The sequence below is a fragment of the Phaenicophaeus curvirostris genome, chromosome 25, assembly GCF_032191515.1.
Source record: "Phaenicophaeus curvirostris isolate KB17595 chromosome 25, BPBGC_Pcur_1.0, whole genome shotgun sequence".
NCBI classification, from domain to species: Eukaryota; Metazoa; Chordata; class Aves; order Cuculiformes; family Cuculidae; genus Phaenicophaeus; species Phaenicophaeus curvirostris.
The window spans coordinates 518,282-660,011 of NC_091416.1; the positions used below are offsets into that span (position 1 = coordinate 518,282).

At 50.0% G+C, this 141,730-nt stretch overlaps 1 protein-coding gene across 5 annotated transcripts; it reads left to right on the forward strand.

Moving 5' to 3' along the window:
- The first annotated feature begins 20,338 nt into the window (after positions 1–20,338).
- Positions 20,339–121,079, forward strand: NECTIN1 (nectin cell adhesion molecule 1). Of its 5 annotated transcripts, none has more exons than XM_069876291.1 (11): positions 20,339–20,509; positions 67,653–68,003; positions 68,691–68,993; positions 69,399–69,516; positions 72,934–73,085; positions 103,831–103,978; positions 106,370–106,457; positions 106,620–106,730; positions 112,518–112,627; positions 114,535–114,579; positions 120,365–120,562. In XM_069876291.1, exons 1-11 carry the CDS (start codon positions 20,428–20,430, stop codon positions 120,411–120,413), a joined length of 1,557 nt encoding a protein of 518 aa, XP_069732392.1. In that variant the 5' UTR covers positions 20,339–20,427; the 3' UTR covers positions 120,414–120,562. The 5 variants fall into 5 exon arrangements, 4 of the variants coding, with proteins under 4 accessions (XP_069732392.1, XP_069732391.1, XP_069732394.1 ...); XR_011339095.1 differs by having other exon boundaries at positions 20,340–20,509; positions 112,518–112,702; positions 120,365–120,441; XM_069876293.1 differs by lacking the exon at positions 114,535–114,579 and having other exon boundaries at positions 20,340–20,509; positions 112,518–112,702; positions 120,365–120,499.
- The last annotated feature ends 20,651 nt before the right edge of the window (positions 121,080–141,730 follow it).

Below are 141,730 nucleotides of genomic sequence, written 5' to 3' on the forward strand. Positions count from 1 at the left end.
TCTCACTTAGCAACCTGCATGCTTCCACTAGCCCTTTTCCTCCCAAAAGCAGCCAGACAGCAGCACGAAGGAAGGACCATACGTGTCTAGGTGCTTCACCCCTTTGTCCCGCTGGGCTTGTGTCCCAACCTGTGCTCCTGTCCCTCCTTTCTCCTGGCTCTTTCCTCATCTGGAGGTTTTTCTACCTTAAGTGAAGGAACCCTGGCTGGAGTGATAGCCTAACCAGAGCATCTCCCATCCACATGCTGATTATGGCCACACACAGTGGCTGGCAAGCAGAGCCTGAGGGAGTTCAGGGCTGGCTCACTCTAGGGCTGAGGTCAAGAGGAAAAATTAATGGTTGCTCTCTCCCATAGCAAACACGTGCAAACCTGATATGCAAAGAGGGCAGGAGCCAATGCCTTTCCCAGGGAACGCTCCTCCGCAGGCAGCGGCGGGAGAGCCTGCCTCCCTCTCTGCAGCCACTGCTGCCATTCCCACTCAGGGTTTGTGGCTCCAGCCCCGCAGGCGCTCAGACGCAGCCTCATAAGGGCAAGAAAGGGGCCAAGGTCACCCGTACCCACGCTTACACTCAAGTGAGAGCAGTCAGCCCCGCACTCCCATGGGAATAAAAGCTGGTACTGACATGCCAGTAGTAATGAGGACTTCACTTCTGGACGAGGCTGCGATGCTCAAACTGGCCTCAAACCACCCTAGGAAAGAGCATCAATCCCTGCAGGACCCGAGCAGCTGAATTTACAAAAGGAAATAGCAGGGCTGTGGGCATAGGGGGAGAAAAGCAGGGCTAGCATGGGGTGAGCAGCGGCTGATCCAGCAAACGAAGGATTACGGGGCAGTATGTCTGAATCCTCTGCTGAGTGAGTTGTAGATGACTACAGGGCAGAGCAGAGGGAATAAATGGCTCCTAGCCAACTGCAGGGTATGCAAAGCCCACATCTGGGCATCAGATTCCATTCACCACCATGGGGAGAAGGTTTACCTGCCCCCAGAATTATACAAAATACCTCAATGGAGAGAGGGGGAGAAGCTCCAGTTCTGCCTGCCCGTGAGCTGGTTGCTCTCTCAAGAGGTGCTTGCGTGTTTGCAGTCGGGGAGAAAAGGCAGCTGACAAAAGATATTCTCAGGCAATCAGCCCCAAGAGGCTGGTGAAGGCTGCGATTGCTGCGCTCCATTGCATCCATGTTTTACTGTACCATTGCCAGGGGAAAGAGCAGGAGCTGAATGCACAGAAATGTGCTTGTGTATGTGTAGGAGCTCCCACTGCTCTCGTTACAATGCAGGAGGGTATTTCTGCACAGGAACCAGACCTCCTCCTGCTGCGCAGGGGAGCTGCAGCTCTAAGACCTGGCCCTTGGCTTCAGCTTCTATGTCTTGGCCCACTCATTGCAGCAAAGAGCTTGGTGCTTTCAGAGACTCGTTCCTTAGAGAGGGAGTTGTGCAATCCCAGATGCTTGCAGTAGCACAGCCTGGCTTTCTCTAAAGAACTGGTTGTTCAAAAGATTACAGTATTTAACATTAGCTTGATAAGGTAGGGTTTATCAGCAAGGTGAAGTTCCCAGCCCAATGTCCTTGTGCTGATGCAAAAGCAAGTGGGATGTGTCCATCCAGGAAAGAAAAAATAGACCAGTGTTTAAGGACATTGGGGATCTCTGGGTTTTATTTTCCTCATTTTACCACCACACACCCTAGCTCTACTGTCTCTTGGAAAACAGAGCATGGCCAGGCACAGGAATGCAAGACCCAGGTGACACCACCAGCCAATGCCAGCACCCATAAGAGGATTTTCCTCCCCGCCTGCCTCCAGGAAAGTCTGCTTTGGTGTGCCATGCTGCCAGCACTCCAGAGAAGAATCAATATTTGCAGAGCAAACTCATCTTACTGCCTGCTGGCCCTCACCACATCCCACTCCGCAGCATTGTCCCTGTGTCTCTGGTGCCAGAGCATCAGCGTAATGTGATGTGACACCTTCGCCCACACTTTGTTATAAATATCATGTTTCACTGTAACCGCGTCTGACACCCCCTTGGAGGCATTTTCTCATCCTCCAAGCCAAGATGTGGGCACGTGCAGAGCCCCACAGTGTGCACGCTGTCTCTAAGGGCAGGAGCTCGCCCTCTGCACCCCCTCCTTCTCCACCAACAGCAGCAGGAATATAAGCGGTGGTGGGATGGGGTGGTGTAGGGCGAGCTGTATGCAGCGATTCCTTTCTCTTCAATCTGACTCTCTAAGCAATAACACTCCTAGACCATAGATCCCTCTCTTTCTTCTTCTAGAAGACAGATGCCAGAGCAAGTGATGGAGGCTTATATTTCCCCATCGCTGCAGTCTTTTACTTTTCTGGAGAGCTGAACCATCTCCTTACCACCGTGCCCCACCACTTGCCCCGGCACCCCCCTGGCCACATGTTCCTGTAGTTAGAGCGAAAAGCCACTAGATGTCTGTCAGGGTCCTGCTCACTGCCTGCCAGGACGGCCCTGGTGAGCAATGGAGACAAGGCCGGGGTGCAAGCCGTGCAGAAACCTGTGTCTGCTTCGCAATTCATTATCCCAGGCAGGATTTCTGATATCACGGGACTTGTCGTTTTTCTAGGTCGAGGAATGGGGTTCTGCCCCTGTACTCTGCTCTTGTGAGACCTTACCTGGAGCCCTGAGTTCAGTTCTGGAGTCCTCAGTATGGGAAGGACACAGAGCTGTAGGAGCGAGTCCAGAGGCCGTGAAGATGATCCAAGGGTTGGAGCACCTCTGCTGTGAAAACAGGCTGAGAGAGCTGGGGCTGTTCAAGCTGGAGAAGAGAAGGCTCCGGGGAGACCTTAGAGCATCTTCCTGTTCTTAAAGGAGCTCCAGGATAGCTGGGGAGGGGCTTTTGATCAGGGGGTGCAGGGATAGGATGAGGGGGAATGGTTTTCAGCTGGAAGAGGAGAGATTGAGATGAGGCCTTAGGAAAAAATGTTTTGCTGTGAGTGTGGGGAGGCCCTGGCCCAGGCTGCCCAGAGCAGGGGTGGCTGCCCCATCCCTGAGGATGTTCAAGGCCGGGCTGGATGGGGCTTGGAGCCCCTGATCCAGTGGGAGGTGTCCCCTCAGACTTCTCCAGGCTAAACAATCCCAGTTCCCTCAGCTGCTCCTCACAGGCTTGTTCTCCCCAGCAGCAGTCCTGGCTGGGATGCAGCAGTGGCTGCAGCTACCTCTGCTCGTGGGGGCACCAGTCAAGTTGTGGGGCCACTGCCCACGAGCCATCACTGAGGCTTCTTCCAGCAAAAGGGCAGCTGCAGCTTTATGATTTCACCTCTTGGGTAACTCTTCGGCAGCAGATGCAATGCAATTACTGTCACTGATGTAAGCACAATTACTGTTTGAGCTGCTTGAGAAATACCAGTTATGTTTCAGAAGAAATTTAGGAAGGAAATCATCTCTTTTTGTGTTTTGGGGAATTTTAAATTTCCACTAGCTGCTTCTTCTCTCAAAAGAAAAGTACAAGAAACACGCTTTTCTTAATGCTGTTGATGTAAAAACATATTTAGGAAGCAGAAGAAAAGAAAGAGAAAATTGTAAGAGGGAAGCTATTTTTGAGGGGAAAAGAGAGCTTTTTACTTATTTTACTTTCTTTTTTGAAATTGTTAATGAAGAATTTTCATTTTTCTATTCCAAGGGTGTTTACCTGTCTATGTAATGAAGTTAGTTTGAAAAAAAACCAACCTTAATTGAATCATAGAATAATGTGTGTTGGAAGGGACCCCAAAGCCCATCCAGTCCCACCCCTGCCATGGGCAGGGACACCTCCCACAGGATCAGGGGCTCCAAGCCCCATCCAGCCTGGCCTTGAACCCCTCCAGGGATGGGGCAGCCACCCCTGCTCTGGGCAACCTGGGCCAGGGCCTCCTCACCCTCACAGCAAAACATTTTGCCTTAAGATCTCATCTCAATCTCCCCTCTTTCAGATGAAAACCATCCCCCCCTCATCCCATCCCTGCACTCCCTGACCAAGAGCCCCTCCCCAGCTTTCCTGGAGTCCCTTTCAGTGCCAGAAGCTGCTCTAAGGCCTCCCTGGAGCCTTCTCTTCTCCAGGCTGAGCAACCCCAACTCTCTCAGCCTGTTTTCACAGCAGAGGTGCTCCAGCCCTCAGATCATCTCTGTGGCCTCCTCTGGACCCGTTCCAACCATTCCATATACCACAACATTAATGAGCTTTACATCCAGGTCTATCCTGCAGAGGTTAGGGTAGCACAGGAGCCTCTGCATGCAGACCTGTCCCACACCATGGCTGCGCCACCCAGGTCCAGGATGAGGAGATTGTGACAGTCATGGAGAAGAAAAGCAAATTTCCTTCCGTTTTGGTTCCCAGCTGACAGCCCAGCATGGGACCAAAGAGGACACTGTTCAAATCTCACAGGAAGGCAGCTGGCTTAGTGCTGGCTGGGAGAAAAATGCAAAGTCCAGCTAAAAAATAGTGGAGAGGCCAGAAGAGAGAGGCAGAGATAGGTATTTGGCTCCCAGGATCTAGGGATGTAATGAGCACAAAGCATTTGGAAATGCTAAGAAGTTGTGTCTGAAAAGCTCCCCTGGCTGATGTGTCAAGGAGCTGCCTATGCCTTTCAACAGCTTCCCTTCTCTCTGCTGCTGCTCCCTCCCTTTGTAATGGGTGGCTGTTTCTAATTATCTGTATATGTTAAATGTTCCCTAATTCAATCAGAACAACTTGTTCACAGATGGCAAACTCTTCATCTGCTCAGCTTTCAGCAGAGTCTCTGAATCAAGAGCCACTGATCTCTTCCTTCCCAGAGAGGCTGGCTTGAGACCTGCAAGGGGTGCAGAGAAGAAAGAAATGTGTAGTGTATAGGAGCAATTCTGTGCCCTTTTCCCTTGACAGCTTTCACCCATTCTCTACTCCCGAGAACCTGTTCTCTCCTGAGGGGGACACTGCACTTGTGCTGGCAGATGCATAGAATCGTGGAATCATTAAGGTTGGAAAAGATCTCTAAGCTCATCCAGTCCAGCCATCAGCCCAACACCACCGTGCCTACCAAACCATGTCCCAAAGTGCCACATCGATACACTTTTTGAACACCTCAGTGTCCCCATGGCAACCTCTTCCAATGCTTGTGTTCGGTCTCTTCTCCTCTTTCCACTGCCACATTACTGCTCCTTGTCTCATTTGAGCAAGTCGTCGTGTTCGTTGCCACCTCATCCCCCCTTGCCATAGGCACATGGTGTGGTATCTTGGGTCGCGACGCAGTTATGTCACTGGCCTGTGGTTTATCTTGCCCTGCATCCCAGCCCCTGTCACCGCTTTGCCAGCTCACGTCAAGATCGTGCCTGGCTGATGCTGAACGTGTTGGACTCTGCATTTCTCCTCTCGTTGCCTGCTGGTGAATGGCACACTCTGTGTCCTTTCTCATTCCCTGCCTCTAGCACATGCGCTCGCTCACATCTATCCCCCTCAGCTGTAACACTTGTTCCCTTGCTGCTGTCCAGACTTGTTGGTTAGGACAGAAAATTACTGTCCAGTGCCCAGGAATAGCTCTAACAGGGATCCTAAATCATATCCCCATTCACGTCACTTAAATTTGCAATTTATACTCCACAAGCCAGGAAGCCTGGGGCAGAAAGGAGGGAGGTGTTGAGGTTTCCTCGTTAAACCCAAGGGAGACTCTCTTTACTGCCAATTCCTAATGATTTATTGAAGCATCCAGTCTTCCCCTCAGACCTAGAAAAGGGTCTTTGCCTTTGATCAACCAGTGACTCACCATCTGCAGCCGAGGTGATTTACGACAAACGCAAGCTATTTCTGCACATGGAAGGGGAGAAAAATAGGCCTCATCATCCCTGAGAGGGTGGGAAGGATGAAAAACAAGCCGCCCACAGGATAATGCTGGCTGGGCTTGCTCCTCGCAGCTTTGCTGCTCGCCCAGCACCTCAGCGCCTAGCTCCCTACGGCAAAAACGCGGCTGCAGAGGGTATGTGGGGGAGTGTCTTACATCTCCAACAAAGGGCTCCGTGCCAGGATAGGAATAGAACAGCTTAAATTGTACTCTTCATGTTTCATCGTGGGGTTGGGTCTCCATCAGCCATGCTGAGCCCATGGGGTGGAGAGCATCGATGGACACTGCTGAGCACGTATCCAGATCAAGCTTCCAAAGCTGAACCTGCTTTTTTCAATACACATCCTATCTCCTACCCTCCCTCATGACATAACCAAAACCCAGTCACTTCCAGATCAGAAAACTGTATTTCCTAGAAGGTCGTGTTGGGGTTTTTTTTGGCAAAAACTCCAGCCAAATAATAGAATCATAAAATCAATTGGTTGGAAAAGACCTCTGAGATAATCGAGTCCAACCATACCTGTCTATTACTAAACCATCCCTGAGCACCTCATCTTTTAAATGCCTCCAGGAATGGTGACTCAATCACTGCTCTGGGCAGCCGTTCCAGTACCTGAGAACTCTTTCAGGAAAGAAATTTTTTCTAATGTCTAATCTGAACCTCCCCTGGTGCAGCTCGAGGCCATTTCCTCTGGTCTTATCACTTGTTACTTGGGAGAAGAGACCAACACCCACCTCACCAACACCTCCTTTCAGGGAGTTGCAGACAGTGATGAGGTCTTCCCTCAGCCTCCTCTTCTCCAGCCTAAACAACTCCAGGTCCATCAGCCACCTCTCATCAGGCTTGTTCTCCAGCCCCTTCACCATCTTTGTTACCCTTCTCTGGTATAAAATCCTGGTACAAAAATGAAATCTTTATTATCTCTTCCCATGACATGCCTAAAACCTGAAGTTCCCCTTCCACCATCTCCCTAGCCTTTGCTTTCTGACTCTGCAGAAATGCCTTCAGCTAAAAGACTGACTCCTCAGAGCAGGAAAATGTTCCTTTGCTCAGGACGTGAGCAGATTCACAGCTAACATCCAGCCACCCATGAGAAACCCCCAGCACAGCGAGCTTTGCCGAATCACTGCTCCATATCCTCCAACAACTGGCTAAGGAGAAGCAAAGTCATTAAAGTGTGCATTATACTCGCTGGAACAATCCTTGGGCAGAAGCTCCATGCAGAGCCCCACTGGGCAAAGTGCTCCGCTGCTCAGGAGCGGTGATTAGGGAGAGTTTGTTAATGAAGCAGATTTTAGTGACTAAAGGCAAGTGAAGAGAGAAGAGAGAGAGCAGATTCTTCATCAAATGGTATAATATGAGCTTGCTGCAGCTCATCTTCAGTGGACATAAATCAGCTCAGTTCTCCCATCCCTGACCCACGGGATGTGCAAGTCATTGAAGGGCACAGCACTGATCCCATCATCATAAAACTGCTCATCTCTGGCAACCGCCTGCTGCAGATTGCAAAGCATTTTGCAGACGCCCAAAGCTGCTTCAGGGCCATAAAGGTTTTGCTTGCATTCCCAGATTTACCTTTTTCAGACACTCCCTGAATGTTCATCTGCTTTAAACCAGGGTGATCGCTCCAGAGCAGAGGAGGGTGTTGTAAAGGGACCCTGAGTAAAAGCATAGTCAGTCCTGCTGTTCTGATCTCACTGGGCCATCCGCCTCTGTAATGAAAATCAGCATTACCCTGTGGATACCAGCAGAACATGACCAATTTACTCTGTCTGAGGCTCCGTTCCCAGCTCTGTGGTACGTGTTTTGCCCTGCGTGAGAGATGAAAGGGTGGATCAGTGCTCTTAAAAGACCCAGCGCGCAGAAGGCACATACAGGAGGACCGCGCACACAACATTCCCAAATGCGGAAAAATATGCTTCCTATTCCCTTCTTCCCTCTTCTTTGTCATCCTCCTCCCCACCTTCATACCTTTCCCCTCATGCAGGAGCAATGAGTCACCACAGCCACACAGGTCATTCCCAATTCCTGCAGCAGAGCACCAAAGAGCCAGGTAAGATCTTCAGCTCTTTCCATCTTTCCCTCAGTGATGTAACTCTACCACTCCAAGTACATTTGGAATTGCAAGATCTTCCTCATACGCAGGTTCAGCATGAGGCTGGGGAAGCTGTGTCCCTGCTGCAGTGTGGAGGGGCCCCGGAGGAAAGGAATGAGCTAGAGGTGGAGAGGCTTAGCAAAGGGAGAAGGACAGAGGGGCAAGTGTCCCAAAGTCACTGGAAGTGAAGTCCATTGGAGCTGGCAAGATCAGGACAAGCCCTTCCCCAAAATAACTCCTTTTAGATGCAGGAGAGATGTTGCACGCTGCTCCAGAGTGCTTCCCAGAGGACCCAGGCACCTGATCCATGGCTCTCCAATGGCTTTCTGTCAGTGCCAGCCTTTATCCTCTGTTACTAGCCATAGACTGATCTCTTCCAAGGGCTCTAGTCTCCCTCCTTGTGCTGAAACATTTGTGACTGAGGAAATTAGGTTTGATGGGAGCAGGGACGGATAGTCTTGGAGAGACATCTCTCCTTCCTTGAGGGAAATGAGGAAGGAAGGGAAAGAAGATTATTCAGTGTGCTGAGGTGCAATCCAGAAGAGAGACGTAGAGAGATTGCAGTCAAATCTTACACAGGCATTCCATGTGTCCTTCAGGCAGAAGTTCCTCAGCTTGGCAAGCCCTTCTAAATCTCTGCAGTAAGCAGTAAAAATGAGGCATTTTCCCAGCCACCATCTGATTCTCCTCATCCATCACTGCTCTGCTCTGCCCATCACCATTCCTCCTCTTCCTAGGGACAAAACCCACTTAGCCAAGCCCCTTCCCATACAGCCCTTCATCATTAGGAATCGATTTCCTATTTTGACCAAGCAGGCACCAGCCATTAGTGAGTTCATTTTCCATCACTTAGATGCAGATGGATTCCCTCAGGAGCCCCAGGGTCACCAAAGTTTCATTAACAGACATTGTAAAAGTATTGAAACACATTAAAAAAGCTCACTTGACAAATGGAGGAAGCCCATAGTCCTACTCCTCTCAGGTTGGCTCAAATGAAAAAAGAAGCCTTTGCTGCCCACAGAAGGACAGAAAGCCCTTAACAGCTTGCCCCAGCTGTTATCCATCTCACAACACAGCACCTCTAAAGAGGTCTGATTTCCCATAATGCTCCAGATGAACCAGCTATTCATTTCTCCAAGCTGTGACTGAGCATGTTCCAGCCACTGAAGGCTTTTGGCCAACTGTGAAATGTTGTCTGTTGGTAAACTGAGGGAAGGAATGATGAAGACTCAGACCCAGATCAGGATGCTCAGATACACTAGCAGAATAGGTAGCATAGACAGGCATCAGCAGCTCTGCTGAAAAATGAATTCGCATCCCACCTGTTTATATCCCAGGGCAAAAAAACCCAACCCATAACTGAACCCTGTCTGATCTTGAACACCACACAGGAGATTACATGGCAAAATATGTGTCAGAAACACAGTCTGAACTCAGGCATCTATTTCTGCTGCTAAAAGCTTTCTGTCTTTTTGCAGCAGATCTCTAGAAGATGTAGAATCATAGAATCATTACAGTTGGAAAAACCTCTAAGCTCATCCAGTCCAACTGTCAGCCCACCACCATGGTGCCTGCTAAACCACATCCCCAGGTGCTATGTCTGCATGGGTTTTGAACCCCTCTAGGGTTGGTGACTCCACCACTGCCCTGGGCAGCCCCTGCCAGTGCTTCACCACCCTTCCAGTAAAGGAATTTTTCCTAATATTCAGTCTAAACCTCCACTGGTGCAACTTGAGGCTGTTTCCTCTCGTTCTGTCACTTGTTCTTGGGGAGAAGAGACCAGGCACTTACCTTGCTATGGTGGGTAAAATGCAGCCACGTGCTGCACTTTACTACTGTGAAACTCCATACAAGATGCTGGCTTAGCTGTCACTCTTGAGGGGGAGGTTGGGGCCCAGAAACACCACCAAATCTGTACCAAAACCATGGTCATAGAAAATTCAGCCCTGGAGACAGTTTCCATTCTAAGCTCACTGATGTCGAGAACTCAAGCTACATTTGCAAACAAAAATTTAATGTGACGTTTTCCTTCCCGCTTGGAAAGAGATGACTCATTAAGTCAGACTGCAACTGTTACTCGGTGCCCAGGTCTCACAGCACTCAGTATAGTCACATTATCCCCAAATGATAGGACGTAGGGCAAATAAACCTGGCTCCTCCAAGTCTTAGGTCTGCGTGGATACTTTGTCCTCATGGGAAGGCTGTAAAGTACCATAGAATCATAGAATGATTTGGGTTGGAAGGGACCTTAAAGCTCATCCAGTTTCAACCCCACTTCCATGGGCAGGGACACCTCCCACTAGATCAGGGTGCTACCAAATTTTTCCTAATATCTTTTTTTCCATCACAAAAAAGCCCCTTTCCAAGAGCTAGTAGGAACTAGTAGAAATCAGCCAGGAATTACCTGGCTCTTTGGCTGGTTGAGTGAAAGTTGGGTAGACTTGCTGTGGGGACAAATGCTTGTCCTCAGTGCGAGGCCAGCAGTAATACTAGGGAGATGGGCAAAGTCTCCCTGTCTGGTGTCTTTGGAAAGGTCTAATGATCGCCTAGGAGCTCAGCATAAGGAAGGTGACCTTCTCCCTCCAGCATCTGCAGAAGAAAGCAGAAGCTCATGGGTGGAGGAGAATGATCGCTCCTACAATTAGACAGGAGGAGGGAACTGGCCCTGGGGAGAGATTTGTCCTCTGAGAGAGGACAACAACGTCATTTTGCTGGCCCCTCTGCGGTTACTCCGGGCTGACAGAAACATTTCCCTTGGAGTCCCTCCAAATTCACATCGCTGACTCCTCAGACTGCAGCAAAATTCCTCAGAATAGGCATCAGCCTGGCGTAGCTGCCATTTACAAAACAGGCTGTGAGTGGGGGTTACTCCAGGTTCACAAAAACACTGTTTGGAGTGAAACCCCTTGCCTTCCTGGGATGGTGGAGGAGTGTGCACAAGAGACCTCTACAGCACGCACAGCCTGGCAAGAGCATCCCTCTGTTCACCACCAGGGATTCATTAATGCCAACAAGGTAAACTCAGCCTGTATTATTCATATCTGTATTTATCAAGTATTTATGCTGACAACCTAGAGGGCGATAAATCAACATCACCGGGATGTGTTGATTCCTGTGGCCGATTCCGATGCTGACAAGGCTGATGCCTGCCTTGCCTGGCAGAGAGGGGCAGAGGGCCCCGCTTGCAGAGAAACAGCTCGTTCCTGACAGCCAGGAATTAACAGCCTGCCTGGAAGGGGGGCAGAGAAAGAGGACAGTTTTGTTGGATGTGCCTCAGAAGCAAATGGCAAGAATTGAATGGGGAAGATGCTCGCGCAGCAGAAATGTTTCTCCACCTGGATGTGGATTTTAACAAAGCTCGCAGCTGGGAAGGGGTCTTGGGCTGCTTTTCGTGTCCAGCCAGATCTGCACGGACAGGGAGGGAGCTGCTCCACATTCACAGCTACAATTATACTCAACTCATTCCAGATTTACACCAGAAAGTCCCATGTCTGGGCTGGATTTGCTGCAGACCCACTAAAGTTAGTGCATTAGAGTTGCTCCAGAAGTTCACCTTGACACAGGCGAGTTGATCTGGTCCAACACCAGGGATTCCAGCCAAGTGACAGTGGAGTGTCCCTGCTGATGGCTCCAGGCTCATCGTGTCTGCAGGGGCATTGCTCCAGGTTCACAACAGCAGCTCTACTGCTATAGCATCAAATTTACACTTCTGTGCTATTGACTTGACAGCCTGCAAATGAGACAGGCCTGCAAACCTCTTGACACCTCACCCTGTGATCCAAAGATCGGGTCCTAGAAGAGCTTATCCAAGAAAAGAAGCCTATTTGTCCAAGCACTAAAAGCAAAAGACCAATTTCCACTTGTAAATTTACAGCGAGTTCTTGATCCTGATTCAAATCCAAAGCAGAGCATGTCAGTGAGTTTCCACTTCAGAAGAAATCCTCTCTGTGGCTTTTCCCTCATGGATGGTTGCACAGCAGTGCCTAAAACCTTAATCAGAAGGCTACTCTGGGTATTGGTGTGGGACTCCGTGTCCTGCCTCCCTTGCCATGCATGGGCACTGCCAAGGCACTCGGGAAGGCAGGGCTACCGTGCTGTTCAATAACGCCTGCTATTTTCTAATAAAATAACCACGGAGGCTTGCTTGCGCTCTGAATGAGCTGTGCCTCTGCTGGGGAGCATATCGGTTCAGATGTTGGAGCTGAGAGACAAGTCTTGAAGAGAACAGAGAGAATTCCCCTTGCTGGACTTCATTAGTGATGCTGGGAACACATGCCTTTTGAAATATTTCTGCTGAATTCATTTTATATTTCTCCTTTGGATTTTCTTTCTCTACATTGTCGTTTCTCTCTGAACGCTGTGTTTAATCTCCTGCCTGGCCCTGGCCCTGGATGCACGCGGACGCGCACGCACAATCCCAAGTGCAAGCCCACATGTTTGTCTGCATGTGAGTAAGACAGATTTAATTCCTCCTTAGATGTCAGCTCCGTCAAGAAAATGATAGTTCCTTCTATCAAGCATTTAAGCAGCTTTGCCGAAGCAATTGTTCTTTGCTGACGTGGAAGATGCTCCCACACCAAGACCCCTCCATCCCTGGGCTGGGGAAAGGATGAAGCGCTGGGAGGGGGCTGGCTCCATCCAGGGTGGGATGCAGAGAGGGAGCAAAGCAGCACCGGATCGTCCTGCCTCCGGCTGGTCCTGGTGGCTCCTGCCCGGGGCAGAGCCAGCCCTGCTGACACTAGATGGTGCTCGGCAGTTGTGCTTGGTGCAACGATGCCTTGGGGCCAGCTCTCAGGCTCCCCTGGGGAGAGCACAGAGGCATTAGCGAGTTCTGCCTGCCTTGTTCCTTGCAAAGTGCCTGCTCCATCAGAAATGCTCTCTTGGTGTGTGATGGGCATGCATCTTCCTCAGTGGTCCCTGTCCTGGGAAGGGTGGGATCATATCCTTCCCCTCCTGCTGCTCCAGCGCTGCCTGCTTAGGAGACGTGACCCCTGTTCCTGCAAACAGGAGATACCACAAAAGCACTGAAAAAGTTTGGCACCCTTTCCTAACCTAGCAACAGATGGAACCCCCATCCCTTCCTCTGACTAGCTCAGAGAGGACCCCAAAGTAAAACATCTCCCAGCAGTAAGTGCGCTGTTGATGTCTGGAGCGGCAGCTGTGTGTTGGCACAGAAAGAGTGGACCAAAGAACTACATGGTCATAGAATCATAGAATGGTTTGAGTTGGAAGGGACCTTAAAGCCCATCAAGTTTCACCCCTGCCATGGGCAGGGACACCTCCTGTGGGATCAGGTATCTTGAAATCTCATCCAAGTTGCAGTGGTTTGAGTTAGACATGGATGCTGCTTGCAGCAGTCTCACCCGTGGAAGAACACTCCTGCCCAAATTCAGTGCCAGTTTGTGGCTGAGTGGATTGAAAGACGCTCAGATCAGTCGTTGTTGGGCATTTCCAAAATGTGGGTCCTTCCAAGCCCACTAGCCTTGCACTTCCAGCTGCTTTCCACTGAAAGCCTGTGACAGAACTCATGCTGCTTTCTGCAAGGCTGGGATTCCAAATCTCCCTGGGCTTCTTTTCTCCATGTATAATGAGGATTATGGTTTAATTCCTGCCTCACAAGGGGGTGCTGTGGGGATTGAGAGGGTTAAGGATCTCAGATAGCATTGCAGCAAGGCTATTACAAACCCTTCAACAGAGGGGGACAGAAAACAACCCACTGCTGTTTGCCAACTCCTTATAACTTGCATCAGCTTCCATTAACTGGGAGGCAATTTTCTCACCAGTTCAGATCTAATTTGTTCTCCAACTGCTGGCACTATCCAGAGAACAGCAGGACAGGAGTGACTGTCAGCACCGAATTGCCTTTTAAAAGGACGGTTCTTTCAGATCTGAAGCAGTGTCTGCTGGCTGTACAGTGCACATGTGAACGTATGTGTGTTGATGTAAGCATGTAGGAGGCTGTATCAGGAGAGCTCAGAAGTGAAGCCAAGCAGAGAATCAGCTCAGGGAGGCCTTTGCACCTCTGATCCCTCATTGTTGACTGCACTGCAGACACATTATGTGTGTTTACAGATGAAAAAGCAAAAATAAAACCGATGCTGGATTTAAAATTCTGTTCAGCACAGCCTTCTGCACTGATTCAAAATGTTTATAAACACAGAAGTTAATGTAATCAGCACTGCAGCAAATACACGCCAGGTACATGGCGGAGACAGGGCTGTCAAATGCGCTCCCATCTCGGAATGACAGGCCTCTGCTCTGGGCTCTTCTGCAAACAAAAGCAGCTGATAAAACCCACCGAGGAATGCTTTAAAGAGCAATTCTTCCCCTCCCTCCTCCCCTCCTTTCAATCCCCTCTGGTGATACAATTGTAAAAACTAATATAAGATGTCCATTTGCACAGAGCCTTTCAAGCCGCACAGCCCTGCCGGGTCGTGTGTGTGCAGGGAGCTACCGGGAAGTGGCCACTGCTCGGGAAATGAGTGAGAGCACAGTCCCAGACACCAGTGGAGAAACTGGAGTTCATCAGTGTGGAGGAATTCCTGGGTGACATTTCCTTCCCCAAGAAGTGGTCCCCTGAGGGTTATGCATCAGCCCAGGTCCATTGTTGGCGAGGATGTGCTGTGCTCATCCCAGAGCAGATAGGAGCTGCTTTTACAAAGATTTGGCCCAGCCATTTTTGCCTTGTCTCCAACTCAGCAACTGCTCAGCCCCAGGGAAGGATGTTCCTCAGCTTGCCAGGGAAGACCTTGCCCAAAGGAATTGTGTCATAGAATCACAGAATCATTTGGTTGGAAAACACCTTTGAGATCATCGAGTCCAACAGTACCTGTCCACCGCTAAACCATCCCTGTGTACCTCCTCTACCTGTCTTTCTAATCCCTCCAGTTATGGTGACTCCACCACCTCCCCCAGCAGCTGTTCCAGTGCCTGAGAACCTTTTCAGGGAAGAAATTTTTCCCAACATCCAGTTTAAACCTCCCCTGGGGCAACTTGAGTCCTTTTCCTCTGGTTCTTGTTACTTGATTGAAGAGACCAACACCTACCTCACTACAACCTCCTTTCAGACAGTTGGAGAGAGTGTCATTACAGAACCCTTACCAAACCCACTGTGTGTCCTCCTGCACATCGCCAAAAGACCACACTCATCCATGTTAGCCAGCAGGAATGATTTGGGGAGGTCTCTGTGAAACGTCCTAGTACAGCAGGTTGCTGCAGAGACGTTACCTCACATGCCAGCATCAGCAGAAAACCCTTGTGCTGGCTGAGCAGCCAAAATGCTGGGCGGACAAAACAGTGCTCCACTACAAGCAAGCCTTTTTTTTTTTTTTTTCTTCCAGCCAAATGTTGTTTCATGCTTTAATTGCAATTTTCAAGACCTATATTAGCATGACAACTTATGTAAGTGTTGGCCAACTTATTACACCGATTCTACTATCTCTGCCTAAACCAGATTTCAAAGGGGTGCAGAGGAAGAAGCTTGTATAGCTTTTGGATCTTTGTTCTGATGGCCAGTTGGCATCTAAAATGAGACTTCTACCATCCCTAAGAATCAATACAGGATAAATATCCCTTCTGTACAATATTAGGAATTATTTTCCTTGTGATTCTTCCCTGCCCAGTCCTTCAGACTATCTGAAGCAAGAGGTGGGTTGGTTTTGTCTCTCTTTGTTTCTACTAGAATACATTTATGGATTTCTGAAAGGGGTTTTGGAGCTTCAGAGTGGTTCCTGTACCAGGGGTAGAAAGGATGAGCAACCTTTGAAACCTTTGCCCTATTCTTGCAGCACTATGGTATATCAAGCAGTTAGGGCTCCTCCTCCACGTCTTTGGCTGGGATGTGCTTTAGAAACCTACTCCTACTGCTGCGAGGGTTAGAAACAAGACAAGAAATAATGTGCTAAGCCAGCTGATGTAGCAAAGCAGAAGGCAGCCCCATCATCCCCTTAGAGGACATGCACACAGAGACCTCCCCAAATAAAAAAACCAAGGATGATGCAATTAAATATGTTACATATTATGGTCTTCCTCCCCTAGAAATAACAAAAACTGCCAAACCCAAGTATTCTACTCCTGCCTTTTCTGCTCATGCAGAAGTCCCCTTGGGCTTCACGGAAATTTTGGACTCACAAAAAGCTGCAGAACGGGGGCCCCATGGCACCGTGTAATAAATCTTAGAAGTTAACAGCCAGAACTGTGCCAAATGTGATGGGTTTTGCTCTGCGCAGGATCGTGAAAATAATACATTCGGGCTCAATAAGTTAGGCCTGATGCACCGGGGCTAATGGGCTGCTGCTGCTGCTGCTCATGGCTTTATATCTTTGTCTCAAACGTTTGAGGTCTGTGATTTGGGGAGCCAAGGCCCAAGGCTCTATCAAACCTCCCCATATTCCTGAAGGGAAATCTTAATCGTACCCCAGTTTTTCCTTCTGTGATGGATTTCAGATTTGAGTTTGCAACAAAGTGGGGGGAATTTAAACTGAAAGAGGGAAGATTGAGATGAGATCTTGGGGAGAAATGTTTTGCTGTGAGGATGGGGAGGCCCTGGCCCAGGCTGCCCAGAGCAGGGGTGGCTGCCCCATCCCTGGAGGGGTTCAAGGCCAGGTTGGATGGGGCTTGGAGCAACTGGATCGAGTGGGAGGTCTCCCTGGAGTTGGAACTTGATGGGCTTTAAGGTCTCTTCCAACCCAAACCGTTCCACAATTTCACGTGTTTGCCAAGTCTCTGCTGATTCACCTGCGAGTCCCCAGGAACAGCATTCCCCTTCCCAGCTCTCACAGCAAACGACTTCGGCAATTTCAGAGTTTGTCAAACCACCCCTGCTCCCCACAACCAAGCCAAGCTCTGAAGAGTTGCTGAGGAGGGAAACAGACCTGCCTGGTGCAGAGCAACTTCATGGCTTTGTCTACTCTCTTTCCTTCCGCGGAGGAAAACCTCTGGCTGCTGGAACCATGACTGTGTGATGTGAGGGTAACCAACCCAAGATGTCTTTGCCTCGGTTTGCAGAAAGCTTAAACAATCGTGCTGACGTCTGGCCTGCCCCACGCATCTCCACAGAGGCTATCTCGGGTGCCAGGGGCAGTAAAAGGGAGATAGGAGAGTATAATGCTGGGAAAAATGTAAGTTGGAACATTGTGTAATGTGGGGGGCTCGAGTGCAACTTGCCCAGAGGAGCAATGTCTCATAGGATGTATCTCTGAAGTCGGGAAAAGTACTAATAAGATTTTATGGATTAAACTGGCCAGATAAACACTCCAAGGACAGAAAAACCAACTAGTGCAACAACTGTTGCAAGGATGCTGGGAGCTCTTTATATGTGGTCATTCACAAGGGCAGGGAGTCACGCTCCTACGCTCTGGCCTGCAGCTTTTCAGAAGAGGAGGAGGTAGAAATCACCAGGGCAAGTTCAGCAGCCTCCTCTCTGCAAGCAGGATGTCCAGGGGACATCCAGTGGTCTCCATAGTCTGTAAATCCATTAACTAAACTTCATTACTATGTAATAACTTTTGTTATATCGGAACAAACCTTGTATCTGGCTAATCCGCTTTGTTACAGAGCTGCCCATCCTTCCCTCCAACAGGAATTAACTTCTGAAGGAATTAAAAGGAGGAGGAGACTGCTGGAGGGGTCCTTGGGGGTATCTTTTTATAGCTGCTGGCTGCCCCCCTCCCTTCTCTTTCCCACTATGTGTGGTATCCTCCCCCACTGATTCTGTCCTTTCCTGCTTGCCAGGCATTGATTTGTTCCTGTGTTGTTCTAATGGAGCTTGAAATCAACATGACTTTGTTGGTGCTTGTTGTCATTGTTGTTCACATCTTTGTTTGGGATTCAGCATCCTTGTTGAGGCCAGGGCAGCTCAGGAACCGGCTCTAGCAGGCTAAATACCTCCTTAGCAGAAGATCCACAAAGGCTGTGTCTGTGTCCACATAATAAGGGCTGTTACAAAGCACAGTGAAGTAGAGCCTCCCTCCTCCAGTGTCTCAGCCCTTGTGCTGATTGTGAATCCCCTCGCTTATCAGCGGGCACAGAGTGTCCAGAACAAGCTCCTTCTTTCAGCAGGCCCCATGAAAACGCTGTATATTACTTAGGTTCTACACGAAAAAGCATTTTAAAGTGTAAATCTTGATTCCATATGACAGCTATGTTGATGTCACATGCAGTTTCTGTAAAGCATTTTTACACCATAGAATCGTAGAATGGTTTGAGTTGGAAGGGATCTTAAGGATCATCCATCTCTATGTCGTATCGATGGCCAGATGGAGTTTGCTGTCACAGCTGTGAGTCGCGGCCCAGGCCTGCCTCTGCGCGTGAGGAAATTCAGAAAATACTCTAGTGCACAAAACCTGGGTGCTGGGCTCTGAGATTATCACAGAATCACGGAATGGTTTGGGTTGGAAGAGACCTCAAAGCCCATCCAGTCCCACCCCTGCCACGGGCAGGGACACCTCCCACTGGATCAGGGGCTCCAAGCCCCATCCAACCTGGCCTTGAACACTTCCAGGGATGGGGCAGCCACCCCTGCTCTGGGCAGCCTGGGCCAGGGCCTCCCCACCCTAACAATGAAGAATTTCTTTCTAGTATCTCATCTCAATCTTGCTTCTTTCAGCTTAAAACCGTTCCCCCTCGTCCTATCCCTGCACGCCCTGATCCAGCTGCTTTCAGTGCTGGAAGGCTGGTATGAGATATCCTGACAGCCCCTTCTCCCACAGACTGGGGTGGGCAGAGCCCTGATGCAGGGGATGCTGAGGGGCGAGCAAACCAGGGATCCAGCGGATGCTGTGGGTGAGCAGAGCCCAGATCCAGGGGATGCTGAGGGGTGAAGAGACCCTGGATCCAAGTGATTCTGAGGGGCGAGCAGAGCCTGGATGCGGGTGATGCTGAGGGGCGAGCAGACCCTGGATGCAGGGGATGCTGAGGAATGAGGAGACCCTGGATGCAGGGAATGCTGTGGGGTGGGAGACCCCGGATCCGGGTGACGCTGAGGGGTGAGCAGAGCCTGGATGCAGGGGATGCTGAGGGCTGGGAGACCCTGGATGCAAGGGATGCTGAGGAGTGAGGAGACCCTGGATCCAAGTGATGCTGAGGGGTGAGCAGAGCCTGGATGCAGGGGATGCTGAGGGGTGGGAGACCCTGGATGCAGGGGATGCTGAGGGGTGGGAGACCCTGGATGCAGGGGATGCTGAGGGGTGGGAGACCCTGGATGCGGGTGACGCTGAGGGGCGAGCAGACCCTGGATACGGGTGACGCTGAGGGGCGAGCAGACCCTGGATGCAGGGGATGCTGAGGAATGAGGAGACCCTGGATGCAGGGCATGCTGAGGGGTGAGGAGACGCTGGATGCAGGGGATGCTGAGGGGTGAGGAGACGCTGGATCCAGGTGATGCTGAGGGGCGAGCAGAGCCTGGATGCAGGGGATGCTGAGGGGTGGGAGACTCTGGATGCGGGTGACGCTGAGGGGCGAGCAGAGCCTGGATGCGGGTGACGCTGAGGGGTGAGGAGACGCTGGATCCAGGTGATGCTGAGGGGCGAGCAGAGCCTGGATGCAGGGGATGCTGAGGGGTGGGAGACCCTGGATGCAGGGGATGCTGAGGGGTGGGAGACCCTGGATGCAGGGGATGCTGAGGGGTGGGAGGCCCCGGAGGCGGGTGCCGCTGAGGGGCGAGGAGCCCGCCGGTCGCGGCGCCGCGGGGGCCGGGCCGGCTGGTCCTGGCAGGGAAGGGGTTAATGCGGCTCCGCCCCGCGCGGCCCCCGCGGCCCCGCCCCCCCCGCCCCGCAGCCGCGGCGCGTTCCCGCCGGCCGAGCGCGCAGCCCTGGCCGAGCCCCGGGCGGAGCCCCCCGACCATGGAGCCCCGCGCCCGGCCCCCCGCCCTGCCCCGCGCCTGAGAGCCCCGCACCCGGGCCGGCGGGGGCTGCCCAGCCCCGACACGGCTCCCGCGCCTGCGTCCCCCCTCGCCTTTCTTTTTTCTCTTTTTCCTCCCTTTTTTATTACACTTCCCCTCTCCCCTTCTCTCTCTTTTTTTTAATTATTCCCTTTTTTCTTACATCCCCCTCTCCCGTTCTCTTTTTTTAGTTATTCCCTTTTTTACTACATTCCTCCTCCCTTTATTTTTTATTTTTTTTATTTCATTCCCCCCTCCCCTTCTCCTTTTTTTCTTTATTCCTTTTTTATTACATTTCCCCCCTTCCTCTCCCCTCCCTTTTTTTAATTATTCCTTTTTTTTTTTTAATCGCATTTTCCCCCTTCTCCCCCGCCCCGTGGACGAAGGCACCGGCGCTGCCCCGCGCCCCCGCGGATGCTCGGAGCGCTCTCTCCAGCCTCATCCTCCCTCCGAGCTCCTCTTTGTCCTCCTGAATACACTTCCTTCCCCCCCCCGCCCCCCTTTTTTCCCCCCACTTTCTTTAATCCTTATTTTTAAGGAGAACTGAGCATCACCGGGGGTGGGGAGGGTGGGGAAGGGGGGGTGCCCAGCGACGCTGCCACACCGACCCCCTGCCCACTCCTCCTGAAGGGACTCTCATGGCTTCACAGCTGCAGACAAGCTGCCCCGCGTCTTGCTGGACTATCGGAGTTTGCATCCTGGCTGCGGCGCTTCTACCAGGTGAGAACGGGTCCCCCAAGGCCCGGGGGGGGGGGGGGGCAGGCTCCGCTGTCGGGGGGGTGCTTTGTTTTTTTGGGGTACCCATGGCTCGGGAAGCAAGGATGGAATCGCGTTTTTCCTCTTTTTGGGGTGCTCGCCCCGGTTTGGAGCAGGTGTGGAAGCATCTGCAGGAGGGGGGGTGAGAGCCTGGGACGATTTCATCGCTTGTTTTGGAGAGGAACAAGACGATCGTTTGTTTTGGAAGCAGCTGCAGGCAGCGGGCTCCGGAGCCCTGGGAGCTGAGGCGGTTTGTTTGCTTTTTGGATCGAGCGGTGTCTAGCGAGGCAGAGCAGCCAGGCTCCCGGGAAAGGGAGCCACGAGGCTGGGGAGCCAGCACAGATGTTCCGGGAGGAGGGATGGAAGGTTTCGGCTCTCCAGCACGCCCAGAATCCTCGCTTCCCTCAACACACGCTTCTCGTGGGCTCCTTTTGCGGAGGGGCTGGACTGCTCCCAGATTTCAGACCGTACTTTCACTGCTTTTGCATGGATGTCTGATATCATCCCAGCCGCCCCTCCTGGTTCCCATCCATCCCTCCTGGTTCCCATCCATCCCTCCTGGTTCCCATCCATCCCGCCTGGTTCCGATCCATCTGTCCCTGGAGAGGGGGCGGCTGGCAGGGGTTTGGTGGTTGCGGAGCAGCCCGTGTCCCCTCCGCGGGGCTCGGTCCTGCCCGGGGCTCCAGCGCAGCGCTGGGAGCGGGAGGGTGACCCACTTTGTGAGGTGCCCTGGGGGAGGCTCTCTTATTCCACTCCAGTGCAGAACGGGTTAATGCCATCCTGAACGGCTTTACAGAGTCTGCTGTGGGAGATGTGGAAAGGGGACCCTCGGTGTGGGTTTACAGCGCTGGTGAATGAACTGGGAAAGGCGCATGGAAGGGATTTTTTGCGTTTTTGAGGGTAGGCTCCCGTTTGCTGGGTCTGGAGCGGGTGGCAGCAGGCACCCCCCCCGGCTGGTGTCCAGCCTCCTGCAGGGGTACGAGGCAGCCAGTGCCCGCAGACGAGGGGGTTCTGCAGCTGGAGAGGAGAAGTTGCAGTGAAGCAGGGTGGAATTGGCTCCACTCCTCCCCTTGTAGGGCTGGGGCAGCGTCCTAGAAGAGCAGCCGGGCTGTCTGGGCTGTGACTCTGAGATGTGGCCACTCTTAGCGAGGTTTGGGCCAAATGACCGTCACTCTGAGCAAACACCAGGGCCCGGGTTTCTCCGGTGCCAGCGGAGACAGAGGTGAGAACACCCGGCGCATGGGAGGTCAGCGGAGCACAGGGCTCGGTGGTCTGGCTAAAGTGGGTGAGGGCAGAGGTGGAATGGGAGGGGGGTGGTCAAGAAACTGGGGAGACTGTGAGAGGGGAAAGGTTAAAAGTGATGAGAAACCAGGTCTGGGTGTACCTCTGTATTCCCAGGACAGGGATCTGCTGTGCATTGCAAAAAGAGGTGAGGGAAGGGACAGCCTCGGGCTCCCTGCACGCTGTGCTTCCAGGCAGGTGCCTGGCCGAGCTTTGTCTCCTCCCAAGGAGGCTCAAAACTTTCCATGCCATTCTTCACCTGGTCTTCCCTCCTCCTCACCCCTCCACCAGGCAGCTTGGTGCAGGAAACCTTCTCCACAACCCGTGGGAAAGGCGCTGGAGGTGGAGTAAGCTGTGGTGACTGTGCTGGGTAAACCAAAAGGGGTTTATTCTTCACCAGTCTCTCCAGGAATTGCTTTCACCAAGAAGACTCAGTGACCAGCCTGGCATCTCACCTTGTCCTGCCAAGGGATGGTTTTTCCCCCACTTATTCTGTTTTTGGCCGTTCTGGAGGCTTTGCTGCCAGCACTCAGCCAATCTCATCTCCTGCCACTCTGCCGTAGTCCCATAGTTTGTCTTGCACTGTCCCGCTGACAGCTCTGCCAGGATAAGCCAGCGGTGCATCTCGTGGTGCCTTGCCAAGGAGAGGAGTCGGCCAGCTCTGCAGTGCTCCGGGAAGATAATCCTTCCCGACCCTGGTCCGTGCTCACCGAGTACCCTGAAGTTTGTGTGGGCGAGACTCTGCTGGACCAGTTTAGTGGTGGATGCACCACATTTCCAGGAATGACTAATCCTGTATTATTTATTTATTCATTCATTCCTTTTGTTCGTTTGTGCCCTTATTTGTGCTGTGGATGCATCCCGCAGCTGCAGGGAAGGATATGCACAATACTGTGCTAGGTGCTGCACAAAGTCCTTGCTGAAGCCCAGGTCTGAATGCTGTGCTAAGGCAGGGAGTTCAAGTTCACAATGTATCGTGCCAAAAACCAGCTGAGTGTACGTATCTAACAAGCTCTACGTAAGCTTTGAATGCAGACAGGCTTGCTTATCAAGCAGAAGGGGTGAGGAGAACTTAGGATCCTCTATTATAAGTGAATTAATAGCTGTGGATATGGTTGGAAAATGCAGTTTGGTACCTATCAGCCAAGAAGGATGGGAGGAAGGCAGGAGACACTACCTGCTCTCGGGAGAACGTTTCGTGCTTATCTGATCCATGCCATTTTGTTCCCATCCACGTATGCTACCTCCCCCTTCTGACAATGTTAGCTTTTTTTTTTCTGGTAAGGAAATAAAAGTTCCCTGCTGTAAAAGCTGTAAGGAGTCCCTTATAAAAATCTGCTTTACAAATTGTCTTTAATGTGATCGGCTCAATCGTCCAGAACGGATTCAGTTCAGGGTTCCTGCAGCCTTCCATGCAAATCTGCCTGCCTGTCTATTTGGAACCATTAACCAGGTATCAACTCGGGCTACAGCATTAGAGCTTCAAGATATTAATATGTATAGGGTTTATTGAAAAGCTGTGGGGTAGTAGGGAGGAGAGATACTAGGCGGCTGATCCGCAGAGGTTAGGAACACTTGCGGTTAAATTTATGCTTTACGAGTCTTAACAATCTGTCTGTTTATCCCCGCCATGAAACTCGGTGCAGCTTGAGATGCAACCACGCAGAGCGGAGGCATTCGTCTTCTGCTTGGTCCTGCATCTGCAGAGCTGGGCTTATTATTCCAAATGTTCCCCATTGTCTGGGGACAAATTCCTGTCTGCTACCACAGCCTCTTGGGTCGGAGAGGAGCCTGAACTTTTTCTGTGCAAAGTGCTTTGAGATCCTCAGCAGGGGAGGGCTGGAGAGGTGTTTGAAGCTTTGACACAGGGTTTTTCCATCACAGCGCTTGAAAGCGGCACTGGATGAGCTGTGGTTGACCTGATGGCCTTAGGGCAAACTTGGCTGCAGCTGGAGGCAGGGTTGCTTTTTGAGGAGGTGTGACAGCTCTCTGGAGAACTGGGAATAGTCAAATCGTGTCACTGCAGGATCTGGTCCGTCCTGTACTCTGCAGAGCTGCTTTAATATCCCAAAGCTGCTTCCAAAAGGCGAAATCTTACCAGAGTTCTGTTCAGCCTTTGGTTTGAGTTCTTAGTTGTTATTTTTTATTTCCCCCCACCTATCTCCTCCTAAAACTTGGAAACAACATCATAACGCTATTTTAGGAAGCAAATGCATGTCTTTCACTGGTATTTTCTTACTGAGCCTCACTCCTTGCGGTGGAACCAACCCATCAAGTTGAACTCCGGTGTGAATTGCTGAGCTCCTGGATGTGTCAGTGTGGGTGAGGTGAGAGGCTCTACAGAGAGCCAGCTCAGCCCACAAGCCGGCATGGTGGCTGCCCCATGGCCTGAGCCGGGGGACGACTGTGATTAATGCTATTTGCTCTCTGAACCAGCAGCGTTAATCAAGCAAGAGCTCCCAACCCAGTGCACATGGATCCATTTGCAACGAGACATACAGAAAAGCATTACCGCATCTCACAACGCATCTAGCATGAGGCAAACACTCGGAATTTATTTGTGGCTGACAAGATGCTGGTGCTGGCAGAGCCTGGCACATTTCTCCTCACATCACTCCTCCTCTGGGCTGCAACTATACCAGCCACAAAGCCGAATTTACAGGGAGGCACCAGAAGGATCCTTTGGGCACCGTTCACACCTCCGTTGAATCATGAAGGGAACCAGAAGAGCTGGTTGTCCTGACCTGCTTCCCAGGCTTGTGTTCCCACTGGCACCCTGTGCCCTCTGCCAGCACTGCTAAGGCTGGGGACAGCCCGTCATAATGCGGGAAGAGCTCTGGGAGGCCACTGCTAGCCCAGGGAAGGCTCTTTCCCATCTCCAGTGCTCTGGGGAGTTGCACAGCACTGCCAGCAGACAAGCCTCTGGGGCAGATGGGGCAGCACAGGGGGAAACCGATGTTTTAGAAGAGCAGATGTGAGACTTATACTGCAGGGATGAATTGGTGAGTCCTCAGGTGCATAGCTGCGATCCTGGCCTCTGAGAAGAAGGCTGTATCCTGTAACATCATTGCTCAAGGTCACGATGGCTCTTGCTCAATCCTTTTCACAGGCCAGCAAGGCACATTGGTGCAAAAAGCAGAAACAAGTGAGAGCGACAAAGGTACTCCAGTCTGAGCAACCCCTGGAGATCTTCTTGCTTTTTCAAACACATCAGATGAAATCAGGGCAGCTCTGATGCAGGGTGAGTTGGTGCTGCCAGCCACTGGAGTTGGGATCCAGTTTGCATTTGAGACACCTATTATGTTAATTACCGGAGCGCAGCCATCCCAGCACAGAGAATTCAGAGCTCTGCAATGAGGGCTCCCTAACCTACATTATTGTTTCAGGTGAAAATTTGTTTAACTAAGGAATGAAACCTCTCATGATACATCCGTTGGTGCTCCTCCTGGCTCCTATTGAGCCACAGATATTCATTCTCCTGGCCTTACAGATTTCTTTGCTTCTCCCAGTAAGGGTTTATTCTGGGCTAGATGGATGCACGTACCCTCTCAGCACCCATGCGCGTAGCCTCTCAGCTTGGTTTTTAAGGAAGAAATCCAGAGCAGAAGAGAAACTCTTGCCTAAGCTGCTCAAATGCAGAAGCATCATCCATGGGAGGAAGGAGTTTCCCAGCAGTCTGGGAGTGAGAGCCCATGGCAGCCAGACAGGCACCTCCTTGTCCTTCCAGTGTGCCGGATTTAAAGTCCTGCATTTACAGTTTTGTCTCTGTCACGCAAGGAAATGGGAAGCAAAATTTGCTGGCACAAAATTTGCTCAGTATTGTGTTATTTTCTATGACCTGTGCTGTCATTTCTGTGTGTCCCTGCCTCCACAGGCATGGGGAGTTTAGCGCCTTGCTGTCCATTTGTTGTTTCTCTCCATCTCTGATGCAGCCGTTCATGCAGGCTGGCATCATAAAAGCTGCAGCAGCTCTCGGCTCTGCAGGAATCCCAAGGCACATGAACAGCAGCTACTGGGCATGAGGAGAGGAGAGCAAATCCTTGCTGTTTGCTTGGCCCAGGAGGACCCCATCCCAAGGGCTGCTGGTGCTCTGTGTGGCGCAGGTCTGGAGTGACTGGGGCCAGGAGGAATCTGGGCTGTGGTCTCTTGTCCCTTTGGCATTTCTGTGGGGTGCTGGGGGTGGATAGAAGTAGCTGACCCAACCTGGTGAACCATCTCTTCTCCATTCCCCCATGATAAAGCTGTCTCTGCAGGAGGTTTATAATCCTCCTTTGAGGTTTTTTGGTGTGATGCAGGAGGAAAGGCTTTCTAAGCGCTATCTACCCAACTCCGCCTTTCTCCCTCGCTCTGCTTCTGGCCTGCCCTTCCTGGCTCTGAGCTGGCCCAGCTGGAGATTGATGTGCATCTCTGCTTTCCATCTTCATTCAGCCTACAGCTGGGCAGGGCACAAAGGCTTAAGGAGAGGCAGGATCCTTGTGACTCTCCTCCCTGAAAGAGATAGGACGGGGATGGGATTTTCTGTTCCCCGTCCCAGCCTTTCTAACTGCAGAGAAGAGTAAAGCGCCTCCATCTGCTCCCAGCCATGCAGGGATGCTACGGAAGGACCTGCAAATCACATCACTGCCTTGAAGCACTGGCAGGTACCAGATGGACCACCTGGATATGAGACAGCAGGTATTCCCAAGCCTAGTTAGTCAAGAGGACTTGGCCTCCATCTCTTCTCAGCAGTTCTCTCTCTGCCTGGGGAACCCCTGTAATCAGACTGATTTTGAGTCTGTTTTTTTTCCTTTCCCATGGAAGATCCATTCCTCCCCCCGTGCTAGAGCGAGGCATCCGGAGGCATGGCCAGCACTGACAGAGGGTCCATGCAGCTCACAGCCAGTGGCTAACATCCAGCGTTTCTGCGCTGGTGACAGGCAAGCGTGGTTCCCAGCACAAAGGCCCATCTGTGTGGGCTGGAGCGGAGCACTGTGTGGCCACCTGAGAGCAAAACCAGCCTTGTTCTCTCTGTGAGGGTAAAGACATTGGATCAGAACAGGCTGCTGCAGAGGAGGGTCTGTAGCCACATCATGTGGATGCATGGGGTATGTGGTTTCAGCTGGCCTTATAGGTATCTACGTTTTGCACTGAGGATCCCACACTGGGAAAAGCACAGGTTTCATTTCTTATTTTCTGGCAAGATATGCTCTGGACTGAGGGGGATGCTGCTTGAGAAGCTTTTCACTGACCATTCTCACGGTCCCAAGCGGACGGTCTGGGGACGGAGTTCTGGCTCTGGGCTCAGGGTTTAATGCTAATGGGTAGAAGAGGCTGGTGGGACTCCAGAGCTGAAGCAGAACCCTATAATTAGAGGCTGTTGTGCTGAGTGTCCTAGCAAAGCCAGGGGTTACAGATGGTATATGATGAGCAGAAGTCGTAAACCTAGGGGAGAGTTTGAACAGGATTTACTGGGAGGCAAATACAGAGAGCTGGTTAGTTCAGGAGGAAGGTCAGGGTTTCTGTCACTGTCTTGTCTGGGTTTCTAGGCAGGATGCTTTGATATGCAATGACCGTGGTGGCCTGTGCAAGATACTGGCACACAGGGCTGGGGAGAGCAGCAAGGCAGGAGCAAACTTTGCACTGTCCTTAGACAACCCAAACAAATGAGCTAGATGAGCTCAGAGTCCGGGCTGGCTGAGTTGTCGGCACACTGTGGATCATAACTCACCCCTCAACCAAACCCACGGCAGCAATTACTTTCCTAAGTAACCGTGCCAGAGACTGATGGGTGCTGCGTGCCCACAAAGCGACTGCTGGGGGTGGGCAGGAGAAGGGTATGCATTGCTGCTGGTACATTAAACATCCATACGAAGCCTGCAGTCAGGAGTGCAGTGGTTTCACAGAAGAATTAAGCTGCATCAAACTATGGCTGCTTTTTTCTTAGGGAAAGGTATCTAATGGGCTTTACTCTTTGACTTTTCCTGGGCTGGATAATCAGTGCTGAGACCACTTGTAGGCAAGCCCAGATTCCTATTTCCACCAGAATAGTTGTGCCAATGGTCTTTCTAGTCTGGGGATGCCAAAACTAGAGGAAGTGTTAAAGCTGGATAATCAAAGTGGCTTTAAGGGTTGTAAGTATGCCCGAGAAAGAGATCACCCCTGTTCCAGACAGGTCCACTGCACTATGTCCTTGCTGCTCTTGCCTGTGTCACCTTACTCACTTAACCGAGGTCTGTGTCGTTTGGGAGGCAATGTTGTTTTAAGGGCTTGGACAGCAGGCAGCGATTTGGTGGGAGACAACTGCTCAAGCTGCTCGTTGCTGGGCCTGTTCGTGCTCTCCCCCTTGTCAGCTGCACCGGTGCGGTGGTGAGGGACCAGGTTGTGGGAAGGGGTATCTTCTGGGTGTGGAGTGGAACCAAGGGTGTGCCCGTTTATGGTCATTCAGGGCAGGGTTGTGTTGCATAGCAGCATCCTTGACGGGGTGTAATTTATATCAACATTATATCACAGATTCCATTGGATATAGGACCCCTCTTGGCTCGGTAGGCAGTGTTGCTGGGTGCTGTTAACCTGCGGTTTGTACCCCACAGCTGGACACATCGGAGCTCTGTGTATTTTACTTGGAAAAGATGAATTTCTTGTGTACCAAGGGGCTGAGATCTAGTGGTAGGTGTTGAAGAAAGTGCAGTCTCAGACCAGCCCAGGAGACAAACCTACAGGACACTTCTCATCATGACTTGTTGTGTCATCTTGGTAAAGCACATGGTTTCTTACGAAAGGCCTTAGGAAAAGCTTCTTGCTTTTCTCTTCAAGGCCGAGGTTATGAAAGACACTCGCGCACTAACACATGAATCAACACGCATGTACCGGAATGCCATTTCTGTCCCGGTGTTTGTCCCTGCGCAGGCATGTCCACCCTGCTGCCAGAGCTCCCTTCTCGCTGGACTTGCAGCGCTTTTCTGCTGTCTCCTGGAGCAAAGCAGGGCAAGGAGTGCAGCGAGGGGACCTGCTGCTATTGCTTGTGACATCTGTGGTAGTTCCTCTTGCGTCCCACCCAGGGATATGAGACCCGGACCTTCAGGGCAGCAGCAGTGCCCTCCTTACTGGTGGGCAGGAGGGCTGGACCAGCCTCTGAACATCTGCTGTGCGATGAAATGGAGGAGAGGGATTGCAGGGGAGCAGGGAGAGGCCAGGAGCTGTGTGAGCAAGTTGCATGAAGAGACTTTTATTACCTATGGGCCTGAGCTTGCCAAGCTTATCTCGTGCTTGGGTTCAGCGGGAACCCAGAGAAAGTGGGGGAGGATTTATTGGGATCTCCTTGTAGAAGGAGTGATTACAGTGTGCTCTGATCTTTACAGGAGGCTTGTTTGGGGATTTGCTTGATGCTCTGATGTCTAATAGGTGTGCTCATGTATCCCTTTGATACAAGCTGAACAGGATCCTTTTGGGAGGATGGCAGCAGTCCTGGTAAGGGATGGGAGGGAGAGAGGCTTGCACAGAGCACAGCCTGTAAAAGAGGGAATGTTCTCAGTGCCTGAGGACCCCAGAGGGAATTCAGAGCAGGACTGAGTTGGGCAGGAAGAAAACTGCAGTGCTTGCAGAGAAAGGCAATGCTTTCTCAGTTTATATTTGGGTCCTCAAAGACCCCCCTGAGAGCAGGGCTGAGAACTCTGGCATCATTGTTCAGCCTGGAGAAGAGAAGGCCCTGGGGAGACCTTAGAGCAGCTTCCAATACTGAAAAGGGCTCCAGGAAAGCTGGGGAGGGGCTCTTGATCAGGGAGTGCAGGGATAGGATGAGGGGAAGGGTTTTCAGCTGAAAGAGGGGAGATTGAGATGAGATCTTGGGAAGAAATGTTTTGCTGTGAGGGTGCGGAGGCCCTGGCCCAGGTTGCCCGGAGAAGTCATGGCTGCCTGGAGAGGGGTTCAAGGCCAGGTTGGATGGGACTTGGAGCACCCTGATCCAGTGGGAGGTGTCCCTGCCCATGGCAGGGGGTTGGAACAGGTCCCTTCCAACTCAAACCTTTCTGTGATTCTATGATCATTACTCCTCCTGTGGCAGAATGTTGCCCTGTGGCATCCTTCAGCCTGTGATCGGTCGACCTGTGATCAGGTAAGATGTCCTAGAGGACTGCCAAAACCCGAGCCCACCCCACTCCATACCCTGCACGGGGAAGGAAACACTAACCAGCTGCAGGAACAATAACGCATCAGAAAGGGAAGCTGGCCTGGTGACCCTGCACAAGCTGATTTTCCCTGCCTCACAGCTCAGGTGGCCTTGCCACGCAGAACAGCTGGGACACAGTGCTCCAGCGGGCAAAGCACCACGTGAGGCTCTGCCCTGGCTCCAGCTCCAGGGCCACGTCCTTCAGCTGACATCCCCGAGCAGCTCCCAGTGTCCCCCCCCTGCTGTGTCTGGTTGCAATCTCTGGCTCCTGGCCCGGCAAACCCGACTGCAGTTCCCGTGAGGGTGCCGCTGCGTAGAGCTGTGTCACCTCCTCTCCTGTGGGACATCATCCCAGACACCGAGTAAGCAGGGACAGTGCAGAAGTCACCCCCTTAGGATTCAGAGGAGCTGGTTTGCCTTTGCTGCTAATTCAGCTGAGAACTGAACTAGCAATTTGCCAGTGAAAGAACCTTTATCCCTCAACTCCCCCCAAGTCCCCAGCCCTTCTGGGAGTTTGATTTCTCAGCTCACAACAGAAGGATGGTGGTAGGAATGAATTCTCCGGGGCTAATAATCCCAGCTATTACACTGTAGAAAGAAAATTCTTTCTCTCTTTGCGTGGCAGGAACAGACTTTCAAAAATGTACCCCGATTTTTAAATACCCTTTTCGCCTGTGGTGTAAATACTAAAATGTGTTTTTCCTCTTCCCCTCTCTCGGAGTTTAAAAATATCGCTAGCCTGGGGAGGTGCATCTTTCAGCAAGATTTATAACGGCTGCTCTCAAGTGATGTGGAAAATGAGCTTCCCTCTGCCCCATCCAGGCTGGCACCTTCCAAGAATTTATTTCCTTTATTTGCGTGAGCCTAAGAATACTTAGAGGCTGCATCTCCGCCCAAGCACTCTAATTATTTAAGTTTTGTTTATGGCCAGTCTCTGGGGAGCTGAGTAGGTCCAGGCTGCTGATCCTTCCCTCCGTCTGGGTAATTCAGCCCTGCATTACTGCCGTTTGATAATGATCAACAAATCACAGATGCTGTCTCTCTTGCCCGCTATGTATCACCCCGGCTCCGTAAATTGGCCGAGCCTTTGGAGCTGGCGTGAGCAAGATGTGTGTGTCCTCTGCTGCACACAGGCAGGGAGCAGGGGTTTGTGAATCAGCATAGTGAGGAGCTTGCTGGAGCAGGATCTTCTGCCCAGGACCTAGCGTGGCAGGGATCTGGACCTTGCTGGAGCATTTCAATGCTATCTCAGCTTTGCTTCTATTATGGTATGCATACCTACGTGGGCACAAAGCTTTGGCTCATTCCTGTGCAGCCATCTGTGTCCTGGTCAGTGCCCTGTGCCATGCCCATGCCACGTTGTAACTCCTTCCTCACTTTTGTCTCTGGCAGCCGGTGGGAGTCTGCTGCTGATGGGGTGGTTGGGTGCTGCTACGGAGGCAGGAGCTGGGGATGTCAGGGTACAGTGAGGAGGATGCACCTTCCCTGTGCCCCTGCGCTACGTTGGCGCAGACACAGCCTAACTGAGGATGGAGGCTGCTTCCTCGGCATGGCCAGGTGAGAATTTGGGCTCTGCTGCTGGCCAGTGTCTTGCTCCACAATCTAAGCTGTGGCTGCCTCTGGTCTTACGCCTCTCTGCAGCTCCTTCCTACAGCATCTGCTCCACCAGCATTGCCCAGTCCCCACCCTGTGCCAGGTCCCTGCCAAGCTGCGGTTGAGGCTGACTCCTGTTAACCAGCTTGGCCGAATGAGAGTTTAGTCAGTGAGGGGCTCTTTTCCAACCCCTGCGCCAAAGCTTCCCAGCCTAATCCATAGGAATCTGTAGTCTCAGGAGGCCGCATGGTTGCCAGCGCCTCTGCTCCCATCACGCTCCATGATAAAGAGAAAGCAAGAGAGATTTTGATTACGTTATGACAAGCACCAGAGAGATGGAGTGAAAGCTGCAGCCTGCCTGTTGTAATTCCAATTAGCAGGGGTAAATGTGGCCAAAGCCTGACAGCTGTATTGATCCAAACTTTGTATGGGGAGAACCTTTAATTCAGTTTTCAAAGGTCCCTGGGGCATGGGGGCCAAGCACATGTACAGCTGTGGGGTAGGGAGGAGAAGAAAAGCCTGTTTATAACGGAGCACATGAACAGGCAACTGCATTTTGCCATCTGAAATGCCAGAGCCAGCCTGGTAGCTGAGCTGTCCTCAAAATCAGTGCTGCAAAATCGCCTTGAACCCCTTAGGACCTCTCTCTACCCACATGGTGAAGCAGGTCTTCTTGATGCACACGTGGAATAAGTTTATCAAGACTCAGTTTGTGCTCTAGACAGAACGTACCCAAGTTAAATAAACCAGCAGTGATCTCCCTTCCAGGGAACAAAAGCCCAAGGCTGCATGGAAAAGTGGGGAGGAAGGAGGCAGGGGTGTTTCCCTCTTGCATTTCAACGCAGCTCCTCAAGGTCAGAGCTGAGGCAGGCTGGCAGATGCTGTGGGCAGGCTGTTTGTGCAGATGCTGTCTCAGCTGTACCCTTCCTGTGGCTAAGGGGAGGACTCCAATCTGCAGTTTTGCTGCTATTGATCTGAGACCTTTCACTAGCTCTAAATTAACTTTGGAAACAGAAGGCTAAAAACATTCCTTGTAGGTATATGTATTCTTTTGTATTCCTGATGCCCCAACTGCTGCCATGCCTGCAGAGGACCTTGCTGGAGATGGGAATATCTGCTGCCTCACACTGACTTCTCCCAGGCGTGAATCAGCTTTTACTCAAAGAGAATGAATTGGCCTGGAGGTGATGGCAAAGGCAGGCTGAGCTCAGAAGGGCTGGCATCGTTTCTTGGCTTTGCCACAAGCTCCCTGGAATATCCTTGGCTGGCTCACTTCACCTCTGTGTGCCTTTCCTTGTCAGGAGCTGCTGGTAGCAGCCCCTCTCTCCTCTGCTCGTACTGCCCTGTGTCTGCAGGGTCCTCTGCACGACTGCTCTTGCCGACAGCACTCGGGACAAGCAGGGGACCATTTGCAGAGTGCAGGGAAACCTGACTCCCCTTTCTTTTGTCGGTTTTCATAGCGGCCAGGAGCCCACAGCTCCTTTCCTAGGAATTGTTTTGCACAGATCAGCGTTCAAATATTCTGTCCGCGCAAACACTGGACCCAGTTTCTTGCAGCTCTCCGTGGGTGTTGTGTGGGTTGAAATCATGGAAGCGGGTGAACGATTGGCTTCCCTGCCTGGTTTAATTCAAAGCCCTCTTGTTTTCTTGTTTCACTGGTTTTGTGTTTGGGTCACCTGTGGTTTACAGCCCTCTGTACCCCTGCTGCCCTGCCAGCCCAGGGCAGATCCCATCCACACCCACTCTTTGCTGGATAATGCAGTGGGTGGGACAGGCGATGGAGGTCCACATGGTGCTCTGTCCTTTGGTGAATTTGCTGTGAGTGCTGAGGCAGGAAGGATGGCTGCATGCTGGGGACAGTAATTAAAGTCTTTGGGTATCTGAAGGGATCTGTTAGAGCGAGTCCAGAGGAGGCCACGGACATGATCCAAGGGTTGGAGCACTTCCCATATGAGAAAAGGCTGAGAGAGATGGGTTGTTCAGCATGGAGAAGAGAAGGCTCTGGGAAGACCTTGGAGCAGCTTCCAGTGCTGAAAGGGGCTCCAGGAAAGCTGAGGAGAGGCTCTTGATCAGGGAATGCAGGGATAGGATAAGGGGAAGAGTTTTCAGCTGAAAGAGGGGAGATTGAGATGAGATCTTAGGGAGAAATGTTTTGCTGTGAGGGTGGGGAGGCCCTGGCCCACGTTGCCCAGAGAAGTCATGGCTGCCTGGAGAGGGGTTCAAGGCCAGGTTGGAAGGGGCTCTGAGCCACTGGACCCAGTGGGAGGTGTCCCTGCCCATGGCAGGGGTGTGGAAGACTTTAAGGTCCCTTCCAACCCCAAACTGGGTGATCTTTAAGTTCTCTTCAACACAACCTACTCTATGATTCTATGATCTGCAATGTGTCTTGCTTTTGCCGCTAATTTCCTAACTGTCTGTGAGCGAGTTTCGTAACACCCGAGCTGCCTTACTGTAGAATGCAGGTAACATAAATACCCTGCCTGTTGCATGAACAAGGCCTTCAAAAACCCTGTGGTCCTTCCGTAAGACAGGGCCGGTAGCAATGCCAGCCCAGGTCCTATAAGCCATCCAACTTGTTTCACGTGTGAGCCATCACATGGTGCCTATTATAGTTGCCTCAGACAGCAGATGGATTTAAATAAGTGTCTTTATGCTATAAAAGCTTTCTAGTCTATCTCCTGGGTAGATTACGAGGTTAGCCATATGCAAGAGTCTATGGTATTCCAAGGCTGGGAGTAACTTGCTTAGAAAAACATGTCCCACATGGGAAGCCTTTTCTTTTGTGGCCAAAGGAGCTACAAGATGCAGTGACACAGGGAAAGGAGGTTCCTATGCAAGCTCCCTGGAAACTTGGAGCTGTGACACTGCAGCTCCGTGTAAAAGTGAGGAAGCAGCAGGCTCAGCAACGGCCTCCTGCCTGCCCCGGGCTGCTGGCAGCCTGAGAGGGTTGTTCGGCCTGGAGAAGAGAAGGTTCCAGGAAGACCTTAGAGCAGCTTCCAGTACTGAAAGGGGCTCCAGGGAAGCTGGGGAGGGGCTCTTGATCAGGGAGGGCAGGAATAGGATGAGGGGGAACAGTTTTCATCTGAAAGAGGGGAGGTTGAAATGAGATCTTAGAAAGAAATGTTTTGCTGTGAGGGTGGGGAGGCCCTGGCCCAGGCTGCCCAGAGCAGGGGTGGCTGCCCCATCCCTGGAGGGGTTCAAGGCCAGATTGGATGGGGCTTGGAGCCCCTGATCCAGTGGGACGTGTCCTTGCTCATGGCAGGGGTGTGGAAGACTTTGGGGTCCCTTCCAACCCAAGCCATTCCATGATTCTGTGATGCTATGCCCCCAGGTCTCTCTGCACCCCCTTCCCTACTCCTCCTGCCCCAGCATCCCAGCAAGCTAGGCTGGAATTGTTTCAGACTGGATGAGTTATTACAAAATCCTGGTCAGGACAGGGAGAGAAATGGAGGGTTTAAAGTTCGATAATTGTTAATTATTACCCAAGCTTCCCAGGAGACTTTCTGGGAACAAGACATGCCTCTCCGCTGCAAAGGTGTTTTGTGGAACATTAGTCTCTGTCCTGGCCTCACAGAGTCCTTTCTCTCTGCCTTCTTTCTGCCTCCAGTGGGATTAATAAAGAGCTGCTGGAGAGCTTCTTATCTAGCAGCTGAATAGTGTTTGTAATACAGGGAGGGGAGGCAGCTTTGATCCAGGAAAGAGAGTGGAGGGGAAAAAAATACATTGGCTATTGGGGTGGTGGGGAGGGTGTGGGCCAGGCTGGGCTGGGCTGGCGCGTGGGAAGCGGGCATGGCTGTTGCTGTGCCCAACCTGTTCTGCAGAGAAAAGTTGTGGGTTTCCAGGGCCTGTCAGGCTGGGGAAAAAAGGGCTGAACCCAGACACCAGCAGGAAAAGATCTGGGAACCCCACTGAAGGAGAAAGAAGTAAGGGAAGGGGTGCTGTGGACACCTCCGTCCATGGGTTTGCAGCCTCCCACAAGCTCTTGCCCTGGCATGGACATCCCTAGCAGGGTGTTGGTGCCCAGCAGCTCCTGCTCTCACCAGCAGAAGTGGCTGCATCCAAGCTGGCAGCAGTGCTTTCGCCAGGCGGGAGCCCGCAGGCGAAGGGCCACACCTGAGAGAGGCAGGACGGGCTCCGGCTCTTCTCACGGGTGTGGGTTGGGAGCCGGTTGAGCCAGGCTGAGCCCCTGAGGCCAGGATCTCTGTGAGCGTGCCAGGGCCACGGGAAAAGGAGCAGCTTGGCGCAGGGAGAAGCAATTGCTTTTAGTTAGGAGGGGTTTCAGCTCACTGCAGCGCAACGTGCATCTTCCTAACACGTGCTTCTCACCCAGGGACCACTTGCTTTCTGTCCCCAGCCTCTTCTGGCCCTTGAGCTCTGAAAAACACTGCTTCCCAGGTGGGAAGAAAGCTCCCTGGACTCTGTGGGCAAGCAAAGCAGCTCTCTGGCCCCCATGGATCTTGGTATGGGGCTGCAAAACTCAGCCATGATCTGCAGAGACTGAACTTGTCTGGAGCTAGGGAAGTTGCGATCATGGTGGTAACAGCTCCAAAATTGGCTCTGGAGAGTTAATGTTGCTTGGGGTTTTGCGGGAGAAAATGGGCCCGAGCAGCTGAGACAGCCTGTGCCAGGGGTTAAGGCTCCTAGAGGAAAAGACACGTCTCGTACCAATGTTTCTTGGCACCTTTAGCCTGCGTTACCCCATGGAGAGTCCTTCCCCTTTGCAGGTTCTAGGCTTTGAAGTGTAGTTGCTTGCTGCTTTTCTCCAAAATGCAACCAGTTACAGGGCTGACCACAGCAAGCTGTGCTGGGTTTGCAGCTCACTCTGCAAATCCGATGAGGAGAGGAGGGGTCTTTGCCAGTGAGCAACACCCTCTTCTCTTTGGGTGCACGAGCATGCCTGGCTGCCTCCCTCGGACACTCCAGAGGAGTTGTAGGCATCTCCAGGAGGGCTTAGATGGCGTATGTCTGCTCCACAACCCCACACCAGAGCCCCACGTGGGCAGGCTTGACAGTTAATCCACAGAGAGATTAGTGGCTGAGTTTTATCTTCACCCACCCCAGTCTTCATCCCCCGTCTGTTCAGATGGATCCGTCTGGGAGACACGGCAGGGCTGTGCCAGCTGAGTCCTGTGCCCGCTCACCTCGCAGATGAAGAGGTCTGGTCCCTGCTGTCTCCCACCGTATGATCCTCCCGTCTTAGATGGTGAGGTTTGGTGAAGGTGGACAGGAAGATGCTCTGGATGTCTGAGAAAATGTGGCTCTTCCCACCGCCAGGGTCATGGGATGATGGGTCTCAGAGGGTTCATGCTCCTGGGGAAGGGACCACGCGTGTCCCTCCCATCCTGCCAGACCACCCCGAGGTGGCACCAAGCGTGTGAATGCCTTGTCATGCTCGGAGGATGAGGGAGATGAGCACGGTGGGGGTGACCTCCCCGTCCTCCAGCCAGGACCCCCTCCCGCCCCGTGCCCTACGCTGCTCCCCCTCGGATGGGGATTTGGCTCGCCAGGACCATCTGTTCCTTTCGGCCCGTTGCCATGGCGACGGGGCGGCTTGAGATGGGGTTTCACCAGCGGCGGCCGGGGGGAACGCTGGGAAAAAAACACAGGCAGGGCGAAGTCTTCCCATTTTTTTTTCCTGGGCGGAAATGAAGGGGAGAGGGAGGGATCCTGCAGGCAGAGGCTGCATCCCTTCCTTCCTCCCCCTGTCCCCACACAGCTGTCCTTTCCCCGCGCTCCTCCTGCTCACCCCTCTTTCCTTCCCATCTCTCCCTTTCCCTCCCACTGGGTCTCCCATGCGTGGGGCAGCAGCAAGATGGGCCATGGTGTGTGCTAGGACGTGTCCTGCCTCTCCTGGAATGGCAGCAGGCAGCGAGGATGCTGCGAGGAGAGGTCCTGTGCCTCCTCGAGCTGCTGCACTGGGCTCTGCCTCTTCCCTATCCCTGGTGTTATTCCCATTTAATGCCCATCATGCCACTGGAGCATGCTTACTGACCCCAGAGGGAAGCTGATATAGCCACCCCCATGCTGTGGCCGTGTCTACATGCCCCCTCTTCCCAACTTTCTGTCTGGATTGGTGGCCATCAGTCTGTCTGGAATCACACGTGCAGTGCGGAGCGCAAGGATGTTCAGGAATTCTGCTGGTGTGGGCAGCTTGATTTGTGCTTATGCTCAGCTCAGACAGTGGGAGCGAGGTTTTTGGGTTCTCTCCCAATGCAAAACTTATGGTTGCATGGGAACATGTTAGTTGGTGGGCAAGCGTGGACTGGCAAACGGGCTGAGATCTGCTGCTGGCGGTGCAGACACGACCTGGCCTCCTGCTTTGCTTCTGTGCCAGCTGAGTCCAGGCTGTACGAAGATGCTGGGCAGATCCCTCATATGCAACCAAGAGGAGGCCGTGGCACTTCAGCTGTTGGTTTTGATGCAAAGAGTCACTTGTCAGACCAAGTTATTTCTCAGTCTTTCTCACTAAAGAAGCCTGGAATAGAGAGGAAGCCTAGTGAAAATGGTGCCCCTGCTATTTGTGTACTTGTGCCTCTGTGTGTTTCCGTATATTTCAATTGGAAATGGCTTTCAAAAAGAAAACAAAAGAGGAAACAATAAATAGCTCTGTTTGTAGATAGTGAGATCTGGCCTAATGTGTCACAGATGAAAATGAAATGAATTCAAAGTGACAGGTTGACAGAAAGACAGGCATGTTTTTGTGCTATTCTAGCACCCTGGATAGAAACAGAAGATAATTCAGGTTGTGAAGGATATCAGGAGGTCATCTGTCCACCTGCTGAAGTGGACAGGTGTGCTAAACACCCTCTGTCAAGAGGATCCAGTGGAAGGCTGCTCTTGGCAGGGCGTTGCATGGCCATGCCAGACAGGAGCTGCAAAGCTGAGCCCAGAGCGGTTCCTGCACGCTGATTGCAAACCGGTGGTAGTGGGGCTCTGAGAGAGGCAGGGGGTCACCAGGCAGCGAGTAAAACAGCAGCAAGCTGGAGGAAGCCTAAACACAGAGGTCCCTTTGGGTCTGCTACTTGCTGGAAAGGCAGTCTGGGTTTTTTCGATGATGAAGCTTTTTGTTTGTTTCTACTAAATCCAGGGAAACAGGATCGATGGAGCGAGTTATCCCTGTGTACCTTTGTGCTGGAGTCCTGCGGGGCTGGCTGCAGTCCCAGTGGGGAGATTTTCTGATCCCTGGCTTTACCCCTGCTCCAGACACATCTCTGGACACGTCTGCTCCCAGGGCAGTAGGGCAATAGAAGGCATTTGGGGCCACGGGCCAACTCTGCTGCCGTGAAGAGAAGTCTTGGGTTTCCCATCAAGAGCTGTGGGAATCAGGAATATCAGTCCTGAGGCTTTGCTGACCTGTTCTGGGAGCGGAGAGGAGATAACAGAGGGGTTCGCGTGGCCCTTGTGAGTGCAGAGCCGGCTTAAAGTCACCTTTGTCTCCTCTTGTACACCAGATCGGAGTGCAGCAGGACTGAATGTCACCTGTTCCCTTGTGACTAGCGATTTACAAGCACTCATCCTGCTTCTTGTTTGCAGAGCAAATGCCCTTTTCCTGTTGGCTGTGCCCTCCCTGCAGTGGGGAATCAGCATATTCTGGTCTTGAAGCTTCTCCCAGATTTATGAGCTTGTTCTTCACCTTGAGAGTAAGGCTTCCTTGCCCTGAGAAAGCTTTGAAACCCAAAACACCAATTGCTGACTTAAGCAGACGCCATTGATCCTCCAGCCAGTAAAATGATTTTCTTTTTCCCTTTTTAGGATGTGGGTTGTTGAGATTTTGCTGTTGTCCTCTCTGTACTTTACTTTTTCTCTGGGGACATGAGTCCCAAGTGGTTCTGAGCAAAATCAATGTGATTTGAAAAGAACTCATCAATAACACTTATGGGGGATATTGCCTCCTTGCCAGAGACCAACAAAAATCCCACAAACAACCTCTCTCAGTTTCTTCTCCCCTTGAAAAGCAAGGTTCTTTAATTGGCTTTTAATCTGGGGAAGACAAGAGCAGTTTGCATTGAATTGGTAATAGGGGATAATATCTTACCCTGAGTGATGGGTTATTTGATCTCTGTGCATCAGAAACCTGAGCATATGCCTGTGAAATCAGGCAGGGGGGACCCACCAGGGCTGGCTCGGGGCCCAAAGAGGAGCACAGATGCTTTTTTTTATTTCCAATAATAATTAGAAATAAGATGGGGAACAATCAGCTTTTGTCCTGTTGCTCCAGGGCATCAAATGACACTGGGAAGCCCTAAGGGAAAAGCCTTCAAAGAAGGCATGGGGCACAGGAGGGTTGTTAGCACTACCTACCCACTTAGCGAGCCAGTGCTGCAGGCTGTCCCACCTCAGCTTGGCCTCGAGTCATGGAAGGCTGCAAATACCAGACAGATGCACTGCCAGGAGGGCAGATCTACTTCTGAAGGGCTGCAGGGAGTGGATTCAGTGCTTGCTTGACTCCCAGTATGTGAGCAGCCCTGAGAGGCAGCTGCAGGAGAGCTTCACACCATGGGACGGCACTGAGGGGACAGCGGGGAGCAGCCCTGCCCATGCTACTTCTGCCTGGAAAAAGCAGGAACAGCAAAGGCTGTTCCATCCAAAGAAACGGAGGATCATGTTTTAAAAACAGACCAATCCCTGTCATGCTATGATCAGGTGTTTAACATGGCAAGTTTGGCCTGGGGACATTGTTTTGACCTTGGTTCCCACCGATGTCCCGCACTTGTCACTGCACAGGGCCAAACACTGCAGCCTCCTCGACATGCGTGGCTGCAGGCTCACGGTGCTGGCTGAACACCGCTCGGAGCAGCCGTCCCACCACAGGGTCTGTGCGTCTTGCACACGCTCACCTCCTTCTGTGTCTCTAAATGTCATTGCTGGCCTCCAATGGTACCAACACGGGCTTTGAAAAGGGGATGAAAGAGGGATCAATCAAGCAGTCACCAGTTTACCCTCCCAAAGTGGTATTAGCTCTGCAGGCATCACAGAGGTTTGTGGTGAGATCCAAAGTGAAGATCATTGACGTCATTAGCCTACGGATCGGGCCTGCAGCCGTTCACTCATGCAGCGCAGGGAGGAGCAGGAGGTGCTGGGAGGCATGTGGGCTTTGGAGAGCAATGCACCAACAGCGCCGGGTCCCTGAGCGCTGAGCCCAGTGAAACGTGCTCTTAAATGCCTCCTGGCTTCAAGCTGACTCAAGCAGACATGGGAAACTTGTTGATGTGGATGACACCGTTCATTCCTGGCTGGTTTTGTTTGTTTTGTTTTGTTCCTTGCTGCAGCTGCCTTTGGAGCAATAAATAGCTGTGGATCTTGCTTGTGGTCTGTGCAGAGTAGTTAATATTTAATCAGAGGTCTGAAGCTGCATTTGTTTGGTTGGCAAAACATAAAAAATGGCTTTTTTTTTCTGGTTTTAGAGCTAGGCAGATAGAACCAGACTTTCCAAAAAGCTCAGGGTCAGCATTTAATTAATCAATTAATTTAAGATTATAGCACACTGGTCGTTGACAGGTTTTCTAAACACATCGGCTCCCAGCAAACCACCTTAATAAATGCCAAAGCACCTGAAATGACTAGCGCCCTGCGTGCCCTTGGTGTGGAATATTACGACACTTTGTAGATCCAGTGAGTTGACATTGTGTCACCTTAACTGGACAAAGCATGAGAATTGGAATCATTGAAACAGGCTGCCCAGGGCAGTGGTGGGTCTCCTTCCCTGGAGAGGTTCAAAAAGTGTGTAAATTTAGCACTGCAGGTACATGATTTGGGAGGCATGGTGGTGTTGTGCTGACAGGTGGACTGGATGGTCTTAGACGTCTTTTCCAACCTTAGTAATTCAGTGATTTTATGCATTCTGCATAGTTTGGACAGATTTTATGATCCTTCCTATTAATATTTCTACTGCTGGCACCCTGAATCTCAGGCTCTATAGAGATGTAAAAGGCGGATCTGGTCAGATCCCTTACAGGTTATGAAGGACAGGTGGAACAGATCTTTTCCACCGTGTCACCTCGCACTGCCACAGTGTACAGGTGATGCTCAGTGCAGCATCCAGCCTGCAGCCCTTTCTGCTTGTGGGTAGGGGGATGTAAGGGGTTGGAGGATGGGGTTAATGCTTTGTGAAGGCATCCTTTGTCCTGGGCAGGCTGCTGAGGTTTGGAAGTGGAAAGTTAAGAAGCGAAGCCACAAAATATATATGTCCGCACTTTATGATGCTGATTTTCAGTTTCAACAGCTGTTCCATTTGGAACGGATGAGCATGTACTCTGGCTTAGTAGGAGTCAATTAAAAATAAACCGAGGGAGAAGGACTGGTGTTGGGAGCCCAGCAACGCTCATTGGACATAAAAGTTGCATCCTTTCAAGCCTGGATTTTCACTCCCATTTGCCACAGGCAGCAGGATCTAACTGGGAGCTCTCATTAGCATAGAAATGCTGTCGGTTGCTCTGAATTCCTGGCCCCATCGCTTTGTTCCTGCTCATGGCGGGAACAGGGAAGGGATAAAACTGCATCCCAGCCTCTCACTCCCCTTCTCTGGTGCTCTTTGTGCCAGAGGCTGGGATTGCCTTCACCTCCTGCAGTGACCAGCAGCACCTGCTGCTGACCAGAGCCGGGAGGGGGGCTTTGGGCTTGGCTATCTGGGGGGATTAGACATCAGACATCTGCAAGGAGGGGGCAGGGAGAGGCTGCTGTCTTTTGTTGCTGCTGTGTTACCTTATGTGGCCAGAATAATGCCAGCAGTTGTGGTCGTCCTTGGCTTTTTTCCCCTCTGCTTCCACAAAGCGATGAGGAAAGAAAACTTTGGCTTAGCCCTGCATCTGCACAGGTGAACATCCTGCTGTCTGGGGTTCATGGGAGAGGAACACTTTGAGCAGGAGAATTTGATTATAGATAAGACTTCTGTTGTGTCCCTGCCCTTATTCCAAGTCTGACCATGCATTTTTGGAAAAGAAACCTTCTGTCTGTGTTTTTGCCAGCCTGAGATTGCAAGTGAGGTAGGGGAGTACGGGTCATTCAGGTGATGCTGGATGCACGTGTGCCTTCTCATGGAAAAGACCTGGTTGCACACGGTAGGATCTTATGTTTCCTCCCCTTCGTATTACTGCTAAATGCGTGCTCCCCTTGAGCCCCTCTCTCTGCTGAGATGGGAAACATCGACAGCTCCTAGCAGCATCAGACTGTCAGTGTCTCCTCCCGTGCAACAAATACATCGGGTTCTCACTGTCTCTGTCTCATAGTCTGGCCAGTTAGGAGAGCAGGAATGGGTGGGAGAGAGAAGAGGCCTGGCGTCATTTTACAGAGGCTGGATTGAGCATTGGGCCAAAATGCATCATCTTTAAGTGATGAGTCAGAAATCTGATCCACAAGCAGTGTCAGTTTTCACAGAAGGGTAGTTTGCAAAGGGAGAAGGAAAAAAAAAGACAAGTGGTTTACTGCGAAATTTGGGCAAGAATCATGGAATAGTTTGGGTTGGAAGGGACCTCAAAGCCCAACACCCCTTCCAGTCTCCCACTGGATCAGGTTGCTAAAAGCCCCATCCAGCCTGGCCTTGAACACGTCCAGGGATGGGGCATCCAGCTGTTTCTCTGGGCAGCCTGGGTCAGTGCTTCCCCACCCTCACAGTAAACTTGTACTGCCCAGGAGGGTCTGGAGGAGGAGACAGGTTCAACTGATGCTTTTGTGGCTTGTGATTTGGGCTGTCCAGGTTAAGATCTGTTAGGGAGCCCAGCACTTCACAACTCATTTCTGAAAAGAACAGGCTCTCGTGAAATGGGGTCTCCAGCGAGGCACCCCCTTGAAAAAACCTAGGACAAGGTCTCCTGAACAAGTGTTTTGAGCAGTTGTTGGGTAGGTCGCTGAACGAGCAAAACCCTCTCTCTAGCCCAGGTCAGTGAGAAAGACTGGGTTTCACAGGGGATACTGGGGATAGCTTCCTGCAAGACCCTGCTTTAAAGTCGAATGGAAATACGGAGCTACTCATCCAGACTCCTTCATGTCCAAAGAAATAAATAGGAATTTTCAGGCTAAGATTCATCCAGCCCAAGGCAGATTTCCCATGCACACTGGGTGAATTATGCGGTAGAGGTTTCTCTTCGTTGACTCTGCAGTTAGTGAAGACAGACAGCTGAGATGAAGGTTTCGGCACTGTGTGGTATGAGCTGTGTTTTTCCATGAGGGGGGCTGCTTGTTGTGCAGGCAAGTTTTCCACTCCTCTCACCTTTCTGCCACTGCAACTTTAGGAGCCATTTCGGTAGCTCGGCATCATTTTCTGGAGGTGCTAAACAGCTTTACAGAGTGGAAGACTGCTCCTTCTTCTCCCCTTCCCTGCTCCTCTCAACCATTCCTTGTGTCTTCCAACATTTTTTAGTAGTGTGTTTGTGTGACAGGAAGGGAAAACACAGGGATGGGAAATTAAATCTGGAGAATAAAAAGAGATTTATTAATTTCTTAATATGACAGATCACTAATTACTGTCTCTCCAAGATTCATCTCCTTGCCTGGGTTCCAACATGCTCGTGACTTGGTCCCAAGAGTAGTATTACTGTGAGAGTGGGGCTGATAAGAGCCTCCTGGAGAGAGTGAAGAGCTAAGAACACAGCCTGGGTAGGCAGGGCACGGTGGCATCCCAGCATTCAGTCTGTGTGTGCACAGAAAGCTAAGGGTAAGGCAGAGCTGGAATGACTGGAAGGAAACTAAGCCATCACCTTCCTTTCAGCTGCTCACTGGGGATTATTCCCAGTTCAGTGCTTCCTCTGGGACAGAAGCAGTGGTGTTGCAGAGGACAATGCAAGCCAAGTGACTTGGCTGCAAAACGGTGTCTGCACTGCAGGAGTTACCCTCCATTCATCTATAGGAGGAGTTGACTCTGAAAGCTGGAGTCTCCTGTATGCGTCTGGCAACAGCTTATGTGTGCTTTCAGCTGCAGGGAGGCCTTGCACTCCCGCTTGCACTCGTGCTCCTGTTAATGTGTTATTTAACACCAGTATGGGTAGAATTCTGCAGTCCCGCGGGATGCCAAAACACGCTGATGAATCCCCTGGCTTCAGCCCCTGGCATCATCAATGAAAAAGCCACTTGTCCTCAGTGTGTGTTGAAAAAAATCTTGATTCATTTTATTCTTCATCACCTTCAGAGTATCAGGGCCTGGGACTCTATTTAAAATCAATTTGAGCAGTGGTTCGAAGGTCTCACAATGTCTTGGTGAGGTTTCATAAGGCTATGTATTCAGTCAGTGACTTCTCTGCGTCCCTCAAGATCTTTTGCTCTTTTTCTACCTCTTTATAAAAGATGATGGCTGCGAAGCGAGATCGGTTTTCAAACAAGCTGCCTGCACGTTGCAAGGACCCTCTGATCCTGCCTTGGCAGGCAGTAGCAAACAAGGACAGTGTGGGCTTTTTGCTGAGTTGTGACTAAGAGCTACAGTGGTGGTGATCCCAGTTCCTGGATGTCTTTGCATTCATGTTTATTAAGTGCAGATGTTTGAAGGCGGGGTGGGCAGGGAGATGTTGCTGCAGTGAAAGGGTCAAGCGAGCCTCCTCAGCTCTCCCCTTCCCACACACCCTGTATGATGTTGCTGAGTTTTGCTGCTTTGAATTTGTCAGGTTGCTCCTTTCTGGAAGAGAAGGGCAATGCTATTGTGTGCAGACGTGCTAGAAGGTTGCTCAAAGCTTCATCCAATCTGGCCTTGAACACCTCCAGGGATGAGGCAGCCACGACTTCCCTGGGCAACCTGGCCACTGCCTCTCCACTCTCACAGGAAAACATTACTTACTAAAATCTCATCTCAATCTCCTCTCTTTCAGCCTAAAAACATGCCCTTGTGTGGTGTTGGATGGTGGGAGGAAAGGAAAGAGATATAAAGTGTAAGTTAGTGCATTTGGGCACATTTGTATGTATTTCTGAGCCTGCTGTCCTGCTTCCCCATCCTCCTGGGAAGGCAGAGCTGAGAGACAGAGGGGGGAGCTTCACAGCCAGCTCTTTGCTGGCTGCCCTTGACACGCGAGAGGGAAATCGCCGTGCTGGCAGGATCCCCAAAGCAACAGGCTCCAGCACAGCTTGCCTCCTCTGCATGCCATCCCCCAGGAGAAGGCATGGATGCTGCCAGCCGGCCCTGGCACCACCACTACACTGAGCGGCTCCAGAGAGCACCCGGGGCTTTCCTTGGTGCAATACAACCCTGGCTGAGCGTGCACTGGAGCTCTGGACCCCTTGGAAGGCTAGCCCTGGCTCCCAGAAACAGCTGCAGGGGAACTGGAGCTCTGCTCCTTGGCACATCAGAGCTGAGCTGCAACACAGGTTGAATTTATCAAAGAGAGGAGCCCAGCACCTCCTCCTTTTGCATCAGGATCTTCCCATGCTGTGGGTGCTGACAGGGCCAATTGTGTCCTGGCTTGGATCAGCCGTGGAGTGGACAGCCGGAGCAGGGAAATTATATTCTCCCTGTACTCAGCGCTGGTAAGGCTGCACCTCGAATCCTGGGTACGGTTTTGGGCCCCTCAGTACAAGGAGGATGTTGAGGGGCTGGAGCGCATCCAGAGAAGGGGAACAGAGCTGGAGAAGGGGCTGGAGTCCAGGGGTTCTGGGATTCGCTGAAGGAACTGGGAGTGTTTGGTCTGGAGAAGAGGAGGAGGGGAGACCTCCTTGCTCTCTACAACATCCTCACTCTTCCCTCCTTCACAGGCTGGGAAGCAGGAGAGGCAGAGCAGGCTGTGGGAGCAGGACCCTGAGACCTGCTGGAGGAGCAGCCTTTGGGGGGCACCTCTTGGTTTGTAGGGGTGCAGGGGATGAGCTGGACATGGCCAGTGGGAACAATGGATTGTGTCTTGTGAGTGTAACGTGCCTGTGATGGGGAACAGTGTTGTCCAGCTCCCCTGCGTCTGCCAAATGACCCCTTTCTTGGTTGAGGGATGCCTCCAGTGTGGAGGGTCCTCTCTGCACATCATCTGCACCAGAGAGTGGGTCCTGTAGGGCAAGACAGCCCTGCCAGGCACCCCGAGGGCTACAGATGAAGGTGCTGTGCTTCCTGCTGTGTTCCGGCTCAAGGCAGCTGCTGCACAAATGAGGTCAGGCCAGGAAACACCGACCCTGCTCTCTTCCTGCTCTGCCCAGCTGCTCTGTGCTGAGCTGTGTCCCTAGGAAGGTTTCTCATTTATGGGCTGGGTTTCTCTTTTGGCTGCTTTGTTTACAGGGGAATAAATGACACAATCAGGCAGCCTGATCTTATGTACTGAGAGGGAGGAGAGGATTGATCCAGATCTTCATTGCTGCTGCAATCAGCTTAGCTGTTCCCAGGATCAGGGTCTGTGGAGCTCAGCCTTGGTGAGGAGATGGAGACCCCGCTCTGCCTGCAGGGAGAGGACTTTCTGTGTGAGCACGACCAATCCTCGTGTCATGGTCCTGCTGAAGCTGGATTGCTTTCCCAGTTTTCCAGCCCTCTCCTTTCGCTTTTGAAGGCTGTGGACAGACACAAGCCAGCCTGTAACTTCCTCCCCTCCTGCATTCTGTGCTGGCTTGCTCCTTGTTCCATATTTGTGGGTAACACCCATTCCTAGGCAGCTCCTGTCGCTCTGCCTCTTGCCATATCTCACATCTAGTGTTCCTGTTTGCTCAGTTGGAAGGGCAGAGCAAAGGGAACAGGCACACTACCTGCCCACCTGTGCCTGCCAGCACCTGAACCGCACACGCCTGGCAAGCTGCCGTGGTAGCCATAGCCCAGTGTGGGATGGACAAGGTGATTCAAGAGTGAGCGTGGGAGAAAAGGGCCTGTGTATGAAATATTCCAAGTGGGGAAAATTAGCATGTTTGTTGACGCTATAAAGAAGGAGGCAGCCTTTTTCTCAAGCCCTGGGGCAGTTAGGGAGGCAATAAAGGAGGAAAAAAACCCACTAGAAATGAGAGCCGCCAAGCTGACGGCCCAAGCAAGCTGAAACCTACCCAGTGAGGAGGCTTGTTCCAGAGTGGGAAGAGGCAGATTCCCAGTCAGGACTGGCTCTGCACTGTCCCTTTCTGTTGTTAACAGAACCCAAGGTTTCCAGGAGAAACTGGTCGTTCAGTTTTTGGAGGGGAACTCTGCCCCCAACCCTTAACCTTAACTTCAGGCTGCTCCAAGCTTGAGGAAGGCTGTGAACCCAGTTTATGCCCAGTTTGAAATGCAAGCCTGACCCAACATTTTCTCTCTGCAAGTCACAACTCACAGAGCTTATCTGGGTCCCATCTGAAGCCGCGCTAGGGCTAATTTACAATGACAGTATAAAAGCAGGCTCATTCCAGCACCACGCCAGGACCTTTCACTTTCGCTCAACCATGGAGAGCCCACTAGAATAGGAATGAGAGAGGAAACCTTTTTTTGGTAGATCCTGCTGTGACAGCTGGATTTTTCCTTTACAGAGGACTCATGCAGTCCCGAATATCACCCCACCCTCCGTCTTCACTTATCTTTCCCCTGGTTCATATGCAATATTTGCATCTGTCCTCAATTCTTGTAGCAGTGTAGCTGCATTTAGCCTTGCCCACCCTTGCTGAGGCTGGAGGAGGGGAGGGAAAAGGGGTTTCTGCACTGAACCATCCCTTGTTGTTAGGGCTGGGAGCCAGAATACATTCATCAACAAGCCAGCACATCCTGACACGCACACCTGTCCTTGCTGTGCACATCCCTGTGTTCGTGACGGCCCTTGGGACCTATCAGGAGTACCAAGTGACAGGGACTGATTCCGTGGCCTTTCTGCTCCCCTTGTTTCTAGCTAAAGCTGCATTTCTGGGGCAAGTTGGAGCAGGCAACCCAGTTTCTGGTTGGACAGGCTTTGTTTGTGCTCTGGGAGAAATGGAGAGGTTGGCTGGAGGCTTCAGCTGGGATGGGAGTTGCACAGTTGTGGCCTGGGAGAGGGGATGTGTTGTAACTTGCTGCTGCCCATTGCTCCCCCTCTTCCCAGTTCCCTCGCAGGGTTTTGAATACTGGAAATGTCTTCCTGCAAAAATGGATGTGAAACGGTGCCAGAGGGAAGGAAAGAAGCAAAAAGGAAAAAGCAGAGACAGGTGATTCTGTCTTATGGGAGTGAACTTGCTGGAGTCTGAGCATTGTTGAGGCTGAACAGTTTGGAGGCGTTGGGAAGACCAGCCATCCCCCAGTTCAGGAAAGATGTTGAGGGGCTGGAGAGTGTCCAGAGGGGGGGCTAGTGATGGGTTTAGAGAATAAGCCTTCTGAGGACCGGCTGTGGGATCTTGGGCTGCTTAGCCTGGAGAAGAGGAGGTTGAGAGGAGACCTCATGGTTCTCCACAGCTCCCTGAAAAGAGGTTGTGGTGAGGTGGGTGCTGGTCTCTTCTCCAAAGGGGACAAGTGATAGGATGAGACAAAATGGCCTCAGGTTGTGCCAGCGAAGGTTCAGATTGGATATTAGGAAAAATTTCTTTACTGAAGGAGAGGTGAAGCATTGGAAGAGGTTGCCCAGGACAGTGGTGGAGTCTCCATTCCTGAAGGTGTTCAAAAAATGTGTAGACATTGCTCTTTGTGGTATGGTTTAGTAGGCACAGGGGTGTTGGGTTAATGATTGGACTAGGTGATCTTAGCAGTCTTTTTCAACCTTAATGATTCTCTGACTCCATAAGCTAATGCCTTGGGCTGTGGAATTCAATGGCTTGTAGTCTCCTGTCCTGTTGAGGGGTGCTGCCCCAGTGGCATCCCACTCTGGTAGCTCATGCAGGACCCTGTGAGTCCAGGAGGGTTCTGAGCTCCCAGGTCCCACACACAGATGGATCTCTGCCGCTGGGATCTGGGCTCCAGTGGTGGAAGCCAGCCGCCCCTTGCCTTGTAGCTGTACGCGCCAAAAGCTCTGTGCAACTTCAAGGTGGGCATTTGATGAAGAGCTCACAAGAAGGCAGGGGAACATCATGGGGCCCTTGAACATGTGGGTGAGGGACCTGGTTTCCCTCTGTCACATGAGTCAGCCATGAGAAGGGGCAGTGCTCACATGTAATCGGAAGGAATAGCATTGTCTCACTTTCCCCGCTTCCCTCTCTCCTCTTCTCTTCAGCTCCTTCTCCATTTTAAATGTGTTTTGTTCCCAACCGTTCCTCTTTCCATCCCTTTCCTCTCTCTACTCTCCTTTTGTCTTTCTCTGTGTCAATCCCCTTCCTACGTGTCTGCAGGATGCTTCTGCCCAGACACAACAGACGCTGAAGGGCAAGACTGGAACTACTCTAGATGCAATCTCCATTTTGCTCAAGGATCATTAATTACCTTGATGATTAAATACAATTAAAGATCCGTAAGACCTTTCTGATATCAGAGCCTTTAGCAAGGGCAGCTTTTAGGAACCTTCACCCACAGTAAAACAAAAGGAGGAGATAGACCAGTAAATCAGGGAATCCCAATTAAAATCTGTGCTTAGCTCATTAACCTAATTACACATTGTGTTGTGCTGGCCTCGTCTTCACTGAGGGGGAAGAGAGGCAGCAGTGGGGGCAGGCGAGTTACCCGCGTGCTAACCGTGCTGGGTTGTTTGTGTTAGATCACGATTGTCTCTCTGGCTGAGAAAATGGCCTTTGTTGGGGATTTCTAGCTGGGCTGCGGAAGTTGGGAAACATTTGTGCCAAGCCATGAAAGGCGGAGTGCGTGCATGTATTTCCTTTTCCCCAAAATGTCCTTTCCATGTGCACACTGCTCTGTATCCCGCTTGTCAGATGGCAGCTCCAGTGCTGGGCAGGAAGCTTCCTACACTCAATTCACCCTCATCCTTTATCTTTGGAGAGGCACTGGAGTTGGAGGAAGGAGAAGAGCTTCTCAATGGGATGATAATGGAGATGAGGGGGACAGGAGAGCTCTGAGAAAGGAGAAAAGGTTGGTGCTGGGCGTGGAGAACCCTTCAGCCAAGGCAGGCTCCTCTGCTGCAGAGTTGAGGTGGAAGTGACTTGCGGGTTGCTCTGCAGGGAGCTGTCTGCTCCATGTATCTGCTCTGACACCCTGTCCTCTGGCTCCTTCTCCTCCCTCATAGCAGGGACACCGGGTTGCACAAAAGCTTCCCCTTCACCCATCTTGGACCCTGGGTATGAGATCCTGCTCCCAAAGCCCTGCACAGCCTAGCAGGCAGAATTCTGTCCCTGCCAGGAGCTTCTGCCGGCTATTAGCCTTCCAGCACTGAAAGGGGCTCCAGGAACCCTGGGGAGGGGCTGTTTTCTCAGGGAAGGCAGGGATAGGACAAGGGGGAACGATTTTCAGCTGGAAGAGGGGAGATTGAGATGAGATCTTGGGGAGAAATGTTTTGATGTGAGAGTGAGAAAGCCCTGGCCCGGGTTGCCCAGAGCAGGGGTGGCTGCCCCATCCCTGGAGGGGTTCAAGGCCAGGCTGGATGGGGCTTGGAGCCCCTGATCCAGTGGGAGGTGTCCCTGCCCATGGCAGGGGATTGGAACTGGATGGGCTTTAAGGTCCCTCCAACCCAACCCATTTTATGATTCTGTGATTTATCAGGGTGAGATGAGGTAGACCTGATGCCTTGGGAGCACATCTGTCCCACTGAGAAAGGGGAGGGAATAGGAACATTTGCAAGTCCTGCCTCTGCTGGATCCAGGTGACTCATGGATTTGTGGTTTTTCCACACGAAAGTCTGAGGGCTGGATCCTGCGGTGTGCAGCTGCGTTCAGCGTGCTTCGCTGCCTACGTGTCTGTGTTCAAAGGGACGGGGAGGAGGCGGCAGGCCCCAGCACGCCCTCCCCATAACCAGGTGAATTTGCAAAAGCAAGTCCGAGCTCGAAGAGGTCAGGGTGCGGCTTCCCACGTGGCAGGGCAAGGGAAGCAGGAGCATATTGGAGACCCCGAGTCCTGTGGGACCAAGCTGTGATGTGGCATGTAGTGATAGGGTGAGGGGGAATGGCTTTAAATTGGAAGGGGGAAGATTTAGACTGGACATTAGGAAGAAATTCTTCACAGTGAGGGTGGGGAGGCCCTGTCCCAGGTTACCCAGAGCAATGGTTGTTCTAGGCCAGGATGGATGGGGCTTTGAGCAACTTTATCCAGTGGGAGGTGTCCTTGCCATGGTAGATTTTTGGAACTGGATGAGCTTTAAGGTCCCTTCCAACCCAAACGAGCTCCTGTTCAGTGCTGTCTCCCGTCTTAGTCTCTTGGGAGAGATCTATTCCTTCCCTTCTCTCTACCCACATATAAACACACCCAAACACTATTTTCTTTCACTGGGATGTGCTGTGGGCATGTGAGAAAGATGACAGGGATATGAGGGGACCAGAAGCCATGGGGAACTATTGGGAGTTGAGTAGGACTAGGTAGGTTGGGGACAGGTGGACTCAGAGGGGCAGACAGAGCCCAGGGGTGCAAGCAATCTGCTGAGTGGGTGTGATAGAATCATGACAGAGAAAGTCCCCTTGCTCAGCTTGGTCCCCCATTCCTGTTCAGTCCTAGGCTGAGCCATGTTGAGGCTCTTTGGCCTGGCACCAGGTTACTGGAGCACAGTATGTACGAGAACAGCTGTTAAAAAACTTCCACAGTGGGTGCCAACCTGAACTGAGACTGCAGAGGCAGCCAGGAGGCAGAAGGGTGATGAGACTCCTTTGAGCGTCAAGAAGACAACAAATAGAGAACAGGTTGGGAAGTTCAGGATGCACTATTTTTTTTTCCGAGTAATTTATCTTTTCTTTGAAGAGAAAGAAATCCTGTTCTCTTAACTGAGTATCAGTTTTGTGGGGTTGTTGTTCTAAACCCCAAGTCCATTGCCTCTAGCCCAGCAGTAGCTGTTTCTGGGGTTGAAACACGCTGATCTCTGAGAAATTGGGATCTGCCTCTCTGCAGTGATAGGAATGGCAAATCAACAACTTCAAACCCTGCTGAAGTCACGTTGCCTGGGGTTTTGCAGGGGGTTTGTAATCCAGATGGGAGATTTTGCCGTTGCACTGCTCTGGGATCCCAGGCATTGCCCCAAACCAAACAACAGACTCTGGGGTGGAGGAAGGATGTTGTCCCTGTTGCCATAAAACTGAAGGCCAGCTCACACAGAAGAATTTAATCAAGAAGAAGATCAGCAGGCAGCCTTCCTGAGACATCCCAGCCCCACTGGGACAGCAGGGCTTGCTTTACACATTGACCATGCGTTGGCTGGCGCTCTGCTTCCAGGTAATTAAAATGGCTTAACCCTGCAGCCCAAACAGCTGCCTGCAGATCGCTTGTCTTTATGCCCAAGGGACCCTTACCTCACTGTCTGCTCCAGAGAACCCTTGAACGGCAAGGCGTGTTTGAAGGATACAAGGATTGCATTACACAGGGAGAGAGCAGAGGCTGAAACTCAAAATGCCTTTTTCTATGATCAAGGTGGCAGAAGGGTAGAGAAAAGTGAAAAATACAAATCCTGGGGAGGAGAAAGAGCAGTGGATTTGTAGATCCTGCACTGGGAGAATTTGGAGTCTCTTTCTCAGTTATGCCAAGAGTATCTGGAGTATTCCCAGAGCAAACAACGCAATTACTTCAGATTCACACCGTGCCAGTGAGCTGTCAGGCCTGAGGTTCTGACTCCCAGTGGGTCCTGTGCAGACTTGTATAAGCTGTTACGCTCTCCTAAGGGATATGGAGGCTTGGAGAGAAAAGGACACATTCACTTTTGTGAGGACAACTGTAAACTTCCTCTTCCTCTTGGGCTTCCTGTTGCTTCCCTGTCTGAGTCCTTTGCTTCAGGAGATCCACAGCAAAAAAAGAAACAAAACAAAACCAAAAAACCCAGTCCTTTTCTTAGTGCTTGTTGAGCTTGGATAGCCCACAGGATTGAAAACAGCCTTGAGGATAAGATTGGCCTCTCCTTTCAGGCTGCCTTCAGCCCTGCAAAGAGGTCGTTATTTTCCATGTCAGGGGTGTTATTTGTTTCTGACGGGATCTTCGCTCAGCAAGGTGTGTCTCTCCCCTAAATGAAGTCTCTTCATCTCCCCTTGGGGCACACTATCCTCATCGTCTTGTGCTCTGCTTCCTCTGTCTCATTGCCCACGTGTTTTGCTGGGTCTGGGCACAGGGTGACCTCGGATGGAGAACCCATCACCTTTGTGTTCTTGCATGGGACACAGTGTGAACTGATCTGCTTGCCACACTGTTGATCTGTTGAGGGTTCAAGACCTTCTCCCTATGACTGCCACAGATCTGATGCAGAAACAAGAGATTCTCAAGTGTCTTTCCAGAACTAGGAAGAAACACAGCTTTTGATATAATGAATGATTCTTCGGTTTCATCCAGCTTGTGGGTTTACTGGCAAGGCAGCGGTCTGTGTCTTGCAGTGGTATTTGCCTTGCTCAGGTCAGCCAGGCTGCTTAGCACGCGTAGAGTCCTTTACCAGAGTGGCTTTACCATTTTCCAGTGATTGAGCTTCCTTTTAATGAGCAATTTAATCTGTTCCTGCATGACACTGTGCTGTGCCAGGAAAACATGTCCTGCTTTGCTCTATTTTCATACAAGATGACCACATGCCTTAAAACTTGTGTTCCTTTCTGCTCACCTTTGCCTCTTCGCAGAGTTTCAAGCCTCTGTTGCCAACATAGCCCCTGAGACCTCTACCCTTAGTTGAAGGTTGACTCTTTGAACTCTCTAACCTCACACTAATAGGAGTTAATGCCATTTATCTATATCTTTCCACTGCCTACCCCATCTCTCCTCATGCTGGGTACCTTGCCGACTGTGACAGTTGGTGGCATCCAGCTGACATTAACTCTTTTTCCCATGATGGGGGAATTACAGATCAGACAAATCAAGAAGCTCCCTTTCATCTCTTTTCCCTGGTTTCTTTTTTAATATCGGCCCCATTTGCATTTGTTCCATACCCATCTGGTTATTTCTGGAAGTCTTTCTCCACTGCTATTCTGGTCATTTTTTTTACAAAATTGGAGATGAGACTTTTTGTCCTCTTTTCTGTTTCTGTTAGTTATTTATATCCTTCCATCCATCTTCCTAGGTCGTCAAGTATCCAGCTGTGTTATAACTGTCACCTTGGTACCTAAGCAACAAGTAAAGGAGTTTCTTAACAGCTGTGAGCTCAAGCAGTGGCTGCTGTAGAGCAAGAGCGGCAAAAAGTGAGACTTGAGCTGCTGTGCCGCTTGTTTGTAATTCAAGCACAGCAGCCATGCCCAGAGGTGGTGAAGCACCAAGGAGAGCCCTGGCTGGACTTGTCCTGCTCTTCTGTGGAGCATCGGGACCCCAGGGGAGGTGTTCTCAAGGGATTCATCCTGCATAGCTCTTGCTTCCCTTGCTCTCTCACTTGTGTGATGGTCCTCAGCTGTTGTGGGACCTGGCATGGTAGGTCAAGGAAGTCCATCCCATCTGACCTACATCTCCCTGTTTCTACCTCCAGTGTTTTGGCTCCAGAGCCATTTTCCCCGTCTTTATGTGCTTCCCTGATGGGGGACAGGGTTGCTTCTGCAGGAGCACTGGCTGTGTGGTGCCATGGTATTGCAGAGCATTCATCCTCACATCCTCACTGATGCTTTGAGCACCCTGATGCAGTGGGAGGTGTCTTTTCTTCATTTTACCTCCCACCAGGGAAGCTGGCTGACATTTCTGGGGTAAAGTTTGCCTTTAAAAATGTACAACGTTCTGCAGGAACTTTGTCCATATTGTCGTGTCTGTTAAAAAAATGTAATAGTCTGGTTTGTGTTATCTCTCCCTGTTTTTTTCACCCTAGTCTGAAAAGAACATGAGTTCTCTTAAATAGCCTCCCGTGTAATTGTTAGCAAGTGGGAAGACACAAACAGCAGACGGAGGAGGAGATGGGCACGCCAGGCAGGTGGAGGGTGGGAGCAAATCCGTCTGTCAGGAAGGAGGAAGAGACACGGAGTCCAAAGGGAGAGGTGCTGGAGAGATCCCATCCCATCACAGAGCTGTGCGGGTTGGCCAGAGGCCCCAGAGAGCTCCTGATGTAGGGATGGGGTGGGATGAGACTCATGCAGAATGAATCCAGATGGACTGGAGCTTAGAGTGGGCTGTGGAAAATGAAGGTGCAATCAGTTCTAGAGTCCTCAGCACAGAAAGGATATGGATCTGTTGGAACGAGTCCAGAGGAGGCCACGGAAATGATCCAAGGCTGGGAACCTCCTGAACGAGGACAGGCTGAGAGATTTGGCGTTGTTCAGCCTGAATAAGAGAAGGCTGTGGCGAGAATTATTCTATTGTGAGGTGATGAGGCCCTATGAACGTGAGTTAAATATGTCAAATAAGGCAAACCAAGCTATTTCACACTTGGTCTCTGTGCCTAGTTTCTCCAACATGAGGCTGGAAATCGGATGTTGACTCTGCTTACTGTGTCCTGTCAACTGTTAATAGATCTTTCTAGGGAACTGATTGCTTTTTCATTCTGGCTTGTCTCTCCTCAACCTAGGCTTTTGGAACAGTTAGGTTTAGAGCAAATATATGATACAAGCCTGCCACAGAGATTCAAGCCATGTACCTATCTGCAGCTCCTGTTACTGTTGTTGGTATCCCAACCTTCCTGCTCAAGAATTTCCAGAATCGGGAAAAAAAGGGAATCATGCTGAGAGAAGCCCTCAAACCCAGCCCAAACAGCAGCAGTCCAGTGTAAATGCTTGCTGATGCATCCATCAAACGCTGGGTGATGCACAGCTGAAGTGCTTCCCAGGATGTGTGTGAAGGGACATCTTTGGGCATAAAAGTCTCCATGAGTCACTCAGCACAGTGTGTCTTTCCACCTCCTGAGTGACATTTGTCATCAAATTCCCCAGAATGTTACATCACAGCCCAGCTTCTCTCCGGTGCTACCAGGAAACACAAAGCTGCCTTGTTTGAGGAGGAAATGATAAGGAATGGATAAGCCATAGTTTCTCTCTCTGGAAGTTTGCTTGCCTCCCACACACAGTCACTAAATACATAAAACTCCTAAGTCTAGGTCCCCAGTTACCCCTGTTTGCCCTACCAAAAAGAGCCAATCTCAGTCCCGTTGAGGGGTGTCCAAGGGGAAATGGGTTGTGGTCCCCATTCTGTAAATTCCTCTCTGTAGAAGTCCCCGTGAGCTCCTGCGCCTCCTGCCTTGCCCTCTGCTCTGGGCTAAACGCTGTCCTTACAGTGTCTGAGCCCTCGCTGACTGCTCTCACCCTTTGGGGCAGATAAGAGTGGATATAACTGTGTCAATCTCCTGTACCATCCTCAGAAAAGCAAAGACAGATGAGGCAGGGAGCAGGACCCGCTGTGGGAGGGCTCCCCACTGGGCTCTGACCCTCACTTCTTGCCTTCCTGCCCCCTCAGATGCTCATGATGGGGGCCAGGCTGCCTTTAATGGGTGGTCTTGTTCCTTGTTTACACTCCTAAGCCTTACAAGCTTAGCAGGCTCCTCCCAGCCCCCACCTGTGCGGCTGTTTTTGAAGCTCAGCAGTCATTCTCCAGACAGTCTGGATGCAGGTTATGACCTTAATAGATACAAGAGCTGCATCTCCATCCAGTATGGGGTTCATCTCCCTGCCCTCCACTCAACCTCACCAGCTGCTGGGAGGTCTAGAGGCAAAGGGCTTCCCATGCACCCAGATCTGCCCTGTTTGGGTCTCTCTCCTCCCTGAGGTGGCATTGCTGCTGAGCTGTGCCAGGTCTAAACCTGAGCTGGGAGGATCACAGCAGCCACTGGTATGGCAAGCAAGAGAAGTGGTGCCAACCTGAAGTGCATATCAGCTCCTTGGGACGGGAAAGCTGGGGAGGGGCTCTTGATCAAAGAGTGCAGGGATAGGACGAGGGGGAATGGTTTTCAATTGAAAGAGGGGAGATTGAGATGAGATATTTAGGAAGAAATATTTTCCTGTGAGCATGGGGAGGCCCAGGCCCAGGTTGCCCAGAGCAGTGGTGGCTGCCCCATCCCTGGAGGGGTTCAAGGCCAGGCTGGATGGGACTTGGAGCCCCTGATCCAGCGGGAGGTGTCCCTGCCCATGGCAGGGGGTGGAACTGGATGGGCTTTAAGGTCCCTCCTGTCTGACCCAAACCTATGATTGTAGGACAATGGTAACTGGAATTGTGGAGGTTGCTTTGCTCAGAAATTGAATGGGACCTCACTATCAACCTCAATATTTCTTATTATTTCTGGCATGTTCTTAACACAATTTGTCATGGTTTTGGTTGCAGCCAGTTTGCTCATTGTCCAGAAAAACTCGAGCCACATTTTGAGAACCTTTTGTCTTGCTGTGCATGTGGATAATGCTTAGGTTTGTTTCCAGGCTCTGCCAACAGAATAGGTTTTCCACTTCATCTCCCTGTGCCTCGGTTTCCTCAGCCATAAAAATGAGGGTGACCTTTTCCATTTGCATTGAGTGGTGGGTGGGGCTGTGAGGCCTCACCACAAATGCCTCCATACCTGCTTCCTTAGGTGAGAATTGTCCCCATAATATTCAGATACCCACATCTAAACCAAAGCATTCAAGTGAGATTGCCACTGATTGCCTAGGTGGCCTTGGGCACATCTCTTTGTCATTCAGCACCTCTGATTTCCCCATACCTGAAAGCAGGGGTGATAATACTTCCCTCTCTCTTAGGTGTTGGAGGATTAATTAGTTACTGTTTGAAAAGCTTTTTGAAGATACAAAGTTTTCCATAAATGTGCAGACTTACTTGTACAGCTGGGGCCCAGGTAGGACTAAAGCTGTGGTGTCTGTCACTCCGCACTGTTGAGATCGTAAATCCAAGAAGAGGTGAAATTTGTAAAATGAGTTCCCTGCACAGGGACTTAACGATAAAAAAGCTGAGCAGCAGCAGGCTGGAAACCAGGCAGGGCGCTGAGGTTTCGTTTATATGTACACACTGTTCTTTTCAGCCTGTGGTTCATGGGCTGGAATCCTTCAACAACCCACTTCAGCTTCAACCCATCCCTTTGGGACATGGCTTAGCAGGCATGGTGGTGTTGGGCTGACGGCTGCACTGGATGATTTTAGGGGTCTTTTCCAGCCTTAATGAATCTATCATAGAATCATAGAATGTTTGGGGTTGGAAAGGACCTTAAAGCCCCTAAGGTCCCACCCCCTGCCATGGGTGGGGACACCTTCCACTGGATCAGGGGCTCCAAGCCCCATCCAACCTGGCCTTGAGCACCTCCAGGGATGGGGCAGCCACCCCTGCTCTGGGCAGCCTGGACCAGGGCCTCCTCACGCTCAGAGCAAAACATTTCTCCCTAAGATCTCATCTCAATCTCCCCTCTTTCAGCTTCAAAACGTTCCCCTTTGTCCTGTCACTTCAGTTCCTGAAAAAAAGCACCTCCCCAGCTTTCCTGTAGGCTCCCTTTAAATGATTCTGTGAACCCAAAGTTGGGAGGTCTGAGTCTCTTCCACTTAGTTGCAGCCATATCTCTATGGCAAGATAAAACACATGACGAAGGGCATCACAGACAGGCAGACTGTGAAGGAAGTCTGCCCACTGCATCTGTTGGGTGCCGTGTTTGCATTCATGTTGTCTGCAAAGATTTTTCCTAGTTGTCAACTCTGACATGTCATGAACATATATCACATTTTTCTGGTCACAAAAAAGATTTGTTGTTTCTGCCTTTTAGCAAATTATAGTAGAGCAGAGCATGGCATCCCTGCTTGCAGTAGAAGAAGAGATTTCTCTTTAATTTAAGGAGATGGTGAAATACCAGCCATGCGTTACACAGCAAAGGGATAATAGGAGGAAAGACAAGAGGAAAGCAAGACCGCAGTCAGAAAGCTGTGACTGTTTAACATGCATTTCAACTGTAGGGAAGTAGAAATTTTGATATGTTCCACAAAAACTGGAGGCCTGGCCGATGCCAGTGTGGTTTGGCATGGGTGTATTTTTCACCATGTCTTGGATAGAAGACCAGAGGGTTTGTACCCTTCGGTAATTTCCCATGACCTGGCATCCACCCCTTTGATAAAAGAGGCTTGATTTGAGCCCAGGGCAGAGAAAATCAGGGGGCAGTCAAATGAGGGCTGCCAGTTATTAACCCTGGTGCTGAAGTCACGCCTGAGTCAGCAGAGTTTCGGCTTTGTCGCATTCCCTGTGGAGGCGAATGAATCATCACCCGGCTGAGCCCTGAGAGCTCCCCGGTTTCCTGCTCCCGCTCTGAGCTGTCAGCCCAGGGAGGGAAGGAAGGATCTGATGGTCTCTATTTCTGTGCCATCAAGTTTATTTTGGTTTTTATTGAATCTCTTCAGTTTCAAGTTCCTTCATTTCGGAAATGAGACTCTATGGGTTACTATCTTGATCCCCTCTTCACAGCTCTTCATTAAATTCCTCCTCCTTAGCACCTGGAGAGCTCTAATAGTGAGAACATTTAGCCCTGGACTGGGGCTTCTTGAACAACATCCAAAGGAATGCGCAAGTCCAAGAAAGACGCAAGGCAAGAAAGTCCTCCTGTACATTTGGGGCCTCAGCCCATCAAGATAAGGTCTTGGGACAGTCTCAGCTTAATTAACTTCCCCCTGCTTTCTGCTTCAGCTTCTTTCCCCTCCTCCACACTTGATTTTCCTGCTGTACTGTTCTTTTCTGCCCTCGCTTCCCCACCCAACCACCAAATAAGCATTGGCTCTGAATGTGGTCCTGTTTCTCAGGCTTCCCTCTTGTTTATGGGGTGGTAAGCAAGAAGACCCTGGCTTTTTCCTTGCTGGCAGGCAATGAAATGACTCTTGAGAGAATGATCCTTGATCTGTTGTTCTTCGTCCACCCTTGGCTTTGCCTGACCCCCTGCCTGCTTTTCCTGGTGCAGAATTATGATCCTGGACGTATTCACTGGTGCCCTCCCGAGGAACTATTGGCTAGGGATGGAAAGAAGGAAGTGAGTGGTCTGGGGTGTGGTGGTGAAGTTGGAGAGACACGAGAGGGGTGGGAAAATTTGTAAGGAGGGAGGGCGAGTCAAAGAAACAAGAGCAAGTTGAGAGGCAATCTTCTCCAGGCTTGTGGAGACAGGTAGCAGCTTGCAGCTCCCTGAAAGAAGGTTGTGGGTGCTGGTCTCTTCTCCAAAGTAACAAGTGATAAGATGAGATAAAAAGCCTCAAGTTGCACCAGGGGAGGTTTAGATTGGATATTAGGAAAAAAAATCTACTGAAAGAGTGGTGAAGCACTGGAAGAGGCCTCCCTGGACAGTGGTGGAGTCTCCATCCGTAGAGGTATTTAAAAAAAGTGTAGATGTGGCACTTTGGGACATGGTTTAGAAGGCACAGTGGTGTTGGTCTGAAGATTGGACTGGATGATCTTAGAGGTCTTTTCCAACCTTAATGATTCCGTGTTTCCATGTGACTTAGCTGTAATAAATTGCACAAGGCCACAGGGGAAAGGAAATGAGAGTCTTCTGAAGCCAAGCAGTGGGCAGGTATTAGTGTACCTGGTGGGAAAAGAGCTGGGGCAGGAGCTGGAGTAAAGTCCAGTCCAAAAGGCCTGGAGGGACGGGCTGCATCGACGGGAAAGTGGGCCAAGTCCTGAGCACGGGCACGCACCGGGTGCAGGCGAGGGGCAGTCTGGTTTGCAGCTCAGGTGTGTGGGAACTGGCAGCTCCTTCCAAGGGATTAGCTGACATGCTTGCGGGGCGTGGCGGGCAACGGGAGCTGGCTCCTCGGCGGTGACTGAGGAGCCTTTGTGCTTTGTTGCTGAGCATGGGATTTCATGGCTTTATTGCAAGAAGGCCTTTCCCAGTGCTGTGTCAGCTCTTTCAGCTGGAGCCCTGCTCTGCCAGCCCTCCTGCTTTTGCCATGGGCACATTCCCCTCCCCTTGACTTGGGGGGTGAAGCAAAGCAGCTGTGTGAAAGCCAGAAAAGGTACAGCAAAAAGTGAAAGCTGGGAACAAAGGCAGGCATGGTTTGCAGCCCTTTTCCTAGGGAACTAGAAGGTTGGCCACAACTGAGGCCGTTTGGGAGGCTAGAGTGTGCACAGCCAGAGCTAGTGGTCTAGCATGGTGTTCGTCTCTGCTTTTCCCTCTCTGTTGGATCTATAGCTGATCTTCCTCTGGCATCTGCTTTTCTGTCATCTTTTGCCTTCCAGACTGAAAAGGGCTCCAAGAAAGCTGGGGAGGGGCTCTTGATCAGGGAGGGCAGGGATAGGATGAGGGGGAACAGTTTTCATCTGAAAGAGGGGAGGTGTCCCTGCCCATGGCAGGGCTGGGACTGGATGGGCTCTGAGGTCCCTTCCAACTCAAACCGTTCCATGATTCTACAATTCTGTGACTTATTTCTATGAAGAACACCTAGGATAAATACAGGCTTGGTCTCGTTTAGGGTCTTTGTGTGAGTCACAGTGCGGCTCAGTGTATAGACATCCCAAACCTTAACGAAGAACAAGCAGAGAATCAATGGATCAGGCCTTTTGGGAAAGATCTTTCGTTCAAGTGGATCCTGCGGCTGCTTTGTGCTCTTTTTTCTGAAGGGGAAATACTGCATAGGCAGGAGAAGGCAACCCTGCTTTATGCCAAAGGCATCGCCACTGTCCTATGCCTGCAGAGAGCCAATACAGACCTCACTCAATACAAGCCATTGACTGATCTTCAGATAGTAACATCTCTGCTGTGTGCTGGTTCTGGATCTGAACCAGTGACCTAGAGTAAAAGGCCCTGTGTTTCCCATTTGCAAGCCAAAGCCAAGCCTGTTATTTCTTTTTTTTGAGAGGGATTTGGACCGGAGCCAGACGGGTCATTGCACACGCTGCCATTTCCCATCAGCTCCCAGGAAGCTCCCAGCTGGGGGAAGGGATGCTTGGGCTTGCAGTTTCTCTCTCGGGGTGTTCCCCCACCCTATCACAATGTTATCTCTAGCCCTTTCACTTTTATGTGCAACCGTGTCACCTGGAGCTATAATCTTGCCACATCTCTTCCTCTTTCACCTTCTTTTCAAGGCCCCCTTCCCTTGTGCTGGAAACTCAGCCTTCCTCTTGTAATCCCTTTCGTGTTCAAGCTCCACACCTCAGTGGGGCAGAACTGAATCAGAGCATGACAGAGACCTCCAGTGAGTCTCCTGCTGCAGGAGGTGCATAGTGGTGAGTCGCTGGAGACCACTCCTTCCTTGCAGCGGGCTTGAAGCCACTAAGTGGGGTGAGGCAGGTGCTGTGCTCTTCTGGAGGAGCAGCAAAAGGCTGATTTGAATGCCTCGCAATCAATACAGAATCTTTCTGGCAAGAGGCAAGGTGTTAACCCCAACGTCTTGGCCAAGTGCGAGCTCAAACCTTTGATTCTTGCCACCTGAAATTCTCCTGCTGGGATTTAGAATCATAGAATCCTAGAATAGTTTGGATTGGAAGGGACCTTAAAGATCATCTAGTTCCAACCCCCCTGGCATGAGCAGGGACATATCCCACTAGATCAGGCTGCCCAAGGTCCTATCCAACCTGGTCTTGAACACCTCGAGTTCTAGGATTGAACTCAAAAGATGATTTAGGATCATCTTCTTTCCCATTTCTCACTCTGCCTAACACACCTGTGGCATCCCTTTGGGGTCTTAGAGGCTGGTTGTGTTCTTCCTCACAAGGGTTGCATTTTACACCACGCGCTCCTATTCCATCCCATTTTTCCTGTCATGGAAAGTTCTTGGAGGTCTGTTCTGAACGGTCTGTGAGGCATATGGGGCCATGTACAGGACAGCATTGCCTACAGTTGAAGCGCAGTTCGAGGGTGTATCTCCAACGAGGTGCTTTGTGTAGAGTCATCTGTAGGTTGGAGTGTGATGCATTGCTTTCTCCTTTTGTGAAGCGTGGCTACTGTGACATTCTCCACATCCCCTTCAGTTTAGTTCTAAGTGATGCAAAGGAGTGATTCGTCTGGCGTTTGCATCATCCACGATATTGCCACACCAAGAGTGGCTCATCCCACTTCTGCCAAGGGCTGTTTCAATGCCTTTGGGGTGAGATGAGTATCAGGGAGCAGGAAGGAGAGAAGCTGGTGAGAGGCTCAGCAGAGGTAAGGTTGTGCAAAGCAGCATGGAGTTACATCGTTCTCAACAAAGAGGCATTGATTGGAGGCTTGCAGTTGTGACAGAGCTCACTAGTGCCTGGAGATCATTTCCAAAGCTTTCTGGGGAAGCGAGAACCAGATTTGCAAGTGTGGGAGTCTCAATGGACCATCATCTCCTGAACTTTTAGGAGAGAGGCTTTGCAGGCCAAAGAGTCACCAGCTGCTGCTTGGTGTGCTCTGTCCCCAGTGGCCCTCACACCTTCCTTCCCAGCCCGCACTCTGTGCCGCAGGGCACCATGAGTTCTGCACAAGCCCCAAGGCCTTGCATGACCCAGAAAATATCTGTGTTAGGGATCGTGGGGAAAGGCATTAACATAAACCACTTCAGAGGCCAAGGTGGAGGAGCAGGATCTCAGAGGGCTCTCTTAATGAGGTCTTGGCATCAACATGTCTTTGGCACTCAGCTGGGCCGTTTTTATTGCTTTTGGTCCTTAACAAAAAGCAACACCAAAAAACTGAAGGAGCAAAACACAGCTCGGCAAGCTCGAACCCATACAGCTGATCCTTCCTCGTGTGCTGGCTGCCCCCTGGGAGGTGTCAGAGAGGTTTGGTGGGAGATCTGGCATAGGAACTGCACACGGCAGGATGTATCTCAAGCCTTTTCTCTGCCAGCCTGACCACACACATCATTCAGCAAAGCAAAAAGGCAGGAGAACCCCAGCACTGCACGGGCACGCATCCTGCTTAATGTGTTCAAGCCTCTCCAGAGGCTGATTAGTGATTTTGTTTTCTCCTCCTCTCCTAGCCTTGTGTGCTCATTGCCATCAATTATCTATGCATTTGCCCTGATGAATTATTGAGTGTCTAACGGGGTGAGGGAAGACCCGCCATCCCAGCTCAGCCACTTCGAAAATAAATGCTCCCCAGAGCATGACAGTGGCAAGTTTGCCCTCTGTCTTCTGATTTAGGATGGGGAGCATGGGAAGCTGATCCAGCAACTTGCAAAAACCCTTTTACTCCATCTGTTCCTCTTCCTCATCGTTCATTTGAGGGGTGGGTGTTATCAGCAGGAAGGAGAGCAATAGGTGGATTATTTCCCTTGGAGACTTGGAGGAGCAGAATGTAAAGAGTTTATACTGTCTTGCAAAAGAGCCATGAGTTATTCAGTCACCTGGAAAGGAAACACAATTTCCGCACAGTGTTTGGGTTTTTTTAGGGTACTTTTTGTTTGTTTTGTTTTGTTCTGCTGGGTTTTTTTTCCCCTTTTCCCCTGAAGCCTCTAGAAAGTTTGGAATGTGTTTTTCTTAAGCTGCTACATGTAGGGACCTGAATCCCAGCATTGGCAGCATTGTGTTGTTGGCAAGCAGTCCTCAAACTGGCACCAGCTTCTTCCTTAGCTGAAAGTCTGGCTCCTTACACCTGAGCAGAGGAGGGTTCTGCAAGACCTGGGGTCTGGCTCAGAGTCAGGTTTGTCAAAGCCTGCTTTATCTCCAGTTTGTGTCCCAAGTACGATCTGCACTGTTGCATGGGTCCCATGGCAAGGGTAAGGTAGAAGGGGTGATTCCAAGGAGAAGCTAGTGGCTTTCCGTCCTCTCCTCTCTGGGGTTCGGCTCATCGCTGGCTTTTCTGGCCCTGCGAGGAGGCGCTGGGCCATGACTTCCTGCTGTTGCGAACGGGGCCTCTTTTATTGGGATGTCGAAAGCCTGGTTCAAAGGGACCCGCTGTGGGGTCAGGGAGTTTGGGAGCTCAGCCAGCTGCACCATCGCCCCAGCCCCAGGCGGGCTCTGCTCGGGGGCACGGGCTCTGCATGAGAGAGGTGGGGACCGGTGCTGATGAATCCGCTCTGCTCCAGCCTTGGGAGTGCTGAGCACACCTACAGTCGTGAGATGGGTGGCAGGTTGTTCCCAGAGCCTTTGCTACGTGATTGCTTCTGCTCTCCGGCAAGCTCCCACATGCTTTGCGAGGCTCTAAAGACTTCAGAGCCAGGCTGCTTGGCAAAGCTGTTGCTCACCTCTGCAGGTGCGGGCAGTTCTGCAAGAGGCTGTCTCACCTCTGGGGTAGAAGGAGCAACATTTGCTGCAAAGCACATTGGAGACATCTCCCCCTTCCCCATCCACCCATTCTTTCTTTAAATTCTGGCACAGTTTTATCTAAACCCAGCCCTGCTCTGCAGCCCTCGTTCCGTCAGGGAGGCATCTGTGGGTGATGGGCTCCCACAGGGCACCGGAGCAGACTGGTGTCAGAAAGGTGTTTCGTCTGTCATGTTGGTGTTGTGTTGATGGTTGGACTTGATGATCTTCGAGGTCTTTTCCAACCTTGGCAATTCTGTAAGTGTTTCATGCCTGGACATCCTTCTCCAGCAGGGTCAGTGCTTCTGGTTGTCATGGAGAAGCATCATCCAGCTGTGGCTTTATCAGAGCAGGAACGCCCCTTCCTTCTGGTTTCTGGAGGGACACACATGGCAAAAGTAGACTGGCTACACCAGGAAGGGGATTGTGCAGCCTTGCCAGCCTCTAAGGACTCAATGGCTTCATGCATGCAGGCACATGAGGGCACCAGCGCTTTGCTGTGGCTGGAACATTTCTCAGCACCCAGCCGCAATGCTAGGGTGTGGGGCTTAACTCAGGCAAGGGGGCAAGTTCACACAAAGCTCTAGAGACCAAGTTTCGGTCTTAATTGCTGATGACTGTGGTCAGCTGATGGCGTCTCCTGGCCAGGCTGGATTGTTGAGGCTTGTCCTCAGGGTCACAGGCTTCGTGTGGAGGGGAGAGGCAAGGGAGAAAGAAGAGCCTTAGATCAGATATGGGAACTGAGATGAGGCTGAGTGCAGCAGGCGTGGAGCTGGAGGGCAATGTGGGAGCATGCCGAGAGAATGGTCAAGGCGGCATTTGTGGGCAAGAAGATCCTTGTGTGCTTGCACTTGTGTGTGTGTGGAACTGCAGGGAGGAGACCACTCTTGTGTCGAAGTCACCGTGCACGTCTGCCAGGGGTCTGTGGGGGTTGAGACTGAGGAATTCATTTCACCTTGCATGGGGAGCCTGTTTGTGCCCTGGAAGAGCAGGCTAAGAGTGACATTTCGGAAATGTTCTGTCCCGTCATTAGAAGATGCAGGCCTGTTTCTCTTGCTGAGCATTATTTTCTTTGCCCAGCCACTCTCTCTTTCATTACCCTTTCATGTTTCTCACTCTTTGTACATCTTTCTTTTTTTTATTACCCCTTTTTTTTCCTTTACTCTCAGACTCCCAGAATCCATCCGCTTTCAGATTCTGCCAGAAACAGTGAACAAAACCCGCTTTTCTTGTTCTTACCACCTTGCTTCTCTATTGTATTTATCATATAAATACTTGCTGTATAATTACCAGAGCATTATCTCTAAAAATACAGATTAGGGAAAGACTCAGTGGCAGCCAAAGATGAATTTCAGGGTCAGTCTGATGGGAGATATTTTTCTCCAGCTGTTAGGGGAGGAATCAACTGAGACAGAATAGCAATCGTGAACACAAGCCATCACTTACCCCAAGCACCTTTCATCTTTACTCCGTAGAATCAAGATGGAAGGTTCCTAAATGCAGCCACTTCTGGGGTTAAAAAAGGCCACAGAGGTGATCTAGATCATGCAGGCAGATCGTGCAAGTTGTATGGGCACTGTTGTAAATCTGTTCTTCTACAGGAACTATTGCTGCTCTGGAATTGGGGTTGAGTCTTTGCAGCTCGTTTAATTACTGACACATTTCCAATAGGATTAAGTGGATGTCTGGATGTGTTTTAGCATAGGTCAGGATACACTCTACTGATAAATATCTGGGTCTTCTCGTGCCTCTAGATAAGCATGCTCTGTGTATTTACGGTAACTGTCATCCAAAGTTGAAGATGAAGGAAAGCATTGTTGATCCAGTTTGTTGTGCCTTTTGGCCCTAGGTTGGCTGCAGAGCAGCGGGGCTGGTTGTAGTCGAGTGTGAACACCAGTTGCAGGAGGGAAAGTGTTTATGAGCAGGAATGAAGCTGCAGGTGGACACAAGTTGTTGCGGAAAGTACTGAGTGCCTGTAGCCATAGACTGTTCATGTATCAGCTGTGCCAACAAAAAGCAAATGGAATAAATAAAGGAGTTCATGGGCCTGATGTCCAAGAACTGTTATTTTTTGCCCTTCCTCTGTCTAATAGAATCATAGAATCCCTAGGTTGGAAAAGATCTTTGAGATCATCAAGTTCAACCATACCTGTCCACTACACGCTTATTAATGGCTTTCCATTTTATTGCAGGGCTGCAAGCTCAGACTGTCTTAGTCAATGACACAGTCTCGGGGTTCATCGGGTCAGACGTGGTCCTGCACTGCAGCTTCACCAATCCGCTCCCCAATGTGAAGATCACGCAGGTCACGTGGCAGAAAGCCACGAATGGCTCCAAGCAGAATGTGGCCATCTACAACCCTGCCATGGGGGTCTCCATCCTGTCTCCCTACAAAGAGCGGGTGACTTTCCGGAATCCTTCCTTCAAAGATGGCACCATCCAGCTCTCTAGGCTAGAGCTGGAGGATGAGGGAGTTTACATCTGTGAGTTTGCTACCTTCCCAACTGGCAATCGGGAAAGTCAACTGAACCTCACTGTGCTGGGTAAGATACTGGACAAGCTTTGTAGTGTGAAACCATTGCCTCCAGTTAAACAGATCTGGAGGAACTTAAGACTTGTGTCCTGGGAACTCAGGGCAAGGGTGAATCTTGGGTGTAAATTGCACCTATGATGATCTTTCAAGTTGACTGGAACGGGTGAAGAGCAGGGAACCCAGGATAGGTGGTTCGCTGGGCTATGTCAGAAAGTCTTCCTCCTTTCAGGCCTCAGTTCCCCTATCTCTTAATGCAGGTACAGTATCAGTGGCTTATTCCCTAAGGGAGTGGTGAGTTTTACTGAGCTGGTAGTTGTCAAGTGAATAGAGAGAAAAGACAACAGAGAGATCTTAGGGACAAATCAAGCTTGTCCATGAAGCTCAGGGTTGTGACTGACTAGACCTTACCCAAGGTCCACATGGATTCATTGACTCTTCAATTTCACTTTCTCATTCTAACATAGGGCTGAAAACCTATGGCAGGAAGGCATTGATTTTCTATTGTATATCTGTGCATCTAGGGCATCTCCGTTGTTCTTTCCTCCGAGTAGGTTGCTGGCAATTTGCAGCAGCTCTGGCTTCACCACAAAGTCTGCCACAGGCTCAGTGGTGCTAGATGTCTCTTGGGGTGTAGTAGAGAGGGTAGCATTCCTTTTCTTACCATCTTTCTCCTCCTTCTTTTTGCAATTCCTTGCAGCCAAGCCCACAAATCGAATGGAGGGCACCAAACGGCCGCTTATTGCTCAGTCTGGCAGGACAGAAAAGATTTTGGTAGCTACCTGCACCTCCTCTAATGGGAAGCCCCCCAGCACTGTCACCTGGGACACCAAGCTCAAAGGGGAAGCAGAGTTTCAGGAGATCCGGAATAGCAATGGCACCATCACAGTGATCAGCCGGTACCGGATAGTGCCAAGCCGAGAAGCCCACCGGCAGCAGCTCATGTGTGTGGTCAATTACCAGCTGGACCGTTTCACCGACAGCATGACCCTCAACGTGCAGTGTAAGTGAGCGTGGGCAGGGCTGGAGACCCATGGTCCATGATCGGTCCCAGGGGTGGGCTACAAAGTCTGGCAAAAGAGGGTTTCTCTGAAGGGAAGATGGTCTGGTAGAGGGGCTGGAGCAGGAGGCTGCTCTCTTTTTCTGGAGAGTGAAAACTGAAGTGATCCCTTGGAATAATCATATGATTTCTCTTTGTCACACCTTCTTTCCCTGTGCCTCTGCCATGTCCCTTTGTTCTTCCTCTTCATTCACCCTCTCTCACGTTCCTTGTCCCATCGTCTTTCCCACCTTGCAATGTCTCCCATTATCCCATCCCTGTCCCCTCATCTCTTCCTATTTCATTATCTCCTCCTTCCTTTTCCGTAACTCTTTCCTCTCCTTTTCTATCCGTTTTGCCCCCTTGCAGATGAGCCAGAAGTCACTATTGAAGGCTTTGACGGCAACTGGTTTCTCAACCGCAAGGATGTGAAGCTGATATGCAAATCTGATGCCAACCCCCCAGCTCACACGTATGAATGGAAGCTGTAAGTGCCTACAGTGCTTCTACTCTCAGCAGAACATACGATTTTCTAACAGGGTTAAGGAGCTTCTGTAGAAACCTCAGTCACCCTCTGGTCAACTAGGGCCCAGTCCCGTTCCTGTCAGTGGTGGCACTCCAAGGTGCATTAGAGGAGAGTTGGACACTTGTAGTTGCGAGAGCTGTGCTCCTGCTCAATGCTTAGAGTCACAGCCACCTTGCCTTGTGGTGGACAGAGGTTATGCCCGGTCTTCCAGCTCAGACTCAGGAGGGAAGGGCAGCAGGTAAGGATCATACGCATTCCCTCGCCACTGGGCTGGGGTGGAGCTTGCTACGAGCTCAGTGCAGCCTCAATACCCAGCATAACTTCCCATGCTCACTTACTGGAATAATTTTCTGCCCTGGTGACATGAAGTAGCTGAGATATGACAAGGTAAATAAGTTGCTCAGCACTACTGAAGGCTTCAGTAGCAGAGCTTGGAGAAGAATCCAGGATTTCCCTTCTATAAGAGGGCACAAACTTCATCTGCATGTGAAAATCCATTCCATGGAATCAGCCCTAGCTGCAAGCAAGAGTTCCCCTTCGCTGTACTCATCCCTGCTTGTCCCTGCATGAGTGACATTAAACAGAGACAATTCCTTGTCCTCCAGGGTTTCAGCTTTTGGCTGAACACACTAAAAGGACTGAATAGTGAGCAAGGGGTAGCTGGGGATTTGCATGGGAATTGATGCAACCTGAGGTGGTTGTCTCTCCCTCTCTTCCTTTTCTAGAAGCACTCATGTTGCTTTTAAAAAGGAAGATCAAATGGATCCTTTCTTCTTTTCAGCTGGCATTTGTCATCAGGAAAGAGGCTTTCCAAGTGGCTTTGCAAGGCGCTAGGCATATTCTCTCTCATTTTGCTTCCCAGATCAAACTGTTCACAGTGGAAGTCTGAAGGGGATTGTTTTTGTCGCCTTTTTTGAAGTTCTTGTCCCCAGCTCTCTCCCTGCATTGGTTCTGCTGGTTTGACTTAAACTCTGAGCAGGCACTCTGGGTTCCTCTCAATATTGCCATCAGCAGAGATGCCCTTTGTGGTACCCAAGGCAGAAGAGATTCCCGTTTAGGCTATCTCTGTGTAGCAGGGCTGTGAGAGCCTTGTGAGGTTGAACTAGAGACAGGAGGCAGGCTTTGGGCAAGTCATTTCATCCCTTTGTTCTGCTATCGCTCACACGAGGGGCTGGAGGCTGAGTGCTTGCTGAGCTCCTGGGCATCCAGCAGTCCATGGCATGAGCTCTGTCACTGTGTGTTCACAACCAGCAGCACGAGCAGCCCCTGCTCTTGGTTGGGACAATCTGCTCCTGATGAGACAGCGATGCTGAAGGCAGCCTGAGCGCTGAAGCACGAGGTAACCAGGTGCCAAACATCTCATCCAGATGACATTTACGTAGCCCAGGGCAGGAAGGAGGGTTGGTTACCAACCAGGCTCAGACACAACAGGGGATGCAGGTGTCAGGGCTGAGCGTGGCGCTGCATGACTGAGTCTGGATACGAGGTGTCATTTGCACACCTGGTTTACACACTGCACTGGTAATAAATTCAGCTCTGGCAGAAACCATTCTTGGGAACAGTGCATCTTTGAGCCAGGCATTGAGGTGGTCGCTATGTGCTGGTGTGAGTGATGATTTTTATTTTTCTTTTTTTAAACACTGGAAAGAGTTGTTTTCCTGTGGATTCTCTGTGAGCTGTGTGTGTGTCCATTTGTCTATCTTTAGCCTGCAATGGTTTCTTGACTTACAGCTCAAAGGGTGGGTGGGAGCATCAATACTTTTCTTTGAGAAGGAACTGTCGGGAGAAAAATGGAGAGAAAAAAAGCATGGAATTAAAGAAGACGGGTTTCTAAGCCTGGGAGTGCTTCAGTCTGATTTCTCAGCCATCTTTTTGCACACTCGGTTGGTCAGTTAGGACTGATTTATAGGATTATATACCTGGGAGAGGATGGAAAGGATGGATGGAATGCAGCTGAAGGTAAGGAGAATGGTGGTGGAAGAGGAAAATAGAGAGAACAAGTGAGACTGGGGGAGATAGAGATGGAAAGGAGGAGGAAGAAAAAGCTGGGGCACAGAGTTGCCCCCTGGCTCTTTCAGCCCAGACTCCTGCTTTCCCATTCTTGGCCCCTGTGAGCAGGGCCTTGCGAGGAAGAGGCAGACCAAGCAGATGGGATGAAAACCTGCTAAATAACTGCGCTGCAGCCGACCACCTAGGCACATGTGTGTATAAGGAGGCAAGGAATGGGAATAAGACCCACAGTACCACAGTACCACTTGTACTTCCCACAGTACCACTTGGGTGATATCAAACTGATTCTTTACTTCTTTGGCTGGGCAGCTGGAGAAATAGCCACCAGCATCTTTAGATTTTCCATGCACTCCTGTGTGCTGCTTCCCCTTCCTGCGAGTTAGGAAGCAATTACTGCTGATGATGTTTTGCTCCTGCTTGGAATGTAAAAAACAGCCGTGCTTTCGTCTTCTATTAGTTGGATGGTGATGAGCAACAGCCAGGGGAGCTGTTAGAGGAAGCAATTGTCCTTTTTAGCATCCCAGACCACAGTTTTTAGGTGCAACCTTGCCTTTGTAGATTCAGGGCCCTAATTCACCTGCAGGCAGAGGACCAACATTGGAATATCCTGTTCTTCCATCAGCTTTGGGATCATTGGCTTGGTGTAGTTGGGGAAGAATTGTGTTTGCTGTACCTGTGTGTATGTAGACCTGCAAACTATGTGCATGTGCATCTAAGCACTTCTATACAAACTTAATTACAACCCCATTATTCCCTTTGTTTCTTAGAAATTGCCGACAATATGTGCACATTTTTGTTGGAAGGAGGGGAAAGAACTACTTGAGTAATTTTTAATTGCCTACAAGAAGTAATTACTTTACTTTGCTTCAGTAATCAAGAATAACCAGGCCATGTGTGTCTTTTGCTAACACACAGGGGTTTTTTTTCATTATTTATTTGCCTTTGTTAATTTATTCAGTGTATCCCTCAACTTAGTTTTGCATTATTCCAGTTTCACACTTATCTGGCTGTTCTGACATGGGCAGGTCGTAGATGGCAGGGCTCTAAATCAGCATTGCTTTCCTCCACCTTGAGTTGCAATTTCCACTGGCTGATCAAGTGGGTGTCCCATTGCTGTGTTTTCCGTCAAATAGAAAGTCAGGGGTGGAGGAAGGTTCCGAAGATGAACCCGCTGGAGATGAGGCACCCAGAACAAAAGAGTGACCTGGCCACCTTACCCTAAGCTTGTACCTGCTTGAGGATTCTTCTCCCAAGTAACAAGTTACAGGATGAGAGGAAATGGCCTCAAGCTGTGACACGGGGGTTTAGGTTGGGTAGTAGGAAAAATGTATCATCTCTGGTCTCAACCATGATCTTTGTTTCCCCTAGGCCAAACGGGACTCTGCCTGGAAGCGTGGAAATCCAGAACAACACCATCTACTTTAAAGGGCCTGTCTCCTACAGCGTGGCTGGCACCTACATCTGTGAGGCCTCTAATGCCATCGGCACACGGTCGGGCCTGGTGGAAGTCAATGTCACAGGTAGGAAAACACTTACGCTTTCAAAGACAGAAGAGGAGGAGGAGGTGGGGAGAGTGTGAGCAGTTGATAGCTACCAGTCGGTTACATCTCCGTAATGTCTGTCTTAATCGCTGGTGTCTCCTTCTAGGAGTGGGGAGTTTCATGATGCAAAGGAAGCAGTGAAGTTCTTTGCTTTGCACTGTTTTGCATTGGTTTGGCTGGGATTTTTTTCTCCTTTCCTCTTGTTGTCTTTTCCTTTTTTTACACCAAGATACATTTGTTTCCCCTTGTCTCCTGCTTTGGATTCAGAGAGATTGTTGCACATATTAAAAGCGAAGATATGTCAGGGAGATATCTGTTAGGAGGTCGAAGAAAGAGTAAGATGAGGATATGAGCTGCCACTGAGGCAGGAGAGCATGAGATGGATGAGTCCGTTGTTCAGGATGATATTTGGTGTCTCTGATGTAGGCAGTTCTCATGATTTTTCATTTGCGCTCCTACCAATGCTGGTCTGTGCACTCGCTCGCCAGGCTGCCACAGATTCCTAAGAGGTTATGAGCACTCGAATAGTTTTGTCTGGACTCCAGAAAGGAATAAAATCACAGGATGCAGACAATGGGAAATGATGCTATGTGATGTCATATGGTACAAAAGGAATGCGGCGACTTACAAATCGGTATAGGAGTGAGGATAAAACATGTGGATATGCTTAAGTAGTGTCAGTAGTGTGAAAGGAAGAAATAACATACGGCAGTAGCCTGATTTCACAAAGTGAGGCAAGGCATCACCAGAGGGTAAAATTGGCTGTTGGTGCTTTGAGAGCAGGGAAGGAAGCCTACCCCATTCCTGACTATGTTAGCAGGTATTTTTCAGCCAGCACTGCCAGGTTCTGGACTTGCCCAAGCATGCTAGGGAGCGATTTGTTTTATCAGTGGGTTAATGACAGGCAATGACCAGCAGTTGTGGGTCTCACGAGAGAGATGGAAGCACCTCTTGCAGTAGTGACTTGCCACATTGCAATGAGCTCCAGGTTCTCAGGAGAAGAGGAGCGAGTGACCATCCAACGAAGCAGCTCTGCCTGCCTGGGAGATGTGCCTGGCGGCCTGGGGGGACTCGCCAAGGCTCCCCTCTGGCCCCAAAGCTGGCCAACAGACCTACAGGGGCTCATCGCTGTTCTCCTTTGGGTGCTTGCCCTACACCCCAGCTTGAGAGTATTTTCCTGTGGGCAGGCAGCACAAACCGTGGCACACAACCACTTTTCCAGCTGGGCTCACAGTGGGGTGACCATGGGGTGTCAAACCTGCAGAGCTGGGGCTGTGACTGCAACTGGGTGAACTGGAGAGCGGCCGGCTGCTTGCATCCTGTAGTTGCCACAGGCAGCACAGGGGACCCTGAGCTGGATGAGCAATGGGACGCACTGGGAGCTCCTTGTGGGAGGCTGTTGGCTGGCCAGCCGAGGCAAATTAGAGTGCCTGTGCTGCTCTAATCGCTGGCCACCTCTCTGAGCCATCCCAGCCTTGGAAGAGCTGTCTAACCTGGGAGTGACGAAACAGGCTTCTCAGAGGGGTTCAGCACCAGCCCCTTCCACCCACTCTCTGCAGCCGTAAGTGCTGAGCAAGCGTAGAGACCTGGCCCAGGCTGCTGACCTCCAGAAATCAGGAGCAACACTGTGTTTGGCACCCTCAGCACCTCAGTTCCCCTCTTCTGTAACGCTGGAAAATGAGGCTAATCTTCCTCTATCCAAATGCTTGGAGGTCAATGGATGGGATGTGCTAATTAGATGCTAATTACTAAGTATTTATTTATGATCATTATCACTGTAGCAGGCCTTTAATTCACACCTCCCGTCCTGGATCCTTGCCTGCTGAGTTCTTCCTGATATATGCTTTTCTCTAGGGGATTTTTCAATTGGCAGTGAAAGGCACCAGAAAAACAAAGCTCTTTGTGTAGGGCAGATGTGGCTCAGCATCCACCCTGCCCAGTCCTGCCCGACCGCTCAAAGCTGGGGGAAAGTCACGGCCAAAATCCATCCAGCCGCTGGCCATTTCGTGGGAATTGCCACCAAAGGCACCGTGTTCCTGGGACAAACTGAGCAGACTCGCTTCCCGTTGGTGATAGAAAACCATCCCACGCAGTAACTAGCATGTTAGGTCATGTTCTCAGGCTGCCCAGAGCAGTGGTGGCTGCCCCATCCCTGGAGGGGTTCAAGACCAGGTTGGATGGGGCTTGGAGCAGTGTGGGACCTCCAGTGGGAGGTGTCCCTGCCCATGGCAGGGGTGGGACTGGATGGGCTTTGAGGTCTCTTCCAACCCAAACCATTCTATGATCGAAAAAGCAAAAAGCCTCCAAGCTCAGTCCCCTGTTGCAGAGAAGGAGGTAGGACAGGTATTGCGGTAGACGCAGAGAGGAACAGGCTTCCTTCACCACGTCTGTTCCGTTTCTCCACAGCCTGTATGCCTGTATGTCCAGTCCTTGCTGCTGTTCTGTCTATCCAGCCTCCCCGTGTCTCTGATGGTGTCAGGATACAAATTCCCAAACACCAGATACAGCCCTCTCCATATTTCCTGCTGCCACCTGCGTGTGTTTTATCTATCTCAGCGCCACAATAGCATCACAACCTGGGCGGGCTGTAACAACTCCTCTAGGGCTGCATGGGCCCCTCTAGGGTTGAGAGTCTGGGGTTCCTTTTCCAGGCTTTGGTAAATGTCACCCTTCTTGGTGGCTTTTGGGGGACTGGTAGAGCATTGTTCTCGCGCTTGACCAGCACAGCACTGGCAAGGGAACCAGGGACTGGCAGGATTTCTGGGGAATGACTTTGGGTTGATGTCTGCCTGTTTGTAATCTAAATTTATTCCCAAAACTCGGAATTGTGGGGCTGAGGTTAGATGAAAAGGAAGGGCACACCAGCAGCACTCCAGCTAACCCGGCCAGCCCTCCACGGCATAAAAAACTTGCTTTTAATAATTCATTGGATCTGAATATGTTTATCCACCTCTCCCTAAGGACCGATTAGGCCAGTGCTAGGAAGGACTCAGCCGTCCTTGCTCAGCTATTACAGGTACATTTGTTTGGGTCTTGCAGGCAATTTAGGGATTGTCAGTGGACCACGAAACCTCTTTCAAGACCTGCATGCAATAAATGGAGTTCAATCTAGTGAGCAGTCAGCCTTGGGAGAAAAAAAACGGAAGGCTGATGCAGAGAAAATCCTGCAGTGGCTTTTTCCCCCTCCTGTCTCCCCCGGTGCAGATATCCCCCCTTCCTGCCACCCAGCATCCTTCCTCCCAGCCTCGGAGAGGAGGAGCACAGCGCTGGTTCAGCCCCATCGTGGGAAGGGCAATTTGTTCAGAGGGAGAAGGCTGAATGCTTCTATTAGAGTTATAGCACATTAAAGAGATTGATAAGTGGAAATTTAATATTTTATTCCAGCAATCTGTTCCTGTAATAGCTTCTCCTGCCTTGCAGGACCTTTGTCAGTCGCAACCAAGCCATGTAGTGTGACATGTAACTATTTATTACAGGCGGTTGGGTGACATAATAAAAGGTTGAGGTTATAGACTGCATGCATGTCCCTGTGCGCTCGCACACAGGTGTGGGGGTCCTGCATGGAGAGCTCGTCATGTACATACACACCTGTGGGCCCACGTGAACCTCGTGAGCTTCAACAAGGTCAAATGCAAGGTCCTACACCCGGGGCAGGGCAATTCTTGGTTTCAATACAGACTGTGGGATGATGTCATTGAGAGCAGCCCTGAGAAGAAGGACTTGGGGGTACTGATGGATGAAAAGTTGGACATAAGCCAACGATGTGCACTCGCAGCCCAGAAAACCAACGGTGTCTTAGACTGAATCCAGAGCAGTGGGACCAGCAGGGCAAGGGAGGGGATTCTGCTCTTCTGCTCTCGTGAGACCTCACCTGCATTCAGTTCTGGAGTCCTCAGCACAGGAAGGACATGGAACTGTAGGATCGAGTCCAGAGGAGCCCATGAAGATGATCCAAGGCCTGGAGCACCTCCTGTACAAGGACAAGCTGAGAGAGTTGGGGTTGTTCAGCCTGGAGAAGAGAAGACTCTGCCGAGACCTTAGAGCAGCTTCCAGTACTGAAAGGGGCTCCAGGAAAGCTGGAGAGGGGCTTGTGATCAGGGAGTGCAGGGAGAGGACGAGAGGGGAATGGTTTACAGCCCAAAAATGGGAGATTGAGATGAGATCTTAGGAAGAAATGTTTTTCTATGAGGGTGGGGAGGCCCTGGTCCAGGTTACCCAGAGAAGAGGTGGCTGCCCCATTCCTGGTGGTGTTCAAGGCCAGGTTGGATGGGGCTTGGAGCCCCTGATCCAGTGGGAGGTGGGAGGTGTTCCTGCCCATGGCAGGAAGTGGAACTGGATGCGCTTTAACGTCCCTTCCAACCCGAACCATTCTAGGATTCATTCTAGGCTGTGCCATGCTGCACCGGTGAGCGCTTGCAGCTGCTTTAGGGTGGAGGACCAGGGGGTTAAGAGGAGCAATCCTAGGGGGTCTGTGTGATTGCCAATCTTCCGGATGGTGGGGAGCAGTGTCTCCTGCATCCTGTCTGGTGGCATCTGTGCCAACAGCCCCTGTGGGAGTAGTGCTTGATTGACAAGCGATAGGTGACCTGACAGAGAGATTAAAACCTAAGAAACGTTTGGCATCTGGCCTAAAAGCCGTCACACTCTGAAGTGCCAGTGGCAGCTGCTGAACTTCTGGATTAGTTGCCATTGGTTTTTTTTCCAGCCTCACCGCTTCCTCTCCATCCAGCCCTGCTCTGCACGAGGAGAGCAGAAATCCTAGGTAGGGAGAGGAAAGGCAGGATGGCTTGAAGCTGAAGATGGGAATGCATGGATGCAAGGGCTGTAATGAAGGAGAAAGGACAGCAGTGCTCCGGGCTTCTCAAAGTGCAGTCCTGTCCGGGCTGAGGCAGATCCAGAGCTATCTCCCTATCTTCACTTATGTACACATCTGTAGCACAGTGCGTCAAAGTCCTGGGATAATTTGGCATGGAAAGCTTGCCATCAGCAATCTGTCACTTCAAAAAAGCCGCACGGTCACCACTGTGTTTGCTGAGGCCATATGGGAACTGGGAAATTCCAGGAACCCATTGGAATTCAGGTTTCTGCTCTTCCCTGGAGGGAGCTCCTGCTCACCCTGGCTAAAGCCAGCCCAAGATCCCCCTGCTTCCCATTGCAGTGGGTGTTTGATGTTGCAAGGCAGAAGGAAATCCAGAGCATTTGTCTGGAGGAGCTTCATGCAAGGAGCAGCTTGAGCTGACACGTGTCCGGCAGGTCATTCCTGAAGGAGTTTGACATTTTCTTCAATGCCTGTGGCTATCGTGAGAATCTCGGCTGGTGCTGGGTTTTGCCTTGGCCCTTGTGATTGAAGGGAAAAGGATGGAGATGTGACTTCAAGAAAAAATGTATCTGTAGGAAGGTCTATCTTTAAAATATCTAAGCAGTGTGATGAGCAGAAGGGCTTTTGAAAGCTGGTTTCCCGTGGATCTGCATATCATAGAAGAACTGCTTCGTGTCTAAAAGTGTACTTTCTCTGATCTGGGCTCTTCCTTGCCCTTGGGAGCAGCCTCTTGTCCCGGTGGTTTCTCTTATGTCTAATGAGGTTTCGCTCCCACCTCTGCCAGGGATCCCATTCCAGGTCTTTCCAAGAGCTTTATGGTAGGCATAGTTTGAGGTCACCGTCTTCTGACAGGTAGCACTGAAATTAGCCAGCAGGTTCAAAAAAGCATCAGATAAGGGACTGATGGGGAGGCAGGATGATTTGCATATGTCTGATTTTTATTGGAAACCAGTCATTAAAAGAAAGATGTGGGATTTAAAACGTGTATTTTTGAAGTCACCCATGTGATGGGGAAGGGCTGTGTTTTCTTGGCAGTGGCACCGCTGGGTGCTGCAGGGAGAAGGCAGCGTGATGCTCAGAGGGATCAAAGAGAAACGGTGCGCTCGGCCAGGTGCCAGAGTGAAGCCCAGGGTGACCTCCCAGCTGCCACCCCAGAGGTCCAGCTCCTGGCACGGGGACAGGCAGCTGGGCTGAATGCAACAGCTGGCAGAACCGGGCAGCGGGCAGATAGTATTGCTGCTCTAATTCCTATTCATCCAGCACTCCTGTTTTTATGAGGGCTCACGGGGGTGGGAGGGGGTAGCAGGAGGCAGGGATGCTTTTTATGCTGGCACTAAAGCCTAGCTTGTCCCCCCTCCGTCTGCCCTGCTGTCTCCAGTTTCTCCAGTCCGCTTTTCACAGCAGCTTTAATTCTCTCCAGACTCTTCCTAATGGATTTTTCACATGGGGCCCCCAGCACGCTCAGGCATCATACTAGTTTCCAGAAATTTCACGCACCTCTCGAACACAAAAAGGGGATCCTTTTCCCACACTTTGCCCTCTCTCCCCAGTCTGCACTTCTCTCTTTTGCACCCCAGACACAAAACCCCGTGGGCAGAGGGGTAAATCCTGCTTTGTGGGGCTGACAGCAGCGGATGTGTGTGGAGCGACACCCGCCGAGAGCTGGACCTGTCCGGAGTCATTAATTAACCTGAACACAGGGGCACTGTGGCTGCAGGCGTGCCAGGATCCGTGCCAGGGTCTGGCTCTGGGGTAGGGCTGGAGAAAGCCAAAAGCAAAGGGAACCCACGCTGCTCCTTGCTCTCCACCTTCTTGCTTGTGAAGGGGAAAGGCAGAGGCACACCAGGCAGGGCAGAAGCCCAGGCTGGAGACCCCAGCCCAGAGGCCACGGTGAGGGGCACTGGCAGTGCCCCCCTCCACACTCTGGACCTGGCAGTGGTCTGTGCCGCCATCCAGTGGCAGTGTCGGGCCTGTCCCCTCCCCTGCTGCCAAGCAGCCTGTCCCCCTTCTACTTGGGTCACTCACCCCTCCTTTTCCATGTTTCCTCCCACCCGGGGCTTAGCCACCTTCCCTTGTAGCATCCCCAGAGCCACTCACTTTTCCAGGCTCCAGGGTGTGTGGTGGGTGGACAAGGAGGGAGGAGAGTATGTGGGTAAGGAAGGGATGATTTTGGCTGCTGGCTTGTGATCTTCCCATCTTTCTTCTCCCTCTTCCTTTCTTTCTCTCCTTCCCTTCCCATCTCTCTTCCCTTTCTTTCCCATGTGTCTTCTCCCTTTCTTCTCCATCTTTCTTCCCCCTCTTTTCCCTTCTTTCTTTCCCCTCCCTTTAAGTCTTTCTCCTCCTTTTCCCATCTTTCTTCTCCCTCTCTCCCATTTTTTCTCCTCCCGCTCTTTCCACAATTCAGTTTTGTTTTCTCTGGCATAGGAACTGGGCCACTGTGAGGAGGACGGGGATGGGATCTGAGCAGAAAATAGTCCCTTCCTTGAGCAACGTGTGAAATCCAACACAGCAGCGTTAGTTTTTGTGTCCACGGCGCTGGCAGTGGCAGGGGGGTGGCACGTAGGTGGGTGCTATCGCAGGGGTGGGCATCACAAAGGGCAGGAAAAAAAGATATGAGAAAGGTATAAAAACATCCCCCCTTTCACTTCATGCACCAACCTGGGCTGTTAATGAGGCTTTTAATAGAAAAGTGGGCCAAGCTCTTTTTGAAATCGCGCAGTCTTCCCCTTGCAGTTTTTTACAGGAAAGCTGGGGAGGGGCTCTTGATCAGGGAGTGCAGGGATAGGATGAGGGAGAACGATTTTCAGCTGGAAGAGGGGAGATTGACGTGAGATCTTAGGCAGAAATGTTTTGCTGTGAGGATGGGGAGGCACTGGCCCAGGCTGCCCAGAGCAGGGGTGGCTGCCCCATCCCTGGAGGGGTTCAAGGCCAGGTTGGATGGGGCTTGGAGCCCCTGATCCAGTGGGAGGTGTCCCTGCAAGCTGAGCCCTCAGCAGCCAAGATTACCGAGGGATGGAGGGATGGACATGACATTTCGTACTGTCTCCGCAGAGAGGTTCTGCATTAACCAGCTGTCTGTGACAGGCCTCCTCTTGATGAAATGTGGTTTTGGCTTTCCAGAACTCACACCCAGCTCGCTGTGCCGAAATACATGACCTTGCTCTGAAGGGTGTTGTTGGAAAGAGATGCTAGCTGTTGCCTGCACAGCCTCTTGCTCCTCATTCTGGTTGCAGCAGGAGCCCCTGCCTGCCCCCAGCCCCTGCTGCCCACTGGGCTGCTCGTGTGTGGTTTCAGCTTGTGAGGCTTTGCTCAAGGCAAGGCAGCGCTGCAGAAACCAAGATGCTGTTGTTGGGATGGTTTCTCAGGAGAGGCAGGCATGAAACAGCTCTTGGGCATAAGTGAATCGTTTATGCCATGAGGGTCAGGCCAGCAGCTGGTTGAATTCTGTAGCCTTGTCCAAAATCTGCAGCTGTTTCAGGAATTGCCTCTGCCAGGGGGTAGCTTTTTTCCTCCCCTCTTCCTTAGCAGCTGGGCTAAGCTGGGCTGTGGGGAAACCCACCCCTGCTCAGCCTCTGCTTTTTCAGGCCTGCCTGCCTGCCCTGACGCAGGACCGTGGCTGCTAGCAGCAGGCAGTCCCGCAGGCACATGAAGAGAGGACAGGAATCAGATGCTGCCTCTTATTCCTCTGGAATTTGCTCGCCCCATCCTGGCTGCTCTTCTGGGAGGCTGTGCTGAGGCTGCTAGAGGTCTGCACCTCTCCTTGGCTGCCAGGGTTAAAAAAATGAGGGCCAGGAGGATCTAGGGCAGCAGTAACAGCTTGTGGCTATGAGCGGGGCTGGCAGACAGGCTTTAGGGGTGGATAAAGCAGTGTGAGAGGCCTGAACATGGTGTGTAAGAGCAGGGCTGCCGGGGAGCGTTAACTGGACGCCTGCTGCCTAAATTCAGAGGCAGGTGAGGGACTGAGAAAGCCGTGTGGTGCTTAATGCCTCATGGACACAGACACTCAACAGGTGGTTTGTGAAAGCCGAGTTTGGCCACGGGCTCTAACTGTGCCCAGGGAACGTTCGGAAGGTTGATTGAAGTCCTGGATCAAACTTTATCTGTGCTGAAGTGTAGGTGTTGAACTGCATGAAAGAGGAGAGAGCTTCTTTCTCATCTCCTTTCTTTTTCTCCTTTGAGTTATTTATTTTTTTAAATAGGTCAGGCTAGGAACAAGATTAGCATGAGTAGTGGTGCAACGCTGGCCAGGGTGGTAGCAGAAGACAAAGAGCAGTGGGAGGTGTGCGTGTCCCTGTCTTACAGAAGCAGGTCCAGGAGCCAGCTCTGACCCTGAGCTCACGTGTGGGGTGGGTTGGAAGGGATGGTCACGAGGTGCTGCTGCCTTCTGGCCCGCTCCAAAGTGGTTGGGTTCATGCTGGGCTGGGATTTGGAGGGGGGGATTGCAAAGCTCACAGGTCCAGCGTGGCGTCCATGGGAGCAGCCGTGGCAGTTTGGTGCCCGCCATTGGATGGGGTTTGGGTTTCGCTCCCTGGCACCTCAGGGCTGTCGGTGTGCTCTGCGAAACTGGACCTGAAATGTCACCTGGTAAAATCTAAAGTGTCTGGACTCAAGTGTCTGGCACTGGGCTTGTGGGATCTGAGCTCTTCTGGAGAAACCAAGTAAGGTGGGGAGGGAAACACTGCTTCTAGCCTGCTGGGCTCTTGCATGAGGCTTGGTGAGCTTGGCACGGCACGTTGCGTTCCCCTTGCTGAGGCAGAGCTCCTGTGCGCTGAACCCCCGTGAGGACGCACCCTTTTCCCTTTTCCCTCGTTTTTCCCTTCCCTGTTCCTTACCCTCATCTTCCCACCCTCCCACCCCCCAAAACTGGCAATGAAAGCATGGAGGGAGGGCGCGTTTCCGCATGGTTTGACACTGTTCCCCCTTCCATCTGTCTTTTCCTACCCAGAATTTCCCTACACCCCGTCTCCAATCGATGATCGCAAATCCATGGTGCAGCCGAACATCCCCACACCGGTGATTGGGGGCATAGTGGGAGGAGTCTCGCTGGTCCTGGTGGTGGCCGTGGTGCTCTTTGTGGTACTCCGGCGCCGGCGTCACACCTTCAAGGGTGACTACAGCACAAAGAAGCACGTGTACGGCAATGGCTACAGCAAGGCTGGCATCCCACAGCATCACCCCCCCATGGCCCAAAACCTCCAGTACCCCGACGACTCGGATGATGAGAAGAAGCCGGGCCCGTTGGGTGGCAGCACCTACGAAGACGAGGATGAGGATGCGGGAGGTGAGCGTAAGCTGGGTGGCCCCAACAAATACGAGGAGGATGCTAAGCGGCCTTACTTCACGGTAGACGAAGGGGAGGCGCACCCCGAACCTTACGACGAAAGGACACTCGGCTTCCAGTATGACCCTGAGCAGCTCGACATAGCGGAGAACATGGTCTCACAGAACGACGGATCTTTTATTTCCAAAAAGGAGTGGTACGTGTAGTTCGGCACCCCATGCTACACACCCACCCCCCCACACACCCCGCGTACACATGAGTGATGCCCTCCCGCTCCCCTGCATCCCTGCCGAGCGGAGCCGAGCGTGCCGCGGCCACTCGCACACACACTTGCACGCACGCTCCCCCCACCCCGCACACGCACGCGTGCCCCGAGCCCGCTCGGCAGAGACTTTGGACGCATCCTGCGGGCTGGGGCGAGCAGGAAGGGAGGGCGGCTTTGCTTACAGATCATTTTTGGGGGTGTGCGGGAGGCGGGAGGTCGGGTAATTATTTTCTCGGTTTTGGTTTTGCTTTTTAATTTCTCTTGACGACTTTCGTCCCCTTCTGTGGTGTTTGTATTGGTCGGTGGCTTAGGTGTTACTATTTGCTTTAACGACTGTTGCCCAGCCTGTATATTACACTCTGTTTGTGTCTTCATGTCTCAGAGTGCCCTTTGGCCCCACTTCCCTCCCCGAGGTTCCTCCTCCCACTTTCGCACCCCTGAAACACTGGAATTTGTTTGTATGTTGTCTTCTTTGTTTATTTTTAACCTTGGGAGGGGGTCAAGTGGGCTGTGTCTGTAGGGCAGAGGCCAGGAAAGCTTATGGCGATGGAACCGTAGGTGCCATAATCAGGTGAACTGATTTTTCTTTCCCGTGGGTCTGGGTAGCATTTCCATCGCCTGCTGCACACTTGGGATGATCCACTCCCAGTTTTTCATGACTCCATAAAAGGAAAATGAGGAGAAAGGAGGGAGAAAAGCCCTAGAACAAACCCCAGGTGCACTGGCTGATAGCAGGGCAGGGAAACAGAGCTGCCATTTCCCTCCTGCAATTTGTTTTTTCCTGGCTTTTCATTTTCTGTCTTTGTTTGAGTGTTCTTTTAAAAGAGAGAAAAGGAGTATTTATTGCTGATATTTTTTCCCCTACTATGGCTCCGAGAAATGCTGGCTCTTTCTATTCTCGTTGCTGTTGTTGCTCTACCAGCCACAGAGCAGTTTGGTGGCACCAGGGTTGTGCGCAGCATCTCGCACACTCACCTCGCTGCCGTTGCCCGGGGAAGGGGACCAACCGATACCACTTTGCTTCTCCCACAAACTCACTGCCTTCAGCTCTGGTCTGCAGCCCCTCCCAGGGTACCATCCTGTCTCTTTGAGTGCAGGATCAGGCCCTGAAGTTTTCTTATACCACTAGAACTTAATTGTCATGTGTTTACACTTTTTTTTTGGTGGGGGCTGGAGCATGGAGGCACTTCTCTAAGCCTCCTAGGATCAACCCCAACCCTTTAGGTGCATTACTTAGTCTGCATTGATTGCCACTTTTTCAATATCACATCCCTCTTTGAGGCAGAGGCTTGGTAGACAGGGTGGGAGGGAAGGAGCCTGGGGTATTGATCTCGTCCGCCTTCCCTTGAGCCACGGTGTTGTCATGGGGAGGCTTGGATTGCTGCTATCTCTGCTCCAGGGATAAATGGGATTCCAGCCTTCAGGGCCCTCTTTCTAACACTGACCAAATCCAAATTCGATTCACTGGGTTGGGGCTTATTCTTCTTCTTGTGGGTCATTGTTTTGTGTGGTTTTTTGTTTTTTTTTTAATTTGATGAATAAATAAATCTTTTGTTTGAAAAGAAATCCCCAGTTTTCTGAGCTGTATTATGATGCACATCTAAAAATAGCAGAACTAATTCTCCTCCTGCCTTACCCGCTGGGTTTTGTTTCATAGCATCCAGCGGCTATCCTGCTAGAAAAGGGCGGGTGGCAGAGCAGCCCCACGCAGAGGAGTCAAGGTCAGCTCTGTGATCCAGGCAGCCTCTGGACTTTTCCCTTTGCGTGTGGGGCTTGGTCCACACAACATGCAGCTCAGCCTGAACCATCCACAGTTTGCAGGTTGCTCTTAGTCCCTTTGTGGTGTAGGGGAGTGGGAAATCCAATTGTCACGCTGTAATCTCTCTGCTGTTCCTGCCAGTCCTCCAGGCTTCCTGGCTTCTGGCAGAACAGCCGCATGCCACAGGAAGGCTGCTTTGTGTCCACTTGAAGCAGAGCAGACAGAGATTCCCTTGGGATCGCTCAGCTGAACCTTAGAAAATAAGGCTAAACCTTCCTATCTCCGTCCACTGCCACCAGGAGCACCCTGTTAGCAAGGAGCCCCCCAGTAAAGGACATGATATCTCCAACATATCTCTGATTTCTGGTAGGGGTGGTTATTAGGGGTGGATGTAAACCTGCAGAGGGAACAGCTTCCCTCCAGTGCCTTGGGGTGACAGCATAGACAGGGCTTTAATTCCCCAAAGTATGAATCCTGTAGCCTGGATCAGGACTGAGCAGCGTTGCTGAGTGCTGTGCCTTGGCCACGGTTTGCTCTAACGTAATCTGCACAGTTTGTGATGCAGAGAAAATTCCCAACAACGTCCATCTCTCAAGTGAATAATCCTTTAGATCTCAATGACATATCTAGGCTCTAAAAAGGGTTGTGACAATGTCTTCAACACGAAACTCTGGGTGGTCCATGTTCCATTGGTGGCACAGACCCTCCTCTGCAAATTTTCCCCAGCACAGAAACATACTGTGAAGAGATGGATTTGGAAGAAAATAACCTTTTATACAGTCTGCAGGGTACAGCAGCAATCCTTTCATATCCTGCATCAGTCACAGGCAGGGGCCACTGCTCCCATCTGGCAAATTCGGATTGCACTGATTCTGCAGTGCTGCGTGGTCTGAGCCCACAGGCAAGTTGTGTTCTAAAGGCAAAGGTGCAAAGCCTTGCAAACGGAGCAGAAGGGCCTGGGACAGGACAGGGCAGTAGGACTGTTCTGAGTTAAGAAATAGGAATGAAGGGTCCTAAGAAATACTCTTTGGTAGTTATTAACCTTGCAGTGAGGGGTGCCATTTCACACACTGTGCACCTAATTACTGAATGGGGGCTTAAAAAAACAGTGGGGCTCAGAGAAAGAAAAGGAAATAGTGGAGCAATATGTTATTTCCATGCTAGAGTCTATATATAACTTCCTTTCTGCTCTGTCACACTTTTTGCTCCCCAGTACTGCACCAGCACAAGCCTAGGAGAAAGCTCAGACACTTGGCTTATCAGTGTAGTTCAGAAGAGGGGGGGGTCAAATGAGTGTTTTCCATCCAGAACCTGGGCAAGCCTAGAGTGGAAGATCCCCAGACAGTATTGCCGTGAGGGACCCTGCAAGTTCAAGGTTCAGCAGTCCATCCCTCTCAGCCTCGGACCCTTCAGGATGGCTCCATTGGTGCAATTATCCCCACAGCCACAGAGAAACGCCACCTCTCTGCAGCAGTGATTTGCTTCTTGCTGTTCCTTGCAAGGTCAGCTAATTGGCCAAGAGACTCTTGGGGTGGTAATTAGCCAAGTGATTAGCCATTAATCCATAGCAAGGCAGAAGAAAAAGGAAGGCGGGGGGGGGGGTGGTGGAAATCAGAGACTGATGTTTCATCTGAGAGCTGTTTTGATCCAGTAATCGCATCACTCCCTTCTCTGGGTTAAATTGCTCTGATGGGGGCCTTGAAGGTGATTAGATCAGGTTTTCCACCAGCAACACGAAGGTGGTACCTGTATCTACTGGAATGTGAGGGTGAGCTCAGTAGAGATGCCAGATTGAAGTCCGCGTGCATCTCGCCTCCTGGGGGGTTATACTGGGGAGTGAAGGGTCTGGACACCTCAGCAGGACCTCCTGGTGCCAGGCCTGCGAGGGAAGGCAGAGGGGCATCTGTTCTTTTCTCAGGGGTTGGTGTCATTTGTCCCCTTGTGCCTCAGTGTCTCGCAGTGGGCCGGATTCCGGCAGGCTGGAGTCAAGCTGCTGCTTTTGAGTGACTGAGACACCCGCACACTTGACCTCGCAGGCTGGGCTGGCTGGGCCACCTCTCTGAGCGAGCCTCAGGCTGCCTCAAGTGAAAACTCCAGCCTCCCTTTCATCAGAGGTGCTAAGGAGGTGTAAAAAAGGTCCCTGTGGGACCTTCCAGCTGCGAGAAGGAAGCTGTTTTGTGACATCTCTGCTTCACAGCCAACAGCAGAGGATGGGGTGGGGACCGCCAGGCTGCTCCTCCAGTTACTGGAGCACATCCCCATCCTCTCTCAGTTCCCAGCATCTGCTGTGGGCACTGCATTGGCCTCTCTGCATAGGTGCTAGCGAGCTGTTGCTCTTCAAAAAAATGCCTCACTTTGCGCTAGCCCTGCTGTAATTAATACATTTGCATTAATTACACCTGAGTTGGCTTTGCCTGCGAAGCGCCATCACACTGCACAGGGGCCGGGTGCTGGCAAAGTGCCTCGGAGGCAAGAATCTACCTCTGTTTGTCCAAATCCCTTTGCTAGGTTCTTGCCAGTGAAGAGACATCTATACTCATCAGCGCGGTGCTTTTCCCTTCCCAAACCCTGATCCTGGATGGCAGCTTAAGGCAGAACTTGTGGTATCTTAAGATGAAGATGGGTGGATGGGAAAGCTGACCAGGCAGAGGAGAGGGAGGTTGGTTTGAGCTCTGTGCGCGTCGCTCTGGGGTCTCACCACCATCTCAGCAAAGAAAATGCAGGTGAATTTAGGCTGAGCCCGCAGTTTCTTCTCTCTGTGTGTTTAGGGAGCTGTACTCAAGCAGATGCATGCATGTCACAACCCAAAACGAGCCTGTAGTTTATGTACAAAGCCACCCCAGCTGTTTTCCTGCTGGGACTTTTCTCTAGGATTATTCACTGCAATTCACCCCAGTGATGTTACTTTCCCTTATTTAATTACCAGATTTTGTTCCCCCTGTTGTTAAATCGTTCTCATACAGTCAAGAAAAAAAAAATTAAAACCCTGAAGATTTCTTAGTTAAAAACAAAATCAAATTGGGATGGTAGCACTAAATTGATTGCACAGATATAAAGGACAAGGGGAGCCATTCTCCTGATGTTGAATCAAAAAAGAAACAGTTGCTCAGCAGAAATCATGGAGAGTTAGAGAGGGAAAGAGGGATTCAGAACTTCAAGCAGTTAGGGAAGGGGATGCAATTAGAGTGGGGGGTGCTGCTCTCCTTTGCTGGTTTTCTTTCCCATATGCACATAGATGCCCCATCCCTGGAGGTGTTCAAGGCCAGGTTGGATGAGGCCAGTGGGAGGTGTCCCTGCCCATGGCAGGGGCTGGATCTTTCTATCATTCTGTGATTTGGGGAGTTTCAGGCACTGGTCATGCCCAAAGAGTGGAGGGGAAACAGCTCAGAAAGAGAGGGTGACTCTGCCATGCCTGGAGGCTGCACAGAGCTCAGAGGTGGGACTGGGGAGGGTGTCCAGGCCCATTGTGTTCCAAGAGGAGAAGCAGGATGAAGTTCACCGGAAGGTTCCGTTCCTGCTGTAGCACCAAAATGTTTGGGTCTATTTGCTGTTCTGGGCAGTGGGAGAGGAGAGGCTGCCAGCATCCCATGCACTGATGCCTGTTCTTTGTTCTGTGGGGTTTATGATAGCACTTTACCCCTTTGCCTGCAGTTTTGCACCCTCCTCTTTCCCTCCCGTTTGTATTTGATTCAATTTGCTGCCAATCTGAGCAGCTCCTGGAGAGAGGCAGGGGAAGGGGCGAAGGCGTCACCATTGCTCCGAAAACTCTCCAGCCTCTCCCCAGGAGCTGCTGGTCCGGAGTGGGGAGGGACAGCCGAGGGCTACCTGGCGGAGCAGCGAGGTGGAGCGAGGGGAGGATTCAGCCCACCAGCAAGGGAAGGAAACCCAAGCCAGAGCGAGGGGGAGCTTGTTCTTCAGACCAGTAGGACTTTCCATGTGGAATTTACCTGGGGTGAATGTAAGGCTCATAAGGAGTCAGATTCTCCACTGGCACAAACCAGTATTGGTGGAGGGGCTCTCGCTGAGGATCTGGTTTTCCTTTTGCCTTTTTTTTTTAAAAAAACATGATTCCTTAAGTCCAGTGATTTTATCTCTCCTTTTTTCTTCTTCCTCTTGCTGTAATTATCATTGTGGAATAAAGACTACAGACAGACGAACAACCCTAACCCCACCTTTTTGGTTTTTGTTTTTTTTTTTTGTAATCTGTGATGTAAGTGCTTTTGTAAAAAATAAAAAATAAAAATAATAATAATGTCATGGACTTTTATGATTTTTTTTTTGTTTGTTTGTTTTGTTTTCCATCCTTTGTAATTTGTTGGTTTGGGGGTCCGGGAGGGGCATTTTCATGGTTATGATTTGTGTGGGCAGGGTGTTGCATCACCCTTCCTTTTACTTGTATAAAAAATCAATAGTGGCTCAGCTGTGGAAAAAAAAAATGTACTTTTTTATAAATAAAGAATTTTAAAAAAAGACCCAGTCTTTTTTTTTGTTTTGTTTTGTGCATCTGTGACCGCGTCGTTCTGCAGCTGGTGACTGATTAGCTATAAGGGGAGGCACAGGAGCAGAAACAACATCTGCTTTCAAGCAACCTAGATCTGTTCCCACCAAAAGGGCTCTCAGGCACTGGAACGGCTGCCCAGGGAGGTTGTGGAATCCCTGTCCCTGGAAGGGTTTAAAAGACAGATAGATGTGCTCAGGGATCTGGTTTTGTATCGGACAGGTAGGGTTGGACTCGATTTCAAAGGTCTTTTCCAACCAAACTATTCTGTTGTTCTACATGCAGCATTTTGTAATGGGAGTTGTTGCAGATTAAGGCTGAAAACTAAGGGTTGAGAAATCTCCAGAACAGTGAGTGGCCTGGTTTTGTGTGAAATTCTTGGATGGCACATTCAAGATGGACAAAAGGAGGTAGGAGTGTTTCCACTTATTGATGTAAACAGGGAAATTCCTTATCAATCGATGCCAAATGTTAACCGGAGTTGAAACTGTCTAGAAAAGCCTTGGGAAGAAAAATTGATCACAAGCTATTAAAAATTTTGACGTTTTCTCTGGCTTAGGAAGTTCCTAAGGTGCTGTTATCTATAGCAGATGGGGCAGGCTATTGGAAAAATGTCAATACACACTTGGTCTCTTCTCCCATTTTCTCCAGGCGTGTGTAAGGAGCCGGGATACTGGGCTGGGGCAGCCTTTGGGTTGACACATTGGGATGTTCCTGTAGTGCAGCAGTTGGCTGCTGTGGGAGTTGTGCATCAAAACCATCTCGATGCTCTAGGGATGCTAAGGGTCCGTTGGGAGGCAAAACTGATGGAACCACATCCCTTCGTCTCCCTTACTGAGCTGTGCACTGGGGAGAACAGTCTGCCTTTCCCCTTTCTTCCAGCTTCCTGACTGTGAAGATAGGCTACAAAGAAATCCTTGTTCCGAAAGATCAAGGCAGACAACTCTGCAAGACTTTTTCAAGGGAGGGAGACACAAAGCGAGCAAGAGATCACAGAAAATGCACATGGTGTTCCTTGCGCTGACATCAACAGGCACTTGGCAATGCCTCTGTCCTTGGGAGCTGAATGCTCCCCAGAAATGGATTTTTGCACCCAACTTCAGCGCGTGGATGATCTGCTGGAGATCTGAATAAAACCCAACTCCCCCCATCACAGGGAGAGAGATCCTGACCCGAATCTCAGCTTGAACTGATCTTCATTGTGAAGACAGGAGCTGTTTGGACAGGGAGGTGTTCAGGCTTAGGCTGGGAAGCAGTGGTTTGGTGCAGACTGCTCATCCCTGCCAGCAGCAAAGCAGGCGTGGAGCGTGCACCAGAGCAGCAGGAGGCTCTTTGGTACCAGGCTCGATGATCAGCGCATTGCGTGCAGCTTGGCAGATGGGCTCCCTCCAAAGCTCGTGCCACTAACGGAGACAATTCTCCGTTATTCTGCTGCAAAAGGAGCATGCTGGGTGCCTCACTTTGGAAGGGGTTAACGACAGCCTTGCCTAGGCTTTTTCCAGATGCAAAGGGAAGAAAAGCCAGGAATGTTCTTGTTATCAGGCTTCAACATGGCTAAAGGAGTTGTGACCACTGTATCTATATGTCCACATGTTTTACTCCTCTCCTTTTCCGCTTACTGCCAGCTCCTCTTAGCAATGACAGATGTTGGAAGTGGAGCTTTAGTTTCAGCCGCAGCCGTTCAGGTCAGCAGCCCTAGGAGCGACCGTGACAGCGATGCAGGAGGGCAGCATCCTCCAGAACTGGATCCCCAGCAGCTGGCTCAGCCACAGCAGCCAAGATTGGGGGTGGGGAGAAAGAAAGGGAGCACCAGGGCGGGGGGGTCTAAGATGTGAAGAACGATAGGAGGGGCTATCTGTGCCCACGGTCCTGCTGGGATAAGTTTGGGAAATGCTGCACTGATTTCCCAGGCCGTGACTTACAGTTAAGTGATGATGGATAAAACCCGTTGCATGGGGCCCTCTTCTCAGCAGCTCAGGTTGCAGAGAGTTCAACACAGCAGGAATTGACTCCCATGCAGTGCCCCGAAGTATTGTGTTTCTCTGGAACAAAACAGAAACACGTTGGGAGCGAATACCAGCAATGCATGCGGCCCGTGGATAAATGGCAGCGTGGCTTGGATCTCTACTCAAAGCCACATCTCTGCAGGCAAGCACAGCACTCTCCGAAGATCCACATTTATGGGAGACTCAGAAATGGAAGTATAAGATCCAAAGGGCTCCAACGGACAGGGAAAAAGGCACTGTAGCTGGGAGATGTCAAGCCAGGTTGTCTATGAAGTGGTGAGAGCTCGAGTAGCCAGGTCAGGTCAGAGAGCATCAGTCTAGAAATATGGGACTCTCAATCCAAAATTCATTGTGACGAGAGAGGCAGTCATACTGGAGTTTGAGCCGGACCTCTCAGGGTCACACATGCCACGAAGTCTCCTAGAGCTTGGGAAAGAAAAATCGCTCTGAGAGAAGCTGCCAGTCTAGAACAGCACCGGGTGAATTACTTGTAGCAACAAATATGTTTGATCAATTTTTTTTTTCATGCTTTCAGATTATTTGCAAACTTGAGTTTGATTTGTATGAGCATATTTGTTAGAGGAAATTGCTTTATGCAAATAGAGTCCAATGGGGGGACCTGTGACATCGAGGAGTGCTGCTGAGCCTCGAATGCCCTCAGCGGTGCCTGGCAGAGGTGAGGGGGGGCTGGTTTGCTCCTCTTCCAAACATTTCACAGCCTTCCGAGACGTGTTTAGACTCAGGCTCTCTCTGGTATAGTATTTGCAGAAGGATCAGCCTGTAAATAAAAAGGGGATGTGTGTTTCACTCCTGAAATTTTACAGATTAGCTAGTAGCAATGGGAGTCAGGCACGGCCGTGCAGGGGCACAGCAAGATAAATGTGTGATTAAAATATAGGTTAAAAGTGTTGTTTCACCCGCCACGGGCTGAGTTATTGAAAGGTAGTAATTTATGGATCCCAGCCACTGGAGTTGCTCCCTTAACCTCAGCAGCTGAGGCGAATGTTGTGGCGTCATCTGAGCCCAGCACGAGGTGAGTTAGAGACGCTCCCTCCTCCCCAGATTTCACAAACCCAGATGCTTGTAGGAAACAGGCAGAGGTTTTTGTCTGAACCAGGTGGAATTTGGGGAAGAAAATAGTTTGCATTAAATGCTCTTTCTGCCCCTTTGCAGGAAACACTGCCCTGCATTTGCTAGCGAGCTCAGGAGGAGCAGCTCAGTGCTGGCTGAATCCCAGGAGATGAATACGGATCAAATGTTAACGAGATCAAAGAGAGCTCCGTTTGAGGAGCTGTGAGGGCAGGGGGTTTCTCTTTTTCATTACTGCCTGGTTGTTAAAACCTTTTTCTAGCCCAGCACCTGTGTTCCGGGTATATTTGGGGCTTTACAAAGCCAGTGCTCCTCTCCATCCATCTGCCGGCCCCATGGAGAGAGGGTCCCTGAATGTTTCCATGTCTCCCTTATCTCCCTGTTCCTTTCAAACTCCTGCCAGCCTGTTTATCTCACAGTTTTGAAAAGAAAATTGCCGGCTTCATCCCTGTCAGCTTTAACTGATTGCCTGTCGCTTGGAGGGAGGGTGTCTGTCCCTATGGCCCTGGCTGCACAGGCTCTGCTCACCCAGGGGGGAAACATCTCCATCCCTCGAGGAACAAAGTGCTTCATTTCCCATCTCCCAGCCTCATCTCATTGTCCTGCTGTAGCTCCCAGCCCTTTCAATTACTGCTTTACAATCATAATGTACAGTAGCTTTCTGCTGGCACACAGTTCTGTCCACCCGCCATGAAACGTTCATCCCCTGAGGTCCCTAATTTCCCTGCAAAGGAGAGCCCGTCCCTGGGGGAGGTGATGCTGAGAAACTACTTCAGCGAAGGTGTACAGGGAACCAGGAGACCTAAATCCTGGCTCGCAGGAGCACACAAACACATGCTCCCTGTTGCCATCCCCAGCAGGTGCCTTTCCACCCCTTCCTCTACCCACCCTCAACCTGCATAACCCGAGGGACCCTTGGCCCGGGCTGCACCTTTCCTATAGCTCAGCCCAGGGGGAGGGAGGAAAAGGAGCAACGAGCAGGAGGGGCACCCAGTCCAGCTGCTGCCAGCTGTGCCAGGTCCACAGCTGTTGATCTGAACGCTGCAGCTGTCTGGGATTATGAATGGGTACTGGAGTGGGAATGCTGAGTTGGAATGGCTCGTGTAAACACTGCAGAACAGTCCAGAAATAATGGCACGGGGGCTTTGTAATAGGAAGGAATCGTAATTAAATAGAAATTAGTTACTTAAATGGTCACTTCCTGGGGTTTCGTTGATGTCCGATTAACTTTTAATTTGCATAAGCAATAAATGTTTAATTATGTTATTAATATATTTGAGTTGAGGAGCTTATGGGGTTTTATAATTGGCATTTAACTAGATAGTTCCAGCATATTAACGGATGTTTTATAGCTCCATGCAAGGTTTCCCAATTATAACTGACCTAAAAATTTGCTTGGAGGACCTGTCTTGGAAGTGTTACCTGAGCAACAGAATCTGGGGAGCTGAAGAGGAGGCTGTGTGGGGCTTGTCCCCGCACAGAGGAACGTGCACAGGCAGCTCCGCTTGGACTCTCCAGGATGCTTTTCCTTAAGGCCCACAACCTTCTCTGGTCAGAGAGGGGGTCACCTCCCCTCTCTCAGCATTCAGCTGACTCCTGAGCCAAAAAGGCTGACAGGCAGCAGGGGATTAGAGTGGGGAGAAAGAGGTTTAGAGATGGGGACGGCTTGTCTGTGGGTTACAGCATGACCTTGTGACGGATCAGCTCTGGCAGCCGCTGGGACTCTGTCCTCAACTCCCAGCCTTTGCTTGTTCCCCTGTTCCGCTGCTACAGGTTGGCACTGGGTTCTTTCTCACTAGGGAGGTGTTCAGGAACATCCTTTAAGGTGCAGTTTCAATAGACTTACTGAAAAGTTGTAGTGAGGCATCTCCTTCATTCTTCCCTTCTGGGTCCTCTTCCTCGTAAAACCACAGGTGCTTCAGCAGGGATATCGCAAAGTCTACATTACTGAGTGTCTTAATGGGCTTCTTTACAGATCCACCGACTTCTGTCTGATCCAGGGATTGCCAAAACACCGAGGTGGTCACTGTTTCCACAGCTCTATGAAAGCACTGAGCAGCGCCAGTCCCACCACCCCTCCTTGCGGACTCTGTGGGGAGGTGCCCACTGACGGCGATTCCCTCCTGACAGCTCCTTTGAAAGCTGTCAGTTAGCCAGTCTTAATCTTATCGTCTATTCCGTTTCTACACTTGCTTTGATGAGATGACTGGTTTAGCAGGCAAAAAAAATGACATTGTGTTTGACTGACAAGACTCATTCCCCACCAACCACAGGGACTGGCATCGATTGAATTCCTGCCTTTTAATTCTTTATTAACTGCAACCCGTGTTAACTTTTTCTTTGGTGCCAGCAAATCACCCTGCAGTACTCAAGCAATTCACTGTGTTCTCTCCCAGCCTGCTAGAATTCAACCTTCTCGAATTTAACTGTTAAAACAAACAGCAAAAACCAATAGCAGTGAGATCTCCGCTAAGGCTTTCAACCTCTCTGTTTGCTTATCATAAGTGGAGTATCCAAGGAGATAGTGTCCAGCAAGCTCCTCAGTCTTGTCATCCTCAAACATGCGGAAACTGTTTTGTCGTCTTAGAAGCCACAAACAGATGTCTGTTGGTCTCCAGAGACACATCATGAATAGTTATTCAAATCTTCTGCCTTTTCTGAATCACTATCGCCCTCTTGACCATATCCGTCTGGTAAAGCACCTGTGGAGCATCGCAGAGATCTTGTTTATTGCTGTTGTATTCCCCAGGGCAACCATAGCTTTTTTATCAATCACCTGTCCTTCACAGCTTCTCTTTCATTCTGACCAATCGCTCTCTTTCCATCTTTTCCATTTGATCCGTGTTGGAGATGGAGGAACCTCCTCATGTGCGAGCTAATACCCAGGTTACGTGGCTAAATAGTGGTGGTTACACGCAGAGACTGTCCTGCAGGGCTTGAAAGAGATTTGAGAAGTTAGGGAGGAAGGTGTATTAGGAGTCTTTCATTGCCATTAACAAGAGGGAGAAATCAGGAAAAGAGTCAGGAACATAAATTCTGAGTTGCCTTCTGCATCGTTTTGCCTCTCCTGGAGCGTGGTGGAACGGGGGCAGCCAACGATGTGCTGCAGTTTCCTTCCCCAGGTCAGGGCAGGCACGGTGACTGTCCTGGGTTGGGAGAAGCAGAGCTCACCCTCAGCAGTGTCAGATGGTTGTGAGGAGCAGGAGGGGAGGCAGCAGCTCTGGAGCCCAGGTCAGAGCCACGCGAGTATCCACCAGCTTCATTCTTGCCCATCATATGATCCATCTTGCCCACAGCTGGCAGCTCCCTCCCTGCTCCAGGAGGCTGAAGAGTCATCCTGTCTGGACTGCAGCAGGTCTCACACTGCGGGAGAGAAGAAAAGGGAGGTTGTGAAGAAGCGCAGCAGCCTCGAGCCCTCCCTGCTTTAGCTATCAGTGGAGAGAAGAGAACTGTAGCCTCGTCCACCTTCCTGTTTGCACAACTGTTTGTGCACGTTTGGCCTGGTAACAGAGAAAAAGAGCAGTTCCTTCTTGCCCTGCCACACACATCCCACGTCTGCACCTACCTCCCAGCAGTGTACCTGTGTGGATGCAAACACGGAGCTGATCTCATCCTTTGGGGACATCCAAGATTCAGCTGGCCTGTGCTATAAGCAACCCGGAGGCTTTAGGAGAAAAAATTCCACCCAGGGCACATTGGCCAAGCAGAGTGAGATGTTCTCAGGAGTGCTGCTGAAGATTGTTGAGCAAATTAACTCTATTAACGCAAATGATGAGTCTGAGCTGCAGTCTTTGCACCTTCTATCTGACAGAATTCACCTGGTGGCTGCTTGTAATAGCATGATCTTAATGGACTCATCAAGGGAACAAGGCTGTACTCTGGCTAAACATGGATCTGGGGCCACACTGTGCTCTGGGCAGGCTGCAAAGATCGAGAGAGGCACACTCTGGTGTAATGGGGTTCAGGATCTGGCCCCTTCATCCCTCTAGGAGAAGCAATTTCAAGTGTCATCACCTCCTCGAATCTGTTCAGCAGAAGAAATAAATTACTAAAGGGATTTGATTGTTCATTACACTGCTGAGCTGCAAGGAAATGAAGCAGAACTAAAATTAGGGGCTGGGAGGCAGAAGAAACGTCAAATAACATTTCCCACCTTCTCCAGAGCCCATCTTTTCCCCCAGAACAGGACGGGGCACTCTCCATAGTTTTGCACTGAGCTGGGACGGCCCTGGTTCTGGGAAGGCAGCAGGGTCTGTGGAGTTGGCCAGGTGGGATGGATCTGGGTAGGTGGGTTAGGGACAACAAGGTCGTGTCTGGCTCCTCTTTACTAGAGCCACTGAGTGGCACAGAGAGGCAGGGACATCCCAGAAGCTGGAGTTAATGCAGACATTTCTTGGCTGAGAGGAAAGCACGAGGATGTGACATGGGTGTGCACTGAGGGGCTCAGTGCCTGCATACAGGTGGATGCTGCTGCAAGTGACTGCTTGATCTTACAGCCCCTGAACAACTGGCTCTTTCTGATGCACAGCAATGACTTTGCTATGCTCTGTCCACTCATGCAGAGAAAAGGCTTCCTTCCTAAGTTCTCAAACAATGTTTCTAGGTTTAACCACTTTGGAGCAACAGCTTTGCTCCAGGAGTGGAAGAAAAAACAGCCCAGTAAGAGGCACCTGCAGGGAACCACCTAGTACAGCAGCTCCTCTGCAGAAGTCAGTCCTCAGCCTCTGCTGGATCCCATGGGGTTAACACACTGCTCCTCCTGCTGCTATCCAAACCCCAGCCTTGTCAGTGGCCACTGGGAAGCAGGCAAGGGAAGGTCACCAGGGGTTAAAGCCGCATTCCAGACATGCTTTTGCAGCCAGCAGCTACTTAACCAGATGCTGCTTAACCAAGGATGACTGTGCTGGTTCCCCTGCAGGAGAGGAACGGGGAAAGCCGGTCAGGGTTTGAGGGAGCCGAGATGCCTCCACCCTTGGTGAATGGCAAAGCAATTGTCTTTACTGGAATGTGTGTGAAATCCCCACTAACATCTCCACAAACATCAAGCATATCCATGTGTCCACTTGCAGCTGGGTGAGCTTTTCAAAGCAGGCACCCCACTGCCAAGCTCTGCCCCAAACCTCATCAGAGACAGGCGAGTCGTTTGCAAAGTCTCTAAGTGCCGGTTGGGCTGGTAGCAATTACAGAGGAAAGCAAAGCCGGCAGGGATCTTAAAGGGATGCTGTGGTTAGCACTCAGGCACTGGGACACCCAGCCTGGTCTTTGGCAGAGAAGGATTAGAGAGGGGAGATACCAGGCTACTCACAGAGGGGCTTGGCAGTCGTGAGGGATCCTCACTAGTGGGGGGCAGAAGAAGGACAAGGCAGAGAGCTGTCAGGAGCATTTGTTTGTTTAACCACCCTTGGTGATGCTGGCTTTTGGCCCCACTCAGAAGACACAATAGAAACGACCCCTGCCAGCACCCGTTTGCTGGGACCCGACCTTAGAGCGGGTTAGGTTGGAAGGGGCCTTAAAGATCACCCAGTTCCAACCCCCTGCCACGGGCATGGACACCTCCCATTGGATCTTGCTGCTTAGAAACCCATCCAACCTGGCCTCGAACACCTCCAGGGATGGGGACATGCCAGGATGCCGGGGAGGGCAGGAGCAAGGGAGGTGAAATCCCCCACCTCGCTGGGACCCTGCGTTCCCAGCCTGTGCAGGGGGAGATTTCCAAAGGAATGAGGCTGAAGCCTCGCGCAGCGGCAGGCTCGCAGCCATGGCTTGGCACTCGTGTGCGTGGTGGTTAATTGTGTAAATGAGAGTTACATCAACAAGCAGCCTGGCAGGAGAGGCTGTGCAGGCTTTTCAAATTCCTTCTGACTTATATCAGGGCAGAGAGGCAGAAGAACAGCTCTGCCTAATTTTGGTGTTTAACCCGTGTTTGGCTAGCTGTATCTCCAGCTCCCGAGGTGACACAAACCCAGAAGTACCTTGTCTGGGTATCAAGAGAGGTCCTTAGCTCTTTCTGTAGCTGGAGGGATGGGGAGGGCTGCAGGATCCACTATGCTTTTGTCGCTGAGTGAAGCTCGGATGCTCTCCTGCTCAGACAACCCTGCCAGCCACCTTTGCTGTCCAAATTGCTCCTCTTCCCCATGCTGAGGTCTAACTCCCACTCTTTCTCTCACCATACGTCACCAGATGAACAGCACTTAGTACCAGAGTTTGTTCTGGGTACTGCAGAGGTTGAGTGGGGCTGCAAATTGACCATCTAACATTAATTTGTGTTGGCTCAGAGACAGATTCCCCTCAATGTGAAGTGCTTTCACAAGCCTTTCTTGCAGCCTGGTTACCTCCACCGGCAGTTGTGCAGGGAGCTGAGCTGGAGAAGGTCTGAGCTGGCGTAGGTGGGAGGAGATGGAGATGTTTTGTTCCCCTCTGTCCTCCACTTCAGGCCAGAACAAAAGGAATGGACAGGAAGATTCTGGACCCGGATCTGATGGATGATGGAAATTGGGAGCAGGAGGGCACTTCAGCCTGGCACAGAAATGGTCCAGTGCCACTGGCTCAGCTTTCCAAGCAGCGTCTTACCCTTCTTAATCCCTTTTATCCTCTGGATACTCAGTTGTTCCTGGAAGGGATTCACTTAACATACGCAGTGAAGGGAACTGCCCCCAGAGAGACCCACCCCACCTCTCCTCCCTCAGACCCTTTAAAATCTCCAGTGACTTGCAGTTTATCCTACCCTTTGGCCCAGCAGCTCTGCCAGCTCAACAGCTCCAGCTCTCCCGGGAACAGCATTTCATTAACCCTTTGCAAACACAAAGCGTCAGGAGGCTCTGAACCAGCTTGTGCCTGGGGGTGTGTATGCTATCGAGCGTGTCTCATATTAGCCAATCCTGCTCTTGTCTTTAAAACCAAACTGGGAATGTATTTGTTCTGCCAAGCTTTTCAACTCAGTTTAATTTAGCTCTGTGAACTCGCCGTGTCTCAGGCTCCCTGGAATGTGTCAGGTGGGGTGCAATATAAATATGCATCGTCTGATTTTGTTGTCTTGCTCTAAGTTTCAACAGGCAGGGAGAGTCCAGTGAGTGCTGATTCCTTCCACTGGATCAGGGTGGCAATCCAGGACATGGACAGGCTTACTTTGAGCTGGCACTGTGCAGGACTAGACATGCAGGCTGTACACACTTGTGAACAGGGATGCAATTGAGCACCAAGGTAGCTTTAACTCCAGCAAGGCTGGCATCAAGAAGAGCTTCAAAGCTGCTAGCAGAAAGAAAGAAGAAGAATCACAATTCCTTCCCACTGATTTGCAAAGTGCTCCAGAGCGAGGCAGCATGTTGCCGAGTACCTTGGCTAGCCAGCCATGAAATAGAGGGGGATTTGGGTTGTGTGGGGAGGTGATAAATGGAAAGAGAACCCTACTTTGCAGTCGGTTACAGATGCAGGCAAATCTTCAAGGAAATGGCTTATCAAGGGGGTTGTATGTTGTTAAAGTGTTTTTTGCAAAGCACTGAGGGATCAGGTTGAAGTTAGGAGGAGGCAGAGATAAGAGAAGAGTGTGCAGCTCTCTTTGAGCAAACTCACTTCACTCAGAGCTGCAGGAAACTGGGCCCAGAGACTGACTGAGTTTCCACATTTACCTGGGGGATGCAGGTCAGTGCATCAGTGATTTAATCGAGCATTGGGACTGCTGAACAACAGCATCAGCACTTCACAAAATGTTTTAGTTGATGTAATTGGTAGTAAGATCTTCGTCTGTTAGTGGTTACTTTTGGAAACCCAGAGACACACACCATCAGGTGACAGGGAAGGACGCCTTATGGGTAGATAACCACTTTTCTTCCCTTCCAGTGTTGCTTCCATCTCTAAAAGAGCCATGGGAGAACAAAGTAATGAACAAAACTGCTCTGAAAGTGGCTGGGGGTGGGGTGTCCTTCTTTTCTCCTTAATTGTAATACCGTGAATTAATTCTGTTTCCAGCAGGAACGAGGAGTTCCCAGCAGCCCTTAAACATCCAGATAAGGCTGAGCTGTTTGCTCAGCCCCTTTGGGTTCCCTGGTACCTGCCTCACTGCCAACTGCCTCACACCAACTTTTTTGGAGAGTTTTAAATTATTCGAGCGTGACACAGAGCAAGGGGTTTTGCATTCTTAATTGGCAAAGCCTTTTCCCACTCCAGTCTGGAGGCCCCTGAGCTGTCCTGCCAATTTATTCTGCTCCTGATTCACAAGCCTTGAAAAAAATCTTCCCAGGACTGCCCAAAAGTCCTGTCAATGTAACTGAATCCACATGTACCAGTTCTTATCATCTCCTCCCGAGGCTTTCTCAGTGTCCTTTTCTTTGACTTACAAGTTCTTGCAGCTGCCCTGCCCTCCAGAAGAGCCTTGTTGGTGCCTCTAACTTTACCTATCAGAGAGGCAAGGCATACAGAGGAGAGAAGGATATAGGCTGGGTTGCAGGGAGCCCTCCAAACAGTCCTGGCCACAGCCCTGCTCCAGGAAGGGGAGATGGAGGAAATAAACAGCTGGGGATGAAGATGAGGCTGAAGTCCCTTTGTCTGTTCAGCCTGGAGAAGAGGAGGCTGAGGGGAGACCTCATTGAGCTCTGCAGCTTCCTCACAAGGGGAGGAGGAAGAGCAGGTGCTGAGCTCTTCTCTCTGGTGACCAGTGACAGGACCCAAGGGAATGGCAGGAAGGTGCCAGGGGAGGGTTAGGTTGGACATCAGGAGAAGGTTCTTCCCCCAGAGGGTGGTGGAGCACTGGAACAGCTCCCAGGGAAGCAGTCACGGCTCCAAGCCTGACAATGTTCCAGAAGCATTTGGCAACTTGCTGTTGTGTGGAGGATCTGCCTTGCCTCATGGCCCCATCTTAGGCAGCTGGCATGGGCACCGACCCCAGGATGTTCTTGGCAAGAAGGAAGCACTCTGATAGACACCCCAAAACATCTGCATTTCTCCTCATGCTCCTCCATTATTTCCCTCTTCTCATCCCCTGACTGTTTTTACCCAGCGCTCTATATTTACTCATCTCTCTCTTACAAACTGATGGCTGCATTTCCCCTCTTTAGCTTTTCCCAGCCTCTTTCTGCTGCTACACAGCCCTGTTCAGGCTCCTGAGGACTCTTTTTAGCTTTATTTATTCATCTATCGCTCTTTCTCCTTCTGTCCCCTTTTCCCCTGCATACACACACCTACTGATTCACAGCGGTAGCAGGAGGCTGATGTCCTCTGCTTGCTACCTGCCATCCAGAGAGCCATTAGGGCCCAATTCATCATGGAAATGCCCCAGCCAAAGCGACTGGAAGATTCTTTATAGTCACCATCATTGCCACAATCTAAAATGCTGTCTGGGGGTTTGGATCGCAACGTGTCAGCTCTCTGCGTGAGCACAGCTGTAAGTGAGCTGTCTTGAGGCAGAGGTATTATTTACAAGATAATGTGGCTTATGGAGAAGGGAAGAGAAATAAAAGTGACTGCCACACTGCTGAGGACAGTGGGAAGCAGAGCCTCACATTCTGATGACTACAGCATCCTGCCACTGGAAGACGCACAGCTCTGGGCTCCTAATTAAGGGGCAGGGGAATGTGGGGTGTGGGATGCTGACCAGTGGTCTGGGGTGGCCTTGTAAAGCAAGAGAAAAGTAGGTTTACACAGAATTCTTCATGAAAGGGATGAGGGGGATAAGTGTCAAGGCAATTCCCAGGCCAAATTCTTCACTGGTAGCAATGTCGCAGTACGGTGCTGGGAGTTCAAGTGTAAACATGCCAAGTTCTCAGCTGCGCAATTTGTTGGTATTGACCAGAGAGGGAATTTCCTTGGGAAATACTTCTACAGCTCAGCTCACTCCTGGATGACAGCAGCAAATCTGAAAGGTGAAGGAGGCTGGCTGTGAGGCGAGAACTGGGAATAGGCAGTTGGCAACGATTCAGCGCAGTCAGTTCTGCAATTGCACCTGGTATGTGGGATTTCAGGGAGCCCAAAGCCATAATTCCAGGGATACCCAAAGCCATAATTGTTGGATAATAAGGTCCATATAGTCCAGAATGTGATCTCTAATGAACTGGCTACTCTTAAGAAAAGTACAAAAATGAGGTGTGACAGACAAGTTCTACAAAGCACCTTGTTCCCTCATCCCTGTCTCGCTCCCCTCCCCTGAATTTCTTTTCCTCCTCCTCCTCCTCCTTCCTCCATTCCAATTATCTCTTTCTTTCATCACTGCCAGAGCTGTAAGTACAAAGTACCAATTAGCTAGTTTTCAAGTTTAATTAGGTTGGAAGGTAGAGCAAATTAAATCCTTTTATCGTATGTTTCAAAGCGCTTTCCCATCAGGCCCATGGGATAGGTTGCCTTTGAATGAGGTCCACATTAGTCCCTAAGGAGCTGGCCCAAGTCACAGAGCTCTCCAGCCATGGGGCAAACAGGAGGTGAAACGCAAGACAATATATCTCCACCTTGCCTCTAAATCCTTCACTCAGATCATTCTTTGTAAGGTTTAGCAGTGCACATACCTCTGCTCCACCTCAATAAACTGAGCATTAGTTCTTAGCTTTCCTAAGGTCGACATGAATAGCAAAGTTCTTCATTTCAACAGCATCAGGAATCCAGTGAAGATACTGTGACAAAACCCTGCAGAAGGCTTTCAAGGCAGTTAAATTATATGAAGTAGAATGTCCACATGATTGCTTATATTCCCCAATCCTTTCTTTCTTTGAGGGCAGAACAAAAACAAGAATGGATCCAGGAATAACCACCTGATTTAAGGGGAAATTGCAGAATAGGACGAGGATGCTGTTAGCTCTTGGAGACACAATTGGCTGCATTGTAGTCAGAGATTTTCTGTTCCTCTGGAGCTCTGACTACTACCTTTTAGTACTATCTGCCTCACCTCATGAAGCTGCCTGCCCATGGCTACCTGAGACAGTTTCAGACCACGCTGGCATCTTTGCTCCTAGAGTCCCTGCTTCTGCTGGTCTTTGCAGCTCACAGGCTGTGTTGTCTGATGGTCTCCTCTCTCCTGTGTTGCAGACAAGCCATTACCTCAGGGTGCCCCAGGAGGCATTATTGGGATTGTGGGAGGAGCCATCGCCGCAGCTCTCATCATCGGTGTGGCTGTCACCGTAATTATTGTCTACAGGCGGCAGCAGAAGAACCGCACCGAAACGGACAATGACCTGTAAGTAGCCCCACGCTGGCAGAGGTTCAGCACACGGATGGTGCTGGTGCTGCGGGATGGGAGAGCACCACTGGCCCTTCTACCTGCACACACAAAAAGCCTGGTGGAAAACCATGTTTCCTGTAATTTCCTCCTGCCTGCCACCCTCTGTCTCACTCCTCTGACTCTCTGCCCTTCCAAGGGCCCCTAGTGCTTTCTCCTATTTTTGAACTCTTATCACAAGCCTTAAATGGAACCTGAAGCACATGATATTTGGCCTGATGCTGCTTTTACTGTAGCACAACCTTGGTCATGGTAGAGCTGCTCAGCACCACTGTCACCTCCAGAGGTAGGAAAAAATCCCATTCTTCCTTTTCCAGAGCAATAGCTTCAGTCTCCCGAATTAGACTGAATAACATTCTGTCATCAGAGAGGGGTCTCTGGACCCTGAGCACCTCTGTATGTATCCTAAAGAGTCCAGAAAGGGTTCACATCCACTCAGCATTCCAGTTTTGTACATACGGTACCAGCCTGAAGACCTGAACGCTGGCAATACAAGAGTAGGGTGAGGGGATGCTCCAGGGGCTCCTCTGAGAGGTTCTGGAGCACCTCCTGTACAAGGACAGGCTGAGAGAGTTGGGGCTGTTCAGCCTGCAGAAGAGAAGGCTCCAAGGAGACCTTAGAGCGACCTTCCAGTACATGAAAGGGGCTACAAGAAAGCTGGGGAGGGACTTTTTACAAAAGTGAGTACTGATAGGGCTAGGAAGAATGGCTTTAAATTGGAGACGGGAAGATTTAGACTAGGCATTAGGAGGAAATTCTTCACAATGACAGTAGTGCCCAGGTTGCCCAGAGAAGTGGTGCTTCCTCACCCCTGGAGGGGTTCAAGGCCAGGCTGGATGGGGCTTGGAGCCCCTGATCCAGTGGGAGGTGTCCCTGCCTGTGGCAGGGGCGTGGATCTAGATGGACTTTAGGGTCCCTTCCAACTCAAACCATTCCATAGTTCTACTTGCTTTGCTCTGCCCTGCGCTCTGCAGCACAGATCCCAGGCAGGGAATTTGTGGTGTGGAGTTCAGCTCATGCAGCATGAACAGAGCCCTTGTCAGAAATGCTTATCCTGGCCTCTTCCCAAAAAGCTCTGTCTCATCACTGCCTTTTCGCAAGAGCACCCTGCTCTCCCTTCTCACCTCATAAGGGAGTCGCAGAAAGCCCAAAGGCTAGAACTTGCTTTTATCTTCCACAACCCCCATCTCATTGTTGTAACATCTTGGCGCCACATTTTGTGCTCCATTTAATCCCATTTGAGAGAGGGCACTGGAGGATAGCGGAGAGCAAGAGAGGAGAACTGGGGAGAAAGCAGGAGGGGAGACAAAGTCAGGCGCACAAACAACAACAAAAAATAGCACCATGAGGTGAAACTGCATCAATAGTGGCCCTGCAATAGAGATGCATTCAGACAATCCACTTCCCACAATGGCCCTCCACCAGGCACAGGGAAGAGCCACTTTCGCTGAGAACAGCAACACAAAGGTGCCCTAGTCTGAGGAGATGCTGCCTTTATTGTTGAGTCTGCTCCAAAGCCTCCCATAGTAAATAGTATTTCTTTCCTTCAGAGCCATTATGTCAATGTTCTGCAGAACTTGGGAACCCATTTTACGTTCCTCCTCACCAGTACATGCTGGAAACAACTGAGTTCCCTAGGAAAGGCGCCCATCTCTCATGAAGTTTGTACAGAGAGAAGGGAGGGTGAGGCAGCTAATTAGTGGATCAGAGTTTTAATAAGTTTTGTAAAAGGATTAGACACATCTGTGTGCATGAACAGAATGTGCAGAAACAGCCCCTAGGCTGGGATTATAACGGCTGCCAATCCTTACGCTTGGGGGGCAAAAGTTGATCCTCTGACTGGGGGTCAGGGATAAATGTCCCCACGTGGCATAGCACGTCTATGAGGAAGAGTCAAATCCTACTTGGAACCCTGTGGCAGGGGCTACCATTCCGGGTAAGCTCCCAACCCAGGGATGACATTACCCTGTTGATTTGCAATGGCCACTGCCAGGCACTTTCTGGTACCCTACAGCCAGAAAAAAAGCCTCCAGCCAGGGATGATTTGAGCCATTCCAAAACAGTGCCTGGAGACAGGTACCTCAGATGCACCCTTGGGGGCTGCAATCTGACATGGGGATTTACTTGGAAGTAGGAACAGACAGCCAGGAGGGAGTTTATTTCTATTAAAAATTCTAATTGGGGTGAGAAAGAGGACGAGGAGGGGGTACTGAGGATGATCTAGATGATTATATCGGCAGTTCAGCGACAGACACCATCAAATGCAGGATCTCGCTTGTTACGGCACATCAAAGCAAGCAGCCCCCCTGTCACTTGCTCTCCAATCAGCAACCACTTCTTTATCTGCAGAATTGACTTGCCTCCATCCCACAAACCTGCCCCTCCACCCAAGAGGAAACAGGAGATGAAAAGCCACCTGACTGCAGAAGATATCCAGGTATGCCTGCCCAGCCGCATGTTCCTTCCTCTGGCTAGGAAAACACTCCAAGCAGTGTCCACAGTGCTTAAATTAAGGAAAATTGGGTTTAAAAGAGCAAAGAAGTCCATGGCTTCCTCGATACTCCCTCTCCTCACCCCTCTTCTCTCTCCTCTATTACAGGTTGTTCACCTAGACAATGTGAAACATGAGGAGGAAATCCAGAAGCTCCCTTTGCATACTCCGTACTATGACATGGCAGCCACCGAGCCCTCTCCCTACACTGACAAACTGGTAAGGAGATCAGGGTGCTGATAGTGCTTCCCAGCCTCAGCCTCACCACCTTTCACACAGTATCTCTCACCTAAAGAAACAAAAGCCCCTCACCACACATGGGGGTGAACAAGCAGCCTTCATAGCCCAGGACCATCCTGTCCCGGAAGAGGCAACCTCCCCACCCTGATCTCAGCCAATTTCTCAAACGCCACTGACTAATTCAGCATTTGCCCCTTTCCACAGCTACTAGAGCCGTTTTTTTGTGGGTTGTTCCTTAGTAAAACACCCTGCTTATTCCAAATCCTCATCACAGGACTGTCACAGCCCGGGGTGGTTTCATCGTTACCCACAGCTAAGCCTTCAGCCACCTGTCTCACCCCAGTCTCTCTTCACCTCCTGCAACTGAGCCCCTGATAGAGTTCGCAGCCCAACGAAGCCGCTCTCAGAGTGGTGTGTGCTGCAGCCAGAGCTCCACAAAGCAATTACCTGCAGGGCAGAGCGTGGCAGTGTTTGACTCTCAATTGACAACAAGTTCTATAACCAACCCCCCCCTTTTTTTTTGTGTGTGGATTTGTTCAGCCTCAGACAGGGAGATGCTAATGTGATGTAGCAGCAGCAGAGATTAAGGTCCAGGGAGAGATGCTAGCAGCCATGCAGGAAAGGCTGGTTTTCGAGGGATGAGGCTTGTTAAGGCTAAAGGCATAGGAAATAGAAAACAGGTAGGATCAGAGTCCTCCCTTGATGAGGAAACAGGAAACCTTCCTCCTCCCAGACAATATCCTTTCCCTCCCTCACCCAGTGGCATGGGGCTGCTCCCCTCTATCCTCCATGGAGATGCAGGATCCCCATGTCAATGCTGCAGGTCTCTCTCAAACTCTTCCTCACCACAGGGTGGTTCAGAGCATGACATGCCAAACCTGATGCTTATGGCTTTTAGCAATGTGAACCCATTTGTTTGAGAAAGCAGCATAAATATCAGCCCACAGTAGAGTAGCATTTTATGAATATAACTAATTATAACCCTCCCTCCAGTTCATCCTGATATGACCCTTTAATGCATATTCCGGTGCATATAATAGGAGGACAGGGCCCAGTGACCTTTAGCTAGCAGAAGTCTGCAGCGAGACAGATGCTGAGGGCATTGGAAATAAAAAGAAAAAGATCTGTGCTGAACTGCGTTGATGTGATCCCATTTGCTTCATCCTAGTTGAAACATGGCTGATACCCCTAAAGAAAAAAAACCCTTCCCTTTGGAGCCTTCCCTCCATCCTGGTCCTGGTCTCCAGCTCTTTCTAATCCTTGCTGAGCAGTAGATGAGTTTTAAATGAAATGCAGGATGCTAGAGCCAGACGGGCTGCTCTGTGGAGAGCATCCGAGAGATGAATTTCAGGCAAGCAGGAGGATGGAGGAGCTCATTTTGAGAAATAACGAGCAGTCAGTTAATTAAGTGGCAGAGTTAGTGATGTGAGATGGGGCCTGATGGGTAGCTGCTCTGTAACCATGGAAACAGAGTTAGCTGCTCTCAGTCCTGGTCTGGGAAGATGCATTTCTATGTCCCAAGCTTGGCACTCACTGCTCCTTATCCGTGGTTTTAGCCAAGAGGTGATGGACTGTGGAGCCCTCATTTCATTTGGTCCATGAAGAAACTCCCTGTGCAGTAGGGGTGCGGTGTCTGGGTGACTCAACTGCTGCTGCCCTAGCTCTTGCCTAGCACAAGTCTAGCACAGCTGTGAGCTGGTCCTGTCCTCTGGTCAGCAATCCCCCATCGCACACGTGTGCCATGCTTTGGCTTTTGGCCCCAGGAACGAGATGAGGCTTGCTCCCATTTCTTGATAAATCACTGTCTCCTTTGGGCAGGCAACAGGATATTCAAGTTCTTGACTGGCGAGGGGAAGGAGGGTGCCTGTTAGCTGCCAAGAAGTGCCGGTTTTTCTGGATTCCTCCCAGACAGCACAGGCAGCGTGTGCTGCTGCAGCCAGGGCTGGGGATGCATCCCATTGCTTTGGAGGGAGCCAGCTTTTGCCTTCCTCCCTGCAGGACTTCTCACAGGGGTCACTCCTTTTCACCCCTAAAGCATCGTGAAAGCCTCCTGTTCATATTGTGCGCACACTTCCCTGCTAAGGAGATGCTGAGGAGTTTCCCTCTGGGGCAGCACTTCCATGCAACAGGCATAGTGGTGGTTCTCCAAACCAGTACACTCCACTCAGACCCGCTCACCACACTCCAAGAGCTTGCTAAGGGATGACCGAGGCAAACTAGACCTGCATGGCCCATTGCCTGAGAGATGGGCAGTTGGGGATACAGAGGGAAGCACTTTCCCTTCTGCTCCACTAGGTCTCTGCCAACCCCAGTTTGATTCAGCCCCCCTCCCCGTGTTGAGATGCATCCATAGGGAGCTGCTTTGTTGCACGTGTGGTTCTGAGACCCTTTAGAGGAGAAGGCACAAGAGGAAGGCAGGATATTCTTGTTCTGCTGGCTTTTCATCTGGAGATTTGGGTAGGGAGTGTAATGAAGAAGATGAGAGTTGAAAGGAAAGGCTTCTGCAGGAAAATGGGGCGGGTGCATTCAGCTTTAAATGAATTGTGCAAAACCTCGTAATTTGGGCTAAACTCGATTCATCACAAGGCAGCATGAAAGCCACTGCCTGGGGTTGACAATTTCACAGCGCTAGAATGGGAGTCACAAAGTGATTAGAGATGGCAAAGAGCAAGAGAGGGGGAAACAGGAGAGGTGCTGGGAGGAATCCACAGAGAGGGTGTGCAGGCACAGGCGTGTGGGCATAGGACCAGGTGGAAGGGAGAGGCTGGGGCACGTCTGCAGGGACGGGATGCCTGCAGAAAACAGGAATAGGCCCAGTGTCAGAAGCTACAAATGAATATTTGTGTGTTGCTAGCTATGGGAAAGACTATGAAGCTGACAGCACAGAAACATGCAAGGAGAGTGGCAGTGGAAAATAAGGGCACAGAAGACAACATTGGCGTGATGGGCTTGCCTGCACGTTTTGTCTCTGAGCTATTATAGGGTAAAAGCTTTGGGTTATCTGATGGCATCTAAGCAGGAGTGAATGGGTTGGAAAGGTGAGTGCCTGTTTCAGTAGCACCTACAAGACTACACGTGTCAGCATTCAAATATGTGTGGGCAGAATCACGGAGTTACTAAAGCTGGCAAAGACATCCAAGATCATCCAGACAAACCACCAGCCTAACATCACCGTGCCTACTAAACCATGTCCTGAAATGCCACATCTACACTCTTTCTGAACCCCTCCAGGGATGGAGACTCCACCACTGCCCTGAGCAGCCTCTGCCAGTGCTTCACCACTCTGTCAGTAAAGCAATTTTTCCTAATATCCAATCCCCTGGCACAACTTGAGGCCATTTCCTTTCATCCTATCCCTTGTTACTTGGGTAAAAGCAGCAGTGAGCTCTGTGCGCCCACGGCAGCGCCTGTGGGTCACATAGATGCTGTGTGTTTGTGTGCGAGGAGGAGCATGAGCGAGAGAGCTGGAGGTACAAGCACATGTAGGAGCTAAAGTATGATTAGTGTATGTGTCAGCAGCACCCATTTGCACAGGTAGAAGGGAAAGTTTCATTGCTGCAGACAGCAAAATAATTCCTTTCAGTTTACAGGGCAATTACCAGGGTGCCGATGCTGATGATTTACAGAGCGCTTGCATGTGGCAGTGCTAGACCTTGTATACAAGTCACATTATTGATATTGTAATAAATTCTGCTCCAAACAAGCAGCAGGGAGCCGGAACGGGCCCAAGAGTGGCAGAAAGCAAGGGAATTCTGTGGAAAAAAACATCCTTGGTGGGCAGGAAGCACTATTTTGGAGTGAAGCAAAGGAGACAGGATAGGAATGAGGAGGTAAAGACTTGGTCTGCCTTTCTCTGGGATTAGAGGAGGCACCGAGACACGAAGTTTAGGGGGAAGGAGTTCTGCAGGGCATAGGTTTAAGTTTGAGACTGAAGTTGACGTTACTAATTCTTTCGGATATCCATAGGCAGTCAGTCTGGGTCCAGACAAAAGAGGGATAGGATGCACACCTTTCATTCCTTGTCAGTGCCATCTGGTCACCTCCCCAAGGGCAGGACAGAGGGGGAACCTCAAACCTTCTGGTGCTCCAGCTTCACTGAGCACCACAGCAGAACCGAACACTGGAAATGCCACTGCAGCTGCGTCCCCCTTTCCCCCATCCCTGTGGCAGGAGATGCCAGCAGGGAGCCAAACCCTGGCACAGAACAGCACGGCTGTCGAAGATAATCACTCACTGAATAACCCCTTCCAGCAACAGGCACTAAACCAGTCCATTACAGGGCTATAAACTTCTGCAAATGGCTCTGCCACAGCTGGTGTGTGGCTAAGGATGCTTCCAAACAAAGAGAAGAGAAACATTTTCAAATTAAACACCTTTTGCATAATTGCTGTGCGATACAGCCATTTTGGATAGAGAAATTGGAAAGCTATTTCACTTGGAAGAGAAAACTCTCTCCTCTCAGAGAGGCTTAGCAGATGCTTGGCTAATGCTAGTGCAGAAACCAGGCCCAAAAGCAAGTATTGAAGAACCTCCACAGGGCCAGAAGCCAGGGTACCCCCTTCGCACCTTGGCTCCTGACACCAGGGCTCCTCCTGATGATTCGTTCTCCCTGCTGAGCAGCAAGGTTTCCATCCATTCCATCCTGCCTTCCAGGTTTCTCCGACCATTGTTATTTGCAAAGGATGAAAGACATCTGGGTAGGAACGATCAGACAAATTGGATAATATTCTATTCATGCAGTTCTTACTGATAAGCCCGCTTAGTAAGGGAATACCCATAAATATTTTTGTGCCAGAGAAAGATGCTTTCAGCATCTATTAGATGTTATTACAGTGACAAAATCATGCTGCATGGTTAATCTGCAGTAGCATACTGTGCAGGCAAGCCTCATGTTAAAGAGTAGGAAGAAAGAACACTACAGCCTCCATGCTAGGTCAAAACAACAGTATTGGCTAAGCAGTGTCATTTCCCTATCATACAATCATGCAATCATTAAGGTTGGAAAAGGCCTCTGAGCTCATCCAGTCCAACCGTGCCTGCTAAACCACGTCCTCAATTGCCACATCTACTTGTTTTTTGAACCCCTCCAGGGATGGAGACTCCACCACTTCTCCGGGCAGTTTGTTCGAATAGCAATGTGTCTGCTGCAAACCTGCCCTTGGAGCTAAGGCTTTGTAGCCACTCCCTCCGGGTATCTCCTTCCCAGCATCCGAAATTCAAACCTTCCCCATTATTTTCACTCATGCCCTCAACCCTCCAGTGTGGCTCATTGTGCTGCAATGAACCCCAAATTCCTAGGTCAAAACTGACAGCTCAGGCAACTGATAAGGTTTGAATTCACTGAATCGCCCCCAGTTAAGGAAAACGATGATCCCAGAAGGGTAGACGGAAGATCAGAGCAGTGAGATGCTGCTGGGAGCAACTGCAGCAAGAGGGGCAGATGGGAGTGCTGCCAGTCTGGGCCGAGTCGCTCAGCTCAGAGGCGAATTTGGGGAGCAGTGCTATTGGGACCTTTGCTTTGATTTGGGATTTTACCTAACTGATTGTTCATTACCTCCCTACCTCCTTCTTTTTAACTGTTTTTTCTTCCCTCCCTCCCCTCTTTTCTTCTTTCTCCCTCCATCCTTCACACACTCCCTCTCCCGTCTCATTCACTCGCTCCCCACCTTCTGCACGGTCCCTGTGTTCTCGGTCCCTTGCCTTCCCACTTCAACCCCAATCCCTCCCTCCTGTGTCCCCACCGCCTTGCTGATCTCTTCTCTCCAGAACTCTGGCAACAAGGACTGTGATGTCCACTATGCAGAGCTGGACACGTCCGCTCTGGCCTCGTCACCCAGTCCTCGGACCTCCATCCATGCTGGCGGAGACCTAGTCGAGTATGCAACCATCCAGCCCAACTTACGCTAGCGCATGTCACTCTAGGCCCTTTCCCCTCAGATTCTGGCCTCAAGGTACACGATTGCACTCTGCCTTCCTCACTGCACCCCTCTCAAGTCAGTGCTCCCTCCCTGCATCTCCTCTCCTTCCTATGGAAGTGGCTCCTATGCATCCAGTCTGTCCTCCTCCCCACTCCCTCCACCTCCCGCACGCTACCCATGACGACTGCTGCTCTCTCTGCTACCCTTATTTTTGGTGAATGCATCGCCTTGCCTTCTCTGCATGGTCTTTGCAGCATTTTCCTTTGCTTTCTACAGCGAGGTGAGGCACGTGGGAGGGGGAAAAGGGTTAATGGCTTTGTTTCAGAACAGGGGTCTGGCTGGAGACACAGGGAGAAACGAGGTGGGTTTGAAGGGCACAGCTATTGGTGTGGGACTTGGCTTGGGGAATCTTTGTAAGGCTCAGCAGCATGAAGCAAAGCAGTGACACTAGGATGTGTGGAAGCTGAAGCTAAAAACCCTCATTGGGATGTGGAGAGGGCCTTTCCAAGCCAGTCAGTACAAGAAGAGGAGGGAAAGGAAAGGGCACTGACTAAAAGGAAAAGAGAAAAGAGCTTGCGTACATGAGGAAACTATAGATAAGATGGAGCATATGTGCATGTGTGAAGGAGCAAGGTGGGAGAGTATGTGAGAGATTGTGGGAACACATAAGGGTTCCTGCATTCGAGAGAGTCAGTGAATGAGACAGACAGAGAAGGACTGCATATCCAAAAATAAAGAGTTGTGTTGTGTGAGGTTGGTGCAGGCAGCACGTTGGGATGTTTCAGAGGGAGGGGTTAATATTTTCCTTGATGCGTGCCTTCTCAAAGACTGAAACTAAACCTTTCTCCCTTTTCTCATGTTTTTCTGACCACTTTGCTTAAGCATCACCAAAATCCTTCAAGGTCAGGTCCTGTGGCAGGACTGATGAGAACTCAGCTTGCATTTAAACCTGCAAGTGGTTGTTCTGAACCATCTCCAATTACCAGTGACCCTTTGAAACAGAATGGTGTTTGCAGTGGTGTCTTCAGTTCTTCCATTCCCCTATCCTATAATCATACTGTTTTCGCAGGTCTTAAAGCCACAAGGTCCCTATCTGAAAGGGAGGCAGCTCTCCTTTCCCACTCCATGGGAGATCTGCTGGGTGATGCCAAGAATTGTGGCCAAGAAAATGCCAGTGGTGCTCGCTTCTTGGCTACGACTCTTCCTCTCTCCTGTATATTCCCAAGTCGTGGTGACTGCAGCTTCTGCCTCCCTCCTTCCCATGTATTTTGTTGCCTTTTAAATCAGAGGAAGGAGTTGTGGGTTTAAGGGAGCTACAGCCCCACAGGGTTACCCAATGAAGAGATGCAGAGAAAGGTGGGGAGACAAGGAAAGAAGCAAAAGGAGAGATGAGGCTCTTTGCAGCTCTGAATCCCTCCCAGGTTACGCAGGGTAGATCAGAGTAGGCACACAGAGCAGTGGCACCTTGTGGGTGAGGAGGGGTTTTTTGGAGAAGAGAGAGGGCAAGGGAATTGGATCCTTGGGAATGAGGAGGATAGCTCTGTGCCGGAGGATAAGCAGGGGAAAAATGATACTTTGACAAGTCCCGCTGGACAGTCCTGTTGATGCAGTGCCTCCTTGCAGACTAGGAACATCCCTACTAACAGGTGGGTTAAGGTGGAGCAGAAACCCCAAGGTGGAAGCTTTGCAATGGGTTAGTTCTGTTTGCCTCTATCCCCGTGGTCCCTGGTTTTCCCATGTTGGAAGCAGCCCTGTAGTTCCCTTGCTGTAGCAAAAGCCTTCCTAGGTAAGTGTCTGCAGCAGACCTGACGCGGACCAGAGCGGTAACCTCTCTCTCTTGCGGTCTCACCCACCCCTGCTCCCAGAATGAGGATCAAGGTCTTCGTAGACGTAACGAGCGAGAGTGGACAGTAAGTTTTGGATTGGTTTTTCTTTTCTCCATTTGGTTGGCTGTTGGTCACTGGAGACAGGGGCTGACCAGCTCCCAGGCACCTGCCTGGCTCCAAGAGGTGGCAGCAGCACCATGAGCCTCTTGCACATAGAGAGAGGATGAAAACACCATCCCAGAGGAGGATGTGCTTGAAAGCAGCCACCTCCCCTTACACCTTCACCTCCAGCTCCCAACAGTTTCTTGGGTTGCTCTGGAGGACCCCTCCCACTGTTACACACAAAGCAAGCACTCCCTAATCCATCCTGGGAGGTCTTGCCTTGTCCTCCCTGGGGTGGGGGATTTTATTGTCAGCAAAAGGACAGTAATCCTCCAAATCCAAATTTGGAAATCCTCCCAGTTTCTCTGAAGTAAAAATAAAGCCAGTCATATGGTGCTTTGAAGGTGTAATCTCACCACTACAAAATCTCCTGGGTAAGACACATTGCAGACAGGGGGAATGAGATTTTTTTGGTGTTTTTTTCTTCATTATACCCCCCTCACCTCCCTGCATTCCTGGTCACGGTTTTGTTTAGGAATTTCTTGCCCATATTACAGCAAGAATAGCTCAAGCCCATGAAGCTTGCACCAAGATACCAGCAAATTCATGACCAGGGTTCAGGTTCCCAGTTCTGCTTCCTGAATATCCCTGTAAAACTATTAAACCTCCAACAGTTACAGATCTGGTGCAGATTGAGCTGGGGATATTGGAGAACCACCAAGCAGCCTCGACTCAAGTCCCAGTTGCCACAATCCCTTCCTACCAACACCACAATTGCCTGAATGTCCCCCAAGTCAAGAGCCCCATTTCTAATATTCAGGATTATTAAGAATTAAGGTGGCTTCTTATTCATTTCCAATTGGTAAATGAGGGTAACAGCACTGTCCTGACTCCAAAAGGGTAGAAAGAAAGACCCAGGAGGCAAACAGCATGTAGGGAAGTGTTTAAGATTAATGGTGTTCTAAGATGCTATAGGAACAGAGAACGAGTACATACCTATAGACAGAAAGGGTTAAACACATGCTGTAAGAAGGAATGTAACTTTATGAGCAAGTTTTCTGCACAAATAACTCTTGCATGTGTGTGTGGGTACATCCGTCATCACAGGTACTTACCCTATGTTCTGGGAATTTCAGCCTTCCCCAAGCTCAACCTTTCTTTTCTGAACCCAGGGGTGAGCCCCTCTGTCTCACTTGCCATCAGTTTTGTCCTCACAAAAAGGAGCACTCAGGGCCTCCTGGATTCAGTTCCCACCCATCCCTGGTGTGTTTGTTCCCTACTCAGGACAGTTATTTACTTATGACAGTGATTATTCCAGGAGCTCCCTGATAGGCAAGGTATCAGAGAGCAGGAGCACCCTGGGACATACCTAAAGTTGCAGCTGTACTTGGAAAATACAGTTCAAATGTGCTGAACAGAGTTTAGAAACAGAGAGGAGAGGATGCGAGGCTCCCAATACCATGATGAAATAGTCTTATATTCAGTTCCCATTATATTTTCTATCTTCCGCCACTTCCATCCTCTCCACTGACTGATCCAGACTATGGCAACAGTCACTCAACAATGCTGCTTCTTTCTAACCATCAGCCTATGCTGCATCCTAGAATTCAAAGCTGTCTCAGAGAGGCTTGGAGTAGTAGCAGTACAAAGTTTGAATAGTTTTGAGCAGCAGGGATTTTTTTTTTTTCCCCAGCCAGGGAACAAGCTAACGCATCCAGTTACTGCATTAACACGCATTGTGTTTGCCTTGAGTTTAGCCAAGCAGAGAAAACCAGCCTGCTTCTCTTTGTGAGCCACACTGCAAGACTAAAGACAAGTTTAAATGGCATGAGAGGCTGTTAACCAGCTCTCAGGCTTTTGAGCAAGAGCAGAAGCCACAGTCCTCTGCAGCATCATCTGTCCAGCTCTCATATGTAGCAGAGCCTTCAGATTTCCTGGATTAAAATATAGCAGAGGAACCCTCAGGACCCCGAGGAGGAGCTTGTCACTTTTAGACCACTAAGAACTCATTAGTTAGGGATGATTAAAAGTACAGGATATGGTCAGTTTGCAAAGAGAGCTGTCAGGAGTTCTACTAAGTGGTGATCACAAACAGAAGAAAAGCTGGAGATGGGTGTATAGGGGATGGAGAAGGGCTGAGATCAAGTCATGGCAGAAATGAAAGCTCTCTAATTCAATCAAATAAAGACTGTTTAAAGGTAATCTGCCAGGCTGTCTGAAATGGATAGATTGCTGACATCCCCTTTAATCAAGCTCTTGAAAATAAAACTGAGAAGGGAGGATGTAACCCAGATAGTGAAGAATTGCATGGAGTCAGGCTGGAAAGCCAGGCAAGTGGGAGAAGTCAGGTGGGGGAAGGTGGCAGAATTGTGTGTCAGTTCAATTTAATTAGTTCATTATCCCTAATTTAATTTCAAACTTTGTTAAGGGTAAATTAGATCTGGGAAAAGTCACAGTGGGACTGGGGAAGGAAGTCAAAGGGCACTGGCTGCTAAATACATTAAAAAACATCAGGCTGGGTTTTTTCCCCCTCTGTTCTTTCACTACTTAGAAATGCAATCAGGGAACAAAGCATGAGCAAGGTGACTCCCGGCTCCACATGCCTCGGAAAAGTAAAGGAGACAGGGAAGTCTCTTCCTTGGAGCCCAACGCTTGCATTTGCTAGCTGCCCTGCCCTGGCCCCACTCCCACCTGTGGGCAGTGAGCACAGAGCCCTGCCCAGAAAGAAAAGCAGAGTTTGTTCATACTCCTCTGATCAAATAGAAGTGCTGACAAAATTGCTCCTATCTCCCCTAGCCCTCCTTCACAGGTGCTTGTTTCATGCCCACACTAACTGGTAGATAAACAGAAAGAAATAGGCTTGGCTGACCCGCTATATTGTCAATAGGCAGCCTGTAAAATAATATCTTATGACCCCTTCTGCTTCTTCTAGTGTTATATGCTAAAAACCACCTCCATTTACACAAGATGCCTACTTATGTTAACTGAGAATCTCTTTCCTATTAGACCTTTCTCTCTATTAGACCCTTTGAGTGCATGTACTCGTATGAAGCCCTATGCTTTTCCATTGCATGCTCAAAAAGCCTATAAACCTACCTTCCCATTTAACTGCTAATAGACTGCCAGCCTTGCTAAAAGACCCTCTTGCCTGCTATAGCTTACTAAATTGCAATCATTGAGACAACCTCCCTTTCAGGTTAGCTCTATCCAGAAAGTTGAGCTGTCAGTTAATGACTTACCTCCATTAAGCAGCGCGGCTCATACTGTTTCCCCCTCACAGGAATGGAAAGCAGTTCAGTTCTGGCTGAGATTTCTTGAGAGAGGACTACACAGGAAGAGGACCTTTGCACAGCCTGTGTTGGCTAACACTCCCCCTCCCTGTTAGCCCCTCTTCATCTCCTTTTATCAGCTGGTGCAATCAGAACAATAGCAATCAGCTGTTCTTTGTTCCCTGCTTCCCTTATAGTATGGATCCCCGCTTAGGCTATAGAATCTGCATGAATACAGCTGTCTCCAGGCTTGTGTTGAACCACAGAATCACAGGATTGTTTGATTAGAAAAGACCTTTGAGGTCATTGAGTCCAACTGTACCTGTTCACTAAACCTTATCCCTTGAGCACCTCATCTACTTGTCTTTTAAATCCCTCCAGGCATGAGGACTCAACCACCTCCCTGGGCAGCCTCTGCCAGTGCCTGAAAACCCTTTCAGGGAAGGATTGGATTTTTTCCTTATATCTAATCTGAACCACCCCTGGTGCAACTTCAGGCCATTTACTCTCTTCCCACTGCCACAGCTTGCACAGTTTTCCAGCCACAGGGTTGTGTGTGGTACAGTGTAAATCTGAGCCTGGAATTCTGCTGAGACCTCAGCTTCCCACCTGGAAATGGTACAGCCATAAGTCAGGGCTGGCTGAAGCAGCTGGGAAGGGATTGTAGGGGTTAAAGTAGAGTTAGAGAAGCTTCCTTGTGACCCCTGGCTTGGGTTCCTCCAGCTGAACAGCTATAAGGCTGCACAGCACCTCTCCACCTTGCAATTAAAAGCCAGAAGTGGACAAAAACCTCATGAGGTAACTGGGAATGGCCCGTCTGGATTTCAGATACCAACACAGCAATTCTAACTGTAATAGAAGGCACCTAGAGCCTATTATTCTTTCCTGTATGGCCAGATCAAGGTCACTGCCTTTCAAAACCTTAAGCAGTAGAATATACAGTTTTGCCAAGGAAAAGAACAATAAAAATCAGATTGTCCTTAGCACTGCTGCTCTTTTCCTGGTGCTCAGACAAACTTTCCATCCTCTAGTGGCCTTCATTGCTCTCAGTGAGGCTGTTCCTGAAATTGCCTTCAGACCACACAGCCCTCCAACTTGCTTGTTGCCTCTTCCAAGCAGTCCAAACCATCAATAAATTATTGTCGACACTTTGTTTCCTATATGATTTTTTTAAGCACCCTGGTGAAATATTTATCCGGGAACTGGCAGCAGACAAGCAGAGTACATTGTTCTGTTCCTTCAGGCATTTTCTCCTGAGGGTCAAGTCCTTGTCCTTTCCACTAAACTCACTGTTTCTGGTGTTTTGAAAGAGAAAAAGGAAGGACTCAAGGGCAAGTTACTTGCGTCAACCAGCCCTAGCTCAAACCACAAGCATAAAGGGTGATTGCCAGTGCATGTGCTCTCTCTTAGAGAAGAGATTAACCCATCAATGTGGGTTGATTTTAAAGATCAAATCATTGCCCTGATCAAATCATGTCCCTCCTGCTTGGGTCATCCTGAAGGGCTTCAAAGCGGAGGAAAGAGTTTGTGAGCAGGGAGGAATCCTTCCCATCCACTGCCGCCCTCTGGGACACAGATTCCTGGGCTGTGGGAATACTTTGCACAACCCTGAGCTTACAGATATTCCCTGCAGGCACACCAGGAGGGGCAGGGAAGACTCTCTCTTCCTGTTGTTGCTCTTTGCATCGAGTTTTCTGGGATAAAACATTTTTTCACTGGAACAAGCAGTGGTTTTGCTGCATTGCTTGCCACACCTTTGCAAAATTATCTCAATAGAAATCAAAGAATCCTTGGACTCAGAGAGGTTTTCATTTGGCACTTCAAGAGGAAGAATAAGATTTTGCAAAGCATCCATAAGAATGTGCTCCTTCAGAGGGAAGACAGTGGGATCCCAGAGCACTTTCTGTCTTCCGAGTGTTCTATATCCTCTCTAGTCAATTTGACTTACAAAACTGGCCCCAAGGCTTTCGGTGGAGCTTCACATGGGTGAAGCTTCACATGGGTGAAGCTTAGCACACGCACTCCTACCTAGTGGGTAAACATCAGCCACAAGAACCTATTTTGCCTCGAAAGTCCCTGGTAGGACACATGTGCCCTTTAAATAAAAGAGCATGAGCCTGGGTTAGATTAATCATGCATATAAGCACTGATTTTTCAAAACTTAGGTGTGGATGAGTTAGAAAGACTGAAAATAAACTGTCCTTTCTTGGCCAACTGCTTATTTTATCTAGAGAGGCAGAGCACGTTCAGACAAGGGGCAAACAGTGGAAAATCTATACATATTCATCAGCAAAATGGATATTTTGGGAAGTGAGACAAAGATTTGAAATGTGAGGATTTATCACCTGAGTTTGTACTTTTCGGAAGCAGGAAGCAGAACTATTTAATTTTCCATCCTACTTATTGTGTGTGTGTCTCAGCAAGGAGCTGGAGAGGTGTATGTTTTATGGCCAATGCTCCCAGAGTTTTCACCCGTTGACTTTTGTCTCTACTTACAGAACTTTGGAAAGTGTCACTCAGAGATATCGAATGCGAGTGATTACCTGACCCGCTGTTACTCACATGAAGATCGATATCTGGAGAAGACCCCTCATGTCTATACCCCCTTGTCAGACCTCCCACAAGATCTTTATCCTCATCATTATGACATCTCCTTCTGCTGCCCACCTCCCGGTTCCCGGGCTCCTTACATCTGTCCTAAGGAACAGTATGTTTAAAGTGTCAACACGGCAAAATGAAGAAGCTCATGTTTTTCACTTCTCCTGACCCTGTCGCTCAACAACCAAGGCCTTTTAGACCCCCTCCCCTTTGCCATCGCTTATTTTATTTATTGATTTTTCAATTTGGGTGCAATTGTAACTGACATCATTAGGTTAATTATCTGCCTGGCTTGCTAATGCTCAAGGGAACACTCTACCTTTGCCCACGTCTAATTCAGTATTTGCACCTTTCTTTTCTCATCCTGACCCTCCTGTATCAAGCTGGCTATGTGTGTGCATGTGTCTGTGGGTGAGAGCTGCCCTGTGTTGGATGGGATGTGCCCAACCTGATTAAATGTCTGTAGGTTCCCTTGTGTCGATCTCTACGCTGTTTGCACCAGAGTAGCCGGGTACGGATTCTTCACAGCCCTTGTTCCAGCCTGTGTGAAGTTTTACAGCACAGATAGTGCTCAAATTGGAGGCTGTAGCAATTCCCCTTGGCAGTGGGGATAGGAAATCCCTGGGGAAATTTGTTTTCCCTTTGGCAGTGGGGATAGGAAATCCCTGTTGTGAAGAGTTAAACAGCCAAGATTGCTGAACCAAATGATGAGATGCTTATAAGGAAAGATGCTCAAAACCAACCCAATAATAGAGGAAAGGGCTTGGTTTAAGGGGTTTGTTTCTGTTCTTTTCCCCTCCTGCTCCTGCTCCTAATCTCTTGGATTGACTCTTTTAAATCCAGACAGCATGGGGACGTATTTTGAAGCCAACACATTTGGAGTAAGCATCCTTTAAAAAAACGTCTTATAACCTGAAACCCAAAGGGGAAAAGAATTAGAAAGGAAAAATTCTCTCTAATTTTCCTCTTCAAAGCCTAATGTGACCCCCCACTAGCTTTTCCCCCACTCTTCCTTGCATCTGTTGATTGGAATTTTAAAATGAACTCAGGCAGAATATAAAGAATAAATAATGATTTCAGGAAATCTTCTTGCCCTTAATGAAGGATGAAAGCCAATGGAGGAATCTGGACTCTTAACTTTTTTAAAAGCATCTTAGTTTTGGGATGACAGATTTTTTTTGATATTGGAACGTGTGTGGGTGTGTAAATCTGAACGTGTGCATTCCTGTAACCACAACGTGTTTTAGAGAAGGGGATTTATCTCCACATCACGTTTGTGTTCACTTGTACTAGAAGAAAAATAAATATAGCTATACACTTAAAATGTATATAAAAGCAAAGAAGAGGAAGAGGAGGAAAAAGGAATGGACATCCTGTATAAGAGCTTGGTTCCAAGGATAATTTTCATCTGTTTCACCCAGTTATGGCATAGAAGGGATGACAGCTGGCACAGTTCTGAATGAGGGGCTATGCCTTCTTGGCAAATGGGCATTTACTTCCCTTTGTCGTGGGTTGTGTACTTGGCATTCTGCAGACACTTAATATCTCTCTGGAAATCATGAGGATGTTTGAGCAAAGTGCATGAGGGAGGGAGGGATGGGGGCCACAACATTATCCTGCTGCCCAGACACCAAAAAATATTTCAGTGCCGCTTGAACAAATAAGAAGTGAAGCTGCCATCAAGACAAAAGCCTCCCCATAGAGGAGGTATGAATAGGGTGTTGTACACTACCAGCCCAGCTCCTGCCATGCCACATGGACAGAGGCATTGTTTTATTTTTGTATATCTGAATCTAGACAGCTATCATTGCTCTATGCACTTTCTGTGTTCCCATTACCTAGAGGAGCCCCAAAACTCACCCTGCTTGTCCCTCTTCTTCTGCAGAGAAGCACATCTTCGTTCACACTACCTCGTGGTAGGCTAGTAAATAGACCTGTATATAAGAGAGAATTTATTCTTCAGTTAAGCAATATAGCAGTATGTGAGGATGACACCACACGGATCCAAGGATCCCACTGGGCCCTCGCACGGCATACAATATGCCCTTGGAGAACCAACTCTTCCCACCCCTCTTCCCCTCTTCCCTGATGCACGTTGCCACTTTGCTTTGTGAGGACAGCATGGTAGCTGGTCACAAAGACAAGATTTTGTCTCTGTGGCAGCTGCACCATGTGGGGAGGCAGTTTCCTGCTGACAGGTTGTTGTATAGCTAGGATCCCTGGCTCTGCTTGGCTGGGTGAGGTGTGGATGAAGAAGCACTGATGCATCTCTTGGCCAAGCCGAAATGGCCAATACCTTGAACAGGCATAGCAGCTTTCAAGTGTGCTAGTGCACGGAGCTCTCTCATTCCCGGAGGAAGAGGGGACTATACAGCCTTAGAGCATTAAACACAACATTTCCAATACCATCCTTTTGGTCTTGACCTATGGAGCCCTTTTGGGAGTCACTTGGATTCACGTTTCCTCTGCCAGTCGTGAGAGAATTCAGGTAGTCATTTCCTTACACCAACGGACTCAAGTGCTACGTGTCTTGATTCAGATAATGTATTTCTCTCTCTTGTTTTCTTCTCAGTATACCTTGGGGTACTTTCTGGTTACCACAGAGCTGGAAATTGGGTGTGCTCTGAACTGAAACCACAGCCAACACATTCACTCCAGCAAGGGAACCAGGCTTTGGAGTCTGCGAAATCTGCCTAGGTCACTCTGTTTGGAAAGGTGATGGTGCTGGAAGTCCCAGGGGTCTCTGACGTCCTGGAAACCACCCAGCAACACTGACCATGGAGAATAAGCAAGTAAAAGCCCTTTACACACTTGCCTGTTTGCATGCATGTAAGAGCAGGATGCTGCCTGCACGGTGGCAATTAAAGGAGATTTGATTGGAGCCTTCACCTGATGCAGTTTCAGACGGATCAAAGAATTTAAATGAGAAGTGGAATATGGTCAGGTCTTTAGATCTTTAAAGAATCAAGCTAGACAAAGCGATTCTTTGCCAGAGGAGGCAGAGAACATGTTGCAGGTGGGTTTTCTGCTCTCTGTGGCTGGAGGGGCAGCACTTGAGGAAGGAGAAAGCAGAGACACAGACTGGAATGCTACAGAAAAACTCTGGTTGCCTTGTGTGGCTTTGAATTTGAGCTGCCTGCAAAAGACCGTGCTTTGCAGCAAAGCAAGAGGATTTCATTCCTCCTTAGAAAGGGAAAAAGCAAGAACAGCCTAAACTCAAAGCAGTAGTTTGACTTATGTCGGCACGTATATTAAGCTTAGGAATGTCTTGGTTCTCTTTGCCTCTTAATTCTCTCATCTCCTTATGAATTGGGTTGGTCTCAAAAAAAATAGAGTCTCAAAGAGAGTCTCCACACACACCACCAAATTCCTTTGTACCTTAGAAAAAGAGGAAAAACCTTGAAGAAAGAGATAATGAGGTTCAAGTCCATTATTTTAGTTTAACAGAGCTGCATTTAGCAGTGGTTCTGATTCAGGGCTCTTATCCTCCCCCCTTTCCACACAACTGCACAATCTTTACCTAATGGGTATTTCCAAACTGTGCTGAACCTCTTGCCACGGGCTCACCACTGGCTTCGCTCCATGATAAAGCTGCCCATGCCTGTGGTGACCTCGCAGGCACAGAAAACCTTATGCAGCGATGCTGATGAGAGGTGTTCCCTGCTTGCAATGGTGCAAAACAGTATTAAAAGCTCCCTTCTCTGGGAACAGAGCCATCCAATAACGTTGTTGGGGGTAGATTGCTGAACAAGCTGAAGAGGGAGCTGGTGAAGTGTGTTTGTGCATCCAGTGGGCTCACAGCATATGGGAGGAACTGGTGTCTGATTTCTGTGTCTTACTGGTGTGACACATGAAGCCATTTTTCCTGTTACTGGGGTAAAATGTCATCATTTCTATTCCATATGTTGGTGGCACTGACACAAGAGCTCTTGCAGATGGAAAAGCCTGATCACAGAACTTAAATAAAAGTGAACTGAAGAGTTATAACAACTTCTCTCATCGCTGTGAAACTTGTGTGAGGTGCTTGATCTCTTCCTTTCTCCTAGCAGCAACTTCTCCCTGAGTTGTTCACTACATCCATCATCCCTTGCACATTCACACCCTCAAATGTACACAAGTGCGTACACACTCCTGCCTTTGCGCTGAGCCCCAGGAGTTACTGGCTGAGAACTGCCTGTCCTCAGAGCTGGATTGTCCTGCCTTTCATGTTGCATCTTTCACTGTTTGCAGCACTGCTGGGGACATGGGACTTCAAGGTGACCTGCAAGGCAATGCCTGGTGCACGTAACTACTGGAGCTCTGCCCTCAGAGCAATACAGCTGTAATTATGATGCCCAAGTGCTCTGTGAGAGATCTCTTTTTCAGATCATTTATTTCACCTTTTGGGGAAGCTTCCTCTCTGCTTCCATGTGAGAGAGGGTTGAAGAGAATCAGAGCCACAAACAGCCAGATCTCTGGGCTAGCAGCTGTTTTGGGAAGGTATAGGTGAAGTCATCCTGGGGGCCCCCCTCCTCTCTAGCCCACTTCTTGTGCCAGTGTCCTCATTCCCTGGTTCCACGTGCAGTTATGCATTGAATGTTTTAAGGCAACAAATGCATTGCAGCTGCTTTTGCAGCCCCTGCTGCATTCTAGAATGCTGCAATGGGAACAGTCAGAGAGGGATGTGGAGCCCAAAGACCCCTCCTCTGCCCTATCCATGATGCAGGGGGAAGGACACTGTTCCATCTCTGCCCCTCCTTAGTTAAGCACACTGATAACACACATGAAGCATGGTTCAGTGAGCAGGCAAACACTGGTGTCCCAGATGTTTCCTCACCAGGAGCACATAGAGATCAAACGTACCTTGGTCAGGGGCAGGACAGGGCTCTGTACCAGCTGGTGGGAAGTGTTCCCTGGTTAATCTGGGATTAATAATAGCTGGATTCACACGAGAAACAAGCACAGACTAAAACTCCATCTTTAAAGGGGGTCTGATGGTTAAAAAGGAGAGAAGCAAAAGGATGGGGTGTGAGGAGCAGGAAGAGCTCCTGTTTGGGGGGGGGGGGGGGGCGTTCCTTCTGTATGTCCAGGGTCAGGAAACCACAGTGCTGGTGGCACAGCCCCAGCTTGGCCAGGTCCCCCCACAACCCCAGCAGCCCTGAAAGCAGCAGGACCAGGACTTCCAGGGCAGATTCCTTCCTTTCCCCCTCCAGACACTGCTCACACAGAGGAGTCTGCATAGTACTGGTTTGCCAATCCTGCTCCCGTGGCCAGGGTTTGCCTTGCTGAACCAGCAGACCCCATCCTGCCCGCCTGCCCTGGTGAGCTGCCACCATTCCGCAGTGGGCAGAGGAGCTAGCTATGCATGGGACAGGCAGACAGACAGACAGACAGACACATTAGTGCATACACGTGTGCACAGGCATGCACTCATGGCAAAACGGGGCATCTGTTCAGTCCACCTGAACACAATGCTTGCACTTACTTAGGAGGTGCCTTATCAGACAGATCTGATCAATACACCATTAGAGAATTTTTAGCACAAGCTGCTAACTCTGAGAATGAAAAATCCCCAGGATATTTTATAATAAAAAACTCCACTGCACAAGGATAGAGCCTCTGCCTCCAGATAAAGACCTTTTGGAACAATTCAGCCACAGATCTGGGCTAGCAAATGGCAGGGGGCTGGATGGGTGGTCAAGAGGGGAGGGTGAAATGCTCAGTCTTACAGTTAATAGGTTGAATATAACCTGCATTAGCAGGAGCCCAAGACGGTCCTTACCAGGTAAGGTTTTATTGGATAGCACGAGACAAAGGACGGCACACATCGCTGGGAATTGAGTTTCTCTTGGTGGTTTCTCAGAATAGTTCAAGGAGAAGCACAACTTCTCCTCAGGGACAATGTGACCCAGGAGAGCGTGCAGATCCAAGCACCAGAGCCGGATGGTGAAAGCAGACTGCTGGCAACGCTCTCCTTGCTTTGCACAAAACCAGACAAGTTGATCCTGTATTTCTGGAACCTGGCATCTCCCCCTAGGACCGCATTTACTTTCAGAACAGGGGAAAAGAATCTAGATTAACGTCCTGTGTGGCAGATTATAAAACAAACGCCATTTACCTGGTGGCTCCCACCAACACCCAGCTAAAGCTTTGCTCATCTGAATGATAAAGGCGCACAAACACCCAGGCCAGTATCAGAGACACTTTGCACAGATAAGGTGGAAGAGATGCCCACTCAAACAGAGGCGCTGTGAAACACATTCCTTCCTGCCTCTTTTTATTTCCCCGCTGCTATCAGATGTGATATTAAGGTGAGTTTTGAGGGCTCTTCTGACTGTACTATGCTCAGTGCCTCACTCAGAACACAGTGCCTCCTTCTGGGTCACTTTATGTGCATGGAGAAATTTATTTGGATAGAGAAATTTGTGTATCAATCTATACGTATAAAAATAAACTATCAGTGTTACTGCCCATTGGGCGGCTCTAAATACATAAAACATATCTAAATACTTATATAGCTTAAGAATTGTTCTATCCTTGGAGCCAGTCACCTTTCTAAAGAGCTTTTCATGTAGAAGTAAAAACCAGGCACCAGGGAGAGAAGATGATGTACCACAAGTATGGAGTGGGGTGGAGGAACTGCAAATTAAAGGACAGCTCAGGGAAGAGCTGCATTAAAGATTCCACGTCTCTGCTGCAAACTGAGATGGCTGATCTCTTTTCTGCTGTACTGTCATGCTCTATTTTCTTTCCCTTTATGGCGGATGGGAGGTGAGGTTTTAAAGTCTGCCAAGAATGCATCCAGCCCTGTTCCTCTGGGTGAACAGCACCATAGACGGAATGAGCTTCCTCCAAGCTTCCTCCCACCCCCAGGTCCTCCCCTCCCCCTTCTAATCCAGGCTTGGCTCGAGTACCATCATTTTCATATCAGTACTAATTACATTAATTATTCTCCTCAGTATAAAACTCATTAAGCTGGAATTTGTGGTTCATTAACTCAGAGCCAGAGTTCTTCCTCGGTGCGGTGGTGTGGGGCCAGGATTATTTCTGTCCTGGCTGGGGGCAGGTTCTAATCTGCATCCCTTGGCCACGCTCAGCATCGCCTAACCAAGTGTGAATAAAGTCGCGTGTCCTCGTACAGCAGTATCACACCAGGCAGGGAAGGTGTTTCTGAACCACAGGAGAACTGGAAAGGCCAAAAACCTCTGTGCAGGCCTGCTGTGAAATATGTTTTGTTCCAGTTCAGGGAAGATCAGGTGTGACTAGCAGAGTGAGAGCAGCCATGGGAATACTGCAGGCAGGCGATGTGCCAGGGTGGATCAGGACTGAAAAGAACATGTTTGGTGATGTGGTGAAAGGTTTGTCCTAGTGCTCAGGAGATCTGGCTTCAAGTCTGGTACAGAGCTGTTGTGAGCCTGTGGAAGCCACTCACAGAATCAGAGAATGGTTTGGGTTGGAAGGGGTCTTAAAGCCCATCCAGTTCCAACCCCCTGCCATGGGCAGGGACACCTCCCACAGGATCATAGCACAGAACAGAGGATTTACACCATCTGACCTAAGGCAACCTGGTCAGGTGGGTGGGTGTAGTCAGGAATGACATTCTTCTCCAGAAAGGCATCACACCTACTTTGAGGGCAGCCTCTAATCACTCCCTTAACGTGCCATAAACAGGAAAGACCATCCTGGCTTATGCATTTGGGATGAGAGCAATAGTATTCCGGTGGGATCTCTTCCATGTCAGGTCTCCATATGCCCTTTCTTGGGGCGGAGAGCTAAGCCATCTCTGGAGTCCAACTTTGACTACCTGTGACTCAGTGGTAAAGTTATGATGAACACTTCCACTCTTAGGGGAGATGAAGGTAAGAGAGGAGTCTTTGCTCTCACAATCTCCTGTCTAACCAAAAAGCACTGTGTCTTTCTGACTAACAAGCTCCTTGCGTTCTTCTAAAGAGCAGCCAGGAGTGGTCTTTCACTGAGAGTGTAAAAGCAGCCCTGAGAATGGGAAGGAAGAAAGATGAGAGGCTGCACATCCCCTGCCTTGGACACAGGGTTCAGCCCAGCATGTTCCAGACAGGCCTCCTGGGCTCCCAGACTTGAGCACAAGCTGCCACAGGAGATGCAAGTGACAGGCAGGCTGACCTCCTAATGGACCCAACTGACAGAGAATCCATTTCCCCAGTGCTCTGCCTTCTTCACACTGTGCAGGTTTCTACCGCGTTTCCTAATTACTGTAATTAAGCAGTCATTCTGAGTGATGTTAGACAAAGGGTTCAGAGTCATTACAGGCCTGCAGAAGATTAAACCAGCCCCAGCTTCAGTGCCTGAGCTCTTCGTCGTGATGGTGATGATGAAGATTTGAGTAGGAGGTAGAGGTTTATGACATGGGGTCGTGTCGTTTGTCACGGCTCTCGGGTCTGCCCTTGTCAAACAAGGCCAGCACAGGAGGGGACCCAGCACTGCTGTCCTGCCCCTTCCCAGCGACCTCTGCATCCCTCCAACTCCCTGAGGTGGACAACTGTCCTGAATGGTCGTTCTGAACCTCTGGAAGGGAAAGATTATTGTGACTAGTACAGAGATGATGGTGATGCTCGATGCCTACGTGTCCATGTTGTCATTTGTCAAGGGTGAGAATAAAATGCGGTTGGATTCGTGCAAGTACAAAGTCCCGTGGAGCAGAGGGGGAGTCCAGTTTCACATTATTCACGTGTATCCACCATTTTCCCTCTCTTCTGGTCCCTCCAGGGAGGAGGTCTGAGGTTAGTCTGTAGCCATGTACGTCAACACCACAGTGATCATGGGGTTTAAATTTGTTTCCCTATGGTCTTACACAGCAGCTTGATCAGCAGAGAAATGGCCTTCCCTAAGGTACTTGCTGACAATAGCCGAGGACTAAACTGGAAACAACCTTTTCAATCCCACAGCTGTACTCCCTCCCTCCCTCCCTGACTCTTTTTTTCCCTTGAGGACACACGGGGTTTTGCAGACCTACTTCTATTCACACAGGCGGTGAGACACGCTGTGTACAAGAGACAACAGCTCAGTTCATCTACAATTGGCATCTAATTCATTTCTTTGTGAATGTGAAAATCAATACTGTTTATAGAACCCACAAAGGCTCTTCAATCGGTCAGTGTCCTTGTTATGTTCATTTCTGGCTGCCAAAAGATCCTTTCAGGAGGTGATTCTATGAGCTGAAGAAGGAAAATAATGATCCCATTTCTCTAATGAACCCTGAGAAGTCTCAAGGCTTCTCCATCTGCCCCCAGCAGAGGGGAAGTATTTCTTGGTAATCAACTTTATGAGATGGACTGGCTTTTCTTGGAATCTTGCCTGCAAAGTCAAATTCTGGTGCTTGGATTTGCTCCAATTAAGGCCAAAGTGTCTTCTTACACATGCAAGAACATGTACTCCTTCAGCAGATGTTAAATGATTTCAGCTCTACTTGTGCTTGCAAATCTTGTGGGCACAACAGTGAGAGCCAAGTTTGGTCTGTTCAAGAGCATCAGAGCTCCACAGCTTCTTCCAGTTTCCTATGCCTCTAATTTTATCTCTAGCAAGTGTCTTCAACAGTGTTTGATGGCTGCGTCCTGCTTATTCTGCATGTGCTAGGAATCAATCCCAACCCTGCAGTCAGCTGGTCCAGTGACAGCTTCTTTCCATCTGGGGCTGTTCCAGGGGCTTGTACAGCTGTTGACTGCTTTCCCATTTCCATTAGTTTATCTGCTCAGTGAATCATCAGTTCATTCCGCAGTTTCCAGTATGGCTCCTGCGATGGAGTTACACAGCAACACCACCTGGATCTGTTGAACAAGCGAATTTAGCAGCCCAGGAAATCCAGGCCGAGGTGTCCAATTTGCAACTGCTGGTTTTTTTTCCAGTGTTCACCTTCTAAAACGTACAAAATTGTTACTAATATTCCATCGCTTCTTATTGATGATAAACCAGCTGGAGTGTGATTGCTTGTTATATCCCAGAGCCTACTGATAAATGTCACTGTTAAGCTGGCCATTTTCTAGTTGATGGGACATCAGTACCAGAAAAAACTTCATTTTTCTTTTCCTTGCAGTCTAAATAGATGGGTGTTGGATAGGACAAATACCAGCCACACATTTTACAACTGTTTCTGTTGTTCTGTTTGTTTTCTGCATGGCTTAAACTGATGTATAGTGCATCTCTCTGGATTTGCCACAGCCACAGAATGTCCTGAGTCGGAAAGGATCCACAAGGATCATCCAGTCCAATTCCTGTCCCTGCACAGGACACCTCAACATTCACACTGTGGGGATGAGGGTGTTGGCCAAATGCTTCTGGAATATTGTCAGGCATGGAGCCGTGTCTGCTTACCCGGGAGCTGTTCCAGTGCTCCACCACCCTCTGGGGAAAGAACTTTCTCCTAATGTCCAACCTAGCCCTCCCCTGGTGCATCGTCTGCCATTCCCTCAGGACTCATTATGATTTGGGAGGGCATTCAGGTATACAAAAAGCACTCAGCTGCACCTTGCTGGGAGTTTCAGGGCTTTCCTGAATAATTCCAGCAGCTGTAGGGAACAGAAATGCTTCCTGGGCAGAATCCACTCCATCCCTGTCTCGGAGAGTAACAGCCCCCGGGAGCAGCCCCTGGGTAAGGAGCCCAAGCCCTGCTCTGTTCCTTCTTCAGGAGCAATAGGTGAGAAGAGGCAGCTGGTTCTCCCTTGTGCCAGCTGGAAAGCCCTGACTTGTCTTTTCTTCACCATCACAGAGCCCCAGGACTGCTCACTTCCCACCTGCTGATCCCTAGGGAAGAGCAGGGCAGGCAGCATAATGTGTGAGCATTGCTCCGAGCCAAGCCCAAAGGGAAGACAAACCAAAAGCAACAGGACTCCGTGGCATTTGCTTTTGAGCATCTCATGGGAAGGGATTTATTTTTCTGGAGGCTATAAAAGACAGCAAAGAAACTTCATAGTAAATCCAAGAGTCTAAATTATTTCTTCTGTTTGGATTTTTGTCCTCCCTTTCAGGAGACCAATTTTCCTTTTTACTTTTATGAATATTGACACAGAACTCCACAGAATTTCTAGATATTTTGAGCACTGGATTATTCTGTTCCTATTCGCTCCGCTAATTACACTTTTAGCTTGCTTTTGCTCTATTTTTGCAGTTCTCTTGGTTTATTTATATCTACCTATCTATAATGGTTTCAGAACCATTACTCACAGCAGCACCAGGAAACGTTACATTTCCCAATTTACAATTGCAATTAGGATATCCGTCAGAAACAAATGCAGCTGCCTTTAATTTTAAGCAATATTTTGATCATCATAATTAAAAAAAGAACTTATGGCATCACTCACATTAGTGAAATTAATATAATATCCTGCCTTCCTTTAGAGGTGTGTGAAGTAGTGGTTGTTGAATGAGAGATTTAGGGGGAGAATGACTCCTTTTGGTGGCTTTTACCACTCCTTAGGGCGAATTGAAAGCCTTAATGACATTTTAAAGAGTTAACATCACTGCAGAGTTTAATATGTGACTTCTTTGTCCTTCAACTTCTATTCCTCCTACTTTCCTCTTTCTGAAATTGCTAGTTATTAAAGTATTTGTGTGCAAACAAGAACATTTTCCTGTCACCGTTCATTTCAGCTTGCGTGTTTGAATGTGTGGGGACAGATGAAATCCAGTTGGTGATATTATAATCATTCCCACAATTGCATATTACAAACTCAATAACAAACTGTGGCAGATCCCAGCTCTTGTGTGTCTCATTGTGCTTTACAAGGAAAAGTCAAGTTTGGCTTAATGACACAAAAACATCTTTGAGGGAAGCAAAGATTCAGGTGAATAGTCATAGAGCATCCTTTTCATGAAAGCTGGGGCTCATTCAATTAATTTTAATGTGCTGTCTTAGTCATGAAAAGTGAAAGTTTGACTCGTTGTCTCAGTGCCAGGGGATTTATCTATGCATGGCTTTTCATGTTGTATTATTTGCTTGCTACTTTGAACTCCTCTCTCAGCACCCATCCTGGGTAACCGCTCTGCGCAGTGACATAAAATAGACCCCAGAACCTTTGAAACATCTTGGTCAACTTGCTTTCTTCCCTTGGAGCATTGATTAGCAGACTGACACCACGGGCTGAAGCACTATCAGTGTTAGGATGGCCAGAGGAAGGGGCTGATTCACACAGCTTCCCTCCTCCCACAGCTCACAGCTCAGCCTGCCCTGCTGCTCACAGCCACCTTCACCTCTACCAGGTGGTAGAGCTGCTCGGTTTGACCTCACCACCACACCAACCGAGACACTGCCTCCCATCCAGCCCTCGCAGAAGCACCGAATCAGAGAACACAGCCAAGCTGCAGCCCAGCTCTCCATCTCAAAGCCGCTGGCACTGAATACATTGGGTCTAACTCTGTTTGCTCCTGCTCATTGGCTTCTAGGAAATGACTCTGGATTTACATTTACACCAAAGGCAGATGCAGTCAGGCTTAGCTTTCTCCACAAGATGCAGGCTGATGTACATGACATACCGCACAGCGTGTGAGCGTCTAGACAAGGATGAAACCTGACCTTCCCTCTTCACTGACTGCTCCTGCTCTGGAGACCTCCTGGTATTTGTAATGTGCTTGTGGCTGTCGAGCTGTGAACACACAGCACTCCTTTAACCACTGGATGCCTTTCTCAGCTGGGAACTTGTTCTCCAGTAGTGAAATGTTAATAATAGGCACGTAGGAATTACCAAGTTTGATCACACCTGGGGTTCACCCCACTTACTGTCCTTCCTGAGACTCTATCATGCCAAAACCCATAAAAGAGCTGTCTTCAAGGTAAAAAGTTGCAGTTGAAAATTCATATTTAACGGCAAAATCTAGCCTGACACTGCATAGATTGACCCATTGTGTCGGGCTCCAGGAGTGGAGGAGAGGAGGAGAGATTTGCCCACAGGTCTGTTGTTAGGGGACAGTATTTAGCTGTCACATTTGATTATTTTTATCTCTATAGGTCCCGTCCAACTGGGTGCTGTACCACATAAGAAGCGTCCCTGTTCTGAGACTTACATTGCCTAACTAGGCAGAAAGCTGGGGGAAGGGAAGAGTTCTGAGTCTGGCCAAATGAGCCAATTGTTGACCACATCATAGTAGTGTGGAACAAGACCTGCCTGTGCATTTCCCCTGTGCCAGCCTCCGGTGCCAGAGCGTTTGATCGTGGTGTCTTTAGTGAGGCTGAAAAGCATGCATGTGTTCATAAGCACTGGCAGAGCAAAATAAAACAAAGAACATGTAGAGGTGCTCAGGGAAATGGAGCTAACGACCAGAGGGGTCTAACAGAGCAGATGGCATTGAGCAGATGTCCATTGGTGTCTGCTGAGGTTTATATCCTCTCTAAAGAACCTACGCGGTTGAGCAAGGCTGGCCAGAAGGACGAGTGCTCCTTACACGTTCCCGACCAGTGGACATAGCGCTAACGGGCCTCCTGCCTCGCCTGTAACTGCTGGGGCATGTCCCTCTGCTCCCAGATCATCCATAGCCACCTGCCTTTTGTTCTGTGCGAGCAATTCTTCTCCCACATTGGCAAAATAAACACACACAAACTGCAGCTGCACAGGAGATGATGGGTGCTTGAGCATCACGTCAGATAAGCCAGGGGAGAGCAGACTGATACTAAACTAAATGATCTCATCATAATTCCTTCCACTCTCCTTCCTATTTCTGCCAATGTCTGAAATCTGATAACTCATCTGACCACCGATTTCCGTCAGGTGCAAGATGATTCTGAGATAATTTGATATCTGCCAGTAACAGGTCAGAAAAACAAGAGCCTGGGTTTTCTTTTTCTCTTGAAGCTCATGCACATATTGCTACAACATGGAAAGAGTCAATTCCATTTCAAGCAGAAAACAGAAGTGTGAGGGAGGAAAGACTGACTTCTTTATGAATTTTCCTTCAGGTTGGCACCTCGTCTTACCAGCCACTGTGATCACATTCTTAATTCCAACCTCAAAATGTCAGTTCAGTTAAAGAAAATCAAGCTGTAGTCAGTTCTCTGCACATCAGTGCTTGGAGCACGGAGCAATAATCACTCCCTGATCAGGACTTGTTTGCCATTATCTGCCTGGTGTTGGTCTATGATATATGAAGCAATTTTGGCTACGACAGTTCTGTTCTGTGTGCATGCAGCTCCTTCCTGGTAAAAACTGTACAAGACTGGGGTGTTTTTTATTCTCTTTGTGCTTTCTTTTTTTCTTATGGAGGAGCAATATTTTAAACAAAAAGGAGTTTTCAAACTGTAGCCACCATCATTCATCTTTACAGTCTCAGGGTACAAACAATCTCTTCATTAAACACTGAATTTTTCTCCATTACAGCACTATCTGAATGCATTTATTCAGTCATTTATTAGGAGTCACTTGATGGGACACGGGGAAAGAGGGAACTAAATTAAGGCAAAGGGTGTGTGCATATGCACGCCTGTATATCGTAAGTGGAGAAGTCTATAAAAATATCCAAACTTAATAACAACCATAACTCTGTAACTCAGACGAATACACAGTGGAACCGTTGTACTTGCTGCAAAGATAGGGAGGAAAAGGGGGAAGATGGGGCTGCCAACAAACCTCTTCTGCCGGTGGTGGGAGCAGGTGGACTGGAGCTGGGACTGGGGAAGAGTGATTTCTTTTTAAATGTTGCAATCAGCATCAAATGTCTTGTTCGCCGATAGCACCGGCGGCTGCCTTGTCTGTCTAAGGACATGATTGTCTTGTTGGCTCTACTTTGTTTTGAAAGATCTGCAGAAAGACAAGATTGAAGTGTAACAGGGACAGACGGGTTTGATCTTTCCGAGCCTGTGCTTTTAGGATTCCCCAGGCCAGTCCTGTGCTTTATGTTTTAGTAATGCCTCGGGGCCGTCTGATCAGAGGCTGATTGTATAAATTCAGCTCCCAGTCGCGGCACACACCAAGATCATATGCATATGCAATGGGCAGATGAGACAACTCAGCTGGCCTTTCACCAAGTAATCATGCATGTGCAGGTTAAATCCCCTCCTGAATCTAAGGGAGCAGAAGCGGCTCACTAATGCAAGACAATAAACCACAAGAGATCCTGCACCGCAATATGAGGAGTTATCAAGTTAATGTTGGGAATTTCAAACTGGTCCTTTATGGATAGGTCTGTTATTTTTCAGAAGCCAGCAGCAGCGCAATCCTCTTGGCTGGGTGAGTTTGTTTTATAAATCAGAATGTGATAAAGATGGAAAATAAAATCGTGTTGTTTCACAGCACAATATGCCAAATATGCATTCTCCTTTCTGCACCGTACTCATAGAATAAACGCTTCCAACCTGGCCTTGAACCCCTCCAGGGATGGGGCAGCCACCACTGCTCTGGGCAACTGGGTCCAGGGCCTCCCCACCCTCACAAGAAAACATTTCTTCCTAAGATCTCATCTCAATATCCCCTCTTTCAGCTGAAAAAAAATGTAGTTGTTTCTGGGTTTATTTTGTTTCCCCCTTCTCATATTTATTAAAAAAGACAAGTCTTTCTTGCATATTCCAGAAGGCTGCTATGGTTCCTCAGAGGAGATTTGTAAAACAGAAACCCCAAAAAAGGACTATTTCCATCCAAATACTCTTAAAAAATTAACAAAAACAACATAGCAGCTCATAGCTCAACAAGAGCGTTTAGTCTTTTGTGCCTAATTTCCACTGTGAATCTTCCCCTCAGAAGTACGCTCCTGTACTAATTGCACGGAGGAAATGCCAGGCTGAAAAACAAATGCAGGCAAGCGTTTGGCCTACCCAGAAGATACCAGGACATAAAGCAGGATTATGATCCCAGAATGCACTAAAAAGAGATAAAAAATTCAGAAGAGATCAAAGTAATTTCAGAAGCAAATGAAACATTTACATGGAAATCATGCCTTATAAATGGAAACTCAGCGAACGGTATTAGCCTGTGTTATGGACAAGTGCTCCAAGGGCAGATTTGTCTCTGAAACTTATTCAGGTGTTACGTGCATCCTGAGAGCTGAAGCAGGGCCAGGACCAACCTGGCCTTGTTGGACTTCATGAGGCTCACATAGGTCCACCTCTCAAGCCTGTCAAGGGCCTTCTGGATGGAAGTGGCAGGTTGCAACTGAGTCAGCGTGCGTAGCTATTTTTTCAGTTGGTCTGTAGGTGAATAGTCATGAGAAGGCCCCCCATGGCCTAGAACTTGACAGATACTGGGTCAGGGAGGATTTTAGCTCTTCCTGGCTTAAAAGCAACACTTCTCTGCTATGGCTCATGGGTGCCACACCAGAGAGGGGGAGCCACGGTCTGGAGTAGAAGAAAACAACCTGATTTCATGGTGTAAATTAAGCAAACAGCTGTTCAAATTACATGGGTGAGCAAAGCGTAAACAGTTGGAAAAGGAAATATTAATATAGCTGTCTTTCAGCCCTTCCTTCAGGATCTCCAGGCAAATGGAAGCATAGGTATTCTCCTTGTTAGAGGTGACAAACTGATGCACAGAGGAAAAGAAATAGCCCGACCCTGAAACAATAGCCAAGGTAAAGGAGGAACCTGGCTTCTGGCTTTGTGTGGAAAGAGGAAAGGCAAGGGAAACCAGCACAGAGGAGAGAAACCAGGCACCCGGTTTAGAAGAAACAGAAATCCTTGGAGGAACTTTCCCAAGAGCAGCTCTGTGTTGAGTTCATTGCTCATCTAATGAGAGCAGAAGCGCTGGTGGCTGGTTGCCATGGGTTTAAGAGTCCCTCAGTGTGTTGCTCACTTTGCGCTGCAGTACCTATGCAGAGAAAGGGCCTGCTTACCACTGATGGATGGGGGGTCTGTTGGCAGTCGGAGCTGGGCTTCTGAAACAAAGCCCGTTGACAAAGCCTTTAATTAGATTCAGTGCCTTATCACCAGCATGGACTCTCTATACATCACCCCACCTGAGTTACAAGGCACCCCAGACAAGAGACAAAGGGAAAAGCAAAAATCCCAACCCCAAACCAAGCTGCGATCAATTCTAATTTGCCCAGGACATGATACATTTTTTGTCTCACCTGACATAGGCTCAGAGAAGCAATTTTTTAATGTCACAGCTCATGACCTCTGCCTCTCCTCTCTGCTTGCAGGATTCCTCCCTGCCCAGGCTGGAAAACGAGGCTGCTGATGAAGAAGGTGTAGCAGCCCTTGGGAGATGGTTTCAGTTTAATGCCCAGCATGTTCAGTTTTGGATATTCTATTGAAGTAGAGGGAATTTGTTAAGCTGATGAGGGAAGGCTGCAGTGGAGAAACACAATAGCAGAGCGGGATTAGGCCTGGAGTAAGTGTCTGTACTTTGGAGGATTAATGAGAAAACTGCAATGGATTTTACATGGTGAAAAGGATTCACTGAATGCTTTAGGTGAAATGAAATTAGTCCCACTCACGCTCCCTGAGCCCTTAAGCAGGAGAAGAAACTGGAACCTGCCCATCACATGTAATAACCAGATCCCCTCCAGCTGCTCTCCTATACGGAAAATTCCAGCTCGACACTGCTGGCCAGTTATTTCCATTTGCTATGGCAACTCATACTCTCTCTCTCAGGGCAGCGTCTCTCCTAACGGGCCATGGGACGCTGCCAGGAGGTCCCTCTGGTCCAGCCAGCTATTGATATCTCTGCTGACTCTGTCAGTTTTTTAGCTCAGGCCAGCAGAACTGGTGTAGGTAGGGCTCTGGAGATAGCAAGGAATTTCAATAGCACTGATCCACACTTGGAGAAGAATCCTGGGGGCAAAAGGCTCTCCTCTCCATCTGTTCCGCCTGCCCATGGACTATGAGCTCCCTTGAGGGGTTTGGGTTTCCTACCAGCACAGGACAAGTCTAAGGAAGCCAACTCTGTGTTCTTATAGGGCCACAGGGGTCTCTTGAAGTGCAGTGTGAGGAGAAATATTGGCCTTAGAAATTCTAGACGCTGAGAATACTTGCAAGAGAAAAGACTGGCAAGGACAGACACTGAGATGAAGAGGGAAAGGGAAGAAGGAAGGAGAGTTCTTTAATGTATTGATTTTTCAGGGGAAAGGTAGGTGGAGCAAATAAGCATGTGGACAGATAAAACCTTCCTACGGTCACCTGAGTTACTGGAGAAGGGCTGCCCAGCTCCTGGGTGAAGGGACAGACCAGAAAAGTGGATGCATTGAAGACAGAGCATTTACACTCTGTGTGGATGATGCTCCTGGATACACAGAAGAGGCCATTGAGAGCAGCCTGGGCTGGCTCATACCTCCTGTGTGCTGCCTTCCAGTCCATCATTCTTTCTAATTAGGCACCTCTGACACACAATTAATCCTATTTGCCTTCGGGCTTTTTTATCTTTCCTTCTGCTTTTATCAGACAGGGAATTAGACTCTGTTAGTATGTAAAGTGCATTGCACGGACCTGGGTTTTCAGGGGGATTTGGAGACTTTTAAGAAGGCAGTGTCTAACCCATGATCTTAGAAGTTTCTTATGAGTAATTAATTCCATTCTCTTCTTTTTCTAATCACAGTGACCACTTTGCCTATGTTTCATAAAAGCCACAAGGCAGAGATGTGAGTGTGGGGCAGAACTCAATTCAGTGCTGTCCAGTTAAACCCAGTTCTCACTCTGCTTTCCTCAGCTCCCATCAGCCACTATCAGCATCTGTCTCAGCTCCTCTGTCCCCAGCCTGAGCCTGGCCCCATCCCAGGCTTTCCTCGCAAAGCCCCCAGACCTGCTAGTGCACCCCCAGCCTCTGGGACAAAGACCTCCAAGATCATCAAGTCCAATTGTCAGTACAACATTGCTGCGCCTACTAAATCACGTCCCAAAGTGTCACTTCTACACATTTTTTTAACACCTTCAGGGATGGAGACTCCACTGCTGCCCTGGGCAGCTTTTTCCAATGTTTGGCCACTCTTTCAGTAAAAATATTTTTCCTAATATCAAAATCTTCCATGGCATAACTTGAAGCCATTTCCTCTCGTCCCATCACTTGTTACCTGGGAGAAGAGACCAGCACCCACCTCGCTACCACTTCCTACTACAACAATCCCACAGCAGGTCCAGCTTCAGATCTGCTTCTCCTCCCAACAAATACTCTCTTGCTTTGATCTTCCATACTCATGTTCCCAGCACTGATGTCCCCTTCAACGTGTCTCTTCTGAGTCCCACTCTTGCTGTCCTGGGTGTGTGCCAGCAAAGGCAGCTTAGAGGAGTCACCTTGTGGACCTTCAGCTGTGTCTTTGGCTTGTCTTGTGCTTTCTCCAGTCAAAATGCAACATGATGGCTGATGTCTCTCATCACTGGGAAGTTAATAAAGTAATGTTAATGGAATACCCACTCCACGAGCTGTGAGTGTGGGCAGCAGTGGCTGCCACACTAACTATTTATCACTGTCAAGTTCCCCTGCAGCCTAAAACCAATTCTAGACCCAAATGAAGAAGGTTTGGCTTTACCCAGAGTGTAATCTGCCTGTCATTTCTAGTACATATTCCTTTGCGTTAAGTGATGAATTGCAGGGTCTGCCAAGGCTGAAGGGTTATGAACCAGTGAGAAATGAAGCGCTCCGTATCCTGCACAGCTCACTTCAGTTGGTGATGGACCACATTACATACTACTCCCCTTTTGACTCTTGCTCTGCTTAGAGACCACAGAGCTGCACTTCCAGGCCACACCTTCTCTATCAGGAAAGGAGCCAGAGGCTGGAGAGGGCTGGAGCATCTCCCATACAAGGACAGGTTGAGAGTTGGGGTTGCTCAGTCTGGTGAAGAGGAGGCTCTGAGGAGACCTTAGAGCAGCTTCCAGTGCTGAAAGGGGCTCCAGGAAAGCTGGGAAGGGGGTCTTGATCAGGGAATGCAGGGATGGGATGGGGGAGGATGACTTTTTCAGCTGAAAAAGGGGAGATCTAGATGAGATCTGAGGAAGAAATGTTTTGCTCTGAGGGTAGGGAGGCCCTGGACCAGGCTGCACAGAGATGTGGCTGCCCCATCCCTGGAGGGGTTCAAGGCCAGGTTGGATGGGGCTTGGGGCTCCTGATCCAGTGGGAGGTGTCCCCGCCCATGGCAGGGAGTTGGAACTGGCTTCATTTGTGCTCTTTCTTGGGAATGAGGATGGGAACGTTGCCCACAGGGCATTCATGACACTTATTTAGGAAATGGAGAAGCAGGACAAGGTTCTCCCTGTTACCGATTCATCAAGAGCTGCCTTCCCTGATCAGCCCTGCTCCCATCCCTCCTCACAGCCACCCTAGAGTACAGCCCTGTTAGTCCCTCTTTGTACCCATGTTGGTTTGATTCTGTAAAACAATGATTAACAAGGCACTTCAGACTTAGCAGGTACCGCAAAGGCTGCACCTTTTTCACAGGTTTCCTCTGCTGCCTTTCATGTATCAAACTGAAATGCAATTATCTTCACGGTGCAGGGTGTAAATCAGGGTGTGTGTCAAGACGATTTCCTTCAGGGTTTTATTTTATTGCATAATAATATTTGACACAGGGCTTAAAGGTGCTGTTACCTGCCTAATCGCGTGAAACAATTTCATGTGCAAACAGCTGCTAACAGTGAAAACTACCATAAAGCAGCTCCAGGGAATGCTCTGCTTCCCTTCTCTAGAAATCCTGCTGGGGAAATACCCTCTGGCACTGAAGTTTCCCCATCAGAGAAACAGTGCTGGGAGAAACTGCTTTGCCCTCCCAGTGCCTTGCTCACACATTGAAGAATCCAGTCTGTCTTCACACGGTGGGTGCCTTTGTGCTTCATGCCCCCTTCTCGTCACCCCTGATGTTCAGGGGGAGTAGGAAATCAGGGTCTCCATCTGTGTTAAGCCTCTCAAGACGGAAGGGACGAAGTTAATTTGGAAGTGGGGCTGACTGGGTGTGTTATCTAGGAGAGGGAACCATCTGCGAACAGGGATGTTTCTCCAGCCTAATCTGTCGCAGTCAAAGAATCTGGGAGGAGGCATTGAGGATCAATACACTAAATTCTTCCCCAAGATGGCTCTCAAGTCAACTGTTTTCAAAGCATCCCATGAACTAAGTTATCCCCTTAGAGATGAAGGCAAGCTGTTTTGGGCAGGAGTCTGCAACCACCCCATTGCTGGCTCCGTGGAGTCACATCCACTGCCCTCCAGCAGCCCGAGCAGGACTGACGGCAGCAAGGATTTCAGGACATGCTTTGGATGGCATCACGTCGATACCGAACACTTTTGCCTAGCACCCTACTCAGGTACAGATGTTTGCATTAAGTCTCTCTCGACATCCATCTTCTGGATTTTGCACTACACACCCAGACAAATGCACGCGCACAGAGGGGATACGCGCACTAACAGGGGGAT

Bases quoted from the DNA above. Each gene is read 5' to 3' on its own strand.
- NECTIN1 (XM_069876290.1), top strand. From the start codon at position 20,428: ATGGCTTCACAGCTGCAGACAAGCTGCCCCGCGTCTTGCTGGACTATC. The intron at 20,510-67,652 runs GTGAGAACGGGT...ATTTTATTGCAG, and splicing joins GGCTGCGGCGCTTCTACCAG to GGCTGCAAGCTCAGACTGTC. The intron at 106,458-106,619 runs GTATGCCTGCCC...CCTCTATTACAG, and splicing joins TGACTGCAGAAGATATCCAG to GTTGTTCACCTAGACAATGT.